Genomic DNA, 144,179 nt, shown 5'->3' with positions numbered 1-144,179 from the left:
TTATTTATTTATTTGTTTGTTTGTTTATACATGCACTGGGTACAGTCAGAAGCGCGGGAGGGTGAGAGAATTCACCAGAGCCAGAGCAGGGAGCAGAACAGGCAGAAGGACCGAGGTACACTGCTAGGGGAGCAGCGGGCAGCAGGAGAGGTCTGTGTGCCATGTGGGACCCTCCTCCGGTGGCCGGGGAGCAGCCGGGGATCGAACCGGTGCTGCAGAGGCCATGGGCAGCTTTGCAACCCAGCTCTCAACCGCTGCACCACCAGGGAGGCCCTCAATTTTCTTTTAAGTTAAAGTAAGCAAACAAAAGCCAATCTGACAACCTAGCAAGAATGTGAATTTGCCTTTTTACAGGCCTGGTTCAAATTCCAGTGTTGCTACTTCTGTGCTGTGTGCCTCAGGCAAGTTTCCAACCTCTCTGAGCCTGGTATCTTCATGTGCACTAGAGAAGAAGATAAGCTGGAGTTCATTGTGTAGATAACCAGGCTAAGTGCATGCAGGGTTCCCCACACAGAGCCTGGCACACAGCAGGCACTCAGTGTTGGCTATTCTTGTTGCTGTAATGATGAGAGCTGGAGGCATTGATCCTTGACCTCTGCCACGTGGTACAACCACACAGCCCACATGAATGGTCTTGGTGAAATATGGGAAGTTCAAAATCAGGCCTCCAACATGAACGCATGCATGGCCAAGATCCTGGACCCTGAAGCTAGACTCACCACTTATTGGTCAACTGATGACAGACAAGCAACTTACCTCTCTGTGCTTCAGTTTTCTAGTCCATAAAATGGAGATGAGCAATACATGCCTCATATTGTTGTGATGGCTTAAATAAGATGAAGCTGAAAAGTGCCTGGAACTTTGCCTGATATTAATGAAGTACTATGTGTGTGTTAAGTAAAATGGAGTCTTCCTGGCACATGCTGATGAGACTCCAGTCTCAGGCTTGCCCTCAGGATGCAGATGTGACAGGTAGCATTATATTCTCAAGTATAAATGTGTGAGTCCAAACCCAGGCACATTCACACACATTCACATGGTGCAAGCCACATGAGAGCACTGCAGACAGCGAGCACCAAGATAGAGGTGCCGGGCCTCCCCAGTGGCGCAGCGGTTGAGCGCTGAGTTGCGAAGCTGCCCATGGCCTCTGCAGCACCGGTTCGATTCCCGGCTGCTCCCCAGCCACCAGAGGACGGTCCCACATGGCACGCAGAACTCTCCTGCCGCCCGCTGCTCCCCTCAGCAGTGTACTTCGGTCCTTCTGCCTGCTCTGCTCCCTGCTCTGGCTCTGGTGAATTCTCTCACCCTCCCGCACTTCTGACTGTACCCAGTGCATGTATAAACAAAAAAAAAATAAATAAAATAAAAATAAATAAATAAATAAATAAAATATGACTCTATTAAAAAAAAAAAAAAAAGATAGAGGTGCCCCTCAATCTGAGGCCACTGCCTGAGATAAGTCTGGACACAAACCCTGGACTACTTTGCAGGGTCCATGCCTCACCTTTGCCAAGCCAGAATACCCACCCCGCCTTGGTTCTCAGAGCTAAGGAGGGACAAGGGAGCCACTCATCGGGGCAGAACTCCCAAGACTGGTCAAACCAGGGAGGCTGAAGGACAGTGTTCCAATACCGCCAACTGCCCTAGCTTCCAAGCGTGGGCTCCCACCAAGAACCCATGATTTGACCCCCAGATGAAGTGGCTTTGACCCAGAGACACCTTGGAATTAAAGCTAAGCCTGCGGGAGGGCCTCCCCGGTGGCACAGCGGTTGAGCGCTGGGTTGCAAAGCTGCCGGCGACCTCTGTGGCGCCGGTTCGATCCCCGGCTGCTCCCCGGCCACCGGAGGAGGGTCCCACATGGCACGCAGACCTCTCCTGCAGCCCGCTGCTCCCCTCAGCAGTGTACTTCAGTCCTTCTGCCTGCTCTGCACCCCACTCTGGCTCTGGTGAATTCTCTCACCCTCCCGCGCTTCTGACTGTACCCAGTGCTTGTATAAACAAAAACGAACGAACAAACAAATAAATAAATAAAAACATGCCTCTATTAAAAAAAAAAAAAAGCTAAGCCTGCGGGAAGCTGGAGACCAGCAGGGGCCGGCACAGAGTCACAGGTGATCACAGGAATTCAGGTTCCAACGCTGAAGGTGTGGAGCTCACGAAGCTTTCTCTCTCTGGCCTCAGCTTCTGCATTTGAGACTGTGGTCCTGGCAGTGGAGGGAGCAGGGTCCCTGGGCATCTACCTGCCTTGTGTGTATGTCTGAGTCTCCACTGGGCTGCAGGTTCTTTGAGGGCCAGGAAGTTGATGCCAGCCATTCCCCAGGGGGCCAGGCAGATGCTGGTGCCTTCTGACCTTCCACGAGGGACCCAGGACCCAAAAGCCCTGCTTTTCAAGAAAATATTCCACAAGGACACTGATAGGAAATGATGTTTTCGAGAGAGAAAAGTTTCAAGGAGAGAAGACAACTTTGTACAAGATGTGGAGCCCCCAGTTACAGATGGGAATTGAAAAGGGGGTGGAGCGCCCTGTGCTGGGTGCAAGTCTTCAGCTCAGTGGAGGCCCCTGCAGGCCACTGCCAAACTGCCAGGCCCTGCGAGCCGCAGTTTCTGTAATCAGAGGCATAACATGTTAGACTACTGTCCCTTACAAGATAATTTCCAAAATTTTCTCTCATGTCCGCACCTCAGTTTCCTCGTCTCTAACAGGGGACAATTACAGAATCTATATTTAAAGTACGGATTTTTTAAAAAGTGAATGTCCACTTTAAGGTATATACTGAGAACTGAAGTAGCATCGTGGGGTCCCACTCCCTGCTCTGATAGGTGGGAAGGAAGTTCAAAGGCCCGGCACAGACTCAATCAGAACTGTCCGGCCCGCTCTGTGAAGGCACCAACAGAAAAATTCACATGCCTGTGAGGAAATGAAATCAGCAACCACTCTGTCCATTGCTGAGCAGAAGGTAGTTAGAGAAACATGAAAAGAAAAAGAACCCAACCAAGAATCTGGTCGCAGAGTTAGGACACCATATGAGGACGGTGCCTCACCTCAGACATACAGAACAAAGTCTGACACTTCAAATCCTGTGAATGAAAACTGAAACCTTTGCTAAAACCTAAACAATTGTGGCCCAGGGGTTAAGTCTCAGCACTATCAAGCTATCCGCAGCCACCGCAGCACCAGTATTATCCCCAGCCAGGGAGCTACCCACATGGCTCAGCAGACCCTCTTGTCTCGCCCGCTGCTCCCCTCAGCAGTATTTCAGTAGATCTGCCTGTTCTGCTCCTCACACTGTCTCTGGTGAATCCTCTCACCCCCCACACCTCTGACCTGTACCCCAGTTCTTGTATGCATAAATAAATCTTTAAGAAAAAAAAAAAAAGGGTGCTCAGGAGCTGATCAGTGAAGTATAAAAGTGTAAAAAGAAGCATGACCAGTAAAAATAATAACATGGCAATAGTAATAGTATTGATTGGAGTTAAAATTTAAAAACTTTTGGGTTGGCCAGTCATAACTCTCTTGGCTTCTGGCTCCCATAAACTCTGTCACAGAAGTTCATTGGAGATTATTTTTATTTGGAAGTGCTTCCAGAGGGACTCCCATCAGAGTTGAAATTTGTGTTCTCTTTTTTAACAGAAGAAATTTCCAGCCTCACAAAATATGAGGTGACAGGAAATGACCGAGGAATCACCCTTCAGAAATTCCCAGGGAATCTTCTTTCAGAGCAAGCAACCACAGACCCAACAGCAGCTAAACATAAACATTAATTATCTCACATGAGAAGAAATCAAAAGTAGGAGGACTCAGGTTGGGTAATTCAGTGGGGGTGTGGCATCCTCAAAAACTCCAGTGTTTTCTGAATTTCTTTTTTCTTTTTTTTTTAAGATTTACTTATTTAGGCATGCATGCATAGAAGAGCTGGGGTATAGGCCTGAGGTGCAGGGGATGAGAGGATTCACCAGAGACAGAGTGGGGAACAGAACAGGCAGACCGACTGAAATACACTGCTGAGGGGAGCAGCAGGCAAGCGGGAGAGGTCTCTGCACCATGTGGGTCAGCTTCCTGGCTGGAGATCAAACTCAGGCCACACAGTGATAGTGCTGAGACTTAACCCCTATGCTACCAGGGAGACCCCCTGAATTTCTTCTTTATAGTGTTTGTAAGTCTGTATGGTCTTAGTCTTTAATTATTTATCTATTGCTCTATAATAAATCCCCCCCAAATATATGACTTCAAACAAGAGTCATTTATTATCTCTTATGGTTTCAGTGGGTCTAGAACTTGGAAGCAGCTTAGCTGGAGTTCTGGCTCCATCTCTCAGTTGACCGCATGACCTGTCAGCTGGGGCTGTGGTCATCTGACAGCTGGACTGGGGTTTGAGAGTCCATTTCTAAGGTGGCTTACTCATGGGGCTGGCAAGACAATGCTGGCAGTTGGTTCCTCTCCATAAGACTGCTAGAGAGTCCTCATCGTGTTGTGGAGCAATATGAATATGATAGGGACCAGAGCAGAAACTTCCATAGCTTTCACGATGGAGCCTTAAGTCTCTATCCTGCTGTATTCTGTTTGCCACACAGGCTAGCGGTGACTCATGGGCAAGGACCACAGGGGGCATGAATGCCAGGAGGAGAAGTTCACTGGAAGTCGTGTTAGAGGGTGTTTATCACAGCCTTCATCTTAAGGCTTCTCATCTCACATTTAAGTAGGAAGGGGATTTCCCCTGAAATCTGTTTGTGTATTTATCAGGGAGGAAAATCTTTGCTGCAAACTCCAAGGCTGGCATTCCCTCATCACCCACTGGCCAGGTTTGACTCACATGTCCATGCTCCAGAAGGAAGTAAAGCTAGGAAGGCAGTCCACCTGAGAAGCTGCCTCTGTCACTGAGGAAGAAGGGAAAGGAACATGGTGGCTGAGGGAGCAAATAGCCCTCTTTCACAGGTGGCGCTACCCCAGTGCCCCAGAGATTCACCTGTTCTACCAGACTGAGCTGGCAACCACATTCCCAGGAAAAGGAGATGTTATTTGCCTCTTCAAGTTGGGACAGCTTAAAAATCTCCTAGGATCCCAAGAAGGGAAGGAAAATTGGGCCTCCCTGGTGGCGCAAGGGGTTAAGCATCAGCACTGTAAAGCTATCAGCAGCCACTGCAGGGTGAATTAGATCCCCAGCCAGGGAGCTACCCACATGGTGCAGCAGACCTCTCCTGTCTCGCCTGCTGCTCCCTCACCAGTATATTTCAGTCAGTCTGCCAGTTCTGCTCCCCACTCTGTCACTGGTGAGTCCTCTCACCCCTCCCGCCTCTGGCCTGGACCCCAGTTCTTGTATACATAAATAAATCTTAAAAAAAGAAGGGAAGGAAAATTGACATTCTGGATCTAGGAGGTGGAAATACCTCATGCTGTCCCAACCCAGGACTCCTGAAGCTAGCAGGAAGTGTACAGGAAAGAGAGATGCTGAATACTGATGTCAGGCTTGCAAGGATCAGCGTGTCCTGTGGATGGTTGAAACCAGGCTTCAATGGCGACACCAAGTGGCTAGAAGAGTTAATAGCAGTCACAAATAATTCCAGGCTTAGTATGAGCCCTCAAAATTCCTGGATAATTCTGCGTGATCTTAAGATCCTGGATTTCTTTGATAAGGCACAAGCAAGCATGAGTGATTAACTGGGAAAATAAGAGTTGTGACCATATCATATACCATGTTGTAGAAGAGTATATACATAGGGCAAAAGCATGGAGGGTGGGTCTCCCTTGGTGGTACAGGGGTTATAGGCTCAGCGCTATCAAGCTATCACCAGCCACTGCAGAATGAGTTTGATCCCCAGCCAGGGAGCAACCCACATGGTGAGGCAGACCTCTCCTGTCTCGCCCGCTGCTCCCCTCAGCAGTGTATTTCAGCCCGTCTGCCTGTTCTGCTCCATCTCTGGCCTACACCCTACTTCTTGTATGCATAAATAAATAAAATAAATCTTTAAAAAAAAAAAAAAGCATGGGCCTCCCAGTGGCGCAGCAGTTGAGCGCTGGGTTGCAAAGCTGCCCGCAGCCTCTGCAGCGCCAGTTCTATCCCTGACCGCTGGGCGAGGGTCCCACATGGCGTGCAGATCTCTCCTGCCGCCCACCGCTCCCCTCAACAGTATATTTCATCAGTCTGCCTGTTCTGCTCTCCACTCTGGCTCTGGTGAATTCTCTCACTCTCCCGCACTTCTGACTGTACCCAGTGCTTGTAAAAAATAAATAAATCTTTAAAAAAAAAAAAGTGTGGAAGGGTTTATGCCAAGGAATTAATAGTACTTATCTCAGACTCATAGAATCATAGGTAACGTTTTCCTGTCTTTTTCTTTCTCTTTCTCTTTCTTTACTTTCTAACAATAATAACAAATGCTGACATAGCATTCCCCATGTGCTGGACCCTGCAACTACCTGAGAATTGGGTATATAATTGTACTTATTTTTCAGATGGGGAAACTAAATCACAAAGAAGCAAATAATGCCCCATCTGGCTCTGAACTTTGTGCTCCTATGCTCTTTGCTACACTACCGTCTTATTTGTATATAATTATTTTTCTGCAATGTATACAAAAAAATAAGAAGAAAAAGTAGTGGCATTTTATAGTTTTTATAATCAGAAAAAAAAAATAATGCTATGAACCCAAATAAACATGACTGTGTGTTAACGAATGTCACTGCAAGGGCTCAGGCTGCCAGTGAGACATGAATGTGGCTACAGCAGAAAGATCAGCTTTGCATGCCTGCAAAGGCCCACTCCCTCTCACACCTGGGCTCTCCTGACTTGGTAGCAGTTTGGAAAGTTCCTCCGTCCCCTTAGAATCTATGAATGCAGGGACTAGCAGTTAATAGGAACTTAGCCCTGGTGAGCAATGGGCCTGGACTGGAGGACTCAAGTAGGGAGAAAGGAAGCTAGCTAACTGAAAGGGGATAGAAAGAAAAAAGGAAGAAAGGGAGAAAGATCTCAAAAGAGGAAGTAAGCAGAGAGGGATGCAAAAGGAGGAAGAGAATGTTCTAAACTCCCCCATTCCCTATTTTCACTGTTCTCAGAGCTTTCAACACCCATCCCTTCAGCTTCATTATTCCACCTTCCACCACTGTTTCCAAACTCCCCTCAGAAGTCACCTCCTCCAGGAAGCCTACAGGCTTGCCTGTGGGCTTATCTTTATCATAACTCTTACTGTTCATTATTGGGAATTTCTGTCTCCCCCACTGGTTAATGAGTCCCTGAAGTAAAAGACAATGTGTGAGCCCTTTCTGTGCTCCCAGAGTCTGGGCCAGGCTTTGACTAGAGCAGGAAGACAGAACAAGAATCTGAATGAGTGAAGAAACCTTGCTTCTCAGGCCACGGGCCTGAGAGAAATAGCAGGCTCTCAATTTCTGCAAAGGTGGGCCTCCCCAGTGGCGCGGCGGGTTGAACACAGCGCTGAGAGCTGTCCGCAGCCTCTGCAGCACCAGTTCAATTCCTGGCCGGCCAGGGAGATTCCCACATGGTGCAGCAGACCTCTCCTCTTGTGCCTGCTGCTCCCCTCAGCAGTGCTTTCGGTCCTTCTGCCTGTTCTGCTCCCTGCTCCATCTCTGGTGAATCCTCTCACCCTCCCGCACCTCTGGCCTGTACCCCAGTGCTTGTATAAATAAAAAAAACTTTAAAAAAAAATTTCTGCAAAGGTACTTCTGTCACTTCAGTCTTTACCAGTAAAATAGATGGAACTCTATCCTCTTTTGAAAATTCTACCCCAAATAGATGAACTAAATAAAACAAAAAGAGCACTTTCGGATAATAAGATCAATTAGTGGTTACCAAAAGGGAAGGGACAGGGGTGGATGAACCAGGTAGAATAAGGTACGATAAAGGATAGAGCTGGACTTGGATCAGTGAACTTAATACAGCATATACACATGCTGATTCTCAACTATCACCACCTGAGACTTACTGCTAGGTAATATTATAATGCAATGTTACTTCATGGTCTTTCTTGGTGGCCTAGGGGTTGTCTCAGCGCTGTCACTTTGACTGCCCACCACGACAGCTTCAGTTTGACCTCCGACCAGAGAGCTAGCCCACATGGCACATTAGGCCTCTACTGTCTCGCCTGCTACTCCCGTCAGCAGCGTATTTCACCCGGCCTATTCTGTTCCTCACTCTGTTTCTGGTGAATTCTCTCATCCCCCATACCTCTGGCCTGTAACCCAGCTCTTCTACACAAAAATAAAAAATAACTAAAAAAGTCTTTTTTAAAAATGCAATGTTGGGCCTCCCTGGTGGCGCAGGCAGTTGAGCGCAGCACTGTGAAGCTGTCCGCAGCCTCTGCAGTGCAGGTTCAATCCCCGCCGGCCACAGAGCAATCTACATGGCGCAGCAGACCTCTCCTGGCCCGCCCGCTGCTCCCCTACGCAGGGTATTTCAGTCAACCCGCCTGTTCTGTTCCCCGCTCTGTCTCTGGTGAATCATCTCACTCCCCACACCTCTGAACTATACTCCAGTTCTTGTATGCATAAATAAATAAATCTTTAAAAAAAAAAAAAAAAGAATGAAGTGGCTTTGAGGAGGTCAATTCTGGTCTGTGAACCTCCTTTATAAAATATTACCAGCCAGGGCCTCCCCGGTGGCGCAGCGGTTGAGCGCTGGGTTGTGAAGCTGCCCGCGGCCTCTGCGGCGCTGGTTCGATCCCCGGCTGCTCCCCGGCCACCGGAGGAGGGTCCCACATGGTGCGCAGACCTCCCCTGCCGCCCGCTGCTCCCCTCAGCAGTGTACTTCAGTCCTTCTGCCTGCTCTGCTCCCTGCTCTGGCTCTGGTGAATTCTCTCACCCTCCCGCGCTTCTGACTGTACCCAGTGCATGTATAAACAAAAACAAACAAACAAACAAACAAATAAATAAATAAATAAAACATGCCTCTATTAAAAAAAAAAAAACATTTAAAAAAAAAAAATATTACCAGCCAGGCCTTCCTGGTGACACAAGGGGTTAAGCACCGCACTATGAAGCAATCCACAGTCTCTACAGCATGAGTTTGATCCCTGGTCAGCCAGGGAGAAATCCACATGGTGAAGAAGACCTCTCCTGTCTTGCCTGCTGTTCCTCTCAGCAGTATATTCAGTCAGTCTGTCTGTATTCTGTTCCCCACTCTGTTTCTGGTGAATCCTCTCACTCCCCTACATCTCTGGCCTGTACCCCAGCTCTTGTATGCATAAATAAATAAATCTTTGGGCCTCCCCTGGTGGCGCAGCAGTTGAGCGCTGGGTTGCAAAGCTGCCCGCAGCCTCTGCAGCACCAGTTCAATCCCCGGCCGCTGGCGAGGGTCCCACATGGCGCTCAGACCTCTCCTGCCGCCCGCTGCTACCCTCAGCAGTGTACCTCGGTCCTTCTGCCTGTTCTGCTTCCCGCTCTGGCTCTGGTGAATTCTCTCACCCTCCCGCGCTTCTGACTGTACCCAGTGCTTGTATAAATAAATAAATAAATCTTTTAAAATAAATAAATAAATAAATCTTTAACAATAAATAAATAATAAAATATTACCAGCCTTGGGGCCTCCCTGGTGGTGCAAAGGGCTAAGAGTCAGCACTATGAAGCTATCCACAGCTACTGCAGCACAACTTCAATCCACCAGCAGGGAGGTGACCCACATGGCACAGCAGATCTCCCGTCTCACATGCTGCTACCCTCAGCAGTGTATTTCAGTAGATCTTCCTGTTCTGCTCCTTTCTCTGTCTCTGGTGAATCCTCTCACCCCCTGCACTTCTGGCCTACACCCCAGTTCTGTTACGCAAAAATAAATAAATCTTTTTTTTTTTTTTTTATAGAGGCATGTTTATTTATTTATTTATTTGTTTGTTTGTTTTTGTTTATACATGCACTGGGTACAGTCAGAAGTGCGGGAGGGTGAGAGAATTCACCAGAGCCAGAGCGGGAAGCAGAGCAGGCAGAAGGACCGAAGTACACTGCTGAGGGGAGCAGCGGGCGGCAGGAGAGGTCTGCGCGCCATGTGGGACCCTCGCTGGTGGCCGGGGAGCAGCCGGGGATCGAACCGGCGCCGCCGAGGCCGCGGGCAGCTTCGCAACCCAGTGCTCAACCGCTGCGCCACCGGGGAGGCCCAAAAATAAATAAATCTTAAAAAAAAAAGAATTACCAACCTTTAACTTCAGTCAGAAGTAGGATGGTCTGTGGCCACCAGATGGCACTCAACACCAAGACAAGGCCTTCCTTGCCAAGCCACAATTCCTTGGTGGAGATCTGGCATCTGTCTAATAGGCCAGTTCCCCAAGAGGGTTCTGAGAACCCTGGAGAAACCTGCCTGCTAGGGGCCACTCTGAAGTGAGAAGTTGCTGGTGACAGCCAGACAGGCAAAGCGCTGGATGCTGAATTATCTCTGGAACCTCAGTTTTCCCATCTGTCCACTGTGTATAGACTTGACGTTGTCCAGGTTCTTCCAGTTCAGATCCACCTACCATGGCAAAATGGGAGTGGGAGGAAAGAGCATGAAAAGGAGGGGCAACTCCTCTTTTCTTCTCTCTTCTGCTCTCAGGGGCCTTGCCCTTGGGCAGGGATATGCCTTTTCTTGGGTGTGTGCCTGGTGTCTACACATTCACTGACCAGGTGTCCCTTTATTACTATGCTGTGAGGAGATGGTCAGAAGCAACCACATTCCTCAGGATTCCTCTTGTGGTGCTGGGAGGTTCTTGGGGGTAGAATGTATTTTTTTAAGAGTTCTTTATTTATGCATACAAGAACCGAGGTAGAGGTCAGAGGTGTAGGGGGTGAGAGGATTCACCAGAGACAGAGTGGGGAACAGAACTTGCAGATCTGCTGAAATACACTTCTGAGGGGAGCAGCAGCGGGCGAGACAGGAGAGGTCTGCTGCGCCATGTGGGTCTTGTCCCTGGCCAGCCAGGGATCGAACTTGAATTCATGCTGCAGAGGCTGCGGACAGCCCCACAGTGCTGCGCTTAACCCCTTGCAACACTAGGGAGGCCCGGTAGAAAGTATTTTTCAAAACTATTAAAACCATTACTGGGGGGCCTCCCTGGTGGCACAGAGGGTTGGGCGTCAGCACTGTGAAGCTATCCACAACTGCTGTAGCACGAGTTCAATCCCTAGCCAGGGAGCTAACTCACATGGCACAGCAGACCCCTCCTGACTGGCCCACTGCTTGCCTCAGCAGTGTATTTCAGGCAGTCTGCCTGTTCTGCTCCCCTCTCTGTCTCTGGTAAGTCCTCTCACCCCCTGCACCTTTGGCCTGCACTCCAGCTCTTGTATGCATAAATAAATAAATCTTTAAAAAGAAAAAGAACAACTGGGGTCTAGGACAGCTAGGCCAGAGGCACAGCAGGTAGGAGGGGTGTTGAGGGGATTCAGCAGAGACAGAGTAGGGAGCAGAATAGGTGGAGCCACTGAAATACACTGCTAAGGGAAACAGAGGGCAAGACAGGAGAGGTCTGCTATGCCATATGTGTGTTTCCTCCCTGGCTGGGGATTGAACTCAGGCCATAGGGGTGAGAGCACTGAGACTTACTCCCCAAGCCACCAGAGAGGTTTTTTTTTTTGTATATCTTCTTCAGAGAAATATCTATTCAAATCCTTTACTTATTTTTAAATTGGGTTATTTTCATGTTTGAAAAGTGTTAACCTGTACTCCTAAAACATAAGCAGTGCTGTAAAACAGTATTACCTCAGCAAAATAAATAAGTTGGATTATTTGTCTTTTTATTCTTAATTTGTAAGAGTTCTTTATTTACATAGTCTAGATACAAGCCCCTTATCAAAATATGTGATTTGCAAAAATTTTCTCCCATCCTCCTGTGGGTTTGTCTTTTCACTTTCTTGACACTTGTTTTATACGCTTGAGAATATATGATTATATATTCTTGAGAATATATACCACTTGAGAATTGTTTTATTTTTGTGGGTTGTTTCTCTAGTCATGATGTAGATTCTTGTTTTCTCTTATATATTTTTTGTCTCAAACAATATTTTATTTGCAATTGTATAATTGTACCAACTTTCTTTTGGGGTAAATATTTTCTATTCATTTACTTTTAATCTTCCATATCCTGGTTTTAGGCATTTCCTTTGCAAAGAGCAGGAATCTGGGCTCTAAAATATCCAGTCTGACAGCCAATCGGGCCAAGTTGGTGCATTTACAACTATCATGACTCAGGCTAATCAGAGGTGCCCTCGGTCTGCACCTGCCAGACATAAGGAGGGAGAAAGAATTGCCACTTGTGTCCTCAGTCATGTGGCAGCCCTGTGCGTGCCCCACAGGTGGCCTTGCTCCACGATCTCACTGTGTTGACATAAATATCATTAGTCCTGCTTTATAGAGGAACCACAGAGCTGCAGAGTTAAGTTACCCAAAATCACACAGCTAATAACTTGTGTGGCTCCAAACCTGGCTTGGCTCCAAACAGCCTCCTGGCTATAGGCAGGGACATCCCAAAATTTCCCCCTTGGGGGCAGAAAACTGTTTGGACCTTGACAGTCAGACTGTGCCAGGTAGAGAAGTTTCCAGCAAAGGCAACAGTCACCACTGAGTGCCAAGGTGCAACAAGGCCAAGAGGGTGGAGCCCCCTGCTACTGAGCCCAGTTCACCCACAAACGTAAAATACCTGCTCCTCAAATTCTCTCCCACTTCTCACCCCACCCATCCTCTCCTGCATTTCCCCTGTCTGTGTCAGGCTGTGACCCTATATTTCTTTTTTTTAAAGATTTATTTATTTATTTATACGAGCACTAGTTACAGGCAGAAGGACCGAAGTACACTGCTGAGGGGAGCAGCGGGCGGCAGGAGAGGTCTGCGAGCCCCAGCCGGGGATCAAACCGGTGCTGCAAAGGCTGCGGGCAGCTTCGCAATCCAGCGCTCAACCGCTGCGCCACCGGGAAGGCCCGACCCTATTGTGTTTTCATGGGGAATCTGGGAAACAAAGGAACTCAGGTTCAGTGGTGTTTAGGGAAATGTTTCATAACCCACAGACAGGGGACAGGGACTTTGTCAATTTCCAAGGTGTAAATTACCAGCGCTGCACTATCAAGGTCACTAAAACACACAGAGTTGGGGAGATATGCACCCAAGCAACTCTCAAAAACCCAGAGGAGCCAACTCCAGCCCACCAGCTTACTCCATCCGGAGGAGTCTGCCCAGGAGAACTGCTGCTGGAGGTTGTGCCTTCCCAATGGGGTACAGACACTTGCCACGTCTCTTTCTCCTTCTCCATCTCATTACCCTTCCCCCCTCCCTTCCACCTCTAGTTCAGCCAGCCTGTCAGAATTGAAAAAGTAGAAGCTGAAAGAGAGAGCTTGCTGGAGAAAAAAATGAGTTGTGGGTAATCACGTGCACCTGTACCCATCTACCCCCATGTGTTTGTGGCTGTGCACACTTGGGGGCGCCTGTATCTGCATGGATCTACCATGTGTTTTGGGGCTGTTCTTGAAATTGAATCAGAACATGGTCTTGTAAGTGGTGTGGTTTTGTTTTTCTTTTTAATGTGGTGCTTATTATGCCCACAATTGTGTCCTAAGCTATTAATTATAAATTATAAGGCTTCTCTTTGCCTCAGCTCTTCTGATCGCCTCCCTGCCTCTGTCCCCCTGGGCATGGAAACTTTGTCCAGCCTGGGTCTCAAGCTGGACAACCTAGAACCAGCTCCTGGGGAGTGGGCTGGGCCATGTGAGGTTCATAGAATAGAGCTGAATCCTCAGGTGAATAAGAATCAAAGTTGAGGAGGGCAGCAAGCAGGAAGAAGCCAGGAGTTAGGGGCAGGTGACAGCAAGAGTCAGGCAAGGTAGCACAAGTGGCAGAGTCAATGGTCAGGAAGAGGATACTCAGGCCGAAAGGTAGGGCCCTCCCCGCTCTGCCTGCATGCACCCTGGGCCCGCTGCACAGAGGCAGAGGAGGCAGTGGCTGAACACGTGTCTAAATCAACCCAAGGGAACAGTGTACGCCAACTACCAGCTGACTCCATCACTCAAAACAAGTGGCATTTTCTTGGCTCCAAATATCTTTGCTGGTAGGCAGAACCCCAGGGAGAGGACTGATTCTAGCCTAGCAGGGACACACTGAGTTCCCAGAAAGAGAACTGGGGCCACTGGAATCCCCAAGTGCCACCCCACCTCCCCAATCAACTTGTCTCTTTTCTTTGAGTATCTTCCCTACCCTTCCACCCCCCAGCTCCCTGCCAACTCACTACTTCCATCACTGGCCAAAGTCTTCCCAGGAGGTTTGTTTGTAAACAGGTCCATAGTGTACCTGAATGTTCATGTATACCTACAGTGCATGTACAATCCCAAGTGTGTTGCACTCCATGGACACACCTGTGTGTACCCAAACAGGCATATATTGTACATCATGTGCGTCTAGACCTTGAACCCTCTTTTCATAGGGTTATTATGCCAGTAGTCCATGCAATACCTATAATGGATGCTAAAATGACAGTCACTACTGAAAAGTCCTTCGGAAACCATCTAATTTAACTGGATCAGTGTTTCTTACTGTTGGTATTTGGAATTTGGGTTCTTCCTTGATGGGATCACCTCCCAACCCACTGCATGAGTTAGTATCCCTGGTCCCAAGACTTCAGTGGGCACAAAATGTTCGTGGCATCCCATGTTATTATGACAATCAGGAACACCCTCTTGAGTTTCCAAACGCTCAAAGATAAGGGATTGTAGAGTCCCAGGTGAGAAGAGGACACTACAGCCTTCATCAATGGCTGGATTTTTTCCAGACTGGATCTCTGGAAAGGGTCAGACCCCAGTTCTTAAATTCCCAAGGATTGTTAGTGGGCTACCTCCAGAAGCCACTCACCACAGAGGAAGCTCCACCCCACTAGTCCCCAGGAGCCAGCCAAGGCCTCACAGCACTCCTTGGAAGCCAAGAGGCGAGGAAACAACTGCTGTGTGCTGGTCAAACAGGTGGGGGTCTATCGACTGGTGGGGGTCCCTGAAAACCTGAGGTGCTCACCCCTGAAAAGAAGCCTATCTAACCAGCAAGGAAGTTGCAGAAACAAAGTAGAGGGCTGAGCTAAGCCAGGTCCAGCCCTCTTTAGACAGGGATTTCTGGGTAGAGGTCCAAAGATCCTGAAGGCCTGCCCTCTCTCCCACCCTCTTGTCTGCTGCTCCTCTAGGAAGGTGAAGTTGGAGGGAAAGAAGGGGCCTGGGTACTGAAACTTGAGGAAAGCTGCTCCCCACTTGAGCCTCCAGGTGGGTGGTATGCAGTGAGAGATGGTGAGGGCATGGGGGCTGGCAACAATGGGCACTGCTCCTTTCTTTTGATGGACATAAGCATTTAGTTCCCTCAGTTGCCTGGGGTGTGTGCTAGAGAGTACAGCTGCCAGGTTAGAGGGAGCTATGTGTAATTTTGTAGGAATTGCCCAAATGCTTCCTAACACAGTCTCAAAGTCCTCTCCTGCCACATGGCACCAGTATCCTCCGAGCATCTTTTACACATCAGACCCAGAGAACAGGGGCCTGCCTAGATTGGGATGTCACTGCGTGTGGGTGATTTTCCACACTTACAGCAGAAATCACCTTTTTGCCGCTGTGATTCCATGACACTTCAGTAACTGGCATTCCTGATAAAAAATATTTGAGTAGGGCCTCCCTTGTGGCACAAGGGGTTAAGTCTCAGCACTATGAAGCAATCTGCAGCCACTGCAGCAAGAGTTCCATACCCAGCACCGGGCCAGGGAGCTACCCACATGGTGCAACAGATCTCTCCTGTCTCACCTGCTGCTCTCCTCAGCAGTGTATTTCAGTGGATCTGCCTGTTCTGCTCCCCACTTTTTCTCTGGTGAATCCTCTCACTCCACCCCCCACCTCTGGCCTACACCCCAGCTCTTGTATGCATAAATAAATCTTTTTAAAAAAATATTTGAGTAGTTAAAGCAGATTTCATTGAGATGAAGGCCTCTGGAAGTTAGATCGATCTGTAACAGGGTGGTCCCCAGGAAAGGGGGAGGTTCCCTGCCCCACCCAAGGGAGGGTGGAGCTGAGCAGGAAGAGGAGAAGCAGCAGAAGAGACTAAGGAAGGAAGAAGGATGGAGCCAGGAGACCTGGAGGAGGCGCATGGAGCCTAGAGACACGTGAAGAAACTGCGCTTGTCTTTTGGTCGTGGACTAGGTGACACAGATGTGGGTGAGACCCATGGGGAGGGGACAATGGCAGCTTTTATCTTGATGTTGATTTTGCTCTTTTCCTTCCGGGCTTGTCCAGTTGTTTGTGACCCTTTTCTGTGGGTCCCCACTGGAAGATGCTTTAGACTTGTGGCAGGCTTTGGGGCCTTGTTCTGGGCCAATCCCATTTGGATGGACTTTTACCCACGAGGGGACGGGTAACTCTGGATGCCCACCCTCCCTTGGGTGGGGCAGGGAACCTCCCCCTTTCCTGGGGACCACCCTGTTGCAGACTCTTTGCCTTTCCTGTATTGTTTCCTAGTTTTATTAAAGTTCCTTCCCATTAAAGTCTCCTATGTTTTGTGTTGATGCGGCAGATGGCAGAACCCATGTAGAGTAGGCAGGTTTGCGGGGTTTGGGCTGCCCCTCTCCCTGTCCTATAACAGATTCACAATACTAACCTATCTTGCAAACAGTCTAATGATGCTTACTAGGTTTTTTAAGATCTTGACAATGCTTACCTAACTTTTTTTTTTTTTTCAGATGAACTGCCTTCACACAGAGGAAATCTTTGAATTGGATTTTCCCTAAGTATCTCCCTTTGCAGCAGATTTGAAATTAAAATTGTCTTATCAGCAAGTCTTCTGGTGCCTCCTTTTCTCATCAACTTCAACACCACTGCAACTTTTGAAAGAATCGGAGGAGAAAACCGAGTGAGAAAAAAACTTCAGGTATTGTTATAGGGCAACCCCGATAGACATCCTTTTCCCCCAACAGTATCAGAACAGAAATCGTGCGGGGATGTGACCATATTCACATCATTTAGTACTTTATGCATTTATTTGTTCATCCGCTTGCTTGTTTATTATTAGTGATTTCGGAAAGATCCCCAAAATTCCTTTAACAGCGTGGGGCACTCCTTAAGCCGCTGATGGGAAGTATCACCCCACCCGGTCCCCAGCCATTCACGGCACGTAAAAAAGGGAAGAAAAACTCAAAATTCAAGTGTTTAGTAGCCCCTGACAACTGCAGGTGAGGACGAGAGGAAGGACCCTGTGAGTAAAGTGGAAAATAGGTTTGATTTACATAAACCTCATTGTGATTAAATTCCCTCCCACGTCTTCCCTCGCCCTCCCCCATCCCGCAGGTGTCCCAAGTCCCTCCCCCTCCTGCCGGCCTTAAACTACCTTGGGGGCCGAGCTCCTAGCTCCCGCCCATCAAAGCCCGACCGGCCACCTTGCAGACGCCGGCTGGGCGTGCGGGCAGGGTGCTCGCCCGTGGGGTACAGCCCGGCAGGGAGCGCGGGAGCCGCACACCGCTCACCCCGGGGGGCTGCAGACGCGGAGCTGGACCCCGCCGCACCAGGGCCGGCCTGGCCCTCGGCGCCTGGGGGGCCAGGTCTCTACCCGAGCGATTTCTGAAAGTCGGCCCGAGGGGGTCCACCCGCACGAGTCCCTCTCCCCACTCTGGGCCACCGCCACCAAGCCCAGTAATTGCATAGGAAATGTCCCCGGGCCGGCGGAGGGGCCCCTCCAGGCCCTTCTCTCTCTCCCATCCGCTTTCTTTGTCATTCTAATTGACTGCTGGGGACACCCTTAGAGGACGGCGGAGGACTATGCAAATGACCCCCGCTGGTATTGTTATTACTTAGAAGCGCTGGGGTTCAAAATCACTTTGAATATTCTAGCACCAAATCCTGTCCGTTCCGCACCGGGGGGTGCCAGGGCGGTGCATGCAATTTTCCTCCCTGGTAAGCTGCAATGTGCAGACCAAACCGACGGCTGCCCGCGCGGGGAGAGGGGGGTTCGCAGGCTGCACCGGGTGGGCGTGCAAAGTTCCTGAAGTTTGGAAGTCGCACCGGCAAGGGCCGCGATGCTGCCTCTGCGCCCGGGTTCCCGTGTGACCTTAGGCAAGTCACTTCACTTCTCCCTACCCCCATCTTCTCGCTGGTGAGGGGAGTGATCCGTCTTCTGCGAGTGTGGCCGCCCCGCGCGGGCCCAGGGAGAGCGCCCGAGCGCCCGCCAAGGTGGCAGCTGCGCCTGCGCTCTGCGGGATCTGGGCCTCGAGGCACCGCCTCCACAGGCTGTGGGAGGCCTGGCAGGGTTGCCAGATTTAGCAATCTAAAAAACAGGATGCCCAGTTAAATTTGAATTTCAGATAAGCGACTTTCTTTTAAGCATGTCCTTTTAAGCATGACTTTCATATAAGCATGTCCCGGGCAATATTTGGGGCATACTTATACTAAAAAAATCATTCATTATCTGAAATTCAAATTTATCTGGCAACCCTAACAGAGAGGCTAAGGCGCTTGTAATGGGTGCTAGTCTAAGAGAAGTCTTGGTCTGGGATTGGGAATTCTCGGAGAGACAGAGCAAGAGTCACTGAAGAAACGTGGGCCAGAGTAAGAGAAAGATCTAGAACAGTTGTCCAGAAAGGGCAGTGACCTCCAGGCTTGGTTGGCCACCTGCTGCTCTCTGACCAGCAGGGACTGGACTCAGTGGGACACAATTCCCCTATTCTCCCCTCAGTTTAGCTGCTGCTTCTCCAACTCTGGCTGGCCTGACCACCAACCAACTCCTTAAGCCTACCTTCCCTGAGCCCCAGAACAGGAGGTAGCCTCAAGGAAGGAGCGAAACCAAGGTGGTAAAGAAGGAGCTGAGCTAGCTCTGTGTTAGTTATCATCCAAGAAACTAAATCGTGTCACTGCAGAAAGCCAGGAGCAGGACACACCCAGAGGTGGTTTAACCAGTCGAGGCCAGACTGGCCAAATTAACCAACCCCTGTTGGACACATGACCCCTCCCTGTGGCCACTGAGAGGGTAGTCATCCAGCAAGCATTTCCTCACCTCCTTTGTCCATCCCACAGGCAACCTCCAACTCACTCCTCAGCTTCCACACTAATTCCCCCGTCACTGCCACCACTCCCAGCACCTTCCTCTGCCTCACCCAGTCGGTGGCCCTCTGACACATCTTAAGAGTCTTTCTGTCCCACAGCTTGGCTTCCATTCCGCGGCATTCACCTAAACTGCTGCAGCCACCCTCCCCACTCCCGATCTTTTCCAGCTCTATTTCCAATATAAGCAGGTTTCATCTTGCCACTCCCCTGCTGCAAATCCTTCTGTTTTGCATCAGAGGCCAAGTCCCAGCCCTCAGGGATAGAAAAGCAGGACAAACCAGGGTGCCTGAATAAAACATGCCTCTTCCAGTCACCCTGGAGAAACTGTTACTCATCATCCCAGGTGAGGGGGTAGGGAGCCAGCTAGGGTGGGCTAAGGGCCCAGGCTCATCTGTCTGAGTGAGGAGTGGCCAGCACAGTCACTCAGCCCAGGATAGGGCTGGACCCCACTCCAATTACAGACAGTCCTCTGGGTTTCTATGTTAGATACTGCCTCATTCATAATATAAGGAATGTAAAGTAAAACGACAAGATACCATTTTTCACCTATCAGATTGGCAAGACAAACAAAAAAAAAAAAAAACGACAAAAGTGAACCCAGCGAGGTGGAGGTGGAGGTGTCTGAAAACAGGCAGCACCTTACACTGTTGTTGGTGGAAAAGTTAACGGGTCCAACCCTTTCGGACTGCAAATTGGCAATATGTATTTTAAAAGTAAATCTACAAACTCTTTGTCCCAGCAATTCCACTTTCAGAAATTTAGCCTACAGATGTACAGGTGCTCAAAGACACATAAAATATGCACCAGGATATTCCCTGAACCATTGTTTTCATAGTTTGGAAGCTAAATAGGAGGCTAGTTAAATAAATTATGCTCCAGCCATACTATTAAGTAGTATGTACTTTTAAAAAGAATGAGGCAGCTAGGTGCTAAAATTAAGTTGTCTTAATTAAGATTCATTATGTAGAAAAGCAAAGTGCAGAACATGAGTCCAGTGTATACAACTTGTGATTTTAGGAATGTAAGTGCTTGTTTTGTATAGACTATACCTGAAAGGATAAGTAAGAAATAGACAACAAAAGTATTCTAGGGTGGGGCCCTGGGACACCAGAGTTAGCAGTGGGAGAGACTTGATTTTTCGCGCCTTTTGTGAATGATCAAATTAACCAAAATATTATGAAATACTCACTTCATGCATGTGTAATGCCTACGTGATAAAACAATGACAGCTTTTCTACTACCATGCTCTGTGAAAAGGTGATGTGCATACTGAACAGCCACATGACTCTCCCCTCCACAGGCCTCAGTGTTTCATCTATATAGTGGGAGTTCGGGGCCACAAGACAATTCCTGTACACCGCTTAATCTTACAGCTAATCAGCCACATGGGTACGAATGTAGTGAACATATGATGACATTTGATGGCCTGAGGAGAAGGGCAGTATAATAAATGGCATTGATGAACCCACGATACAGTGCCCATGGACAGGTCACTCCATGATCCTCAGCAGGTGACCACAAGCAATGCCTCTCAGCTCTTCCAGTTCTCCAGGCTTGGCAGATTCCCCCCTTCCATCACCTGCCTGCCCACCTGCCCTTATCCACTGAGGCCCCTCCCTGACCCAAGGGAAGAGCTAAGGGAGTGACCAGGTTCTGCAGGTGGAGGGAGGGTGTCTATCTCCTCTTTACTGAGGTCCTGGTCCCCCTCTGGTGCCCTCCTTACTGCGTCAGGCTCTGCCCAGTTTCCCCATCTGCTTTGACTCTCTTCTTCACCTCTCAGTGCCCATTCAAAGGAGGCAGCTCTCATACCAGCGAGAACTGGAGCCACACAGCTCCTTCCCCCAGCCAGGCCTCCTCCTTTAACAGAGGATGTCTGTGCAGAGGCTGGGAGACCTCAGATGCCACTACACAGAGCCTCCCTGCCCTGCTGCGAGGGCAGCAATCCGAGCCCTCAGCATACTCTGCGGCCCCATTAGCAGGACTCCACCTACCTCCAAAGGCTCCTGCTGTGTTCAATACCAGGCTTTTTTCTTAATAATGGGAGCCTAGGGGAAAATATATGGGAATGGGAGGAGTCAAAGCTGGACACCCTTCCTGCCCCCTCGTCCTCTCTCCATCTCTGTACCCCTGGGTTCATAATCTGAAAGCTGCTTTCCTATTCTAGATCAACCCTGGCTCCCTGACAGAGTGACTCTCCTTGGGACCTCAAGGTCTGCCCGCAAGGGGAGGGGCTTGGGAACAGAACACTGCACGTTAGCAGGTGCCCCAGGTGGTTCTAATGTAGATGAAGGGTGGACAAGTTTTAAACAGCAGACCTCTGACTTCTGCAGAAGTTTTCTCTTACATTTCTCCAGAGTGTTCCCTGTGAAGCCGGTGGTCTGAATTGAGCAAGTGAGAGACTGGGGCTTCTGGAAATGAGGTAGATGATCCTCTGGTTGGGCCTTGACTCTGAAAGGGGCTGCTGTCTTTTAGCCTTTACCTGAAACCCGAGCAGGAAGCCAATGAGGAAAGAGAGCAGGACTAAGCAGAGATGGAGACCTGCCATCTCTGGGGGCAGGGGGACATTGTCTGAGTCCTCATTTAGCCAGGGAGGCCAAGCTGATTCTAGGAGTCAGGGAAGCCAATATATCCTTAGGCAGTAGGGTTAATTGTTGGGTGACTCTAAAATCCTAACAGATGCACAATTCAATTCACATTTTTAATGAATGGAAGGTGGTAGAGATTAATTGTAGGGAGAATCACAGATATAGCTCTGTCAAAACAACTTAGGGGAGAGGTACTTCAGCAGAGTGCTTTGCTTTTATGAGCCTCATTTCTTTGTCTGTAAAATGGGCATGACTATACCTACTTCAAAGAATCGTTGTTAGGGCAAAATCGGATGACCCAAGTAATAAATAGTGTACAATAAATATTTGCTGTGATAAATGAACCTTGACCATTGCATCACAACATATACAAAAATTAACTCATAATAGGTCTAAAGACTATAATAGCCACTACCACCAACAAAAAAAAAAAAACCTAAGAATTTAAGAGTCAAAATTATAAAACTTGCTAAGATAAAACTTATAAGAAAATACTAATGCCATTGGGTTTGGCCAAGATTACTTAAACATGACACAAAAAATATCTACTTGTAAAAGAAATAATAGAAACATTGACCTTAAAATAAAAACTTCTGCTCCTCAAGAAAACATTATTACAAAAATGAAATGTGAGCCACAGATTGGGAGAAAGTATTTTCAAAACATATGTCCAACAAAGAACTAAGAACCAGAACGAAGAATTTTCACAATTCAGTAAGAAGGCAAACTGTAATTTGTTAAATGGGAAAAGTTTGAACAAGCACTTTATCAAAGATATATGGGGGCCACCCTGGTGGTGCAGGCGGTTGAGCGCAGTGCTGTGAAGCTGCCTGCAACCTCTGCAGTGCAGCTTTGAGCCTGCCTGGCCCTGGAGATACCCACATGGCACAGCAGACCTCTCCTGTCTCTCCCACTGCTTCCCACAGCAGTGTATTTCAGTCAGTCTGCCTATTCTGTTCCCCACTCTGTCTCTGGTGAATCCTCTCACCCTTCCGTACATCTGGCCTGTACCCCAGTTCTTACATGCATGAGTAAATAAATCTTTCTGTTTAAAGATTTATTTATTTATGAATACAAGAGCTGGGTCACGGGCCAGAGATATGAGGGGTGAGAGGATTTACCAGAGACAGAGTGGGAAACAGAACAGGCAGATTGACTGAAATACACTGCTGAGGGTCACAGCGGGCAAGACAGGAGAGGTCTGCCGCACCATGTGGGTTGCTCCCTGGCCAGCTGGGCATCGAACCCATGCTGCAGAGGCTATGGATTGCTTCATTGCTTCAGTGCTTAACCCCTTGCACCACCAGGGAGCCCCAAATAAAAAATCTTAAAAAAAAAAAAAGATATATGGATAGCAAATAAGCATTTGAAAGAGAAATTCAACATCATTAGTCATTAGGAACATGCAAAGTGTAACCATTTTAGAATGACTAAAGAACTACACATACAAAGTGTAGGCAAGTGCCTCCCTTGTAGCACAAGGGGTTAAGCACTGCACTATGAAGCAATCCGCAGTCTCTGCAGCACGAGTTCAATCCCCGACCAGCCAGAGAGCAGCCCACAGGGCGAAGCAGACCTCTCCTGTCTCACCCGCTGCTCCCCTGAGCAGTGTATTTCAGTCAATCTGCCTGTTCTGCTCCCCTCTCTCTCTGGTGAATCCTCTCACTCCCCTGCACCTCTGGTCTACACCCCAGCCCTTATATGCATAAATAACTAAATCTTAAAAAGAAAAATGGTAAACACTTTGGAAAACAGCCTGGTAAGTTCTTAAAAAATTAGATACTCACCACAAAACCCAGTCGTTTTCTCCTCAGGTACTTAGCAAAGGAAAATAAAAGCTTGTGTCGACACAGAGACTTTACATGAATGTTCACAGGAGCCTTTACTAGTAATACCCCCAAAGTAGGAACAACCCAAATATTTACCAATAGAGAAATGGATAAACAAAATATGGTATATCCGTACACTTCATGCTATCCAGCAGTGAAAAGGAACAAACTATATATTGATTCACAAAACATGGATGAATTTCGGGCCTCCCCAGTGGTGCAGCGGGTTCGATTCCCAGCCGGCCAGGGAGATTCCCACATAGCGTGGCAGACCTCTCCTGTCTCGCCTGTTGCTCCCCTCAGCAGTGGTTTCAGTCAGTCTGCCTGTTTTGCTCCCTGCTCTGCCTCTGGTGAATCTTCTCAACCTCCCGCACCTCTGGCCTATACCCCAGTTCTTGTATGCATAAATAAATAAATCTTTAAAAATAAAATGGATGAATTTCTTGTTTTTTGTTTTTTTTTTTTTAAGATTTATTTATTTATTTATACAAGCACTGGGAACAACCAGAAGCACAGGAGAGTGAGAGAATTCACCAGAGCCAGAGTGGAGAGCAGAACAGGCAGACCGACTGAAACCACTGTTGAGGGGAGCAACAGAAGTACACTGCTGAGGGGAGCAGCAGGCGGCAGGAGAGGTCTGCGTGCCATGTGGGATCCTCACCCAACGGCTGGGGATCGAACCTGCGCTGCAGAGGCTGCGGACAGCTTCACAGCCCAGCACTCAACGGCTGTGCCACCAGGGGAGGCCCAAAATGGATGAATTTCAAAATAATAATGCTGGCTAAAAGAACATTTTACTTTTTTATATCCAAAAGGACAGGTTTATTATATAAGAAAGGAAACAAAACGAAAGAAAAGGACATTTGCACAGACACGAGAGGGCAGGAAGGGCTGCCGCTGGAAGGGGTATGTTTGTTAACAGAAATGCCTGCATAGACGCTGGCGGGCAGGCTTGGGAGGAGAGCTGCCTTTGCTGCTTTGCAAAGGGAGAAGTTTCCTGAAAAGAAACATCTGCCTAGTCACAGGTGGGCAAGAGAGCTGCCTGAAAGAACACTTTAAAAAGTACATTACATTTGGTTTCATTTATGTAAAGTTCTAGAAAGCGTCAGAAAGGGAATCAATGGTGGTCTGTGACCAGGGCGGAGGGAAAGAAGAGATTACAAAAAGGCCCAAGAAACTCTGGGGTGTGATGAGTAGGGTCATTGCCTTCATTGAGATAGTTTCATGGGTGTTCACATATGTCAAAACTAATAAAATCACATATGTCAAAACTAATAAAATCACTTATGTCAAAACTAATAAAATCATAGAAGAACTGGGGTATAGGCCAGAGGTGCAGGGGGAGAGAGGATTCACCAGAGATTGAATGGGGAGCAGAACAGGCAGATCTACTAAAATACACTGCTGAGGGGAGCAGTGGGCTAGACACGAGAGGTCTGCTGTGCCATGTGTGTAGCTCCCTGGCTGGGATTGAAGTCATGCCATAAGGGTGATAGAGCTGAAACTTACCCCTAGGTCACCAGGGAGGCCCTAAAATCATATCCTTTAAATATGTATATTTTATTGAATGTCAATTATACCATAATTTTAAAAAGTTGATTATGAATGAACATGTGCTGAGTATATCCTAAGTGTAACAAGGCACGGGAGACACACACAGAAGTCAATCCAGGTGCTTTTAATCACAAAAAATAGAAAACCTATAACCTGAAGTGGCACAAACAATAATAAAAAGCATTATGTCATCTACCTGGAAGGTGAGAAGCTACAGGTTTAGTTTGATCCCTCCTAGTACCAGACACTATATTTAGCTACATCATGAAATTCTCATAAAGAACTTAGCTGCAAATAAGAGAATCTACTCTGATTTGAGCAGCAAAGGAGTATATTTAAGAATATAAAAATCTCACACAGTCTCTGAGAAGGCTTAAAAATTGGGCTTGGAGGCTATATAGGGAAGAATAACATTCCAATTTTATTCTGGGATTGTTATCAGCAGAGAAACTCTTTTCGCCACCATTGGGTATTACAGCTCACATAAGGGAAAGGGTCTCTACTCTGACAACCTTCAATCCCAGAGGCCCCACAACTCCATGTCTTAGCCACCATCTGCAGCATCCTGTTCCTTATGAAGTCCTCTTCAGAATCAGTCAGCTACATGCGCTGGACAAGCTTGGAAGATATACCTGTGCCTTGATTACTAAGGAAGCTAAGTAGAAGATTCTATTGTCCTCCTTGGGGAAGCCGAACTCATAATGGAAACTTGTCTTGGCATACATAGAAAGGGTTTTCGAAGATGCTGGGTGACCAGAGCCACAACATAAAAAAGCTCCACTATAAACCCTATTTGGGAGAGATTATTATTTATTTTCATTTTTGAGTTCAGATAACTGAGACTCAAAGAAGTCAAGCTACTTATTCATAGTTACACTGCTGAGCCTGGTCCTAGGATTCAAATAAGGTCTTCCAGTGTTCAGAGCTGGAGTCAGGGAAGCAGGAGGAATGCAGAAAGCTTGGTTTCTATGCTCATCAGCTTCTCTTCACATTAAGAAGTTGCTCTCCCTTTGATCCATAGCCATGTTCCATCACCCCAGAAGGAAAACACTGTAACTGTCAGGGATAGGCTAGTTCATACTGTAGGACAAAGGGACATCAGTGACCTATGTTACAAATGGCAAGTCACAATTCTACTTTTCTATGGTAGTGTGAATAGCACAGCTTCTCCATCCCAACAGAAACCAGAAGATAAAGGAGAACTAGAGTGCTGTGGCTCCTAATAGAAGTCCCCAATATCAATAGTCAGGAGTCTTGGAACAAAACTGAACCCACATCTGATCAAATCTCTAGATGTGACTACAGAAAATAGAGAGAGTGGGCCTCCCTGGTGGCGCAGCGGTTGAGCGCTGGGTTGCGAAGCTGACCGCAGACTCTGCAGCACCGGTTCGATCACCGGCTGCTCCCCAGCCACCAGAGGAGGGTCCCACATGGCGCGCAGACCTCTCCTGCCGCCCGCTGCTCCCCTCAGCAGTGTACTTCGTCTGCCTGCTCTGCTCTCTGCTCTGACTCTGGTGAATTCTCTCACCCTCCCGTGCTTCTGACTGTATCCAGTGCCTGTATAAATAAACAAACAAATAAATCTTTAAAAAAAAAAAATAGAGGGAGCAGGATACTATGTTGAATGGTACCATGAGGATGTGGTCAGTAAAATCCCAATGTCAGGAAACAAGATGGAACAAATAACCAGCTTTCCGCAACAAATATATTGCAAGATAGGTGCCTGCCTATCAATGAAGAAAGATTTAAGAGACAAATAACCAATCAAAAGATAGGGAACTTATTAAGCTCATGATTCTAAAAAACTGTAGATAATAATGATGATAGTTGGGGATATTTGAACACTGGCTGATGATAATAAGAAATTATTATTTATTAACTGTTATGTAAAAAAGTTTATATTTTAGGGATGTTGAATATTTATGGGTAAAATAGCATATCTGCATTTTACTTTAAAATGATTTGGGGTGGTGTGGTGAGAGGTGGCTGTTGTCTGGGATGACACAGGGGTTTATTATTCTATTCTCTCTACTTTGAAATATGTTTAAGGATTTTCATAGTAAGGTGTTATAAACTAAGAGTGAACTTCGTGGGTAGAGAATGGCACCACCATTCTGCCAGGTTGTACCCAGTCTTAACCGTCACTTTCTGTCTCTGCCTGCAAGAGTCAAAACTAAGTGAAAGAAGCAATGAAACTTGCATGAAGTTGGCCCACAGTCCCCTTTCCTCCCACAAGGTATATGAGCGAGTAAAAGACACTTACAAGGGCCTCCCCGGTGGCGCAGCAGTTGAGCGCTGAGTTGCAAAGCTGCCTGCAGCCTCTGCAGCGCAGGTTCAATCCCCAATCACCGGGTGAGGGTCCCACATGGCGCACAGACCTTTCCTGCCACCCGCTGCTCCCCTCAGCAGTGTACTTCGTCAGTCTGCCTGCTCTGCTCTCTGCTCTGACTCTGGTGAATTCTCTCACCCTCCCGCGCTTCTGACTGTACCCAGTGCTTGTATGAATGAATGAATGAATGAATGAATGAATGAATGAATAAATAAATCTTTAAAAAAAAGACACTCATAAGTTTACTTAGAGGCTAAATTATTTCACAGGATAAGAGAGAGACTATTTGGGTAATATGAGTATCAGGTGGATTTCCAAGGGCCTTTGTTAACACTTGGCGGTGTGCCCTGTCTTAGTTTGGATTTGCCCAGCCAGAAGTAGACCCTGAGACAAAGATTTGAATGCAAGAGGTTTATTTGGCAGGTGATCTCAGAAACACCTGTAAGGAAATGGGAATATGAAGCAAGAAAGGACGGAAGCCAGTACCAGTATTATCAGGTAAGTTGCCTCTGTGGGCATGGGGGCATCACTGAGACTGCTGGCATAGAACATGCCCTTCAGAATTTTCCCACCCAAAGGGTGATGAGCTGGGATAAATAACTCCCATCAGTCGCCCACTGAGAATTGCTAGAGGTGGGAAGGGTGTGTTAGATCTCTTGCTCTTTTGGCCTGTATGGAGGCAGAGCCAGATTTCAGCCAAAGAAAGCTCCTCTAACGGAGAGATGTGGAGAGTGGCGTATGCAGCAGCACACACCTTGGGATGTCCAGGGGGCCCTAAAACAGGTAACCAGGTGGGACCTTCCTGGTGACACAGGGGTTAAAGTCTCAGCACTATCAAGCTATCCCCAGCCACTGTTGCATCAGTAGCCAGGGAGCTACCCTACATTGCTCAGCAGAAGTCTCCTGTCTGGCCTGCTGCTCCCGTCAGCAGTGTATTTCAGTCAATCCGCCTGTTCTGCTCCCCTCTCTGTCTCTGGTGAATCTTCCTCCCCCTCACCCCCTGCACCTCTGATCTACACCCCAGTTCTTGTATGTATAAATAAATAAAAACAAATCCTTTAAAAATAAAAAGGGGGGGAAAAAGGTACCCAGGTGGGTTTTTTTGGGGGGGGGGGGTTGTTGGTACATTGAATGTTTATGGGACGTTGTTAAAGATAAGTGGGTGTGAGCTTACTCATGAGCAAATCAACATGCACTCTCCAGAGTAATTTCACTGTGCTGGGAACAGCCCCATTTAAGGTGAGTCCTGGGGGAGAACTAAAGTACAAATTCCATCTCAATCACTGTCTTTAAGGCATTAGAGTAAATGTCTCTGATTTTTTTTATTTACTCTTACAGGCATTTTTGGCAACACGTGGTTCCCCAGGGCATGAAGTTCTTAATAAAGATGTATGTATGCACACACATTTAAAGAACCTTGTCTGAGGGCCTCCCTGGTGGTGCAAGTGGTTTAGCGTCAGCACTAAGAAGCTATCCATAATCACTGCAGCATAAGTTCGATCCCTAGCCAGGGAGGTGTCCCACATGGCACAGCAGACCTCTCCTGACTATCCTGCTGCTCCCCTCAGCAGTGTATTTCAATTAATCTGCCTATTTTGTTCCCCACTCTGTCTCTGGTGAATCCTCTCTCCCCTGCACCTCTGGCCTATACCCTAGTTCTTGTATGCATAAATAAATAAACCTGTATAAAAAAATAAAGAACCTTGTTTGAGCTTTCCCATCTGCCTGGATGAATGGTGCCAACACAACAAATTCTTCTGACTTATTAGTTGTTTTTCCAATAATGGGAATCTCTGGCCCAATCATTGCAACCCTTTCACTAGTAATCCTCAACTTTCTTGTTCAAATGTCTTTCTGTCATATCAAACCTAACTCATTCTAATTCCCCATCTCTTCTATGTCTACATCTGGGCAATGAACACTGCTGAAAAAATCACCAATATGGCTAGATTTATTCTAACATCAACTGGGCTCTCCAGGTTGTTTGGCCATCCTTCCTTGTTTTTCTATCAGTTCTCCCTATTCTCCTATAGTCACAGTAGAAATTTCTCTTTTTTTTCTTAAAGATTTATTTATTTATGCATACAAGAACTGGGGTGTAGGCCAGAGGTGCAGGAGGTAAGAGGATTCACCAGAGACAAAACAGGGAGCAGAACAGGCGGAGTGACTGAAATACACTGCTGAGGGGAGCAGCGGGGGAGACAGGAGAGGTCTGCTGTGCCATGTGGGTCACCTCCCTGGTGGGGGATCGAACTTGTGCTGCAGTGGCTGGCTATAGCAGGACAGTGCTGCCTTTAAGCCCTGCACCACTAGGGAGGCCCCAAAATGGCCTTCTTTCCCATTTTACTGGATACACAGAAAAGAACCCTTGCAGCATCCTAACTTCACACTCACAAACCCATCGGCATCCTCATCAGTTCCTGCCTCCTTCCCTCTAGTTATAAAGGAAGAAATAGTCCCCTTCCTGTTTAAAGCATCCTTCTCTCTCTCTGCTCTGAGGCCCTCCTCCTCCTCTTCTCATGACCCTGCTCAACTGATTACCCCCTTGTTCTCCAGAATTTTCATCATCTTTTTCTTCACTGACTTCTGGCAGCTTTTCAGTTTTTTTAACTTCCTCACCCTAAAAGACAAACATAAGCAAAATCCAGCAACAAAAATTTCTTCTTTGGCCCCACTTTCTAGCCAGCACCTTCCATCTTCAACAACTACTTGATAGGGGGCCTTCCTGGTGGCGCAAGGGGTTAAGCACCACACTATGAAGCAATCCACAGCCTCTGCAGCATGAGTTCAATCCTCGGCCGGCCAGGGAGAAATCCACATGGCACAGCAGACCTCTCCTGACTCGCCCGCTTCTCCGTCAGCAGTGTATTTCAGTCAGTCTGCCTGTTCTACTCCCTACTCTGTCTCTGGTGGATCCTCTCACCCCCTGCATCTCTGGCCTGTACCCCAGCTCTTGTATGCATAAATAAATATATCTTTTTTAAAAAAAAAAAGACAACTACTTGATAATCATAGTTCTTTCAAAAGTCACTAAATGAATGTCATTCCACACTCTATCTGGTTTCTACCCCTACAATTCCTTTATCAGCATGCTTGAGAAAATCAACAACTTCCTTGTTGTTAAAGCTGCAAACATCTGAGACAGGTGAGGAACCCAGGGCTCAGAGATAGGTGGCACCTGGGACTTCCTGGAATACAAAACACCCAGGACAGGTGAAGAGAGGTCAGGCTTTCAGGAAACTAGATCTCAGCAGAATCTGCCCACAGTGTGTTTTGAGAAAACAACAGGAAGTGAGAGCTGGGGCCTGGTTCTATTTCTGGATTTATCTCGCCTCCTTGGGATCTTGGGCAGACCTCAGTCTCTCTGATGAGATCACCAGGGTCACTAAGAGGAGTCCAGCAAGGAGGGCAGGTTGGCTGCTCTGGAGGCTGTAGTAAGTTTCAAGTCCTGGCAAACATTTTCTTTGAGGGACCCAAAGGCTTTACAGTTTGCACCCTCTCAAAGGCACATGGATCCATTCCATTTTACAGATGGCAGAAACAAGAGACAAAGAAGAAAACTAGCACTAAGGAGAATTCAAAGACATCCGTATTCCAAAAGGGACAGGTTTGCTGCTAAAACCTGGGAGAGTGGCTGAAGTGTGGGGTACTAGGCGAGAACATCAATAAAAGTTGAGGCGAAGTCTCTGTCTTAGGAGCCATGTGGACATAGCTCTCCCCTGGGATACTTTTGTATTCTTTTCTCTTTCAAGGTTAAACTTCTTGAAAGAAGAGACTCTTCAAACTCTGCAATGACTCTCATTGCAAATAGAATCAAATTCACTCCTTTCCTTCGATTAATACTTTTACGAGGTATGTCCCCTGTCTACCTCTCAAAAGTCAGTCTGCCAATTTCTCCCCTCAGGCCTTTTGCCCGGGTCTCAGAGCCCTCTTTCTGCTCTTTTTTTTTTTTTTTTTTAAGACTTATTTATTTATTTATACAAGCACTGGGTACAGTCAGAAGAGCGGGAGGGTGAGAGAATTCACCAGAGCCAGAGCGGAGAGCAGAACAGGCAGAAGGATCGAAGTACACTGCTGAGGGGAGCAGCGGGTGGCAGGAGAGGTCTATGCGCCATGTGTGACCCTCGCCCGGCAGCCGGGGATCAAACCAGCACTGTAGAGGCTGTGGGGGCAGCTTCGCAGCCCAGCGCTCAACCGCTGCGGCCATCGGGGAGGCCCCTCTTTCTGCTCTTAACACTGGTCCCAGGGCCTTCTCACTTGCTCCTCTGTGTGCCTGAATCACTCCTCTCCACGTCATGACAGGACTGCCTCCATCTCACCATCCAAGGCCCAATTCAAATGTTACCACGGCTCAGAAAACTTCTTGGCTACCTTACTAAGGTAGTGTCTCTTCAGTCAGCGTTTCCTGACATCCTATTTTAGGGTGACATCACAGAACTTCTCAGTATCTTCATTATCTTTTTAATTTGTTGACTGGTCTACTGTCAGACCTCAGTAGGATATAAACTCCTTAGAAATTTTCAGTTGTCTCTTTTTTGTTTCCCACTGACTCGGTGGGCTTAAAATAGTACCAGCATGTAGTAGGTTCTCATAAATATGTGCTGACTTACTTCCTCCACTACCCATTGCTCCCCCTGCTTCTACGTCTCTGACTTTGGCCTAAGTCATTCAATGACCCTACTCTCACCAAGACCTCTGATAGTCTGTCAACAAAGGACATTTCAGTCATTTCAGTTTTTTTTTTTTTTATAAAGATGTATTTATTTATGCATACAAGAACTGCGGTACAGGCCAGAGGTATGGGGGAGGTGAGAGGATTCACCAGAGACAGAGTGGGGAACAGAACAGGCAGATTGACCGAAGTACACTGCTGAGGGGAGCAGCGGGCGAGTCAGGAGCGGTCTGCTCGCCATGTGGGTTAGCACCCTGGCTGGGGATTGAACTTGTGCTGCTGTGACTAAGGATAGTTTCATAGTACCCTGAGCCACCAGGGAGGCCCTTTGATCTGTTTCTTTCTTTTTTTTTTTAAGATTTATTTATTTATGCATACAAGAATGGGGGTACAGGCCAGAGGTGCAGGGGGTGAGAGGATTCATCAGAGACAGAGTGGGGAGCAGAACAGGCAGATTGACTGAAATACACTGCTGAGGGGAACAGCAGGCGAGTCAGGAGAGGTCTGCTGTGCCATGTGGGTTACTCCCTAGCCGGGGATCGAACTAGTGCTGCAGAGGCTGTGGTTCTCTTCATAGGTTGCGTCTTAACCCCTTGCACCACCAGGGAGGCCCTCAATCTGTTTCTTTTTTTTTTAAAAAAATTTATTTATTTATGCATAAAAGAACTGGGGTACAGGCCAGAGGTACCTGTGGTACCAAGAACTGGGGTACAGACCAGAGGTGTGGGGGTGAAAGGATTCATCAGAGACAGAGTGGGGAGGAGAACAGGCAGACTGACTGAAATACACTGCTGAGGGGAGTAGTGGGCGAGAACAGGAGAGGTCTGCTGTGCCATGTGGGTATCTCCCTGGCCGGCTGGGGATCAAACCCACACTGCAGAGGCTGCAGATAGCTTCACAGCACTTTGCTCAACCCCCTGTGCCACCGGGTAGGTCTGTGAAGTGTTTTTTTTTAAATTTTTTTAATATTGACTTTTTTATATTTTTTTACAACATTGTTCATTTTTAAACAATATTTGCTTCCCCCCACCCCCTCAGGTGTAGTCCCCAGAGTTTCTTCACCAATGCACCAGTGCACCATCACCTCAGTCCCCTGTGCTCCTCCCTCCCTCCCTCTAATCCCTCTCCCTCCACCTCCCCTGCGGTATGTCTCTGATTTATAATTGTCCGTTTTTGCTTTGTTGTGTTTTTGTACTGTTATTGTTTTTTTTACACTGATGTCTTATTTGGTTTCCCTACGTTCCTGCTACAAGTGAAACCATCAATAGTTTTCTTTTTCCTTCTGGCTTATTTCCCTGAGCATAATTCCTTCTAGTTCCATCCACGTTGCTGTAAATGGCATGAGTTTATCTTTTTTGATTGCTGAATAATATTCCATTGTGTATATATGCCACATCTTCTTGATCCAGTCATCTAGTCTTGGGCATTTGGGTTGTTTCCAGGTTTTGCCTATTGTAAATAGTGCTGCAATACTCCCATGAAGTGTTTTTTTTTGTTTTTTGTGGGACCCTCGCCGACGGCCAGGAAAAGAACTGGCGCTGCAGAGGCTGTGGGCAGCCTCGCAGCCCAGCGCTCAACCGCAGTGCCACCAGGGGAGGCCCCCCATGAAGTGTTTTAAATAGGAGTGGGATAACAGAAGGTTTGCGTTTTGAATTTTTTTAAAGATTTATTTATTTATACATACAAGAACTGGGGTACAGGCCAGAGGTGGGGGTGTGTGTGTGTGAAAGGATTCACCAGAGAAATACACTCCTGAAAAATACACTCAGAGACAGAGTGGGGAACAGAACAGGCAGATTTTCTAAAATACACTGCTGAGGGGAGCAGCGGGCAAGTCAGGAGAGGTCTGCTGCGCCATGTTGGTAGCTCCCTGGCTGGGGATCAAACTCGTGCTGCAGAGGCTGCTGATAGCTCCATTGATTGTGTCTTAACCCCTTGCGCCATCAGGGAGGCCCGTGTTTTGAATGTTTTGCTGGGTTGCAGAATTGGTTAAGGGAAGGATGGACAAGACCAGTGGTCAGGAGACCCTTGAGAAGGTTGTCATCAAAATCCAGACTTGGATTAAGGACTAATCATTGAAATTAAATGGAGAGAACATTTAGATATGCTGACCAATTGGATGTAAGGGTGAGAAAGGAGGTGCCCCAAGTCTGACTCCCATTACTGACCCAGATGATTGGGTAATGTAGGTTGTGATAGGACAGTCTGGGGACAATACATTGGGTTCAGATTAGAGTAGTCTGAGGTGTTTAGAGACAGATCACCCCTGACCTTACCTGACCCTGGCTCTTCTAAGGACTCAGTTTCTCAGCACTCTCCAGGAGAGATTGTCTCCTCTCATATTCCATGAATCTCAGGGCTGGCAGGCTTAGTATATTCTCTTTGTTCCTTATTCCTTGTTGCTGCTTCCCAACATTTTCTCCTCCTTTTCCTTCCCTTAGCCCTAGCTCTTTTGTGGTTAATGCCATTCAGTGGTACCACTTATTGCACCATTATATTTTTTTCTTTATTTTTTAAAAGATTTATTTATTATTTATGCATACAAGAATGGGGTACAGGCCAGAGGTATAGGGGGTGAGAGGATTCACCAAAGACAGAGTGGGGAACAGATCAGACAGATTGACTGAAATACACTGCTGAGGGGAGCAGCAGGCGAGTCATGAGAGGTCAGTTGCACCATGTGGGTAGCTCCCTGGCCGAGGATTGAACTTGTGCTGCAATGGCTACAGATAGCTTCATAGGTTGCGTCTTAACCCCTTGCGCCACCAGGAAGGTCCTTATTACACCATTTTATTGTTATTACAGTAGTTTCCCTTTTCAGTAGTTTTGATTTCCAAGAATTCAATTACCCAAAATTAACCACTGCCTGAAAATATTACATAAATAAGGTTATTTTGAGAGACCACATTTACATGACTTTCATGATTTTAATAGTATATTGTTATAATTGTTTGATATTATTAGTTATTGTTATTAGTCTCTTACTATGCTAAATTTATAAATTAAACTTCACCATAGGTACAAATGTATCTCAGAAGATAGTTTCTAGGGGATGCAGTATTATCTGAGGCTTCAGGCATCCACTGGGGTTCTTGTAACATATCTGCTGAGGATAAGGGATCCTAATATGTTTATGGATCTATGCACCTGCTTCACAGCCTTTCTCTTCAAGTTGCTGAAGCCTTCATTCTTGGGGACATAATTACCAAGGTGAATGACCTATCTAGTACTCCCATCTATCACCTCCTTGACTTCCTCCTTTTTCCACTACACCATCCAGCCTCTCCCATTCTCACATGACACTGCTTCACCATATGGCCATACCACAACTGATTTCACCCATCCTGACAACCATTTTCTTTTCTTTTCTTTTCTTTTTTTTTTTAAAGGTTTTTTATTTATTTATGCATACAAGAACTGGGGTCTAGACCAGAGATGTGGGGGGTGAGAGGATTCACCAGAAACCGAGTGGGGAACAGAACAGGCAGATTGACTGAAGTACACTGCTGAGGGGAGCAGTGGGCGAGACAGGAGAGGTCTGCTACGCCATGTGTGTTGCTCCCTGGCCGGCCGGGGATTGAACTCATGCTGCAGAGGCTGCAGATTGCTTCATAGTGTGGTGCTTAACCCCTTGATAACCTTTTTTTTTTAATTTAAATATTTTATTTTATATAATTCTTACATCTTTTTTTCATCTTTGTACAATGTATGCATTTTCATTTTGGTTATATTCCCCATACAATTGCACCCCCCCCTTATTTTGACTCTAGTCCTTCCTTTCCCCGCCCGTCCCCCCCCACCCCCCCCAACAACCATTTTCTAAACTTCCAGTTCATGAGCTTTGTGTCTACACTGCACATTCATTAACCTCATCAAGACCCCATTATTATATCACTTTTCCTCTATTCACCAGGTGTCTTTTGTTTTCATTTCTCTACTCTGTTTAGAGAATAGTACATTACCATAGGCCCTCTCTTCATACATCAACAAACTTTATTGTCTCTTTCCATTTATGAGACTGGCTAACTCTCAACCCTAAACGTACCCAACTATCAGCCTTGTGCATACCTGCATCTTAGCAGGTCAACACTACCAAAAAAGTTTACCGAACTAGACCTACTGGTTCCACTTTCAGTTTATGACCACAAACTTCAAATAAACAATCAACACTGAATGATCTCTAATTTTGCACATTTCCTTCAGCATTTAGCACCCTCTACTCTGCTGCTAGCATTGCTCATCAGAACCCTATCAAGGTCCACAACTTCCTAGTTTCAAAATTTGTTGCATACTTCACATCCCTCCTCTTTTTCTACCTCTTAGCGTCATGTGGCTGTTGACCATTTTGTAACACCACATGCCTGTTCTCCTTTTTATCCACTCTTTTCCAAGCTCCATTGCTTGCTCATCTACCTCTACCTGACCTCCACATGTCTGAGTGTTTTGGGTTCATTTTCAGTCTAAAATGAATGGGTTGGGCCTCCCCGGTGGCGCAGCGGTTGAGCGCTGGGTTGCAAAGCTGCCCGCGGCCTCTGAAGCGCCGGTTCGATCCCCGGCTGCTCCCCGGCCACCAGAGGAGGGTCCCACATGGTGCGCAGACCTCTCCTGCCGCCCGCTGCTCCCCTCAGCAGTGTCCTTCGGTCCTTCTGCCTGCTCTGCTCCCCGCTCTGGCTCTGGTGAATTCTCTCACCTTCCCGTGCTTCTGACTGTACCCAGTGCATGTATAAACAAAACAAACAAACAAATAAATAAATAAATAACATGCCTCTATTAAAAAAAAAAAAAAAAAAAAAAAAAAAAAAATAAAATGAATGGGTTCATTTTAGACTGAAATGGGTTCATTTTAGACTGAAAAAACACAACTTAATTATACTTCCTCCCTAGGAAGCCTAGTGCTGCTCTTAATTTGTATCTGTAGTTTTGTCCTCTTCTTTGAGTTCTAGCCTTATGTATGCATATGCTATTTTGATATATTTACTCAGATGACTAGTAAACTGCTAAAATAGGACTCATTCAAAATAATTCTCTCAATACCCCTTCCAAATCTCTTGTTTCCTTCTCCCCTCTGAAATCTAGCCAGTTATTCTAGTAGTCATTTCTTTTTTTTTTTAAGATTTATTTATTTATTTATTTATTTATTTATTTATTTATTTATTTATTTATTTATACAAGCACTGGGTACAGTCAGAAGCACAGGAGGATGAAAGAATTCACCAGAGCCAGAGTGGGGAACAGAACAGGCAGACAAACTACACTGCTGAGGGGAGCAGCGGGCAGCAGGAGAGGTCTGCGCGCCATGTGGGACCCTCGCCCAGCGGCTGGGGATCGAACCGGCACTACAGAGGCTGCGGGCAGCTTCGCAGTCCAGTGCTCAACCGCTGCGCCACCAGGGGAGGCCCTCTAGTAGTCATTTCTTATTCTAGTCATCAGAAATTACTACTAGAATCATCCTTCCCCTTCACCCACATTCACTCGGTCAGTTAAGTCCTATCACTTCCAAACTTTATCTCAAATCCATGCCCAGACTCCCCTCTTCACATATGTTTTACCATGGTTACCCCAATGTGGTTCAAGCCACCACTTTCTCTCTCTCTTTTTTTTTTAAAGATTTATTTATGCATACAAGAACTGGGGTACAGGCCAGAGGTGTTGGGGGTGAGAGGATTCACCAGAGACAGAGTGGAGAACAGAACAGGGGGATTGACTGAAATGCACTGCTGAGGGGAGCAGTGGGCGAGACAGGAGAGGTCTGCTGCATGGGTAGCTCCCTGGCCTGGGATCGAACTCGTGCTGCAATGGCTGCGGATAGATTCATATGTTGCATCTTAACCCCCTATGTCACCAGGGAGGCACCCATCCCTGTCTCTTGCCTCATCTTCTGTAATAGGCTTCTGACTGATCTACCTGTAAATATATTTTATAAATACCAAAGGAAGTTTTTTTTAAATGCCTATATCAGATCACAACCCTGTCAAGGCTGCCTTAGCAACTAAAATCCATACTCTCTTCTGTATACAACAAGACCCTTTGTAAGATGACTGTTGTCTGTCTCTCTAACTTCCATTTTTTTTTTAAGATTTATTTATTTTTGCATATAAGAACTGGGGTACAGGCCAGAGGTGTGGGGGGGTGAAAGGATTCACCAGAGACAGAGTGGGGAGCAGAACAGGCAGATTGACCAAAGTACACTGCTGAGGGGAGCAGCAGGCGGGACAGGAGAGGTCTGCTGCATCATGTGTGTTGCTCCCTGGCTGGGGGATCGAACTCGTGTTACAGTGGCTGTGGATAGCTTCATAGGTTGTGTCTTAACCCCTTGCGCCACCAGGGAGGCCCTCTAACCTCCTTTTTCAATCTGCTTAGCACCAGTCTCCAGTGGAGCAGACCCATTCATACTGACCTCCTTTCTGGTCTTTGGACAAGCAGAACTTTTTCTCCCTTCAAGGCCTAAGCAGTAACTGTTTCCTCTATATGGAATGTTCTCCTCAGAATCTTCTGAATGGTGTCGCCTGTTTGTAATTCAGATTAGGGTTTAAATATAATCTCTGAAGACAGAACTTTCCTGATTATTTTATCTAGAAGAGACACTTTTTCAGTTATTCACTCACCCTATTTTTTCATCATATCAACAATCATGATCCAATGATAATGCTGACTTATTTAATATTTGTTTCTTTTTTTTTTACTGACTCTCTTCTCCCACTGGCTGTCAGTGCCATGAGGGTAAGGACCTGCTCTATCTAGTTTATTCTCAGTCCCCAGGTCCTAGAATTGCCTCTAGTTCACAATAGGTTCTCAGTAACCACTTAAGTAAAATATAGAGTAAGACAACTGAATAGTCATTATGAACCTCTGGTGAAAGATATGGGCTGGAGATAAAGATTTGGAAATTATAAAAAATAAATCTTAATAAGCAGGGAATATAAGGAAACTTCCTTAATCTATTAAGAAGATCTACAAATAAATCTACAGCATGAAACTTAACAGTGAAACCTCAAAAAAGTCCCTTTAAGAATGGAACTAGACAGGGCCTCCCTGGTGGCACAAGGGGTTAAACACAGCACTGTGAAGCTCTCTGAAGCCTCTGCAGCAAGAGTTCAATCCCCAGACAGCCAGGGAGCTACCCACATGACACAGCAGACCTCCCCTGTGCCTGTTTGGTTCCTCACTCTATCTCTGGTGAATCTTCTCACCCCCTTCACCTCAGGCCTGTACCCCAGTTCTTGTAACCAAAATAAATAAATCTTAAAAAAGAATGGAACAAGATAAAGGCACCCACTACCCCTCTTCTGTGCAATTAGCCAGCATAGTGAGACAAAAAAAAAAAAAAAAAAGAAAAGAAACAATGTTTTGAAAGAAAGAAATAAGTGCCAATATTTAGATATGCATTACTTATATAGAAAATCTAAATAATTTATAGATAATTTTTTTAAGATTTATTTTTATTTGTATGCATACAAGAACTGGGGTGTAGGCCTGAGGTGTGAGGGGGTGAGAGGATTACCCAGAGACAGAGTGGGAAGCAGAATAGGTGGATATGCTGGAATACACTGCTGAGGTGAGCAGAGGGTGAGACAGGAGAGGTCCACTGCACTATGTGGGTTAACTCCTTGGTGAGGAATTGAACTCATGCTACAGTGGCTGGGCATAGCTTGATAGCACTGAGACTTTAACCCCTATGACACCAGGGAGCCCTGTAGATAATTAATTTAGAGTTTAGTGAGGTTTTCAGATCAACATATAAAAATTGTTTTTTAAAATAATTTTTATTTAGCAGCAAAATACAGACTCTGATTATTTTATGCTTTGCACTACATGTAAACGAAGATAACCAACGTGTCACCACCATAATCACTGTGAGCACAATGAAGTAAAAAAAGAAAATACCCTATAACCATACCAATACATGTTTTCATGATACCAGGCATAATAAAATTCTAGGCTAGCCAGGAAGAAAACACATAGGTTACCTACAACAGAAAAATAATCCATTTTTATTGAGCAACACTGGATGCTATTGGACAAAGAGACCAATGCTTTCATATTTTTGAATGAAAAGTATTTGATTTTAAACAAAATTCTATACCCAGCTAGACTGGCATTAAATTATACATGTTTAAAATACTGGCATACGGCCTCCCTGGTGGTGTAGTGGGTTGAGCACAGCAGTGTGAAGCTATCCGCAGCCTCTGCAGCGAGGGTTCGATTCCTGGCCGGCCAGGGATATTCCCACATGGTGTAGCAGACCTCTCCTGACTCGCCCGCTGCTCCCCTCAGCAGTGGTTTCAGTCTGTCTGCTTCTTCTGCTCCCCACTCTGTCTCTGGTGAATCCTCTTGCCCTCCCACACCTCTGGCCTGTACCACAGCTATTGTATAAATAAAAAAAAATTCTTAAACAGAAAAACTTAAAAAAAAAATACTGGCATATCCAGACATGTAAGTAGTTAAAAAATTTGACTAATATATATTTATCAGTATTGTCTGCTGACATGCTCCAGCAAAGGAAGAGAAGAAAAGAGAGAATTATGTACACTTGGGACCCCAGATATATTCAAGGAGATTATGTACACTTGAGATCCAGGATGAGGCCCACAAGTATAGCTAAGGGGAGTCCCAGGAAGAGAACTCAGCATAGTTAAAAGCAACCAACCTACATAAAAAGGGTAATACAGAAACTTCAAGGAGGAAAATTTCTGAGAAAAAGGCCGTGATAACATAACTGGTAAATAGCATCGGAGTAGGTTGGGTATTTTGATTATAATAAAAATATTGCAAGAAAAAAAGTATAGAGACTGCACATTCCTCCCCCCAAATAAAATGTGTGTAAGGAATAAATATAATTAGACTCCATTATAGTATTTGGCTCTCCTATTGAACATTTATAAAATCACAATGATGTAAAAACAATTTACTAATGTAGCTAAATAAACTTTAATGATATGGAATAAGGATATATTATAAGGAGTATAAGGATGGAAGGTAGTGTAAGAATTTAGTCTTTATCAGTTATAGCAAGAATAAATATGTGAAGACTAACATGGATAAATCAAGAAAAGAACATTATAAATATATAATTTAGAATATATGGAGGTAACTGCCAGAAGAAATGGCTAAACAGTTAAGAGGGATTGCCTCTGGCAAGCACTGAAGAAAAAGGGGAAGGGAGTGTGACAAAGTATCTTTCTTTTTTGACATAAGCCTTAATACATGGATTGTAAACAATTTGTTTATACTACTTTGAGAGTTAAAAATTTATTTAAAAAGAAATAACTTTGCTCTAGAAAGGAGGTGTGTTGTCAGATATGGTCTTTTGTGGTGAAGCTAAAGAAACTTCAGAGCCCCTGTGAGGGTTAGAATTTGTTCTAGGTGGGAGAGGAAGTCATCTTGCAACCATGCAGCATTTATGACAACTTGCTTAAAGAAATCTCAGAGGAGTCAACTCTCCCACCTACAGTTATTCACGATTTATTTTCTCATCCTAAATAAAGTCATTTTTGAGCCTTATTTAAACAATTTTTTAATCTTTAAATAGAGCTCTTTAAATTGGGTAAACTTTAGGTTTTACAAAACCTGGGTTAGCCCTGAGGATTGTGATCACAAAGATGCTGGGATTTATTCATATTTGTGTTCTTTTTATTTTTCTAGGGGAGGAATGAGGACAATTTTCCCCCTAGATTTTTTTTTTTAGATTTATTTATTTATGCATGCAAGAACTGGGGTGTATTCCAGAGGTGAGATGGGCTGGGGAGGGGCGAGAGGATTCACAATAGACAGAGTGGGGAGCAGAACAGGTGGATCTACTGATACCCACTGCTGAGGGGAGCACCCTGGGGAGACAGGACAGGTCTGCTGCACCATGTGGGTCAACTCCACTGTTGGGATGGAACTCATCGAACTCTTGCTGCAGTGGCTAAGGATAGCTTCATAGTGCTAAGACTTAACCCCTTGTGCCACTAGGGAGATCCTTTCCCTAGTTTTTATATTAATAATAAAAAAAAGAGTGTTAGAACCTGCTACTCCTCTGCTTGTGTACCTTAGCTGCAGCTCATAGAAACTATAATAAGCCTTAGGAAGGTAGGAACAGAGCTGTGCTTCTCTGTGTCTTTCATAGAGGTCTGGCTACAATGTGAATATAGATTTAATATTTGTAGAAGGAACAGATAAATTTATAATACCGTTAGGTATTATTCTTCCTTTTGCTCCATCTCAATTGTTTTTTCTTTAAAGGTTTATTTATTTATGCATGCATACAAGAACTGGGGTACAGGCCAGAGATGGGGGAGGGAGCGGTTAGAGGATTCACCAGAGACAGAGTGGGAAACAGAACAGGCAGACTGACTGAAATACACTGCTGAGGGGAACAGCAGGGCGAGTCAGGAGAGGTCTCCTGAGCCCTGTGGGTTGCTCCCTGGCAGGCCTGAGATCGAACTGGCGAGCTGCAGTGGCTGCGGATTGCTTCATGGAATGGTGCTTAACCCCTTGCGCCACCAGGGAGGCCTCCATCTCAATTTTATTGAGACTCTGTGTCATGCCAGGCAGAAGGCTGAAGGAACGAGGAAGACAGAACATAGAGTGCAGTAAGGTTGCCTTTTCCAAACCTCAGGCCTCACACGATGGCTTCACATAGTGTATGCTTTTCTGGACGACATTTTGAATCGCATGTGTCAGATTTTGCTGATCTCAATTGACCTTACCCAGAGAGATTACTATTATCGATGTTTAAAGGTTCTGAGCGACAGGACGCTTTCCTTATTTCAAGAATCTTTTTGTGCATTCTTCCTGTAAAGTGAATTGTTGCACATATTGAGTCTATTTGGGGAGTTTGCTTAAAATGGGGCACACACACACACACACACCCATTACTAAATTCGGTTTTAACAATGACTAATTCGCACACCATGTGTGGAGTGTTACATGGCAGCTGGGTGTTCGCCAACAGCTAGACATCTACTACTTTTGGCCCCGTTCTCCCAGACCACCTGCTTCAACCCGGAGGCGGCGTCTTGACCCTCCGCGACCTCTTTGTCATGGCGTCCGCGAGGCGTCTACCAGCTGAGGCCTTGGCAATCAGCCAGACGTCGACCTTCCCAAGATGGCGGCGGCCGGAGCAACTACGCGTGGGGGGCGGGGTTCCGCCGCCAGGGGCGGGGCAGAGAGACTTAGGGTCCGGCTGGCGCTTCCGAAGTAGGCAGCCCCAGCGCGCCTGCGCGGAGCGGCCCTGCGTGCAGTGAGGCTGTGGCGAGGGAAGGCACCGGTGGGGCCGACGGGCGGGTTGAAGGAGGGAAGCGGGTGAGCGAAGTCCCAGTGCGCGCCGCGGCGGCCCGGGTACCCTCCCCTTCCGGGCGTGAGGCGCTGTGAGAAGAGCCGAGTCGAGCGGACTCGCACCGGCAGCGAGGCGCTGCTACCGCCGCCCCAGCCCGGCCTCCCTCGGCTTCGGCGCTCCCGTCGTGGGGGCCCGGGTTCCTCCGCACACCCCGCTCCAGCCGCCCCCAGAGCCTGTCCCCAGCTCCTCGGAAGCCCCGGCGGCAGCCCGGGCTCTCGGCGGGGAGGATGACGGAGCTGCAGTCGGCGCTGCTACTGCGAAGACAGCTGGCAGGTGAGCGGGCGGGCGGCGGGGCGCCGGGCCGGGCCGCGATCGAGGCGCGCCTCTGCCCGCTGCTCCTCCCCTGCTCTCGGGCCCTCCCGGGCCGGCGGCCGAGGGGGAGCGGCAGGCGCGGCCGGGCTGGGCGCGGACCCGCCAGGGTGGAGGGACCGAAGCGCCGGTCCCGGCCGGGCCCAGCACTTCTTCCCCGGCTTTCGGAGATGATTGGGGGCGGGGACGCGCCCCAGCTTCGCCTCTGGGACGTGGCCTGGCGCCCCGGGCAGGGGGGGAAGCCGCCCCCTCCCCCACCGGCCGGTGGGACGTTGCGGGGGAGGGGCCGCGGGTTTCCGACCCGGGCCGACCCTCCTTGAGGGGCGGGTCCCGGGCTCAGGTGCGGCCGGCGCGGCCGGACCCGGGGGGCCGAAGGGGGCAGGAAGGAGCGGCTCGGCCCGGCCGGCGTCGAGTCCCCGCTCGGGCGTGAGCCGCGCGGGGGCAGCGGCCGGCGGAGAGCGCGGCAGGAGCCGGCCCCTGGCTGGCTAGGTGAGGCGCGCAAAACTTCTTCCCGGGCCGCGTCGGGGCCGCGGAGTTGGGGCGGACAACAAAAGCGCCGGCCTCCGCGGGCCGGTCGCGGGCGCGCGGGGGCTGCGAACCTGGCGGGGTGCGGGACGCCGCCTCGCCTGCCTCCGCCTGGCACGGGCTCCGGCAGCGCCGCCCGGCTGGGGGAGGGTAGGAGCGGGCCGCCGGGGGAGCCGCTCGCTGGCCGGCGCGGGGCTTTGTGCTCGGAGCGATTCTGGCTCCTGCGCAGGCCCGTGGAAGCCCGGGGCCGCGACCCGCGGGCTCTGAGTCGGGGCGGCGGCCGGGTCCGCTCCCCAGAGGTGACGGCGGCCCCCCTCCCCCATTGTCCCGGCCTCCGGCCGTTTGCGGCTTCCAGGTTGACTTTTTAGGGGGTTGGCTCCTACTCTGCTAGGACTGTGCGCGCGGAGCATGCGCACTGGGGACGTACGTGTGCGGAGTGTAAGTGGGGGAGGCGGGTTGGTGGCTTCACAATGCCGCCCCACGTGCTGCCAGATTTAAAGAGAAATGAACCAGCAGTTACCCCTGCTGTCCAACGCCCAGCGTGCGTCCTTCTCAGTTCTGGCGAGCTTCACCGCCCCACTCCACAGCCTGCAGCCTGTAGCCCTCGGCAGAAGGCTGAGGCTGGCATGAAGAGATCTATTTTTGAAACAGATATACTGAGAGTTTGAGGTGTTTGTTAAATCACCTTTATGGCTTCTTAAGGAAAGGGTTGTCAGGGGCTGTTACAGATTGTATAATTAGGTTTATTATTAGACCATGAGCAAGCAAGTTTGGACACGTATTAAAGTTCTAGATGCTCAGGGGGAGTAACTTGAAGTGAATAAAGGAGTTCTAGTGATGCCTGTATCCATCACGAAGAATGTACCGTACTGGAAAAGCAGTGAAAGAATGGCCACTTAGTGCATCTTACTTCCAATTTTGAACACTCCTTAGTTTTCTGTGGGTTTTGTTTTTTTTTAGCTTGTGTTATTTTGGAGGAAGAAATTAAGATGTCCTGTTGTCTCCTTAAAAATTCCTTTAATCAGAGTAAACTTATGTGGTGAACCATTAAAACAGTATTACAAGACTACTCAATTCTTACATAATGGGAAAAACATACACTTTTTAATGTATAAAAACGTACGTAGTTACTAAGAAAGTATGGCTAATAACTGTTAGCATTGGCAATATTTCAGAAGTATTTTCTACCCATTGTGACCCAGCTCAAGATTTTGATGGTTACTCCATTTAGTTTTGTGTGTTTTTTGGGGAGGGGGGGAAGGGCAAGATAAACCCAAAATATTTTAAAAACATTTCCCAAAGCTCTTTATTAGTATTGACTTCTTGACAAAGCACATTAAAATACATTTTAAGGTTGGAGGAGTGATTTAATTTGTAATTTTTCAAACCTTGTTATAAAGTTACTTAACTGCTGTTTAATTTTTCTTGCCTTCTTGGTCAGAAATAATGGATTGTTCTTAATTTTTTGTTAAAAGTTTGAAGCATACTCAAAATGTACAAAATAGTAGGCCAAAGGCAGTGAGTATATTAAGTAAAATGTAAAAATATTAAAGGCAGTGAGTATATTAAGTAAAATGTAAAAATATTAAGTTTATTGGAAAAACTTGAAACTACATAGTAAAATAAAAGCCCTGTTGAATTTTAGTAGTACATTGTTAAAGCTTTGTGGTTTTTCAGGTACATTTGAAAACAGGAAAGAATGGTAAACTATAATCTCTTAATCGTTTAGTGTGAACTTTGAGATACTAAATAATTTAGTGCTTTAAACATCTTGAAATGTTTTGAATAGAGTAGATCTACAAACCTCTAAGTTATTCTAGCGATTTCAATTTCTGAAACTAACAACAGTGGCCCAACAACAGTGACCCAACAATTGTTACATTTATTGAGCCATAAGGATTTTACTTCATCACTCTGGGGTAGAATTTGTTGTGTTGTTTTTTTGTTTTTTGTTTGTTTTGTTTTTTTACTGTAATGAAGAACCTGGTTATTTTCAGAGTTGGTTCCTTGGATTGCAGTGTTTTCTCCACATCAGCACTACTGACATTTTGGATGGATTGTTGTGAGGGCCTATACTGTAGCATTATACAGTATTTACTGGCATCTTGGCCTCAACCTACCAGATGCCAATTGTATACTCCCTCAATTGTGGCAGCCAAAAATGTCTCCTTTGCCAAATTCCCCTGAACATGAAATCATCTAAGATTGAAACATCACTGGTTTAAGATGTAGTTAAGACCATTGTGAAATAAGAACACCTAACGTTTATGAAATCAGATAGGTTGTGTTTCTTTGTGGATATTATTAGGCTATGACTTATTCCTTTGCGGATTCAGCAGTGGCAATTCAGCTTTTGCAATGCATTATGCTGAACACTAAGAAATCCCACAGCACAAAAGATAATTTTTTTTGAAGAGGTATTATAAGCACTGGTTATAAATACAGAGTACTAAAAACCCCAGGTTCTGTTCTTGGCAGCAACCATCATTGATAATTTCTCGTGTGTCTTTTCAAAGAGATTCCTGCATATATGTGTTTATATGTATATGTGTATGCATGTTTACTGAGGAATAACATGTGCCCAGCACTATGCTAAGTACTTTACATATAGTATCTTCTTTCATTCTCCCAATAAGGACATAGAGGCTTAGAGAGGGTAGGTAACTTGCCCAAGGTCACATGGGTAGTAAGTGGTGCTGCTAGATTAAAATTCATTCTCACCTTCTTTCAGATACTTTGTTGTTTTTTACTGTCTAATAGACTTTATTGCCTCTTTAACATAGTCATGAAATAGGCTCATATAAATTTAAATATCCAAATTTAATTTATCCAATAACTACCAAAATGTTTGGGAAAACATTAGAATTTATTGTACAAAGTATGTATTAAGATCAGGAGCTAACCCACATATGGTGCGGCAGACTTCTCCTGTCTCTCCTGCTGCTCCCCTCAGCAGTATGTTTCAGTGGATCTGCCTGTTCTGCTCCCCACTCTGTCTCTGGTGAATCCCCCGGCCTACACCCCAGTTCTTGTATGCATAAATAAATCTTTAAAAAACTAAAATATCTCTGATTACCTCAGGAATATCACTTAGATCTTTTTTCTTAAGATTTTTATTTATTTATGCATATAAGAACTGGGGTGTAGGCCAGAAGTGCAGGGGGTAAGAGGATTCACCAGAGACAGAGTGGGGAGCAGAACAGACAGATCCATTGAAACACACTGCTGAGGGGAGCAGTGGGCGAGACTGGGGAGGTCTGCTGTGCCATGTGGGTAGCTCCCTGGCTGGCCAGGGATTGAATCAGTGCTGCAGGGGCTGCAGATAGCTTCATAGTGCTGTGCTTAATTAACCCCTTGCGCCACCAGGGAGGCCCTAATCACAGATATTTTAAGTACTTAAGTACAATATTGAGTACTTAAGTACAATATTCTGCAGAATCAAGGAAAATATCTTTGTATTTAATGTTATAGACTGATGGTGGTGCTAAGATTTTTGCGGTTGGCAGTTGTAGGGTAAAGAAAATGTCAGGCTTTTCTGCCCTTCCACCATCAGGATAGATGATGGATCCTTGTCCTGAATGCATGCCTGATGGCGGGCACCTGGAATAGGGTGTGGGCATAGGTAGATGGGATTCAGCTGAGTTAAGACTGCTTTTAAGGGCGGCGTCACGGGGGGACGCCAGCAGCACCAGTAGCAGCAGTAGAAGCCGAAGCAGAAGCCGAAGCAGAAGCCGAGATCACCAGAGAGCCCAGATAGAGTGAAGACTTGCTGGGGGCTGGGAGGCCTGCCAGCCTCCCAGCCCCCCAGCCAGCACCCCTGCCTGCCATATACCCGCTGAACCCCAATAAAAGACCTGCAAAACCACTGAGGACTCTGACTCCTCCTTTACCCGGTCTGCATGGGATCAGAAAACCTGCACTCTGCCAATTCCTGCCTTTACAGCAGTTAACTTGGAGAAAGATTTTGGACTAATATGACTTTCTAATACTGTAATCATAGTAGATTTTACTGTGTTACATTTTGGTAAGGAGAAAGAGGAACTTTGTTTTTTATATATATATATATATATATTTTATATTTGAGGTAATATTTTACAGCACTGGATGTGGCTCAGAGGTATAGGGTCACTCCAGTCCCAACACCAGGTCATTTGCAGTCCTTCCCCACAGTCCATTGGTTCCCTCCACACATTACTCCACTCTCTCCACCCTCTGTGGTAACCTTAATTTTACCAACAGATTTTCTAGAGTTTGTTATTGATTAGTTTTGACTAACCTTTTGTTTCTCTATGCTGCATATAAGTCAAACCATGTGATATTTGTCTTTCTCCTTCTGACTTATTTCACTTAGCATGATCACTTCCAGTTCTAGCCATACAAAAGCTCATCTTATTTTATCACTGAATAATAAATAATACATTGGGAAGTTTGCTGCTTTTTAAAGATGACTTGATGGGGTTTTTTTTAGCATTGATAACATAGACTTTCAGTAGTAACATTCTTATAGGCATCTCGTTTCAGAACACAGAATCGAATGTGTAAGTAATAATAATAAAATAATTGAGTTTGAGACATTTTATAGTGTATCTTATAGTGATACGGAAATTTCCCAAATCTTTGTCTTCGTGGCTGCTTATATAAGCAGGTTGATGTGATTAACAGATTTAATATGCTATGGAATCACTTAAGTTTGTTAAAAGCACATTCCTGGCGGGCCTCCCCTGGTGGTGTAGCAGTTGAGCGCTGGGCTGCAAGGCTGCCTGCAGCCTCTGCAGCACCAGCTCGATCCCCGGCCACCGGCGAGGGTCCCACCAAAAAAAAAAAAAAAAAAAAAAAAAAAAAAAGCACATTCCTGGCCTCATTCTTCCAAAATCTTCTTAGCCTACATGTCTTCATGTGGCCCAAGAAAATTCAGTTTTTAAAACAGTACTTTGGTTAGCTGTGGTTCAGAGCCAAATTACAGTAGGTGCTCTAAAGCTACTGTTTCCCCCCCAACCCCTTGAAAAGACCATCTTAACCTGTAGGAAGCCCAGTACCTAGTTTTTGTGATGTGCTGTGTTGCCTTAGCAGCCCTGGTGTTCATAGGATAGTCGAAGAATATCTTGAAAGGAGGTGTTAGGGAAATTTAGCATTTTGTATTGGCCTTTCTAGAATATATTGGCACTCTAACTCACAATTCCATTAAAAATCTTAAGCATAAAGAACAGATTTTTTAAATTAATATTTTATTTTATATAATTCTTACATTGTTTTTCATTTTTGCACAATGTATGCGTTATCATTTTGGTTATATTCCCCATACAATTGCACCCCCCCCCCTTATTTTGACCCTAGTCCTTCCTCTCCCCTTCCCCCACCCAGTGGTGTGTCTCTGGTTTATAGTTGGTTGTTGATTTTGGTTTTTACTTTGTATTAGTCTTTTTCCTGGTCCCTTATTTAGGTTTTCTAAATTCCTGCTATGAGTGAGACCATCAAGAACAGATTTTTGACAGGGACACTTTAGTGGTAGAAGATTCTAGGTGACAAACATAATAATATTGTTCTTAATATTAAAAGTCATTAACCCACATATTTAGAACTGGAAAAGTCTAAAAATAAATTTATAAAAAACTGTATTACACGAAACTAATTGTTTAATAGAGTTAAGGAATTTTTATATCCAGAAAGCATCACACTACTATAGAAATAATGCAGCTACTACTTCTTGTACTGACTGCACTGTCAGGAAAAAAAACATTATTGAAACATTGTGGTTGGGGGGTGTCATTTGATTTATAACCCCTGTATTGGAGGGACCATTAAAGAATTATGCATCTGGGGGCTTCCCTGGTGGCGCAGGGGGTTAAGAAGCAACCTATGAAGCTGTCCGTAGCCACTGCAGCATGAGTTCGATCCCCGGCCAGGGAGCTGCCCACATGGCACAGCAGACCTCTCCTGACTCACCTGCTGCTCCCCTCAGCAGTGTATTTCAGTCCATCTGCCTGTTCTGTTCCCTACTCTGTGTCTGGTGAATCCTCTCACCCTCCACGCCTCTGGCCTGTGCCCCAGTTCTTGGATGCATAAATAAATAAGTCTTAAAAAAAAAGAATTATGCATCTGATGTGTTATGTCATAGAATCTTAGTTTTATTTCATACTTTATGCATGTCATATCATTATGTTGTATACCTTAAACTTCATAACATTAATATCAGTTACATCTCCAGGCTGGTAAAAATGGTATTAATTTTTTCCTCACCTGTTTTAACATAAGGAGCAAATGATTTTTATGTTATAACTCCTGTTACTCAGTAAACATTTTTGATAATATAGTGAAATTTAATTTTTTATAAATGACAATTTAATTTTATATAAATTACTTCAGAGTGAAACATGCTTTCTACATTCATCTTTTGAGATAGATGACTTCACTTTCTAAAATGATGCTGACTGTATTAGAATGTTAAGTAAACTATAATTTGTAGGTATTATAGTTTACTGTAAAGTAGTGTAAGGAATATAGTTTTATTATGGCTTAATATAAATTAATATACTTTATTTGGTGATACTTGAACATGTAATTGGGAAGTTAGATGTTGTGATTATTAATAAAGTGACATATAGTGTGAAAAATCTGAAAGTCCATTGATCACTACTGTGATATTGCTTGTTGATTTCCTTTTCTCAAGTAAAGATTGTTAGCATTATAAAGATGATTTTTGATTCTTCGCTTATTTGGTCTTGGCTATTTCAGTGCAGGTTTTTTTTGAAGGGTGTTTGTTCATTATGGGAAATTATTGTGGCTGTTCTTGCTTCAAAGCAAGTAAAATGCTAACTGTTCTTTTGTCTTTATGGGTTCCATTCAATTTAGGGTAAAGAAATTTTCATTTCTTAATTATTGAGAAATGTTTTTGTTAGAATTTAAAGCATGAGGGGCCTCTTCTGGTGGCCCAAGGGATTGAGACGCGACCTGTGAAGCGACCTGTGAAGCTGTCCGCAACCTCTGCAGGAGCGGCCCACATGGTGCAGCGGACCTCCCCTGACTCACCTGCTGCTCCCCTCAGCAGTGTACTTCCACTGTTCTGTTCCCCACTCTGTCTCTGGTGACTCCTTGCAGCCCCCTCACCTCTGGCCTGTGCCCCAGCTCTTATATGCATAAATAAATCTTTAAAAAAAAAAAGGAATTTAAAGCATGAGATGTCCTCCGAGTGTCTATCTAATGCCATCTTTGATTACTTTGTAGGAAATTTTTCAGCGCAGAAACCCTGGTTTATACTTATGGAAAGTCTAGTGAGGCAAGCAATGTAGTTAAATCTGGTTGATGGCATTTCAAGTACAGAAAAGTAAAAATAAACAAATTTTCTAAAAGTTGGTGACAGATAAGATTGAGTAAAATGCATTTTTGAAATAAAATGTTTAAATAAAGCATTTCAAGCTTTCTAGTGCAAGAGAGTAATATTAAGTTTATTATAGTAAATCAGGAATTTTTATCATTGCTGCTCCATTGATAGATTTCTGGCCCTCACAGAAACTGTTGGGAAAAATACTCTATGCTTTTATTTGTAGGGGTGTAAAAAGAGATACTAATCTTTATAATATGTTTCAGAAAATTTGTGAGAAGTTAATTTTTGTAATTTTGCCTTTTAGTTACACTTTTTTTTTTAATGATTTATTTATCCATACAAAAACTTGGGTACAGGCCAGAGGTGGGGGGGGGGTGTGTGTGAGAGGATTCACCAGGACAGAGCGGGCAACAGAACAGGCAGACTGACGAAATACACTGCTGAGGGAGCAGCAGGCGAGATAGGAGAGTTCTGCCACGCCATGTGGGACCCTCGCCAGCCGGCCAGCGGGGATCAAACCAGCGCTGCAAAGCCTGCGGACAGCTTCACAGCACTGCGCTCAACCACCTGCGCCTCCAGGAGAGGCCCTATATATATTTTTTTAAAAGATTTATTTGTGCATACACGAGCTGGGGTACAGGCTAGAGGTGTGGGGGTTGAGAGGATTCACTAGAGACAGAGTGGGGAATAGAACAGGGGGATTGACCGAAGTACACTGCTGAGTGGAGCAGCGGGCGAGTCAGGAGAGGTCTGCTACGCCATGTTGGTAGCTCCCTGGCTGGGGGTTGAACTTGTGCTGCAGAGGCTGCGGACAGCTTCATAGGTTGTGTCTTAATCCCTGTGCCACCAGGGAGACCCAGTATTGTATTTTTTTTGTGGTAACTGTCCTAATGGGTGTTACCTCATCATTTGATTTATGTATCTCTGATGATTAGTAATGTTAAACAACCTTTCACATGCTTATTGGTCATTTGTATATCATCTTAGGAGAAATTGTCTATTCAAGTCCTTTGCCCATTTTGAAAAAGAAAGTTTCGGGCCTCCCTGTTGGCGCAAGGGATTAAGTTGCAGCCTGTGAAGCTGTCTGCAGCTGCTGTTCGATCCCTAGCTAAGGAACTACCCACATGGCGCAGCACACCTCTCTTGGCTCTCCCGCTGCACCTCTCAGCAGTTTATTTCAGTCCGTCTGCCTGTTCTGTTCCCCACTCTCTCTAGTGAATCTTCTCACCCTCCACACCTCTGGCCTGTACCGCAGTGTTTTTTTTTTTTTTTTTTTAATGAAGGATGAAATCCAGATGAAAGGGTATTAAGGAAACACATGTTTTATTATGCCTAAAGATTTTATTTATTTATTTTAAAGATTGATTGATTGATTTATAGAAGCACTGGGTACAGTCAGAAGCGCGGGAGGGTGAGAGAATTCACCAGAGCCAGAACAGGGAGCAGAGCAGGCAGAAGGACCGAAGTACACTGCTGAGGGGAGCAGCGGGCGGCAGGAGAGGTCTGCGCGCCACTTGGGACCCTCCTCCAGTGGCCGGGGAGCAGCCGGGGATTGAACCAGCGCTGCAGAGGCTGCGGGCAGCCTCGCAACCCAGCGCTCAACCGCTGCACCACTGGGGAGGCCCAAGATTTATTTATTTATGCATACAAGATCTGGGGTATAGGCCAGAGGTATGGGGGGGGGGTGACAGGATTCACCAGAGACAGAGTGGAGAACAGAACAGGCAGATTGACCAAAGTACACTGCTTGAGGGGAGCAGCAGGTGAGACAGGAGAGTCTGCTGTGCCATGTGGATAGCTCCCTGGCCGGGGATGGAACTTGTGCTGCAGTGGCTGTGGGTTGGGATCACTTCATAGGTTGCGTCTTAACCCTTACACCAACAGGGAGGCCCTTTAATCACTGCTTTTTAATGCTTACCATTCATAGTTTAAATTCAGCAACATTGTTGCCATATTAACATTTTCAAAGAACAGGAAATGGTGCAAGGGGTTTAATCTCAGCACTATGAAGCTATCAGCAGCCACTGCAGCACCAGTTCTATGAGTTCTATCCCCAGCCAGGGAGCTAACCCACATGGTGCAGCAGACCTTTCCTGTCTCACTTGCCGCTCCCCTCAGCTGTGTATTTCGGTAGATCTGCCTGTTCTGCTCCCCACTTTGTCTCTGGTGAATCCTCTCATCCTACCTCCTACCCCTCCCCTGCACCTCTGGCCTACACCCCAGCTCTTGTATGCATAAATAAATAAAATCTTAAAAAAAGAAATAGAGAAATGTATATTTGAGATAGAAATTCCTTTTTAATTTTAAATAATCATTTACACTTCTTATTCTGTTATTTGGAAAATGGAAGAACAGATTAAGTTCATACAAAAGTTCATTTATTGAGCTTTTGTGCACAGTTGGCATTAGGGAATGCTGAGGCAATGCAAAGGTAATTGATGTGGTATTCCTTCCTTGAGGTACCTACTGCATTTAGTAGGGATTGATGGCCATGTAAACGAAAACTTAAGCAGTGTAAGTACACACACACACACACATATGTGGTATACATATATGTGGTAGAAGCAGAAAGTAGCACTGAGGAAGGAGTGATTAATTATGGGGGAGTCTGAGATCTGAGAAGGCTTTGTAGGAAAGGTACTATATTTGGATACAGCAGAATGAAAATGTCAGTTCTCCTAAGAGCATTAGGTTATATACTTTAAAAAACTGCATTTATCAGTGTAGAGAAAACAGTAATTAGAATTATTTGGCACGACAGATATTTAAAGTTGACAGAAAGTAAATTGGTGTTTCTGAGAGATAACTAACCCTGTTGAGGATTTGAAGAAAATATTCTGAGCACAACTTTCAAGGGATGACAGCAATTTGTAATTAAAATAATTTTTTTTTTTTAAGTAAAAGACCTAAGCTTTTGTGTGTCAGGAATATATAATCTCATTTTAAAAAGGGAGGAGAAAGAAAGAAACTTAAATCAGTGAGGGCCTGTCACATACTTTTTATGATCTTTGGGCTTTTATATGTCATCACATTTAGTTCTCACAGAAGATCTTCGAAGTAAATACCACCTTTTTGAGATAAGGAAAGTGAGGTTTATGTTGTATTTCATAATTTTCCCAAGTTAGCCCTGGTGGAACTGTCAGAAAGAGGTCTGTCTGATGATGACACCTGAACCTTTTCCTTCCCAGTGGTTTAACATTTTAAGGGTTCTTAAGATTTATTTGAAAATTTAGTAAAAGACCTTCTCTTGAGAAAAGTGTGTATAATTTTGGGTATAATTTCAGGGTATTTTGAGCTCCTCAGTGAAGCTCATGCAATACTGTCTGTTGCATCATTCGTTCAGCAAATTTAGCTGTTTTGTGTTGCTGTAGGAGTGCCAAATGAATAGGATACTGTTCTTGTTTTAGGACAAGTGGAAAATCTCGTAAGAAGTCTGCTTTAGGGTATTTGAGTCAGAAGAAAACTCATTTCTAACTGTCTGGTTCATGGAGGACTTAAGGAATTGATGATATTTGTGCTTGAAGGATATGTATACTGTAGTCGTACAGAGTTAGCAAGACATTTAAGGCTGAGGGAAAAGAACAAGTTGGCTTTTGTTGAAAATAATTCTTTGTGGTTAGGGTATATGATAAATTGAATTAGTGGAAAACAATATTTAGAAAGGTTGATATTTGTAGAAGACCTTGAAAATATTGAAGTGTAGAATTCTGTTTGAGTGGGGAAGTGATGATCAAAGTGCATTGAACTAGCAAGTTTCCCAAATGATCTGTGGTGAAAGACTATTTTAAAAAAAATTTCCAACTTGTTTCATAGTGGTTCTTTGAAAAGCAATAAAAGTGAATTTAGAAAAATTAGATGAGGTATAAATTCAAGGAATCCTCTCTGGTGGCATAGAGGTTAAGTCTCGGTGCTATCCCCATTACGGCCTGAGTTTGATCCCCTGCCAGGGAGCTCACCCACATATGGGCAGTGTATTTCTTTTCTTTTTTTTTTTTTTGTGGGCTGGGGAACGAACCAGCACTGAAGAGGCTGTGGGCAGCCTTGCAGCCCAGCACTCAACCACTGCGCCACCAGGGGAGGCCCCTCAACAGTTTATTTCAGTCAGTCTGCCCTGTTATACTCCCCACTCTGTCTCTAGTGAATTCTCTCAACCCGCCCCCCCCCCAGCACCTCTGGCCTACACCCCATTTCTTCATGCATGAATAAATAAAAGTAAATCTTTAAAAAAAGATATAAATTCAAGCCTATACTTTATAATTGGGTTTAATCCTGTAAAATTAGTGTAAATTGCTAGACTAGTTTCTAAATGTTTACTCTGCTTTACTATGTCATGGATCAGTAATAATTTGGTGGGTTGGCCCAGTTAATTGACCATAGTTTGAGTAGCACTGCTTTAGACAGAATGGAGTGGTGTCATTTAGACTACATTCTCTCCTTGAGGACAGAGATTTTTCTTTTTGCATGTTAACTGACTTCTCATACAGAATGGTGACTGAAACGTAACACACAAGCAAACATCACCCATTTATTGAGTGGATTAGAACTACCATACTACATTCCCCCACCCTCCACACACTACTTGAGCACATGTGAACTAAACCTTTTAAGGCAGAAAGTAAAACAATTAGAATACTTCTAGTCAGTAAACATTTAATTTTTCTGTATGCCAGGCCCTAGGAATATATTCATGATACAATTCCTGACTTCACCCTTCTAATTAGAGAAACCTGATTTTCATAAACAAATGCTGGTTGATAATTGGAATATAGGTACAGTACCACCGTAGTATAGACATTCTTGCCCTTTTTGCATGCCTTTTCACCGCCCCCCATTTACTTATTTATAGTGTAGTTTTGACCAAATGATACTTGTTGGAACACTATCTCTGTCAGTCCCTTATTGTGCCTTCAAAGCAGTTTCTTTAAGGGACAATTTTATCTGTTGTCACCATGTTTTTTTCTCTGTATGTTGCCACAAAAATTAAAGATTTTTTCTTTTTCCCCTGTGTCTTCAGAGTTTATTTCTGGTCCTATACCGTAGCTTTGTATGTGGGCCATATTTTCCAGAAGAAGAAACTAAGTTAGCGTATTCACAATAACAGAACCCAGACAACTGGATTTCCTTAATCTCTGAATCTGTCCTTTAACAGTGTTTAAAAACCTAAGTAGAGAATATAAAAATCTTGATACTGTTATCCTTTTCCTACTTAGGTCCTAGGGTGCCTGTGGAGTCATATATTCCTTGGATTATCTTTCTCTTTTGAGGGTGAGCCAAATGTAATTAGAATAAATATGAAGTAATCAAAATTGGGATATTCTAGAGGAAAATGTTATGTATGTCATAAAATATTTTTTTCTCATTACAAATGAACATGTTGTGGATTTGGTAGAGATAAAATATGTGTTATAACCATTGACCATCTCTTGGCAGCTTTGTTAATATTTGATTATTTTTCCTTTTCTTTAATTTTGCTGTTTTGGTAAACAAATTCTGAAAGGAGGAATCAGTGTTAAAGATTTTAGTGAAATCACACTTTTTGAAGTTGAGTTCATTATAGATCCTTTTATGTACTTGATTCTTTTTAAGAAACCTAATGCAGGATCAGGAAGTTATTAAAAGAAAATTATTTAGCAAGTAAATAGCAGAACTAGATTTCAAATCCAGGTCATCTTATTGCCCAAATGACTGCTTTTATACAATAGTATTATATTGGCTAAATTCCTTTTTTTTTAAGATTTATTTATTTATACAAGCACTGGGTACAATCAGAAGTGCGGGAGGGTGAGAAAATTCACCAGAGCCAGAGCGGGGAACAGAATAGGCAGAGTGACGAAATACACTGCTGAGGGGAGCAGTGGGCGCGGCAGAAGAGGTCTGCGCGCCATGTGGGACCCTCGCCAGTGGCCGGGGATCGAACTGGCGCCACAGAGGCTGTGGGCAGCCTCGCAACTCAGCGCTCAACTGCTGCGCCACCAGGGGAGACCCTATTGGCTAAATTCTGAAAACTTTGTGACTGTTGCTTATGGCCTTACCTCATATTTTGAGTTCGTCTATTATCTTTTGCAGTAGAGGATTCTAACACTGAAATATATATCAGCTCCAAGGCATATTTAGAGAAGAGTGTTACTTTTCCTTAAGATTCTTTGCCTTAGGTGAGTAGAGGATGATATTTATCTCTTCTTCTATTGAGTAGTGCAGAGACTGGTTTATGTTGTCATCATTACAAGTCTAGGACTTTAGTCTGTGCTAATGTCTTTCCGAACTACTGTAAACGTCTACGGTGTGTAATTCCTCAGGGATATATGCTGTATTTTCAGTGTCTTCTCTGGTTGTTTCTACATCTCTCCCTTAGGATTATACCTTTGCTGCTGCTTCTACCCTTAGCATTTGCCTGGTGGAAATAGACCAGAACTGTCGTTATCCAGTTTGGTTTATATTTAACTCTTGCAGGTGCAGCAGTGACGTGGGTGAGGTTACTGTGCTGCTTGCGGCCCTCTTCAGGATCTAAGGCAAACGGTATCACTACTGGGGAAACAGTACCACTGCAATAGACTTTTTGAAAGTAAACTTTTAATTTGGGGACAGTTTTAGATTTATAGGAAAATTGTAAGGATTGTTTTATATATGCTGTACCTAGTGTCCCTTATTAACATATATTAGCACAGTACATTTGATACAGTTGATGAACTAATATTGATATTATAATATTAACTAAAGTTCCTGCTTTGTTCACATTTCCATAGTTTTTACCCGATGTCCACTTTTGGCCCCAGGAGCCTATCCAGGATACTGCGCTGCATTAAATTGTCATGTGTTTCTTAGCGCCCTTTGTTCTGAGAGTTTCTCAAGAGCATCCTTGTTTTTGTGTCTTTGAAACTTTTGAGTAATACTGGTCAGGCATTTTGTAGAATGTCCTTCGAATTGGTTTGTCTAATGTTTTTCTCATGGTTAGACTGGGATGATGCCTTTTTAGAGAGAGACTACCACAGAGAGGAAGTAGTTTTTTCATCATAACATGTTGGTGATACACAATAACCTTGAGGCAGCATGCTGGAGTATCATCATTTTATAGTACAGAGGTAAGCAATAATCTGGTGATGGGAACCTTGAGTAGTTGGTTAAGGCAGTGTTGGTCAGTTTCTCCACTATAAAGTCACTATTTTTACCTTTTCCTACCCTTTTCTTTGTGAACTGCTCACTAACTCCAGCCTACACTCATGTGAGAAGGAGGGACTACACTCCTACTTGTGGAAGGGTAATACCTACCTCCCCATTTATTTGTTAATCAGATTATTTGGTATGGGTTTGTATACTTCATTTTATACTTTAGGGTTATTTGTTGTATTGGTTAGGGTTCTCCAGGGAAAGAAATCAATAGGATGGATATATTTCGTATGCCATATGATGATAGGGGTTGACAATAACAAAATCTTCAGAGTAGACCTATAGCCTGGAGACCTAGGGTTGTTGTTGTACTTCAACTCTGAAGGCAGTCTGTTTGCAGGAAGAGTTTGCTCTTTGGGGGAGGTTGATCTTTTGCTTGAACTAAATGGCTAAGGGTCACCCTTAGCCACATTGTGGAGGATAATCTGCTTTACTCAGAGTCTACTGATTTTATACAAATAGTTACACTAATTTGAAATATAAATTGTTATATTACTAATGTGTGAATAACAATTCATAGAGGAAGTGAAAGCTTAAATTTACAGTCAAGTGATTTCAGAAAAAATTGCCAACTCCTTAGAAAGTATAGACAATATAGGGTTGATGTTGAATAAATAAGGAAAAAGCCTATTGATGCAAATGTTAATCACATCTAGAAGGTACCTTTGTATAGAACCATCTACAGTAATATTTGACCAAATATCTGGGTATTGTGGTCTAACCACATTTATATAAAGCTATTATAAAATTAACCGTTACATAATAATTTTCTGCCTTATGTCATTTATTGTTTTGAAATTGTTCCAGCTTTGGTCATTGAGAATTTTTTCAATAAAAACTCTGGCTCCAGTGTACCCTTGACTTGCATTCATCCTTGTAATTTTGAGCACTTCCTTGTTTTCTGATGACTATAAGTTGTGTCAGATCTATCTTGTATTTTTTCTGTCCCAGTCATTAGAGTCAGCTATTTCTCCAAGGAGCCATGGTTCTTTTATTGGAGCATGGTATCTAGAAACCAAGTTCTGGGCATTGGAAGTGCTCATTGATGCTGGAGTATCATTATTTTATAGGACAGAGGTAAGCAATATGTGTATTTATTCTAACCCAGCTATACACATATCTATTAACACTTCTGATTCTGAGTACCAGAGTGTTCATTCTAACTTTCCAGTCTTGTTTTTTTGTAACTTTTTTTTTTTCTGAATTTGAGAAACTGTGCTCTCAGATTTTATTTGAAAGCAGTTTCAGGTCCTCCCCGGTAGCACAGCGGTTGAGCACTGGGCTGCGAAGCTGCCTGCAGCCTCTGCAGCGCCGGTTCGATCCCTGGCCACCTCTCTCCTGCCGCACCCACTGCTCCCCTCAGCAGTGTATTTCGTAGGTCTGCCTGCTCTGCTCCCCGCTCTGCTCTGGTGAATTCTCTCACCCTCCCGCACTTCTGACTGTACCCAGTGCTTGCATAAATAAATAAATAAATCTTTAAAAAAAAAAAAAGTTTCAGAATTGCTGACCCATACCCGGTAGAAAACAAATTTACAACTACAGTATAGTATTCTGTACAGTTTTTTCTGCCTTTATCTTTCCAGTTTATAATTCAAACATCATTTTCTAAAGATACTTTAGTTCCTTCCCCTGCAGCACCTTCAGTGAGGTTATGTCATACATGTATTATACAGTAAGATTTGTTTGTATAGTCTGTTCCACCCTTGTTGATTTTCAAAATTTATATCAAAATTCATTGTTTAAGATACACATTTCTTTGGGCTTTTGACAGTACATAGTTATGTATCCACCATTGCAGGACCATACAGAATAGCTTTGTAACCCTAAGATTCCTTTTTTATGTCCTCATTGCTGTTGACCAACCTCCCCTCAGCCGGTCTCTGGAAACAACTGATTTATTTTCTATTCCTTTAGTTTTGCCTTTTCTAGAAAGTCATACACATCTTTTAGAGATTGACTTTGGTCATTTAATGAAAACGCATTTAAAATTCATACATACAGGGCTTCCCTGGTAGCCTAGAGGTTAAGACTCAGGGCTATCACCACTACGGCCTGAGTTTGATCCCAGGCCGAGGAGCTAAAACCCAAATGTGGTGCAGCAGACCTCTCCTGTCTCTCCCGCTGCTCCCCTTAGCAGTGTATTTCAGTCAATCTGCCTGTTCTGCTCCCCACTGTCTCTGGTGACTACTCCCTCCTCTGTCTCTGGTGAACCCTCTCAACCTCTCGTACCTCTGGCCTACATCCCAGCTCTTGTATGCATAAATAAAATGTTAAAATAAAAAAGAAAATTGAGTCTTTCGTTCCATGAAGATATATATCTTTCCATTTATTTAGGTCTTTTTAAATTTCAGCAAACTTTGTAGTATTCCATGTATAGCTCTTGCATCTGCTTTGTTAAATGTAATTTTGCATATTTCATTTTTAAAAAAGATTTATATTCATACAAGAACTGGGGTACAGGCCAGAGGTGCGGAGGGTGAAAGGATTCACCAGAGACACAGTGGGGAGCAGAACAAGCAGATCGACTGAAATACACTGCTGAGGGGAGCAGCTGGCGAGACTGGAGAGGTCTGCGGCACTATGTGGGTAGCTCCCTGGTGGGCTGGGGATCAAACTTGTGCTTCAGAGGCTACGGATTGCGGATTGCTTCACAGTGCAGTGCTTAACCCCTTGCGCCACCAGAGAGGCCCTTATTTATTATTATTTTATTAAGATTTATTTATTTATGCAAACAAGAACTAGGGTATAAGCCAGAGGTGCGGGGGATGAGAGGATTCACCAGAGAGAGAAAGGGAAGCAGAACAGGTAGATCTACTGAAATACACTGCTGAAGGGAGCAGTGGTAGAGGCAGGGAGAGGTCTGCTAGCCATGTAGATTGCTCCCTGGCTGGCTGCGGATCTGATCGGACTAGTACTGCAGTGGCTGGCAGTAGCTTGATAGCACTGTCTTTAACCCTTGTGCCACCAGGGAGGTCCCCCTTCCTGTAATTTTGTAAACATTTAATTCTTCATTAAATGTATTTTCTGTTTTCTGCTCTGAACCTTGAATGATACTTTTTAATTTACCATATGAATCATTCTTAGGGTCCTTGCAGACTATTTCCTTATGATTAATAATTGACATTAGAATTTTAAAATGATTTTGTTCTTTTTTGTTCAATCTCCCTTTTAATGATTCTTTCATGATCTGTACCATGATCTGAAGGAGCTCTAAATATAAGCATTTCTTCTGTAGAAAATGGGAAGACAGTATTTTCCTGAAGATGATACTGTTATGTTTAAGAATGGTTTAAATAGATAACAGTACATAGGTTTGCCATTTAAGTATAAGTTGCTTCTTTCATTTGCTGGGTCCACATTTTTATAAATAATTTGGGGGAGTACTGCAGAAAGTATCATTGCTGAAAGCCAGGCATTCTGTGAATGCTTTGTCATTTTTTGGAAATGTTCAAGGTGACATTTGATTTTAACCGCCTTGACAGTGTTGTCAGTTAGTTACCTGAGTCATTCTGTATGGGATAGAAATTTGTTCATTTGGAAATTTTTTTCTTCTGTTATGTGTTTCCTTGTCTATATAACAGATAGTATTTGGAGGCATTCGTCTTTGCTTAGTAATGTAAGCTCTTTTTTTTTTTTTTAAGATTTATTTATACAAGAACTGAGGTACAGGCCAGATGGGTGGGAGGGTGAGAGGATTCACCAAAGACAGAGCGGGGAGCAGAACAGGCAGACTGCTGAAATACACTGCTGAGGGGAGCAGCCGGTGAGGCAGGAGAGGTCTGCTGCGCCATGTGGGTCCCTCACCATCCGGCTGGGATTGAAACTCACAGTGCTGCGCTCAACTGCCTGTGCCATCAGGGGAGGCCCAAAAGCTCATTTTTTAAGGAACCATTTCAGGTGTTTTTGCTGTTTAGAAATGTTCAAAACTCTGTCTCTTGCAAAATAGTTGTTCAAGGTTGTTGGTATCAAGAATGCCTAAAGTAGGGCCTGGCATATATATATAATTTTGAATACATATTTTTATTATTTTAAATTTTATATATTTTTTATGAGATTTCACTCTGTATTTTATCTTTAAGGTATTTAATGAACCATTTTGCACTTTGCTTTGATTTTTATAATGTTTGTGTTTGCTCTTTCCCTTTGGTCTGATAATATTGCTGGTTAGTCTGTATATTGTATTATCTGTCTTACTATCTGTTGATGTATCTATCCAATTAGTATTCCCATTTCCCTGTTCTTTCTATCCTCAGTCATGTATAATCCTTTGTAGTGACTCTTGAAACACTTGATAGAATGCTTCATGATTGACGTGTGCAAGAAAGACTAGATGCTTCAATTCTAAGTTGAACCTTAGTGGTGTGTTTGAGTGGTTCTAGCCAGGATGGACATTCTCTTGGTTTACATCAGGGTTTGTGAGCTTGACTGATCCAGTTCCAAAAAATAAACACTTGAATAAAGACAGTGTATATACTGGGTTTGTAGTAATCACAGGAATTAAATGACTATTTGGTTTATTGATTATATCAGGATTTAGAAAGTTTTCCATAGTTGGGCAAAAAAATTGCTAAAAATTGACAATAGAACTTGTCTTTAAAAGAACTTTGCCAGCAAGAGGTCAGGGAGACCTAGCTTAGCAATAGGTAGTTTGTGAGAAAAAGACCTATATTGATCAGTTTATGTATTAGTGTGATATTACTAGGTTATGTTGTGGTTAAAAACACACACAACCCTAAAATCTCAGTGGCTAAAACGGTTTATTTCTCATTGGCTCAGGTTAACAAACATTTCTGCTCACAGAGATTACTTGGTAATAGTGCTGCTACCATTGCTATAGGCAGTGTTTTTCTGGAGGCTGTTGAACTGAAGTTAAATAGTCTGGCTAGAAGTAAATGGAAGCATTTCCACTTACGAGTCAGTGACCAAATCTAGTGTCATGGTGCTTCTCAACCCCTGGGGTGGACATACAAGAAAAAGGAGAGTGTAATCTTAACTATGTGCCTGCAAGGGGGGAGAATCAGAAATAGTACTAATGACTACTACATTATATTATTAGCACATACCATAGTACTTGCTTGACATACAGTATTTGGTAAATATATGTTGAATAAGTGATTTTGTTCAAGTAGCTGTTAACTTAAATCTCTGTAAGGGGTGTTAGAAAGGTAATACCTTGCCCCTCTTGCCCTCTTCCTAATAAAAATTAGGAAGAGAATTAAAATTGGTCTTCATGTTAATGATGGTAAATATTTGTATTTGGGGTAGTCATGTGATAAAGAGACTAAGTTGTACAGGTAATCTGAGTACTATCTTGTTGAAATATCAGTAGCAGATGTTAGCACCCTATTAATAATCTTAATGTAAAAACTAGTTTAAAAGTGCAATCTCTCTTCATTATTTAGAGAGTGTCTGTAATCAAACCCATGTAGATAATATCTCACATATTTAATGCAGTATATTGCCCCTGTACAAATGGAAAGAAATAATGCTTAATGTTTCTAGACCAATATGGCTGTTAATTTCTGTACAATATACAAATGGGATACTTTTCCAAAGTTGATGGCACAGCTAAAGTTTCAAAAAATTTATGTAGGGGTGTGCGTTTATTTATATTTAAAAAACAGTAGCAACAGCCTTTCCAGGTTCTGCAATCACCTGAACAAAGTTAAGAGAAGCCAGCCCACTCCATTGAAAAATAGGAAAAAAATGAAAAACAAAACCCAAGAAAAAAGCAAAGTTTTGTTACTGTTGTACCTGGAATCATTCTTTCTTTTTTTTTAAAGATTTATTCATACAAGAACTGGGGTACAGGCCAGAGGTTTTGGTGGGTGAGAGGATTCACCCGAGACAGAATGGGGAACAGAACAGGCAGATTGACTGAAACACACTGCTGAGGGGAGCAGCGGGCGAGTCAGGAGAGGTCTGCTGCGCCCTGTGGGTAGCTTCCTGGCCGGGGATCAAACTCATGCTGCAGTGGCTGCAGACAGCTTCATAGGTTGCTTCTTAACCCCTTGCGCCACCAGGGAGGCCCTGGCATTATTCTTTAAAATTGTCTTCTCAGTCAACACTGGGAGAGAAACAATAATAATAACAGCGTTAAAAACAGCTCTCAAAAAGCATTGGCGGGCCTCCCCGGTGGCGCAGCGGTTGAGCGCTGGGTTGCGAAGCTGCGCGCGGCCTCTGCGGCGCCGGTTCGATCCCCGGCTGCTCCCCGGCCACCAGAGGAGGGTCCCGCATGGCGCGCAGACCTCTCCTGCCGCCCGCTGCTCCCCTCAGCAGTGTACTTCGGTCCTTCTGCCTGCTCTGCTCCCCGCTCTGGCTCTGGTGAATTCTCTCGCCCTCCCGCGCTTCTGACTGTACCCAGTGCATGTATAAACAAAACAAACAAAGAAACCAGCAAACAAATAAATAAAGCATGCCTCTATAAAAAAAAAAAAAAAAAAAAAAAAAAAAAAAAAAGCATTGGCATTACTAGGTGTCATAATGCAGGTCCAAGGGGTTTTACATTCACAGAGGTGTAATACACTGCCTTATATCTATAATACTAGAGGATACAATTAAGAAGGCATTAATTGACTTGATTCTACTTTTCCAGCACAGGGCTGAAAGGATGGTGTGACACAGCTCTGGTAAGGGGGGAAAAATGCACCATCTTAGAATTTCCTTTCATTTAGCAACACAGTTGTAAGGTACAAGGTGAGTGTTGGACAAAAACTGTTTTAAAAAACCCATAAACACAAAAAACAACCATTGGAGTCATCAGAAGATGACCAGGTAGAGGCAAGAAGACTCTACCTATCTAGTAAGTATTTTAATCAAATCTGTCCTGTGTGAATGGTAAGTACTCCACAGAAGAAAGGAGATGCCAAAAAGTATGAAAAGTACAATCTTGCATTATTAAACACTTTGTATCAAAATTATGTAAAATAGCTATTTTATGATCTTTGAATAGAACCTTAGGTTGTTTTCTTAAATGAAACTTGGCAGTGTTCTTCCTCCCCCTTCTCAATTTGAGTCTCTGGAATCTGTTCTATTTTTACTTTGTGGCTCTACATACTGAGGCTGTCTCTGATTTCATGCTTTGAAGGATCAACAAGAGATCTTGTCTTGTAAGATGAGAATTGTGTAATAGGTGACTATTAGAAGAGTAAACAAGTCTTAATAAGCGGGTAAACATTTATTGCGGGTCTTTGCCCCCCCCCCCCCCCCCCCCCCCGTAAAAGCAGTGTTGTACCAAATGTATCCTGGTACTGTCTAAAGATAATTCAATTATGAATTCAGTGACTGGCTTTTCTGCCTATAAGTAATTGCTAGAAATAATTTTGGCAGTGTTTTTTTTTTTAAACGTTTCTGTATTTTTTTTTTTTTTTTAAAGAGGCATGTATTTTTATTTATGATTTATTTATTTGTTTGTTTGTTTTTTTGTTTATACATGTACTGGGTACAGTCAGAAGCGCGGGAGGGTGAGAGAATTCACCAGAGCCAGAGCAGGGAGCAGAGCAGGCAGAAGGACCGAAGTACACTGCTGAGGGGAGCAGCGGGCGGCAGGAGAGGTCTGCGCGCCATGTGGGACCCTCCTCCGGTGGCCAGGGAGCAGCCGGGGACCGAACCGGCGCCGCAGAGGCCGCGGGCAGCTTCGCAACCCAGCGCACAACCGCTGCGCCACCGGGGAGGCCCACGTTTCTGTATTTTTAACTTTTTAAAAGATATCAGTGAAAGTACTATACATGGAATATTTACCATTTGTTGAACGTTAGTTCAGACTATTAAATTTAAGTCTTGCAAGTCAGATTATATCTTCATTTCCACATGGTGCAGCAGACCTCTGCTGTTTCGCCCACTGCTCCCCTCAGCAGTATATTTCAGTACATTAACCTTTTCTGGTGAATCCTCTCACACCCCCCCCATCTCTGGCCTGTACCCCAGCTCTTGTATGCATAAATAAATAAATCTTTAAAAAAATAAAATGGGGCCTCCCCTGGTGGCACAGCAGTTGAGCGCTGGGCTGCGAAGCTGCCCATAGCCTCTGCAGCGCCGGTTCAATCCCCAGCCGCTGGTGAGGGTCCCACATGGCGCGCAGACCTCTCCTGCCGCGTCCGCTGCTCCCCTCAGCAGTGTATTTCGTCAGTCTGTCTGTTCTGTTCCCCGCTCTGGCTCTGGTGAATTCTCTCAACCTCCCGCGCTTCTGACTGTATCCAGTGCTTGTATAAATAAATAAATAAAATCTTTAAAAAAAATGAAAGCAAAAGTACTGTTTAGAATTAAAATTGAGCAACATTTATACTTTTCAAGGCATTTGAATCTGGTTGAGGCTTGTGGTTGAGAAGACTGATTATTTTGTTAGTAGATTGATTACCTTTGCTAAACATTGCAGAGAAGACTTAATGAAGACTTAATGATACCTTTTCCCCTAAAAAAATAATAATTACCATTAAATTGGTTGTTAGGAGGCTTGGGGGGCTTTCTTGTTTCTGGCTATTCATTTGGTATCATTCAGCTTGTTCCTTCTGGATCTCTGGCCTAATATCACATCATATATGGCTTTAATTATTTTTGCAAAACTGACTTAAATTTTTAGATACTTACATTTTCTAGGTGAAGTTTGAACTTTTATTTCTTGGGCACATGAATGCATGTAGTAAAGCAAATCTAGTTAACATTTTTAATTGTATAAAATTATGCAGGTCAGGAAAATACTTAGTATTTTGCCACACCTTACCTCTCATCACCTTTACTGTAAATTCTGGTTTGTTTTCATATTCATAGTTTGTTGTTTGAAATTGTTTTGCTCAATCCTTTATTTTTACTTCAGAGTATTTTCTTTTTCTTTAAAATTACAAATTTTCTCCCTTAATCTAGCCTTTATAGACTTGGGTAGGTAGCCAAATGGAACTCTGTTAGTTGGATAGATATGTTTATATTTATACTGAAGTAATGAGGAGGAAAAATCAGATTGGAGATTTCAGGAGAATGAGTCACATAGTATAACATTCATTACTGTTGCCCCTCAAAGGAACCAGAGCTCCCTTCTTGGCTGATATGTCTGCAACTGGAGAATTCAGAACCTGTCACACTAGAAAGCAAGAAAGCTAAGATTGCTGGATCAGTAACTTCATCATTGGGCAGAGGCTCTCATTGGACAGATTGCTTCCTAGAACAGTTTGGGTGGATAAAAAGAATTATGGCTTAAAACATGTCAACGGTGTTAAAATCCATGCGCTCCTAATAGTAAAATTGGGACGTGAGGGCCTCCCTGATGGTGCAGGGGGTTAAATTTCAGCACTATGAAGCTATCAGTAGCCACTGCAGCATGATTTTGATTCCCGGCCAGGGAGATGACCCAAATGGCGCAACAGACCTCTCCTGTCTTGCCCGCTGCTTCCCTCAGCAGTGCATTTCAGTAGATCTACCTGTTTTGATCCCCACTCTATCTCTGGTGAATCCTCTCACCCCCCCACCTCTGGCGCCTATACCCCAGCTCTTGTATGCATAAATAAGTCTTTAAAAAATAAAAAACTGGGCTGTGAGGTGTGGGATGCAGCTAAGTTGGCACAAAGGGAACAATTGTATGGCAAAGAATAGAATTGGACTTTTATTTTATTTTTTTTTTTTTTGAGGCATGTTTTATTTATTTGTTTGTTTGTTTGTTTTTGTTTATACAGACATTGGGTACAGTCAGAAGCGCGGGAGGGTGAGAGAATTCACCAGAGCCAGAGCGGGGAGCAGAGCAGGCAGAAGGACCGAAGCACACTGCTGAGGGGAGCAGCGGGCGGCAGGAGAGGTCTGCGCACCATGTGGGACCCTCCTCTGGTGGCTGGGGAGCAGCTGGGGATCGAACCCGCACTGCAGAGGCTGAGGACAGCTTCGCAACCCAGCGCTCAACCGCTGTGCCACTGGGGAGGCCCAGAATTGGACTTTTAGTAGTGAACTTAATGTAGTATATACATATGTTGATTTTCAACGAGGCACATCTGAAACTTATGTTATAGTGCAGTGTTCAATTTAAGAAATAAATATTATGATCAATTCATGCTTGTCTAATAGTATACATTTTACTAGGGTAACCCTCAGAGCTATGGTATAAAACATGTTATAAACAGTCTGGAACTACAAATTTACCTGAAGATTCAAGAAAAAACACAAGTATTAAACATGGATGTCGAGTCAAAATAAAAATTTTCCTTAATCTTTAAAATAAGAATGAGATTCAAAAGAAATTTTTATTTGAGGACACTCATGGTCTTCCGTAGTTAGTGTTTTTAGTTTTGTCAGCTTGTTTATTAATGTTCCTGTTGTTAGGCTGAGGATTTTTCCTGTTTTCCTTTTATAATAGGATTATGAGGCCCAGTATTTAAAGATTTGTTGTTTGCTTCAGTTACAAGGGCAAGAAGTAGTGATAATTTTTTTCACATTATTAATAAGGTTTCTCGGTTGTAAATTCTTTGAGGTGCAGACTGTTATGTGTGTGCTCAGTGTTAAGAGCAATAACTAGCTACTTAAATTGTTTGTTATCCATTCCACATATTAACTTGTGTTACTATTGAGGATAACCTTGGATCTCCCTTCAATAAATGAAGGAGGGCTGTTTTAGAAACCTGCTAGAGTACCAGAGTATTTGTTTGCCTCAATCATTTTCTTTTGGCTAATAGTCATCACTATTTTTTTCCAGAAACATCCCCAGAGCTTTATTCTCTAGGGTTATATCTGTTGCAACTGAAGAGAAATTTATCAGTTATATATTCTCCACCCCCCACCCCCCGGAAAAAAGATTTGAAGAAGAGTAGAATAAAATTTCTCACCCATGTAGATAGAAAAGGAGTGTTTGGCCTCGTTCTAAAGTTCTATACTTTTTAAGCCATGGGCTCATGTTTTTTAAAATTATCCTATAGGGCCTCCCTGGTGGCGCAAGAGGTTAAGATGTAATCTTTCAAGCTATCCGCAGCAGCTGCAGCACGAGTTCAATCCCCGGCCAGGGAGTTGCTCACATGGTGCAGCAGGCCTCTCCTGACTCGCCCACTGCTCTCCTCAGCAGTGTATTTCAGTCAATCTGCCTGTTATGTTCCCTACTCTGTCTCTGGTGAGTCCTCTCCGCCCTGCACACCTCTGGCCTGTGCCCCAGTTCTTGTATGCATAGATAAATAAATCTTTAAAAAAAATTATTTTATATAGCACTTTTAACTGAAAGTGCTGACATGTCAAATTTATTCTTCAAATTTGAATTCTACAGTTTTTATTTTTTATTTTTTAAAGATTTATTTATTTATTTATTTATACAAGCACTGAGTACAGTCAGAAGCGCGGGAGGGTGAAAGAATTCACCAGAGCGGGGAGCAGAACAGGCAGAAGGACCGAAGTACACTGCTGAGGGGAGCAGCGGGCGGCAGGAGAGGTCTGCGGCGCCATGTGGGACCCTCCTCCGGTGGCCGGGGAGCAGCCGGGGATCGAACCGGTGCTGCAGAGGCTGCGGGCAGCCCTGCAACCTAGCGCTCAACCGCTACGCCACCGGGGAGGCCCAAGAATTCTACAGTTTTTAACAACTACTTAAGTGTCTGCTTTTCTGAGCACAGTCGTGCTTTAAATAAAGAACAGAAATTAAAATTTACTGGTGCAGAGTGTACAGTGTGTGTCAACAGATAGTAAACTAGATGATTAAGTTAAAAATGAATTTCGTTAGATGGGTAAGTGTTCTGGAGAGAAGATCAAACGATGTGTATGTAGGGAATAAAAAGTTGGGGGTAGGGCATTGAAAAGCTTTCCAAACAGAAGGAATAACAAATACAAAAGTTCAGATGATGTTGGGAGAGGACTGGCTTGTTAGAGTAACAGCAAGGTGCAGGTGACTATGTGGTCTTTATAGGGAGGGACTTTGGCTTTTACTCAGGCTAGCCATTGAATGTTTTCAGCATATGAATGACACAGTCTTACCTATATTTTAACAGAATCACTCTTGGCTTGCAATGCTGAGACTATAGGCTGTAGGGAGACAAGGGCAGAAGCAGACTGGTTATGAGATTTTAGCAATAAGTCAAATGATTTTATATTAGATTGGACCAGGACGTTGGCTGTGGAGATGATAAATGGTTGAATTCTTGGATATATTTTCTAAATGGAGTTTTCAAAATTTGCTGATGAAGTAGATTTTGGGGGCAGTTGTATGTGTGATAGAGAATGTGTTCAGAATGTTGTTAAGGTTTTTGGCTTGAGCAACTGAAAGGATGGAGTTGGCATTAACTGACATGGAAAAGATTGTAGATCATCGAGAAGATAGAAATAGGGGTTCAGTTTTGAGTTGCCTCTGAGGTACTAAAGTAGAAAAACCGTACAGGCAATATATATCTGATCAGGAATTCAGTAATGAATTTTTTAATAAAAAGATTTATTTATTTATTTATTTATACAAGCACTGGGTACAGTCAGAAGCACAGGAGGGTGAGAGAATTCACCAGAGTCAGAGCGGAGAGCAGAGTGACGAAGCACATGCTGAGGGGAGCAGTAGGCGGCAGGAGAGGTCTGCGCGCCTTGTGGGACCTCCACTGGTGGCCAGGATTGAACCAGTGCTGCAGAGGCTGCAGGCAGCTTCGCAACCCAGTGCTCAACTGCTGCGCCACTGGGGAGGCCCAACCAATTTTGACACATAAACAGGGAAATTGTTAATATACTGGTTATATGTATGCCAGGAGGCTGAATGGGATTGATAAGGGAAGAGGATTAAGGACTAAGTCTTGGGTACACTGCATTAGGAAGTCAAATTACTAAAAAAAACTGGTAAAGGAGTGTGAGGAGGAGTGCTTAGTGAGATGAGTGGAAAATAGAATATCGTCACCTGTAAACCAAGTCAAATAAGTTACCAGGTAAGATAAGGACCGTGGTAGAGTAGAGCAAAAAGATCAGTTTGGACTTTGAGGGAATGGCAGAGAAAATGAAGACTGGGAATACAACCAACTCTTAAAGATGCTGTTATAAAACAGGTAAGCAGAGAAATGGGGCTGCAACTAGATGGACTTTTGTAAAGGCGGGAGGAATTAGATAAAGTTTTGTTGATGGGATCAAATTCAGTAGAGAGGGAAGAATTGATGACACAGGAGAAGGAAGGAATTTCTGAAGCAGTGTCTTTAAGTAGGAAACATGAGATTGGGCTTAATTACTGCCAGTGTTGGAAGCCTTAAGTAGGAATATGGTAGTTCCTCTAGAGTAACGTGAGAGAAGGTGGGTACTAAGTATATGGGCAGAAATTCAGGCAAGAGGATGAATCTATACAGAGTGTAGAAAAGTTTAGAATTTACCTTATAGGGTTATTAACAGTTGAATTCTTGAAAATGTATGCTAATAGAACATAAATGAGTACTCAGTAGGTATTGACTGTTACCATTTACAGAGGTAACTGTAAGTAATTTGGTATTTTAGGTTGGTAAAGTTACAACATTTGCTTGTAAAGTTAGACTGTTACTTATGCGATCAGCCAGATGGATCTCAGTAATTTCTGGCTTTTCATTTTTTCTTTGCAAAGATGCTGACCATATAGAGGTGTTGCTCACACAGAATATCAATTTATTTATTTATTTATTTATTTATTTATTTAAATAATAAATTTTATTTTTATATTCCCCCATACAATTGCAAAAGCCCCATTCTGACCCCAATCCTTCCCTTCCCGCTCCCCACCCCCCAAAAAGTGTCTCTGGTTCATAGTTTTTTGTTGATTTTGATTTTCACTTTCTTACATTCATTTTCCTGGTCCCTTATTTAAGTTTTCTAGATTCCTGCTATGAGTGAGACCATCCGGTATTTTTCTTTTTCTTTTTGGCTTATTTCACTGAGCATGATCCCTTCCAGCGCCATCCATGTTGCTGCAAATTGCATGTGTTTATCTTTTTTGAATGCTGAGTAATATTCCATGGTATATATGTACCACATCTTCTTGATCCAGTCATCTATTTTTGGGCATTTGGGTTGTTTCCAAAGCTTAGCTATTGTAAACAGTGCTGCTATAAACATAGGGGTGCAGGTGTTCTTTGGAATTGATGTTTCTGTGTCCTTTGGGTAAATACCTAGGAGTGGAATTGCTGGATCATATGGAAGCTCTATGTTTAGTAGGTCCAGAAATCTCCACACAGCTCTCCATAGCGGTTGGACCAGTTTGCACTCCCACCAACAGTGCAGAAGAGTTCCTTTTTCTCCACACCCTCGCGAACATTTGTTGTTGCTAGTTTTTTTAATATGTGCCATTCTCACTGGTGTGAGATGGTATCTCATGGTAGTTTTGATTTGCATTTCCCTGATTACAAGTGATGTTGAACATTTTTTCATATGTCTGTTGGCTATTTGCATTTCCTCTTCAGAGAAGTTTCTTTTTAGCTCTTCTGCCCATTTTTTGACTGGATTATTTTCTTTGTTGTTGTTGAGTCTCATCAGCTCTTTGCAGATTTTTGTGATCAGTCCTTTATCATTAGTGTTGGGTGCAAAAATGTTCTCCCAGCTGGTGGGGTTTCTCTTTGTTTTTGTTATTGTCTCTTTTGCTGTGCAGAAGCTCTTTAATTTGATGTAGTCCCAGCTGTTTATCTTTGCCTTCACTATCACTGCTTTGGGTGATGTGTCTGTAAAGATGTCTTTGATGTGCAAATCCCGTAGTGTTTCGCCTATATTTCCTTCTATGTATTTTATGGTTTCAGGTCTTATGTCTAGTTCTTTAATCCATTTTGAGTTGATTTTTGTGTATGGTGTGAGGTAGTGGTCAAGCTTCATTCTTTTGCATGTAGCGACCCAGTTTTCCCAGCACCATTTATTGAACAAACTTTCTTTGCTCCAATGCATAGTCTTTGCTCCTTTGTCAAAGATTAGTTGACCATAAATTTGTGGGTTTATTTCTGGATTTTCTATTCAATTCCATTGGTCTGTATGTCTGTTCTTGTTCCAATACCATGCAGTTTTGATGATTATGGCTTTGTAGTATAGTTTGAAGTCTGGGAGTGTGATGCCTCCATTTCCTTCTTTTTTTTTTCAGTAGAGCTTTGGCTATTCGGGGTTTTTGGTGATTCCATATGAATTTCATCAATAATTGTTCTATTTCTTTGAAGAATGACATTGAAATTTTGATTGGAATAGCATTGAATCTGTATATTGCTTTTGGTAGGATGGCCATTTTAATAATGTTTATTCTTCCAATCCATGAGCAGGGGATGTCTTTCCATTTCTTTGTGTCTTCTTCTATTTCTTTTAACAGTGTTTTATAGTTTTCTTTGTATAGGTCCTTTACCTCTTTTGTTAGATTTATTCCCAAATATTTGATTTTTTTTTGTTTCGATAATAAAAGGGATGGTTTTTTTGATTTCTTCTTCTTCAGATTTGTTGTTTGTGTATAGGAAGGCTACTGACTTTTGCGTGTTGATTTTGTATCCTGCCACTTTACTGAATTGATTGATGAGTTGAATTAGTTTTTCTGTGGAGATTTTGGGGTTCTCTATGTATATTATCATATCATCTGCAAATAGTGATAGTTTGACTTTTCTTTTCCTATTTGGATTCCTTGGATGTCTTTCTCTTGTCTTATTGCTCTGGCTAGGACTTCCAGTATTATATTGAAAAGCAGTGGTGAGAGTGGACATCCTTGTCTTGTTCCAGATCTTAATGGAATTGCTTTCAGCTTTTCACCATTGAGAATGATACTGGCTGTTGGCTTGTCATAGATGGCCTTTATGATGTTGAGGTATGTTCCTTGTATCCCAAGAATTTCAAGGGCTTTTATCATGAATGGGTGTTGCACTTTGTCGAAAGCTTTCTCAGCATCTATTGATATTATCATATGGTTTTTATATTTCTTTTTGTTGATGTGTTGGATAACGTTGATTGATTTTCGGATGTTAAACCATCCTTGTGTCCCTGGAATGAATCCAACTTGGTCGTGGTGAATTATCTTATGGATACATTGTTGGATTCTGATAGCTAAAATTTTATTGAGGATTTTTGCATCAGTGTTCATTAGGGAGATTGGCCTGTAGTTTTCCTTTTTTGTGTTGTCCTTATTCGGTTTTGGTATTAGTGTAATATTGGCTTCATAGAACGTGTTTGGTATTGTCCCTTCCTTCTCAATTTTTTGGAAGAGTTTGTGAAGGATAGGCACTAATTCGTCTCTGAATGTTTGGTAGAATTCATTTGTAAATCCATCAGGTCCTGGGCTTTTGTTTTTGGGGAGGTTTTTGATTACCATTTCAATTTCGCTAATTGTAATTGGTCTGTTTAGGTGTTCTATTTCTTCTTTATCTAGCTTTGGGTGATTGTAGAGTTGTAGGAATTTGTCCATCTCCTCTAGATTGTTGAACTTGTTTCCATATAACTGTTCATAGTAGTTACTGATTATTCTTTTGATTTCTGCTGTGTCCGTTGTGATTTCTCCTCTTTCATTTATGATCCTGTGTATTTGTGCTTTCTCCCTTTTTTCCTTTGTGAGCCTGGCTAGGGGTTTGTCTATCAGAATATCAATTTAAAAGCCCATCCCAGAAAGACAAGATTTTCATAGCTCTAACTAGAAGCATTATAACTTTAAGGTTTTGAAGATGTTTAGTTTTCTTTAACATTTGTTTAAAAGTCCCTTAGCAAAATTGTAATACTGTCTATAATAGGAAGCAGTTCTTTTTATGCTTTGGTTGGGATAGACATAGCAGAGAAATCCATATATATACATGTGTACGTGTATGTATATATAAAATTTGTAATTGTCATTTTAGGACCACTTATGAAGTTGGGGCAGTTAATGTAGGACTTTTAGAGGGAGAGTTGGCACCTGGAGATACTTGGGAAATCTTAAACTCTCACTGGCTTTAGGTAATTAATATTTTGAGAAGGAGATGGAGAACGTTTAAACTTAGTGAATACATTAGTACTAGTTTAGGGGAAATGGTGGAAAGAGGAAACATTGAGAAAAGTGATCAGAGAGCTCAGAGTGTCTTCCGGACAGGGTTTCTCTGTTGGAGGATCATTGCATGTAGATTTCATAAGACCTAGGCTGTAAAAACCTTTAGGAAATCTTTCATAAATGATCTGGGAAAGTTGGAACTAGAGAATAGGTCAAAAGGGGAGTTGATTTGAATAAAATTCTGGTAATTGAAAATAAATATACTATTTGAAATACTTTTGGACCTAAATTAATGATTTCCATAAAATTAGATTTCCAGCAACACCCTCATTTCTTAACTTGAACCTTCATCATTTGAAAGTAGTATTCTAAAATATAAAATAAGTTTTGACATGAATCCTGTAGTCTACAATGGTATATCAAACTAAGGGAAGCAGTATACTGTTAAGAAAGATAGAAGTTTTGATACTGTAGGTTCAGTTTAAAAGATTGAATGGAGGAAGAAGAAGCATTGTTAGATGACCCTTGAAAGTGGAAGATAGGATAATTCAGGTAAAAGCATGAATTATTAGGTAGGAAAGAGTAGTGTTTGCACATGGCATCAATAGTTCTGATAAATCCAAATAAATTTCTCAGACTACATTGTTTTCCCAACCCTTGGAAATTTGTAGGTGAGGTAGGTAGGAACAGGAAAAAGGGTGAGAGGGTGAAGCAGAAATAAGCCATTGTAATCACCCTTACAAAGAAATTACTTTTTAAAATTTTTTTATTTTTTACATTAATTTTTAAAATTTTTTAAAGATTTATTTATTTATTTATACAAGCACTGGGTACAGTCAGAACCACAGGAGGGTGAGAGAATTCACCAGAGCCAGAGCAGGGAGCAGAGCAGGCAGAAGGAACAAAGTACACTGCTGAGGGGAGCAGTGGGCGGCAGGAGAGGTCTGCAGGCCATGTGGGACCCTCCTCTGGTGGCCGGGGAGTAGCCGGGGATCGAACCGGCGCTGCAGAAGCTGTGGGCAGCTTCGCAACCCAGCGCTCAACCACTGTGCCACCACGGAGGCCCAACCCATTCTTTTTTTTTATAAGTTTCTTTTCTTTCTTTCTTTCTTTTTTTTTTTTTTTTTTGAGGCATGTTTTATTTATTTGTTTGTTTTGTTTATACATGCACTGGGTACAGTCAGAAGCGCGGGAGGGTGAGAGAATTCACCAGAGCCAGAACAGGGAGCAGAGCAGGCAGAAGGACCGAAGTACACTGCTGAGGGGAGCAGCGGGCGGCAGGAGAGGTCTGTATGCCATGTGGGACCCTCCTCCAGTGGCCGGGGAGCATCCAGGGATCGAACCGGCGCCGCAGAGGCCGGGGGCAGCTTCACAACCCAGCGCTCAACCGCTGTGCCACTGGGGAGGCCCTATCCCATTTTTCTTTTCCTGATTTGAAATGCTATTAGATTCATTGTATACAAAATTTCCATGTACATTTGGTTTATTTCTGGACTTTATTCTCTAGATCTTCAAGTTTTTTCTTAGACCAGATTAAGCTGTACTAATTACTGTAATTTAAGAAAAATTTACATACCATCTTATTTTTATTAATTATAGGCAAGTGACTTAAAAAATCAATTCTAAAGTAAAGGGCTATAATAAACAGTTGCCTTTATCCCTTCTGACTTGGAAAGTCCAATACCAAATTCAAAATTACTGATTTTTAGAAGGAAATGTAAATTGTTGTTTTTTCCTGGAAACTTTTAGGATTTGGTGTTCTGAAATTTATTTTGGTGTCTGAGTGTGAGTCTCCTTTTAATCACTTGAAAATTGATAAGGCATTATAAAATTATGTCTTTCAGTTATGTGTGTGGGAGGGGAGAGTGGGGGGTAGAGGGCGGGGGGAAAGGGATTGTGTGTGTGGAGAGAGAGGGAGGCAGTGTGTTTGTCCATCTGTCAGCCCCCATCCATTCACGCATCAGTCAGTCCCCTTCCTATGTTTTTTAGGTTATATTTCTTTTTTTTTTTTTAAGATGTATTTATTTGTTTATAAAAGCACAGTGTACAGTCAGAAGTGCGGGAGAGTGGGAGAAGTCACCAGAGCCAAAGCGGGGAACAGAACAGGCAGACCAACGAAATACAGTGCTGAGGGGAGCAGCAGGCAGCAGGAGAGGTCTGTCACACCATGTGGGACCCTCACCAGCAGCCGGGGATGGAACCAGTGCTGCAGAGGCTGCGGGCAGCTTCGCAGCCCAGCGCTCAACCGCTGTGCCAGCAGGGGAGGCCCTATGATGTATTTCTGAACTGTCTCTTAGCAACTTTAGATTGTTGGTCAGTGTAGGAAGCTTGATTAAAGTGAGCAGTGGTTAGAAAAGTAGGAGATAAGCCTCAGATTGCTAAAAGTGAAGGTGTGTGCTAGGTACCGTCAGGTGTTGTGGGTCACTATAATTTTGGGGCTTTCAATTTAAGTTAGATGAAGAGTCAAAGAAGTTTTTGAACAAAGGAGGGGTATAATCTACTTAATAGAATTACTTTTGAAATAAAAATTGCAGCCCTCGGTCTTATGGAGTAAGAACTAGGATTATTTGAAGATGCAGTTAGAATATTGATATCATTAGAACACATTATTTTAGCAACCAGAAAAAAATTGTCCCCCAATACTTAAAACTCAAATCATACAATAACTGAACACTTTTTAAAAACTCAAACTCCAAATGGTTTTTTGTTGTGTTCTAAGTAAAATTTTAACATGGTGGCTTAATTTTGAATGGCTTATTTAAAATTTATTGGTTATTGCTATTGGATTATATGTCTAACATTTTAATAGGTTTATATTTTCTTGATTTATAATTAAACTTTTTTGAATTGAGATGATTCATCAGCTTTATAAAGCTTACAAATTGTTAAAATCCTGAACAATTTAAATGCAAAGATTGATATTTAGGTATTAAGTACAAAACAAAATACAAAACAAAACAAAAAACCTGGTGACCTTTTTGCTCCAGGATTGAAGGGTCTAGAATTACCTTGCCAGATTTTACTCACCATTGCCCCCTCATTTCTCCCACAACCCTCTTTGCCAAAAAAAAAAAAAAAAAAAAAGGCAAAACAAAACCCTGCAGTTTTGTTTGAAGGCCATTACATTGAATTTAATTAGTTAAGGGTGGTTTCACATCCTTACAATATCTTTTCCAAGAACACTCACTTCTTACATAGTCATGTCTTTCACTAGGCATTTTTTTGTGTTTTTATTTATTCCTTTTTTTTTTTTTTAAAGATTTATTCATGCATACAAGAACCCGGGTACAGGCCAGATGAGCAGGAGGGTGAGAGGATTCACCAAAGACAGAGCAGGGAACAGAACAGGCAGATCTACCAAAATACACTGCTGAGGGGAGCAGTGGGTGAGACAGGAGGTCTGCTGCACCATGTGGGTATCTCCCTGGTCAGCCGGGAATTGAACCTGCGCTGCTGAGGGTGCGGACAGCTCCGCAGCGCTGCACTCAACCAACTGTGCCACCAGGGAGGCCCTATTTTTTTTTTCAAAAGGTTTATTTATTTATGCACACAAGAACTGGCCAGAGGTATGGAGGGTGAGAGGATTCATCAGAGACAGAGTGGGGAGCAGAACAGGCAGATCGACCCAAATCCACTGCTGAGGGGAGCAGCTGGAGAGTCAGGAGAGGTCTGCTGCGCCATGTGGGTAGCTCCCTGGCTGGGGATCGAATTTGTGCTGCAGTGGATAGCTTCATAGGCTGCGTCCCAACCCCTTGTGTCACCAGGGAGGCCCTATTTTCATTTATTCTTAAAACAGGACCTACATTTTTTGTTAGATTTTTATTTGCTGCCGTGTACATGATCATGTTCTATTACATTTTCTCATTAGTTAGTACTTACGTATAAGAAAGCTGTTAGTTTAATTTTGTAATTGTCTGGTTTGTTTCAGTTTTTGATTTGGTTTTGTTAACCTCCCTAGATATACAGTAATCAGTATTGACTTTTCTTTAAGTATTCATTTTTAACTTGAGCACATTGCTGTTTTTCTACAATTGTGTTAAACGTTTATTATTGTAATAGCTTAACTATCTACAGTGTTAAATGTTTTCATTTTTTTCTTTTCTCAAGGCACATCAGTTTTTTCTTCAGTTCATCTTCATTTCCTGTCTTTCATAATAGTTGTCATGGCAGGTATCCTTGTTTTGAATTGTTACCTGATGTTAATGTGACTGCCCCTACCTCTCCCCTTACTGTAATTGTATGCATATTAAATATTTAATAAATATATACAGCTTAGTGTATATTATATGGTATGTCTTTCTTAAAAAATATTAGTATAATATCCATCTCTTGTGATTTTCTTTCCTCTTAATATCAGTAATATATAATACCTTTATGAAAAAATTCAGTTATAAAAATGAACACTTTTTTTCCCAACAATAATGTTAGCTCAAAAGATTGAACCTCTTGAACTTTTGGAAGATGGATGCCGTTTCCACTTATACTGGAATATGCTTACTATTTTATTTTAGAAAGGCCATATAGCCTAGAGGTTAAGTGCCTAGTCTTTGGAACTGCATTGTTTGGGTTCAAAACCCAGTCTGTCTGTCATCTAACTTCTGGGTCTGGTTCCTCAACTGTAGAGATAATAAATAGGTCTCAAATCATAGGCAAAGAATGGTATAGTCAGTTAGTAGAACTAGCACTAGTTGTGAGGTACAGGTTTGTAAAATATTAGCCTCCTTCCTAGGCTAACCCTCCTTGATCTAGCTGCAAAAGGGGTAATGTGTGGCAAAAAAGGCAGCTTTTAGGATCTTGCTCCAGTAGTCTAGTCTAGCTTCGTCATCCTGATTGTTCTATACCTCTCACTAATTATTTTAACCCTCTAACCCCTCAGATTGATTTGCGAGTAAATGAATTGATATTATGTACATTGCCTATCTAGAAGAGTGTCTGGAATCTAATACTGTGGTATTTACTGTTGTTTAGAATTTTTCTAAGAGTATTCTCTAGACTATATACAATTTGCTATATGAAATGAATTAGGAAGATTTCTTTTTAATAGACTAGTTTGATAAATTACATTTTGAAATTATTAATTACCTTTTGGTTTTGCTATGAAAATGTCTGGGATGGGTGTTTGGGAAGGTAATTGACAACTTGTTCAATTCTGGAGGTTTTTGTTTTCTAATTCTACTTAATTCCATTTGTCAATTTGTATTTTCCTAGAAAACCATCAATTTTATCTATCTTCATTTAAAAATTTAGTATGTTATGAATTACTGGAAACTTATTTCATATTTTGGTTTCCTCTGTATCATCTTACTCCTTTTTCAGACCTTTTTTGTAATTGCTTTTTTTAGTCCAACTGATGTTTTTGTTTTCCCCTCTTCCTTCAAAATGTAGTTCTTTGGCTTTAGAATTAAATATACCGATTGTTTTCTTTTTTTTTTTTTTTTTTTTAAAGATTTATTTATTTATTTATACAAGCACTGGGTACAGTCAGAAGCGCGGGAGGGTGAGAGAATTCACCAGAGTCAGAGCGGAGAGTAGAACAGGCAGACTGACGAAGTACACTGCTGAGGGGAGCAGCGGGCGGCAGGAGAGGTCTGTGCGCCATGTGGGACCCTCACCCGGTGGCCGGGGAGCAGCGGGGGATCGAACCAGCGCTGCAGAGGCTGCGGGCAACCTTGCAACCCAACGCTCAACCACTGCGCCACTGGGGAGGCCCTATACCGATTGTTTTCTAATTGAGTAACTTACTGTATTTAATTCCTCTATGCTGATTTTTTTCAGTTTATTTTCTAAATTTCAGTTGAATTCTTAATGTACTACAATTTTAATTGTTGATCAGTTAGTATTTAGTATTCTTCCTCTATGTTTAGCTTTATTTCTGTATCAAAGGCTTTTATATATGTGTAGTTTTAATATTTTCTAGATAATCTATTAATTTTTATTTGTCTTTGAATGTGGTAGTAATTTAGGGAGAGATTATATATAAATCCTCACGTTTCCTCCCTAAAGGGAGTAGTTTAATTGCTTCATTGTCAGACTGTGGTCTATACTAATTTTAAATTTTGAGGTGTTATGGCACACATAGATGATCAGTTTTTATAACTTTCCATAGGAATTTCTCATTTTGTCATATGGTCAGCCAGTTTTTCTTTTCTTCTGTTTGATCTTTCAGTGCCAAAATGGTTATTCCTTCTATTTTTATTTCTATCCAGTTTTCTTGTATTTAAAGCTTTGGCTCCAAATATGTATTTATATGTGTATATAGCTTTTAATCATATCTTCCTTGTAGATTGTAACTTGGGTCATTATAGTGACCCTTCTCCCTGCCCTTCCTCTCCCCCCACCTTTATTGTTCTTTACTTTGAAATCAATTGTTTTTAAGACTGTTTATATTTGCTTGGTATACTTTTGTCTAACCTTTTACTTTTAACCTCTCAAGTCTTCATTTTAGGTTTGTCTCATGTAGACTCCCATGTAGTTGGATAAAGGTTAGTCTTTTTGGACCCAACCTGAGATGCTTTTAGTCATTTAAATTAATGTATGTTTGATTTTGTTTCTGTAATACTGTTATTTTTTCATTGCCTATCTTTTGCTTCTCTTTCTTCTGTGACATGGTTTATTTTCTTTATTTGCTCACTCTTCTTCCCATTTTGTAAGTTATTCATTATGTCTGTATTTCATTATGTCTAAGATGCCATTGATTATAAGATGCCTCGTTATTTTGACAACCACTCATGGTTAAGCACTGTCAAAAAACTGTGACATGCCTTTGGTTGTAATATGCATGTTGATTTCAGATATACTAAAATGTAAAAAAAAAAAGTGCATCTTAGAATAGATGAAATGTGGTAGTTTATTTCTGGTTATTAAAAAATTCTAGCTTTAATAGACTTAAATCTATTATGTTTATCAGACTTTTCAGGAGTGGTTTTGAATGCTTTATTGTCAGCGTTCTTACATGTTTAAAAATGTGTCTGTTAGTGGCTTTCATAAGTGAAATGATATTTTGGCTGGTTATAGAATTTTTGAGCTACATTACCTTTCCCTTAATGCCCACAGGACATTATTCTATTATCTTCTGGCATCTAGGGTTACTTGAGAGAAGTCTGGGGTCAGCCTGACTTTTTTTTTCCTTTGTAGGTGACCTACTTCTGCCTGGGTTTTGGTAGAATTCTTTCTTTATCCTTGAAGTTCAGTAACTTCATCAGGATATATCTCGGTCTTGGTGTGATTCTCTATTACATATTCCTGTTAACATGGTAAGCCATTTCAATCTGTGATTCAGGAATATTTTCTTACATATCTTTTAATATGCTTCCTTTTTATTTTTCTTCAAGGCACATCACTCCTGTGATTGATCATCTGCATTTCCTGTCTTTCATTTTATTATTTTTCTAATAATACCTTTGTTATTTTTTTCCTCTGTCTACTGTGTAATTTTCTCAATACTGCCTTTCATTTCATAAATTTGTTTTCATCAATATCAGGCCTACTACTTCCTTAATATGAGGTAGTTTTCATTTTGCCAGTGGCTTCAGTACTTCATTCACTTTTGTTTACTTATGTTTACAAGCTGCTTTTTCAACTTGTCTCATTTATTTCCCTCTTTTTAAAGAAGTCCTCTTGTGGTAGAAACAAGTAAAACCACACTGTATTTTGGAAAATGGGTAAAGTCAGTTGCAAAGCAGCTAATTTCAAAATTTATTCTTCAAGTATATAAAACAAGTGATCAGTAAATTGTTTCATCAGGTCATGGTTATTAGCTGTGTTTTATTAATGATATGAAATATGGAAAAGCCATTATTTACTCATAGGCTTAAATCCATTTCTTTTAGAATATGGAGAGGGTGAAGTGTTCAGGTACATCTGATTAATCATGGAACATCTATTGAAGATTTTTTAATTCAATGAGTTATGTCTAAAAAATTTTATGAAATAATCATGATTGTCAAAGACTGCATCATTCATGGGTGCCACGATAAAAGACCATGTGAATTTTATCTGAATGCCAATTTGCTCTTTGTTTTATTTTGAAGACGTGAAGGTAATAAACATGGTGCCCTTTGATCTCTGTTCAGGTTTGAAGGAAATAGTGAAAAATGTGTACAAATTGTGGTTACTGTGATTGAAACCTTCACTGTGACTTAAAAAAAGGTACAAGGTTTTTGTACTTTAAAGTGTCTTAGCTGTTTATGGAATAGTTTTCCCTATATTTTTAAAGTACCCCCCCTCCCCTTTTTGGATGACTGAGATAGATATAGCATTCTTTATGTTGCTTTTGTTACTATGGTAACAAAAGTGGTTGTAATTATTTCCGTAAACTTGCACTTTTAGTATGGTATAGTGTGCCAATGACATATTCAATATTATGAATAGTCTGAATTTACAACTCCAAAATCTAAATTGTAGCTTATTCTTAATGGTTTAAATTGCCAGACTGTATTAAGGGTTCCAAAGTATTGTGCTTGATTGCCTATAATGTGGCTTTTTCCTAAGACGGTGTATATTTTTAAACTAAACCATAATTCATCAGATACTGAGGTCCTATTACATTCCAGGGACTGGCACAGGTGCTAGGGCTACATCAGTAAACAATTCAGAATGTATACCCATTTAGAGCTTGCATTCTAGTGTAGTCGGGGAAGATAAAATAAGTAGAATCCTATAGGGTGCTATGGGGAAGGGAAAATGGGATAAAATAAGGAAAATCTAAGAATGTGGGGGTTATGATTTAAAATACTTCAGGAATTCAATTAGGTGAGGAAGTGAATCATGCAGAGGGTACAGCAAGCACAAAAGCTCTGTGGTGGATGCAGGTTCCAATGTTGGGAGAAGAACGTTGATGCCTAGTTAATGAGGTAGAAGTAGAAGGTTGAAGAGATCCCTGGTTAATTTTAGGGAACCTTTTAAAAAGGCCATTATGCAGGCTATTACCCTGAGTAAGAATTGCCGTGGTGGCATGAGCCAGGTAACATTTTACAGGATTATTCTGACTGCTGGGTTGATAATAGACACAGTAAGGAAGATATTTTTATACAGTACTCAATACACACATTTAAGTAAACATCTGTAAGAAATTGAAAACTTCAACAATATCTGCTTTTTCCCTTTTTATTAGAAAAAAAGTTGCTGCCTATATTCCTCAGGATCTGTTTCATGACTGCATGACTTACAGTCAAAAAACACAGCTGAGGCACAGCGTCTGCTTTAGTGGGAAAGAAGTAAAACAAGGTGTTGTGTTGTATACTAAGGAAAATGAGCAAAGTTTAAAATGAAGAACAGAAACCTAAACTTAGTATTGTACTCAATTAAAAAAAAATAGCCAGATGTTAGCTATACAATGAAGGGTCCCTCCACCCTCCTCCCCACAGGGGTAGCTATTTTAAAAGTAATCTTTTTGGTTCAAATTACCTGGGACTTAATTCCATGTTTTTAAATAATATGCTTATAGTGTTTATTTTTTGGTTTATCAACTTTAGACATTCTCTGTTGACTTCTTGCTATGACAGATGTTTTCAGTCCCACTTCTCACTACTGACCTTCCTCGTACAACGGTCACTGAACTGGCGCCTCTCTGGGGTTCTTGCCCAGAAGATTAGGCTTCCTCCTTCGCTGCAGCCCCCTCTGTGAGTATTCTGTTCTTCTCCCTCCACTCTGCTTACACAGTTCACGTTCTTCATCTGTTTTTCATCTTTCAGAACCATGGACAATCTACCTAGTCTTTAAAAAAATAGATTTTAAATTAAAACGTTAATTTAAAATTTATTTAGAAAAATTTGGTTAAGTTATGAGGAGGAAGAAATAAAGACACGCTCATATTGGCACACTGAACTGAAAGATACAGATTTAGGATGAAAGTTTTTTTTTAAAATGTATGCTTTTAAAGAATAAGATATATAGTATTTTTACCTCTTAAAAATTTTTCCATGTCATTAAATACCCTTTCAAAGTGTTTTAAATAGATGTGTGACATTCTTTCATGTCCAGGTACCAACCATAATAGTCTCCCAATATTTATTTTTAGGTTGTTTTTGAATTATAAGTAAATATAAATCATTTAAATTAAAGCTAACACTTCTGTGGCTTTTTTTATGAAAAACACTTACACATAATCTTCAGTTATTTCTTTTAGGATAGATATCCAAGAGTGGTCATTGCTGAATCAAAGCAGATAAACATTTTGTGAGGGTATTTTTCTTCCAGTTTTATTGAGATGTAATTGATACTCCACACTGTATAAATTTAAGGCATATAGCAAAATGACTTGATTTACATATATTGTAAAATAAAATTAACACCTGTCACCTCATATAGTACAAAAAATAAGATTTTTTCCATTTGTGATGAGAATTTTTTGGGATTTGCTTTCTTAGCAACTCTCAAATATACCATACAGCATTGTTGACAATAGTCATCATGTTGTATTATCCCCAGTGCTTATTTATCTAATAACTGGCAGTGTGTATTTTTTTGAGATTCTTAATAAATAGCACCAATTTTCTTTTAGGAAGTCTGTGCTAATTTATACTAGCACAATGTTGTATTAAAATTCTCACCCCCCCTTTTTTAAACAATATTCTTAATATTTTGGGGGACTTCTAAAAGTGTTTGGTTCTGCTAGATTTAAAAAGTTATTTAATTACCAAGAAAGTTGAACACTTGGCATTTTTTAATTTTGTGTGTCTGTTTTAAAGGCTTGTAAGATCACTTGTTCTTACCCTTTTATTTTTTTATGACATTTGACATAAAGAACCTTTTTTTAGTTCATTTTGTTCCTTTCTTCAGTGCTTAAAATGTTTCCTGAAATTAGATAAGATTGGAAGTTTTTGGAAGATAACTGAAATGGGGTCTGGGGAGGGGAGAAACTTTTGGCAATTGGCTTTAAAAAGTTGGTCTTTTGGCTTGTGCTGAGACAATTCATTATGATTTATATTTGGATTGTTGCTGTCTCTAAATTACAGTTTGCCTTGTACTCTAAGGGTATCAGTAGACACTCTGTGTAAGGACTTCATAATGTGTCAAGCTTTTTAGAGCTAGTATCTCATTGCTGTTCTGGATGATCTGGCTAAACTAGTCTTTTCACTGAAAGGGCATGATGCTTAAGTTTTCTTTTAATGAGTCATGGGATGTCACCAGGGAATTTGTTACTGTTTCACCATAATTCCATTAAGAACGTCTATTGTGATAGTTTAGTTTAGTTTAGTTTAGGAGGAATTAACTTATTTTAGAGTAAGAGAACTTTATTGCCACTTAAAGCTGCTTCTAAGTAGAAATATATACAAATATTAAAAAACTTACCTTTAAAAAAAAAGCTTAAATGCCAGCGGTCAAGGCAATATAGAAAATACGTTAAATTGGAAAGAGAGAAATTGATTTATGAAGTGAAATATTCATAGGGACCCCTATTTTCTGTGGTTTCTGAGCTCCTTAAGCATTATAAAGATGTCTTGTTTTCAAGGTGTTAGAATCTTTAAATTATAAAATTAAATTTCTGTTAATGAGAAATTGTTTAATTGTAGAGAGAAAAATTTTAGACTTTTCACCTGAACACAATTATTTACCTTTTAAATATGCATTTGTTTATAGATTTTGTTATCATTTATATGTTACTCTACTTAGTAATGTAAACATTTTCTATGTTGCTACTTTTTGTGTTCATTGTCATTTTTAATGTACAAAAGCCCATCAGTGACAGTCACAATTTCTTTAAAAAAAAAATTTATGCGTACAAGAACTTAGGTGTAGGCCAGAGGTGTTGGGGGTGAGAGGATTCATCAGAGACAGAGTGGGGAGTAGAACAGGCGAATTGACTGAAGTACACTGCTGAGGGGAGCAGCAGGTGAGACTGGAGAGGTCTGCTGTGCCCCTCTGCTGTGCCATGTGGGTTAGCTCCCTGGCCAGGGAGGGAACCTGAGCTGTGGTGGCTGCCAATAGCTTCATAGTACTGAGACTTAACCCCTGTGCCACCAGGGAGGCCCAGTCATGTAATTTCTTATTTAGATTCTTACTTGAAACCATTTTAGTTAGATTTAGATTCTTCATGTAGGCACTTAGGTTTCCTTTATAAAATTGAGTAGGTATGTAAATAATTTCAGAGTTGGCTTATGAATTCCTGGGACCTCAAGCAGATAAATTATTTTGTAGCAAGAAGAGAATGCATTGATATAGAGGAATGAAAGTGAAGCCAAGTAGCAAACATAGCAGCATCCTTTATTTTGTTTCACCACCTTCCCCCTCTAGCTGTCAGGGCACAGGGCAGTGAATTCAGACTAAAATCTTAGCGTTTACTTTATCTCTTATTACCTAAAACATTTATTCTTGTGATGTTTGTTATGTCCATTAAACCACCCAGTACAGGGAAGATAGTTACAGTATGCATAAGGTTCTAATGTACTTTTGTCCCTCCCCTCAATAAATTCAGTATTCAATATTCAATTGAAAAAAAATTCAGTATTTTGAAGAACACGAAATAATCTGAAACCCGTTGTATTTACTTACAAAATAAATTATGGAAAGTATTTCTAGTTGTTTTGTTTTGTTTCATATACTCACTTATCTTTGTGTTCTGGTTCTCAGTTGGAAGAAACAAGTAGCCATTATTTTTCTAGTCCAGGTTCTACTCTGTAAAAGTGGTGTTTTACAACTTTGTAAAATTTGATATTTCTTCCAAATCAGGAATTCTGCTTAGTGATCCATTTGAAGTTGTTTCTTTTGTCTTTAAAAGTGAGAATGAGGGTAGTGACTTACTGGTACTTCACAAAGTGGACTTTTCATTAAGAGACGCTCTACAGAAAACAGAGGAGAAAGGGTGACTACATCGGAAGAGAAGGGTAGATTTGTTTTCAAAGGTCACTTACTAAGGCAAGGATAGTAAATGTTTCATCTTGTGTTTGTTTGATTTGAGTAGCTGCTGACTCTTGTGTTGAGAAATTTTGAGTTTCGTGATTAGTTATTAATGGTGCCTTCCTTGGGTGTGGCCACATCAAAGACTTGAGTGATTAAGAACAGTTTTTCTTCCTTCTGCACTTCAGAATCTGTGACATGAAGTAATAGGAAGATAATGTGGCTTCTTTTGATGTTTTCTGCATTTGACTAACTTGTGTATTAAATTTATGATTAAAATATACATAAAACTTACCATTTTAATAATTTTAAATGTACAGTTTGGTGGCATTAATTATGTTCACCTTATTTTGCAACCATTCTTTTCAGACCCTTTTCATCATCCAAAGTGAAAAGCTGTACCTGGAAGTTATTTTATTCCCCATTACATCTTTCCTACATCCCCTTGTAACTAGCCCCCCATCCCCCACTTTCTTTCTCTATGAATTTTGGCTATTCTGGGTATCTTGTATAAGTATACAAAATTTGTCCTTTTGTATCTCTGCCTTATTTTGCTTCTTAATATTTTCAAGCTTCGTCCATCTCATGTTTTTTTTTTTAAGGCTGAATAATATTCCATTGTATGTATATAATATTGATGCATGTCATTTACCCATTTAATTGCCAATGGATACTTTAGGGTTGTTTTTACGTTTTCACTGTTGTGAATAATGCTTCTTTGAACCACCTAGTATCTTTCTGTCTAAAAACAGAAACACATTACACAGAATGCACAGAAAGAATACCTTATTGAATGTGTGTTATTAGCAAGTGGTGATTGGAGCTTTGGGGACATAAGACTTCTGGAGCCTGGTGGTATAGTTAGAATAGGGAATCTTGAGTGCCCATGGCTGAAAATGAAAATACTTTGCTCTAGGGAACACTTATAATCTAAATTTATAGTCTGTTTTGTCCAGGGTTAAGAGGGAATTGGAATTGTGAGTAACATGGTTAAAAAGCAGTACTTCTTAAAGCTGAATCCTATTGTGAGAAGAATTGAAACTGTCGTGAAACCCAGAGTAATTTGAGCTGGTTGTCCATAATCACTACTGTCAAATCCCAAACTCTTTACATAATTATAGTCAAATGTGGTTGTACACCCAGTTGAATTGCCTAGATTTGAACGCTGCTTTGGGGAACTGGTGGGTACTCAATCAGTATTCTTTAAGTAGGCAGATTTGACATAAAATGTGTTTTGTGTGGTTCTTATAATATTTGAAATGACAGAGTTTATATCTGACAGTAGTCGGGTGAATTTTTGCATCTCTCCACCTCCAAATAAGTGATTCTCTAAATAAGCATCTTACAATACAGACATACATAAATTAATTTATATAGCCAGAATGTGATAAATTCAGTAATACAAAGTACCAATGAGCACAGATGAGAAAATTAATTTTCATTCTTGATTTGAGAAGGTTTTTAGGAGGATTTGACATTTGAACCAGTATTGAAGATTTGATAGACTTTGAACAAGTGAATGTAAATGACTAGTTGAAATTTGAACTGCTTAAGGACAGAACATTGATGTTAATAAAAGGCAGAGAAGATAGAATATGGTTTTAGGAGTTCATTGGTGATCGGCATGAGTATAAGTGTTTAGGGATGGGGAAGATGTAAGAGTCATCGTTAGTAAGAGACAAAGATGGAAAGGTTTATTTTGAAGCCACATCATAGTGGACCCTAAGTGCTGTATTAGTGACCAAATATTTGTCCAGGATAATCTGGTAGCAGTTCCCCCGTAGTTGGTTTGTTGGGGAAGACAATAGAAGTAGAGGCATCAGTTAGACTGGTTGGATGTGAGGAATAAGGTAGAGGGAGCAAGAATTAATGTCAACTTTAAACATTGGGTAGCTGGAGGGAAAAGAAGTGAAATAAAATAAAGTGGAAGGACAGGTTTGGGAGGGAATAAGTCTAGGTAAGGTCCCGGTAAGATAATCTCTATTGGGAAATGGATTCTGCAGTTCATGAGGGGTAAATTTGGACGCCATCTCCTAAAAAAGATGGCATTTTTGAAGCCTTTGACATGTGCAAATGCTTGGAGAGAGTGTTTAGTAAATTAGAAGAGGGTAAATGATGGAGATCAGCTGGAAGAAAACAACCCATGGAAGAGGCAAGGAGAAAACTAGAAATGAAAGAGGAGCATCACCAAAGCCTGAGGGAGGATTATCGGATAGAAAGGGGAGAGTGTAATTTATAAGGCCAGTGTCAGTGATTCTGGGAAGTAGAGGATGAGAAAGAATTGAGATATGGCTAGATTTTAGAGGGAGGATTTGTCTTAAGAAATTTGGTTGGGTCTCCCTGGTGGCGCAAGGGGTTAGAACTCAACCTATAAAGTTGTTTGCAGCCTATGCAGCACAAGTTTGATCCCCGGCCAGGGAGATACCCACATGGACCCACAGACCTCTCCTGACTCGCCCGCTGCTCCCCTAAGCAGTGTACTTCATTCGGTCAGTCTGCCTGTTCTGTTCCCCACTCTGTGTGGTGAATCCTCTCACTCCCCCTCCCCCCACCTATAAGCCTCTATCCCAGTTCTTCTATGCATAAATAAATAAATCTTAAAAAAAAAAAAAAACAACAAAAAACACTTGGGCCTCCCCTGGTGGCGCAGTGGTTGAACAAGCGCTGGCTGTGAAGCTGCCCACAGCCTCTGCAGCGCCAGTTCTATCCCTGGCCACCGGCGAGGGTCCCACATAGCGCAGCAGACCTCTCCTGTCTCACCCGCTGCTCTCTCAGCAGTGTAATTCGTCGGTCTGTCTGTTCTGTTCCCCACTCTGGCTCTGGTGAATTCTTTCACCCTCCCGCACTTCTGACTGTACCCCAGTTTTTTAATAAAAATTAAAAAAAAAAGACATTTGGTTATTATTGTCAGAAAGTAGAGGATCAGAATGGCTTTTTAAAAGTTGTGGTAAGTGGGCCTCCCCAGTGACACAGGGGTTAAAATTTTAGCACTATGAAGCTATCCGCAGCCACTACACCACAAATTCTATCCCTGGCCAAGGAGCAAATCCCGTGGCGCAGGAGACCTCTGCTGTCTCACCTGCTGTTCCCCTCAGCAGTGTATTTCAGTCACTCCGCCTGTTCTGCTCCCCATTCTGTCTCCAGTGAATCCTCTCACCCCCCACACCTCTAGCCCACATGTGGGGTTCTTATATGCATAAATAAATAAAAATAAATCTTTAAAAAAAAGTTGTGGTAAATATATACCATAAAATTTAGTATTTTAATAACTTTGAAGTATACAACTTAGTGGCAATAAGAGCATTCACATTGTTATATAGCCATCACCATCATCCAAAAAGGGAAATATGATGAAGTGTTGGTTAAATGGTTTTTTTTTGGTTTGATGAGTTGTTGGATGATTTTTTCCTTTGCCTGATTCAAAAAGTGGCTTATGGTGGCTGATGAAGAGTCATGGAATACCCAAATATCTAAATGCTCTCCCACTTGAAGGTATTGTAAACCACCACCCATGCCATATTCCCATCCTTCTCACTCCTCTTATCCTCTGTGGAAGGTATCACTTCTTGATACACTGCTACATATTTGTTTGTATGTGTTTCCCACCAGAGTGAAAGACCTTTGAGACTATTTTGTCTCAAGAGCAAAGAGAACAGTGATTATTTTGTTCTTTGCTTTCTCAGTGCTTAGCATGTTCCTCATTAAATTTTCAAATAAATGAATAAATGCAAACAAGTTGACATGAATTGGAAGTGAGAGCAAAAGAAAAAAAATGGATATAGGTAAAGTATTTGTTAGAATTAATTTATAGTAAAAATAAACACTAAATAATTCTGTATACTTGCTGGTGAAAACAGGCTCTTAAGTTTCTTTCATTTTTTTTTTTTTTCTTGTAGCAAAAGTGTAGAGATAGATCTGATCAGTCATACAATTCATGATACAGATTAGATATAAATAAACCACACCATCTGAAGAAGTCTAATTATTACTGAAATCAGAAAATTATTTCTCCTGAATACCTTTCTTCATAAGGAAGTTACAGTTTGAATATAATAACATCCTTTAAAAACATCCTCAGCATAAATACAGAATACAGTCTTCAGTAAGAGTGGAAAAAGTTGGCATAGTTTTGCTGTATTTTGAGATTAAACCTAGAGTGATGATATTGATGGTAGCATGCTAAAAGTTGAAGGATACTAGAGATATTTTATTTTTAATTTTTTAATTTTTTGAAAGATTTGTTTATTTATGCATGTGAGAACTGGGGTACAGGCCAGAGGTATAGGAGGGTGAGAGGATTCACCAGAGACAGAGTGGGGAGCGGAACAGGCAGATCGACTGAAAATACTGCTGAGGGGAGCAGGGGATAAGAGAGGAGAGGTCTGCTGTGCCATGTGGGTAGCTTCCTGGCTGGGGATTGAACTCGTGCTGTGGATAGCTTCATAGGTTATGTCTTAACCCCTTGCGCCACCAGGAGGACTGGTACTAGAGACATTTTAGAAGGAAGAAATGTCATGGAAAGATGATTAGATGGATCTTTACATTGAGTGGAGTAACAGTAAATAAAAGGAATGGTTGACAACAGTAAGTCTTGAACCTGGATGACTGATCCAGAAAATGGGAAAATTGAGAAGGGAAAGAAAGTATAGGATGAAAATCAACTCAGCACCCCTCCTGCCATGATTATAGCTTTATTTTCTGATTATGAAGATATAATTTTTTTTTAAAGTGCTCTCCCTCCCATTTTCAGAAAATACTAAAAACATTTCAAAAAAAATTCACAATATCCTCTTAAATATTGGGTTTCCAGAATATACCAAGAAAAGCTTTAGCTTACGCCTCCCTTAATTTCTCTCTATAAAAACAATGTTAGCCTGATGTTTTCTTGAACTTATGAAAATATAAATGACTTTCATTTCCATAAAAGGTCTCTTTTCATTGAGATGAAAATTTTGCCTTCTAGTATTACTAACTTGATTAATAGTTTTCTGCCATTCACTGGGGAAAGTTTGTACTGTTCTTTAACTTGAAACAATTTAGGAGTTGGTTTGCAATGCAAGTTTTCTATTGAATCCTGTTCTTCGATTTTTTGCCTTCATAACTTTGAAGATGCTAAATACCTATTGCTGTTGCCACATGATACTCATGCTGATTATGGCTATAAATTTATTGTACAAAGTACTTTTCTAGTTTTCCATGCTGTGTCGAAGTAATCAACATTTGCCATCATTTTTATTTCTCTTGGCTAGAAACAGTCTGATGTGTAGTGGAGGGGGAATGGTCATAGTCAGGCATTTGTCTTGTGACTCTTGATAAGCCTTATCACTTCCATTTTTTTTTTTTTAAATATATATGCCTTTCTAGATCTCTCACTTAGGGACATTTGTATTTTCACAGGACATCCATTTTCTTAGAAGTCATTTTTCCTTAATGTAGAGAAGATGATTACTGCATTGTAGAAGCTGCCTTTTAGTAAAGGTTATATACTGCATGTATGTCATTTCTGACCAGGTAACAATTCTCTCCTTTTACTAATGTGTTTTAAAGAAAAGGCACATACAAATAAATAGTGATTTGAATTATAGAAACATAATCTATTAGTACCACCTTAGGGAAAGGTTCAAGGAGGAGTTGATTCAAGGCGTGCATGATAGGAAGTTTTATCAGAAAGTTAATCAATAGCAATATATCACTGTGATTTCCACACTACCATATCTGTTCTTCTTTCTGAAAGAAGTAATTGGATTGGAACTGGCATGACTTGTTGCTTTATTTTTTCTCACTGTACCTAAAAGGGGATTAGATCTGGGCCTCCCTGGTAGTACAGTGGGTTGAGGGCAGCACTGTGAAGCTGTCCGGCCTCTGCAGCGCAGGTGTGATTCCCGGCCAGCCAGAGAGATACCCACATGGCGTGGCAGACCTTTCCTGTCTCTCCTGCTGTTCCCCTCAGTAGTGTTTTCAGTCGTCTGCCTGTTCTGCTCCTCTCTCTGTCTCTGGTGAATCCTCTAAATTTCCCATGCCTTTGGCCTGTACCCCAGCTATTGTATAAATAAAAAATAAATCTTTTAAAAAAGGTGGGGGGGTTGGACCTACTTAGAGGAAGTTGTGGAAGAACCAGGAACCGAGACTTTTAATATGCATTTGTAAGGTAGAACATATTATATTTGTATTGCCCATTCCAGTTTTCACTTTGTGCATTGCCTTTTTTTGTATTTGTTAATGTGAATTCACTTATGCACGCATATATATATATATATATATATACGCATATATATATATATAAAAAAGACTTGGTCATTTGTTAGTAATTTTTTTCTGTTAAAATCATAGTTGCGGGCCTCCCCGGTGGTGCAGCGGTTGAGCGCTGGGTTGCGAAGCTGCCCGCAGCCTCTGCGGCGCCTGTTTGATTCCCGGCTGCTCCCCGGCCACTGGAGGAGGGTCCCACATGGCGTGCACCTCTCCTGCCGCCCGCTGCTCCCCTCAGCAGTGTACTTCAGTCCTTCTGCCTGCTCTGCTCCCCGCTCTGGCTCTGGTGAATTCTCTCACCCTCCCGTGCTTCTGACTGTACCCAGTGCATGTATAAACAAAAAACAAACAAACAAACAAATAAATAAATAAAACAAAAACATGCGTCTATAAAAAAAATAAATAAAATCATAGTTGCATTTCTGTGTAGACAACAGCTGTCATTCTGATTCGTGTGACTTTGAGTTTTATGTCCTTAGTCTAACCAAAGAATTTTTAAAAATCTAACCAAATTATCTTGGTTAAGTTTGTTATGGTTAAATGTATGGTGGTATTTAAATTTTTGCACACACACACACACACACACACACACACACACCCTACCCCGTGGGCAATTCTATATATTCACAAAGAGACTAGCCTGTTTTTGTCATCATGATTCATTGATCTGTTTATTCTGGTCTTTATCCAGCTTTGTTCTAATTACTTAATAGTAAAAATTATGATGCTCCTTTTTTTCATTTTTTTAAATAAACTGCAATCCTGATAAGCAAATCTGACGGAGAGTACAGAAACACTGGGCCAATCCCAGTAGAGATTCCTTTATTCTTAGTAAATCTTAAAAAGTTGGAAATTAACAGTAGTTGTATGTACATTTAAAGCTCAGGAATAATAAGAGGATGTGTATTTGTTCGTATTTTCTGGTACTGTTCTAGCTGGTGTAAGAAAACAAGACACAAATTATTGGAAACAAAGAAATCAAATGGTATGTTCCAGTATGATTATTTACTTTAAAAATCCAGCAGAACCATCTGGAAATTAGAAACAAAAATTACAATAGATAGCTGAATATATTTATTTAAAAATTAGCCAGTAATTGGGCCTCCCTGGTGGTGCAAGGGTTAGGACGCAACCTATGAAGCAATCCACAGCCACTGCAGCACGAGTTTGATTCCCTGCCAGCCAGGGAGCTACCCACACGGCGCAGCAGACCTCTCCTGTCTTGCCCACTCCTCCCCTCAGCAGTGTACTTCAGTCAGTTTGCCTATTCTGTTCCCCATTCTGTCTCTGGTGAATCCTCTCCCCACCCCCCACATCTCTGGCCTGTACCCCAGCTGTTGTGAGCATAAATAAATCTTAAAAAAAAAAAATTAGCCTGTAAATTAAGCAATTATCCTGTAGTTGAAATAAAACAAAAAGATAAGACCATTTGAAGAAAGCAATCAAGAATATTTCAGTGTGGGTTGAGAGAGGGGGGCATGACAAATCAACAAGCCATGACGTTGATTGACCTTTACAACCTGAAATTTATGTTGCTTGAATTTCTGTTAAGCAAAATAATTATTTAAAAAATTTTTTTATGCATAAGAACTGGGGTGTAGGTCAGAGGTATGGAGGGTGAGAGGATTCCCCAGAGACAGAGTAGGGAGCAGAATAGATGGATCTACTGAAATACACTGATGAGGGGAGCAGTGGGGGAGATGGGAGAGGTATGCTGCACCATATGGGTTAGCTCCCTGGGTGGGGTTGAACTCCCCCTCAGTGGCTGGCGATAGCTTGATAGCCCTGTGTCTTAACCCCTGAGCCACTAGGGAGCCCCCCTGCCCCAAAATTATTATTTTTTAAATAAAACAAATCAGAAGCATTTAAGAAAAATGGCAGACACAAAGATGCTTAAAAAAAAAACCCACTTAAAAAAAATCAGTTAATATAAAAAAGGGCAAAAATCTTAAATGGGTAATGCTTGTAAGAAATACAGATTGTTGCTGATCAGTGGGAAAAAGATAATACCCTGTATAAGTAAGGCTGTAGTAAAATGGCTGCCTTCTGTGTTTCTGGGAATATAAGCTGAAATAAACTTTGCATGTATGTTATATATGTGACTCTGACTCTCAGTTTCATTTAGAGGAGTTTAGATTTTAGGTTTAGATTTTATAGGAGTTTAGATGTACTTTTAGAATTGCATAATGGCAGGCCTCCTCTGGTGGTGCAGGCGGTTGAGCTCCGCGCTGTGAAGCTGTCTGCAGCCTCTGCAGCGCCAGTTCCATCCCGGCCAGCCAGCGAGGGTCCCCCATGGCGCAGCAGACATCTCCTGTCTCGCCCGCTGCTCCCCTCAGCAGTGTATTTCATCAGTCTGCCTGTTCTGCTCCCCACTCTGTCTCTGGTGAATCCTCTCACCCTCCTGTGCATCTGGCCTGTACCCTGGTTCTTGTATAAATAAATAAATAAATAAATAAATCTTTAAAAAAAAAGAAAGAAATGCATAATGGCAAAGTACAAAGATGTTTGATGATTGACAAAAAGCAGAAGGAACCAAGTGTCTAATGAATAAGTGACCATAAATGATAAAACAGCAGGATCCCATTTTCTGTTTTATGCCTTGGTATACTCAAAATCTGAAAGAGAATATACAACAGTGGTTATTTTTGGAGGATCAAAAGATAGTGACTACTTGTTTACACTTTATTTTCATGTGTTACTTTAGAGTTAAATGACTTTTATAATTAAAAAATCAAATTATAAATGAGAGTTAAAAACATCCTATCACATAGTCATAACTGTCAACGTTTGAAGAATATCATTCCGTATATTTTCAGGCATATATGCAAAAATAATGAGTTATATAAGGTGCATACCATTTATAAGTTTTGAGTTAAACCAAAACAAGAAGATACTGGGGCCTCCCTGGGGGTGCAAGGTGTTAAGACGCAGCACTATGAAACTATCTGCAGCCACTGCAGCACAAGTTCAATCCCCAACCAGGGAGCTATCCACATGGCGCAGCAGACCTCTCCTGAGTTGCCCGCTGCTCTCCTCAGCAGTGTACTTCGGTCAATCTGCCTGTTCTGTTCCCCACTCTGTCTCTGGTGACTCCTCTCACCCCCCACACCTCTGGTCTATACCCCAGTTCTTGTATGCATAAATAAATAAATCTTAAAAAAAAAAAACACCTAAGCTACTGTTATAAACATGATTGAACTGCAGATAGATTTTTTTTTTAACAAAAAGAGATGGATTACTGAGGGTTCTAAAGTTGAGAGAAGAAAATTATTTTATATAACTTCTAAATAATTTTGAATTTTTGGCAGAGCCCGGTGATAACCAGGGTGACAGAATGAACATATGTATCTCTTTTTCCTTCTCTTCTGTTTTCCTGGCCATTTGGTTTTTTTTCCCCCCCTTTTGATTGTTCCTAGCTTTATATTGTCAGAATTTATGAAACATACATTTTTGTAAAAGATTTATTTATTTATGCATACAGGCCAGAGGTCTGGGGGGGTGAAAGGATTCACCAGAGACAGAGTGGGGAATAGAACAGGCAGATCAATGGAAGTACACTGCTGAGGGGAGCAGTGGGCGAGGCAGGAGAGGTCTGCTGCACCAGTGGGTTGCTCCCAGAGGCTGTAAATAGCTTCATAGGTTGCATCTTAACCCCTTGTGCCACCAGGAAGGCCCAGTGATACATATGTTTTTTAAAGCTTATACCACTCATGATTGTTTGGTTTCAGTTATGTATTTATACGATATCAGTAAGCACATGGATCCTTTACTGTGTTTTTTCAATTATAGAATTCTTTATTTAATTTTTCTAGCAGTTCTTTCAAGAAGTGCCCCTTTTTAAGACCTTAAGTTCACCAATAGTTGTGAATGCATGGTGAGTCAGTCCTATTCCCACTTCTTTGGGTTTTATAATCTTTGGGTTTTACATTCTTTGTATCACACTTTTCTTCAGAGTTCTGTAGTTATTCATGTCATTATTACCAGTGTTAAAAGTTGTGGAGAAATCTGAGGCTAACCTTTGTTTTTTATCTACCTCGAAACCCTTGATGTTATTTATCTTTATAGCTCAGTATCTCTCATTTGACAGATGCCTTGGTGTTGTTAATTTTTTTTTTTTAAAGATTTATTTGTTTATACAAGCACTGGGTACAGTCAGAAGCACGGGAGGGTGAGAGAATTCACCAAAGCCAAAGCGGGGAACAGAACAGGCAGACCGACTAAATACACTACTGAGGGGAGCAGCGGGCGCAGCAGGAGGAGTATGTGCGCCATGTGGGACCCTCGCCGGCGGCCAGGGATCGAACCAGTGCTGCAGAGGCTATGGGCAGCTTCACAGCCCAGTACTCTACCGCTGCACAACCAGGAGAGGCCCAGTGTTGTTAATTTTGTACCAATTTTTTTCATGGTTGTGGAAGTTAGAAATGAGTTAATCTGCATATTCACTTACTACAGGATAGTTTTACATATATTTTATGAATGCCATTCTTATTTTTTCAAGAATGCAAATTTAGCTTATTTAAATTTCCTTTATTATATTTTCTCTGGTCTATATAATATATTTTTTTTTTTTAATAGAGGCATGTTTTATTTATTTATTTGTTTGTTTGTTTGTTTTGTTTATACATGCACTGGGTACAGTCAGAAGCGCGGGAGGGTGAGAGAATTCACCAGAGCCAGAGCGGGGAGCAGAGCAGGCAGAAGGACCGAAGTACACTGCTGAGGGGAGCAGCGGGCGGCAGGAGAGGTCTGCGCGCCATGTGGGACCCTCCTCCGGTGGCCGGGGAGCAGCCGGGGATCGAACCAGCGCCGCAGAGGCCGCGGGCAGCTTCGCAACCCAGCGCTCAACCGCTGCGCCACCAGGGAGGCCCCTATATAATATATTTTTTCTGCTAAGGTATAATTCCTTAAAATTATGATCATGATTTCATTGTAGATTTTACTTTTTCAAAAATTTATTTCTAATGATAGTAGTTACTATCTCCTTTCTTAGGTCTATTGCTTTATAATGTCTTCTGTCAGATATTTAAAAAAGGGACATCTGTAATTTCCTTGAGACTGAACTTTTCAGGGTTTTGTGGTTTTTGGTTTTTAGGTGGTTTAAATGAGCTTAAAGTGAACTGTAATGGAGATTTAAAAACCTCATTATTCCACTAGGAAAATTTGATCAAGTCTTTTTTCTGGCAGATGATAACAAGGTAAGGGGATGTAAACTTCACTTTGAAGTTGCTAAAACCCTGAAAATAGGTAAATACAAAAGAAAGCACTGCATATTGATACATGAAAGTAGAGTAACATTTAATTTTATAGTGCAAAAGCAAGTTGATAAGGAGATGAGAGCTGTTAGATAAAGGAAATCAGTTTTTGAAAAATTTATACAAAGCAACCTTAATTTGATTTGAGCAATACTTATAAAAGTCAGGAGGAAATAAAGTATTAATGATTCTCACCTTCAGTTGATGGCAGCAGGAATAGATATTTTCATTCACCTGCCCTGAGGTGTGCTCATACCCCACCATCTCTGCCGAGAACACTTTTGTGCCTTCTCTGTGGTGGTGTGGGTAAAAAGAAAGTTGTCAACTGTTACTCTCAGGTTTAAGGGGCAATTGACTAGAGGCCAGTTGGGATGGAAATTTAAAAATATGACTTTTTTTTTTTTAAAAAAAAGATTTTATTATTTATTTATTTATTCGTTTGTTTATTCATTCATTCATTCATTCATTTATTTATTTATACAAGGACTGGGTATAGTCAGAAGCGCGGGAGGGTGAGAAAATTCACCAGAGCCAGAGCGGGGAGCAGAGCAGGCAGAAGGACCGAAGTACACTGCTTAGGGGAGCAGCGGGCAGCAGGAGAGGTCTGCGTGCCATGTGGGACCCTCCTCTGGTGGCCGGGGAGCAGCCGGAGATCGAACCGGCGCTGCAGAGGTGTGGGCAGCTTCGCAACCCAGTGCTCAACCGCTGCGCCACCGGGGAGGCCCTAAAAATATGACTTTTTAAATAGAGAAAAAGGTAGTCATAATTGGGGTGACAGGAATTGAATTTATTTGATAAGGTTTACACATAAAAGAAAATTAGACTCTTCACCAGATTTATGGAAGGGCAGGAGTGGTACCAGTTTTGAGAAACGAGTTCTGTTAGGACTGCTCTTCATGTTTTATTTATTTAACTTCATCATGGCTTCATTCTCTCAAATCAGGTTTCTCCTTGAGATTTGAACTGGGAGTGTGGGCCTCCCTCAGGCTTTTATAGCACAGTTTACCCAGATTGGTACTCTCCTTTAGTTCTAATTCAGAATAGCCTCTGGAAGATCTTTCTTTGGGTTTGAGTCAGGAATTCATTCATTCACTGTTATGGTCCAAGGATATGGAGACCTTGTTTAGCAGTTCCTACTAAAACAAGTAGTTGGGTTTGATAATTTGGTAGTGGGTAGCATTTTCCAAAAGAAGTATGTGAGGTGCAGCTTGTTCTTAAGATTCTTAAAGAACACTGATTGCATCCTTTTGCGTCCTATAGTCCAATCCAAATTTAAGGGAAGAAATTGCACAAGTAATATTTTCATAGTCTAAAATGGACAGTCTTTTACATATACAGTATTTTTTATCTGCCTTATACTACTAATATGAATGTTACCATATTTTATGGATAAGGAACACCCCTATTCCCCACCTCCTCACCCCCAACTTTATAAGATGATAAGGGTAGGGAGTCATTTTTACCAGGTTTGGTTGTGTGTTCAAAACTCTGACCCAGGGCCTCCCCGGTGGCGCAGCGGTTGAGCGCTGGGTTGCGAAGCTGCCCGCAGCCTCTGCGGCGCCGGTTCGATCCCCGGCTGCTCCCCAGCCACCAGAGGAGGGTCCCACATGGCGCGCAGACCTCTCCTGCCGCCCGCTGCTCCCCTCAGCAGTGTACTTCAGTCCTTCTGCCTGCTCTGCTCCCCGCTCTGGCTCTGGTGGATTCTCTCACCCTCCCACGCTTCTGACTGTACCCAGTGCATGTATAAACAAACAAACAAATAAATAAATAAATAAATAAAACATGCCTCTATTAAAAAAAAAAAAAAAACAAAACTCTGACCCAAAATTTCCTAAATTGGAGTGAGATTCAGAAATCCTCCAAGATTTTGTCTTTATCAAATTTATTTCTAAAATAAATTTGATCAAAGTAGATTGAAGTTCTTATAAAATTACAGGCTAATGTCAGGACATAACAATTTCTGTACTGTGAAGAATTCCTCCTGTAGCAAATCTTGGCAGAGATGTATGTTAATGATACTGCTTTTAATTTAATTATAAGCATCAACATATTTAGCACTTAATGTTAAGAACCCTCCGATAACTAAAGAGGGCATAAGCCAGGTGAAAGAATTTCTGTGTTTTAGATTGTGGTCTGGTATTCGACCAAACAAAATCTTTCAGTAGCATATTGGCAAAATCTTCATAAGACAGGTCATATTCCCTATGTTTTTGAAACATGGTAGAACAAATTCATCTAGGTTGAGCAGGTTTTGAATTAGGAAATCAGCTAGCCTAAGCCCTAACCCTAGCCCATGGCATGATGTAAAGAAAATTACTTTTAAGCAAAATTTTAAGTATTTCCCTAAAGATGATTAAATTGATGCATGTTAAAATCTATAGAGGGAGGGCCTCCCCGGTGGCGCAGTGGTTGAGCGCTGGGTTCCGAAGCTGCCCACAGCCTCTGCAGCGCCAGTTCGATCCCGACTGCTCCCCGGCCACCAGAGGAGGGTCCCGCATGGCACGCAGACCTCTCCTGCCGCCCGCTGTTCCCCTCAGCAGTGTACTTTGGTCCTTCTGCCTGCTCTGCTCCCCGCTCTGGCTCTGGTGAATTCTCTCACCCTCCCATGCTTCTGACTGTACCCAGTGTTTGTATGAATAATTAAATAAATAAATCCTTAAAAAAAATCTATAGAGGGAATAGAAATCTTTACAGTTTCTGCTGATTTATATATTACTTTTTCAATATTGATTACTTAATGGAAGCTTGGAGGAAAGCAGTGTTTTCTCAGTTAATTTTCGTGACTGATTTGTGACAGTTTATGTTTTAAAATGATATGGCAATTTATTCCTCTGATAATGTCAAAATTATTTTCAATACTTAGGTGATAATTAGGTAGTATCTGGATAAAAGGTTCTATCTGTGATTTCAGAAGTTCAAATGAGACCAATGTAAATATAGTCACTTTACAGAAATGCACTTTACCAGCCAACTGTGTTTTACATAAATAAACTTGACAGGAATGTACATTTCCCAGAGCAGGAGACCACAACCATCCAGACACAAAGGAAAACCCAGGGCTAGGCTACACATTTCAGCTTATATTTGCCTTTGTAGCCGTTAGACTGTCAATATTTGGTCTTTGCAAAGTATGTTTACATTTAAAGTAGCTTATTTCCTTAGTAATCAACTATAAAATGACATAATAGGACCTTTGAATTTTGCTATTCTGAGTATTTGTATTTTTTGCCGAGACTCATTGAAAATTTCTTTTCACTCCAGTTTAGGACACATTGACAATCTTGTGAAACATTTTAGGCTACATTAAACTGCCTTTTTGGCATTTTTTAAACTTTTATTGAGAAAATTTTTTAACACTTAATACCAGTATAGACTGTTTGGTATAATGAACCTCCATGGGCTTAACCTCAACAGTTGTTATATCATGATCAATTTTGTTTTGTGTGTGTGTGTGTGTGCATACACCCACACGTGAGTGCACACACACACACCCTGCTTCTTTATGATCTTACAGCATACCCCAAACATTGTCATCATTTCTCTGTAAATTTTCAGCATGTGTCACTACAAAGTGGGAGTAAAAAAACCAACATTTATTATAACATTTCAAAAAAATAGCAGTCATTTCTTAATGTAGCATCTTGTCAGCTTTCAAACTTTCATTTCCCATAAGCTTTCAAAAATTTGAATTCAGTCCTCTCCTTTCAATATCATACCGTATCAGAGTCCAGGCCCTGCCCTTGAGGCTTTCCCACAGTCTAGATTTTGCTTATTTTTTCCATGGATGTCCTTAAACATAATTCTCTATTTTTGGTAAATTGGAAATTGTATGTAGGGGTTTGAACAGGTTTAGCTTTGTGAGTAAGATGAGAGCACTTCATAAGTAGTAGTTTATCTGTCAGGAAACACATAATGTTTGGTTGTCTTCCTTTTTGAAATGCCTAGACTAAAAAGATTGAATGGCAATGTTTCAGTTATTTTTAACTTTTTAACTGACCCATTTCTATGTAGAAAAACTCATTTGATCAAATAGTAATTAATATGATACTTGACAATATAACATATAAAAAAGAAATATTGATTCTTAGCTTTTTTAATTGGCTTTCAAAATTATAAAATGGTTTATTAACATTATGTAATGGTGATCAAATTGTTTTGTATGTGACTAGTACAAATTCATGAATTGAAACTTATTTATGTGTCAGTCCTTGGTAGCTATTTGATTGTCAATTTGTTCCGTGACAGTCAGTGAGAACCTCTACAAATTGAGTGAATCCTTTTAAAAAGCCATTGTATTGCTTGATTAGCTTCCTTTTTATTTAGTATATAATGGCATAAACCTAGAACATTTCTTGTCCCAGATCTAGAATCAGTGAATTCTTTTAAGGAGCCCTTAAATGGTAAATCAATAGGCATTAGGGATGCTAATCGCTACTTAGCTGGGTATTTTTTCTAGAATTTTTCAGTAGACAAAGCTCAGAAATTTCAAAGCTGCATTATGATTTTATACTAATACTTCTGATTCATATTCAGTACTCGTACTTTCTTAATTATATTTTAAAGTGAGATACTTTTTTTAAAACAATTTTTTAAAAAAGATTTATTTATACCAGAGCTGGGGTACAGGCCAGAGGCCTGGGAGGGTGAGAGAATTCACCAGAGACAGAGCAGGGAGCAGAACAGGCAGAAGGACAGAAGACACTGCTGAGGGGAGCAGCGGGGGAGGCAGGAGAGGTTGGTCTCTCCTTGGCCGGCTGGGAATCGAACCTGCACTGAAGTGGCTGCGGACAGCTTCACAGTGCTGCGCTCAACCCACTGCACCACCAGGGAGGCCCGAGACACTTTTTTTTTTTAAAGATTTATTTATTCATGCATACAAGAACCGGGGTACAGGCCAGATGTGGGGGAGGGTGAGAGGAGTCACCAGAAAGAGCAGGGAACAGAACTGGCAGACTGACTGAAATACACTTGTTGAGGGGAGCAGCGGGCGAGACAGGAGAGGTCTGTCGCGCCATGTGAGTATCTCCTTGGCCGGCCGGGATCAAACCCGCACTGTAGAGACTGCGGACAGCTTCACAGACAGCTTCACAGTGCTGCATTTAAATGCCCGTGCCACTAGGGAGGCCCCTAAAGTGAGACACTTATTGTATGACTAATTATTGAACTCCTTAAGATGAACTGGTTGCTGCAACAGCTGCCCTCTTGGGCTTAGTTATAGATCCTTACACAGAATCCAAGCCGGAAACTGTGGTATACAATTTTCAGGTGCATCATTCAACCGGTGCTGGTGGTATTTCATCTTTTAGCTTTGTCACTCCAGTTATAACTTGGCAGGCTGTGCTTCGCAGGGTAGCCACGTTTGCTGCAGGTTGACTTCTCAAGATGGTAGCTTTAGATCCACAGCAGAGGCACAATGTGTGCATCTTATTGCCACGCATTCCAAATAATGATTGATGTTCCCTTCCTCATCATGTTTCTGTGGCCAAGACCAAAGACGGTGAAAATTTTTGCTTTACCATGCTCTCCCTGTCTTTTTGTCTTATTTTTTTGGTGTAGAAGATCTGGGGTGTAGGCCAAAGGTGCAGGGGGAAGGGGTGTGTGAGAGGATTTACCAGAGAGAGTGGGGAGCAGAAGAGAGAGATCTACTGAAATACTCTAAGGGAAGCAATGGGTGAGACAGGAGAGGTCTGCGCTGCCATATGTGGGTTAGCTCCCTGGCTGAAGATACAACTCATGCTGCAGCAGTGATGGAATGATAGCACTGAGACTTAATCCATATGCCACCAGGGAGCCCTAAGTCTTACTCTTTTTTTTTTTTTTTTAAGATTTATTTATTTATTTATACAAGCACTGGGTACAGTCAGAAGCGCGGGAGGGTGAGAGAATTCACCAGAGTGGAGAGCAGAACAGGCAGACTGACGAAATACACTGCTTGAGGAGAGCAACCGGTGCGGCAGGAGAGGTCTGCATGCCATGTGGGACCCTCGCTTAGCAGCCGGGGATCGAACCGGCGCTGCAAAGGCTGCGGGCAGCTTTGCAACACAGCGCTCAACCGCTGCATCAGCAACACAGCGCTCATCCACTGCGCCACCGGGGAGGCCCAAGTCTTATTCCTTTTTGTTTGTTTGTTTGTTTTTATTTTTTATGTATTTATTTATTTTGTGGGACCCTGGCCGGCGGCCGGGAACGAACCAGCGCTGCAGAGGCTGCGGGCAGCCTCGCAGCCCAGTGCTCAACCCAGTGTGCCACCAGGGGAGGCCCTGTTGTTTTTTTTTTTTTTTAAGATTTATTTGTTTACTTATGCAAGCACTGGATACAGTCAGAAGTACAGGAGGGTGAGAGAATTCACCAGAGCTGGGAACAGAACAGGCAGACTGACGAAATACGCTGCTGAGGGGAGCAGCGGACGTGGCAGGAGAGGTCTGTCACACCATGTGGGACCCTCGCCGGCCACCAGGAATCAAACCGGTGCTTCAGAGGCTGTGGGCAACTTCGCAGCCCAGTGCTCAACCGCTCTGCCACCGGGGGAGGCCTCCAATTCTTATTCTTGATGAATGATTCATCATAGCAAATCTTCTCATGAGTTTTTTCCTATTACTTACCTATTTCATTTTCAAGGTCATTTTCTTGTCCTTGCTTTCCTTTTAATTCATGGGTTATATAATTCTCTGGCCCGCAGCTATTGCCAGATTTATAGTATCGTGCATGCATTACTCTCATTTAACAATCATGTGCCACCCCTGGGTCTACTGAGTTTTAAAAAAAATTGAATAAAACATGCAAAAAAGTGCATATTATATGCAGCATGCTATTATCAGCACCCCAGAAGTCCTTTTCATTGCTCCTTAGAGATCAGATGCTACTCTTATTTCCTACTACTAAAGAAAAAGAAAAAAACTCCAAAAACAATTATTCTGATTTTTTTTTTTTTTTTTGGTACTATCGACTTGCTTTCGGACTTTAAAATTTTGTGTTTTGCACTCATGATTTTGTGGGAGAGCATCTCTCAAATATTTTCCAACTCTTAATTGTGTCTAGTAGTATTCAGAAAAGATGCATCATCATCTTTGTCCTATTCAAAACTTTAATACTTTAGGAATATAGTACAAACCCAAGCATGGTCACTTTTTGGTTTAAATATTTGTCAAGTGTGGTAGATTTTTTTTAAAGATTTGTTTATTTATGCATACAAGAACTGGGGTGCAGGGGGTGAGAGAGAGTGGGGAACAAAACAAGCAGACTGACTGAAATACACTGCTGAGGGGAGCAACGAGCGAAACAAGAGACAGGAGAGGTCTGCTGTGCCATGTGGGTTGCTCCCTGACTTGCTGGTGATCGAACTTGTGCTGCAGAGCCTGCAGATTGCTTCATATGCAGTGCTTAACCCCTTGCGCCACCAGGGAGGCCCTGCCCTTTTTTCTTTTAACTGAACCCAGTGTACTGAATTTAGATGCCCCCCCCCCCTTTTTTTTGGTGGGACCCTCGCCAGTGGCCGGAGATTGAACCAGTATCACAGGCAGCGGGCAGTCTCGCAACCCAGCGCTCAACCGCTGCACCACCAGGGGAGGCCCTTAGATGCCCTTTTTCCTGAGCATTGTGTGTTTCTCATTATTGGCTTCTTTCTCTGAAATGTGTCTCCGTTGGCTCCTTGATAAAATTTTTTCCTGGTTTCTTATACTTTGACTTGCTCTTTTCAGTCACTTTTGCAGCCTCTTTTTTATTTCCCCCAATATTGGTATTTTTAAAAATTTATTCAGTTAGATCCTCTATGGTTTATACTTATGTTCATTGATTGATGACTTGAGTTATCAATAGTATTCTGATAATCCCCAAATCTATTTTTTGCTCCTTTCTTTTTGAAACCATGTGTTTATGCCATATAACTAAAACTAAACCTATCATCATTTCTTCCCTTATCCCTCAAAACACCACACTTGCCTACATTATCATACAAGAGAATGAACAGATTACTATCCAGTTCCTCCTCACAGAAATGTGTATGGTTTTTTAAAATTGAGGTGAAATTCAAGTAACTTACAATTATCTGTTTCTATTTCCAGTGTTATTTTAGTGTATCCACAAGATTGTGCTGCCACCATCTCTTTTTTAGTTTTAAAACGATGTTATCACCTTGTAAAAACCTCCTCCTATCTTGGTAATCTCCATTCTGTTTTGCATCTCTGTGGATTTGCCTATTCTGAATATAACATATGCAAGAGTCATATAATAGGTGACCCTTTGTGTCTGGTTTCTTTCACTTAACCTGATGTTTTTTAGGTCCATCAAATTGTAGCATTTATCACTACTTCATTCCTTTTTATGATTGATTAGTATTCCGTTGTGTGGCTGAATAATATTTTTGTCTGTATGTACACACAATTTGTTGACTCATTCATTGATGGGCAGTTAGGTTTTTTCCACCATTTGACAATTATAAATTATGACTATTAAATTATGGTGCTATATGAACAGCTTTCTATGTGGACAGATGTTTTCAATTTTTTTTTAAAGATTTATTTTTATTTATACAAGCACTGGGTACAGTCAGAAACGTGGGGGGGGGGTTGAGAGAATTCACCAGAGCCAGAGCGGGGAGCAGAACAGGCAGAAGGACCTAAGTACACTGCTGAGGGGAGCAGCGGGCAGACTGGAGAGGTCTTTGCGCCATATGGGACCCTCACCGGCGGCCGGGGATCGAACTGGTGCTGCAGAGGCTGCGGGCAGCTTTGCAACCCAGCGCTCAACCGCTGCGCCACCGCCACTGGGGAGGCCCAGATGTTTTCATTTGTATACATACAGCTTGGAGTGGAATTGCTGGGTTATATGTTAACTTTGTATAAATTTTGTGCAATTGTGTGTCATTATTTGACTTACTATTTTAGTTCACACACGACCAAGCTTGATTGATTAATTCTGTCACCTGAATATTCCTGTTTCCTATCATCATTCCTATTACTATATGCCATATAAATACATAAAATTTCCAAGATTAGTTTAATAGCTTCTTTTTTGGTTTCTTTGTTATCACCATGATATTATTCTATGCCATCTTTCATATGCTGCAAGGTTGGTTTTTAAAATACAAATCTCATGAGGTTAACTCATCATTTTAAAAACAAAAATCAACAGACTCTTCAAAGATCCACCTTTGCCCTCTGGATAAAGGCCAAACCTCAGTGGTTTACAAGGGACTCTTTGTTCTCAAGCTTCTGACTAAACCTTGAGCCTCTGCTACCTAAATGCTTTGTCTTATTTCAGATATCTTTACTCTTTTTAGAATCATTTCTTGTCTCTTTGTGATTACAAGGTGTCTTTCATTGGTGCCCCTCCAAATTCCTGTACTTATGTAGGAATCAGGATCTCATAGCCAAGGTCATGTAGTATATAGACAAAAAGTATCATTAATTGGAATTTAGTGTAAGTCTAAAGAAATAGGAATTATTTAGGGAGGGCCTCATAGAAGAAGATTGTAGTTGGACTGAACCTTGAAGTGGGTATTCATGAAAGTATGGTGATGATCTGCCATGATAGCTTTGTTAAGCCTGTTAAGTACCCATGGATGTAGACCTATGAGGATTCATGCTGTGGACAAAATTCATAATAAAAGTGAGAATTTGGACATCCGTTGACATAGCTTTTATGTAACTTACATGAAACAAGTGTTGGACATAATCGTTCCTGTAGAAGAAAGGTATGGAAAATGTGCAAAAGATTTTAAGGATTTACGGTGTATTGACAAAAGCGAGAAGCCAATGCTATGCTTTATGGGATATGTAAGGAAATTTTCAAGCATAATTTTAATTGTATGTGTGAATTTCAGAATTCACCCACTAACATTTATACTACTCTGGGACTTCTGATAAAACTAGGTGATGTCTAGATAAATTATAGAATCTGCCACAAGACTCTTGTCTAATGTTGGAGAACGTGGTCTGAATAACATGATGATGTTCATACAAAAAAGGTTGGAATTAAATAATACAGTGTAGAAAAGAAATGACTCTATAGCAGTCTGTCTGTGTTCTACCCTATCCCTCAATTGGCAAGTAAAGTGGAACTTTTTAAGTATGTCTGCAGTGTAATGTTGGCAGTCAGTAAACATTTGCATGTATAAACAAAATAGCAGTATTAAAATGCAATTACTATCTAAATGTCTTTTCATTTTTAGTATTTTTAATGTCTTAAAATAGCTATTTAAAAATAAATACGGGTCCTCCCTGGTGGCGCTGTCTGCAGCATGGGCAGAGTTGGTTCAATCCTGGCTGGCTGCTGAGAATCCCACATGGCGCAGCAGACCTCTCCTGTCTCTCCCCTGCTCCCCTCAGCAGTGTATTTCGTCAGTCTGCCTGTTCTGTTCCCCGCTCTGTCTCTGGTGAATCCTCTCACCCTCCCTTGCCTCTGGCCTGTACCCCAGCTCTTGTATTTAAAAAAAAAAATAAATCTTTAAAAAATAAATAAAAATAAAAATAAATATGGTAGTGTTTTATGTTTTGAAATATACTTCTATTAAAAACTATGGAAGTCTGGGCCTCCCCGGTGGCGCCGCGGTTGAGCGCTGGGTTGCGAAGCTGCCCGCAGCCTCTGCAGCGCCAGTTCGATCCCCGCCTGCTCCCCGGCCACCGGAGGAAGGTCCCACATGGCACGCAGACCTCTCCTGCTGCCTGCTGTTCCACTTAGCAGTGTACTTCGGTCCTTCTGCCTGCTCTGCTCCCTGCTCTGGCTCTGGTGAATTCTCTCACCCTCCTGCGCTTCTGACTGTACCCAGTGCTTGTATAAATAAATAAGTAAATAAATCTTAAAAAAAAAAAAGAAAAAAAGTAGTTTTTCCCTCTTTAAAAAAAAAACAACAACTATGGAAGTCTACTTTGCCTTTTAGGCAAAAACGTTAGAGTTACAAAATTACTTCTCAAATTTCAAGAAAATAATCCATTTATATAGAAATATAAATAAACTTTCACTTTTGGCTTCCTATCTAACTGGAATGTTGGGGTGTTAAGTCCTAGTTATTGAAATAATACCGTACTAGTTATTGAAATAATACCGTCCTAGGGCCTCCCCTGGTGGCGCAGTGGTTGATCGCTGGGTTGCGAAGCTGCCCGCAGCCTCTGCAGCGCCAGTTTGGTCCCCGGCTGCTGGGCGAGGGTCCCAAATGGTGCGCAGACCTCTCCTGCCGCCTGCTGCTCCCCTCAGCAGTGTACTTTGTCAGTCTGCTCCCTGCTCTGGCTCTGGCGAATTCTCTCACCCCCTCCCCCTCGCGCTTTTGACTGAACCCAGTGCTTGTATGAATAAATAAATCTTTAAAAAAAAATACCGTCCTAGTTGTTGAAATAAAAACTATCTCTAATTCCTCAAGAAATTAATATCTGAACATTTTTTCAGTCTTTTATAGCACTCTGAGTTGTGTAACACTTACTTTTTGTCATTATACTGAGCTCCTGGAGGAAAATGGAATTGTGAGAATTACAAACTTGCTCAGGCTTCCAGCAAAGCCCTCTTAAAACTGCTCTCCTCTGGTGTGTGCTTCTTATTTTGTGTCAATCATCGCTTATCTCCCTGCCTGTCAAATATACTTAGATATATCTGTATCCGTGCATGTGTGTGCATAGGCAAATACATATTTATGTTTATTATAATTATGGTGATAGCTTTACAGGCATACGCATTTATCAATACATACCAAATTGTATAAATGTCAGTTATACCTCATTAAAACTGTTTAAAAAATCCTTATATTATCTTCTGTCATCAATAGAAACTTTATTATTAAACCCTGAGTATTAGGGTGCTCTACATCCTCCTCACTTTCTCCTCTTACATGTCCCCTCTTGCTGTGTTCCCCTACCTCACTAGTCCTGTGTTTTTGTTCTTGTCACTAGCCGCCATCATTCTCCAAACATGCCAGAACATTCTTTAGGAAAAAAAAAAAATCTAATGATGCCACTGCTATTCCTCTAGGTTGCAACTGTTACTCTTAAGCTCCTCCTGTGTGCTGGAAGCTGTGGCTGGCATAAGGGTCAACAATGCAAGCCAGACACAGATGGGGCCTCTTGTTCTCTCCTCTTTGTTCTCAGTGTTCTGATGGGCCCCACATGAATACCATCTATAGATGTGTATCCCCAGAACTACAGAGGAATTGTCAAATAGATAATTCAGATAATGGTGTAAATGAAGGCCAGCAAATTCCAGTGCAATGGTATAGGGCATTCTGTTAGTGTTTCTGCAAATAGACCGCAGGAGAAGAATATTTGAAGCACTGGTTTTATTTCCCTCTGAATCAGAATCTCTGGGGAAGTATGAGGGCCTGGGTAGCTATGTTTTGACAATCCTTATATGTAACTATACCTGTATACCATGGTATGTCTACCTGGAAAGTTAAGAACCTAGCTGGAAATCAGATCTAAAGAAAGAAGGCAGTAGAAGTTGATCTGGATAAGTCTGCTTAACACATTACTTTTACTGTGCCATAGATTTTTTTTTGTATCCATTTTGCTAATGGATCCAGGTGTATTCATTTAATAAACCATTAAATCTATAACATGTATTTTCAAGTACTGTAATTTATCTCTTGGGTGAAAATTATGTACTTAAATGTTTTGATCAAATTTTTCTTTTTCCACAGAACTCAACAAAAATCCAGTGGAAGGCTTTTCAGCAGGTTTAATAGATGACAATGATCTCTACCGATGGGAAGTCCTTATTATAGGTCCTCCAGATACACTTTAGTAAGTATAATGAGATTGATATCAGGGTGGGGTTCTTTTAATTAGTTGAAATGTAAACTCTTGAAAAACTGAAGTAGAATTCCTTTTTTAAAGAACAGGTGAAATGGCTGTGTTTGGTATCATTTGTACTGAATGTTCCTCTCTTGGGTTTTTGCATGAAAATAATGTCTAAAACTTACTATTTTCTTTTTTTTTTTTAAGTGAACATAACTTTGGGATTATTCGGTCTTTTTTTTTTTAAGATTTTACTTATGCACACAGAAACTGGGGTACAGGCCAGAGTAGCGGGGGGTGAGAGGATTCACTAGAGACAGAGTGAGGAACAGAACAGGCAGATTGACTGAAATACACTGCTGAGAGGAGCAGTGGGACGCCAGGAGAGGTCTGCTACACCACGTGGGTAGCTCCCTGGCCTGCTGGGCATCGAACTCATGCTGCAGAAGCTGCAGATAGCTTTATAGTGTTGTGCTTAACCCCTTGCGCCACCATGGAGACCCCTAAAACTTACTATTTTCTTTTAAATATGTACTAGTTTCAGAAATTAAGTTATTCTCCCTAACTAGAATAATTTTTGTTACAGAAAATCTATCATTAAGTTGAAGTAATATGTAGATATATTTTCCTAATATCCCCAATTAGATAGGTTTTGACCAGATAGGGAATAGAAGAAAAGTCTCTTTTGAAATGTTTCTCTCTTCTCCTTTCTTTTGTTTTTATACTTTGCTTTGAACCCCAGAGTGAATGTAAGAGCTTTAAAGACACATGGCTTTACTGTTTTTAATACTCTATTAGTTTAGTATATGTGCTGCCGAAGCGAGCACTAATACTCTATTAGTTTAATTAATGGTACTAGATTTGGAAATTTTCATGTAGAATACACTGTATATATCATTGTCTTAAAAAGGTTGGAAAGAACTTTATAATCATCAGTTTTAGTGGTTCATTATTTGGATCCCCAGAGAGTACTAGTCAGAATCAAGGTGTTCTGAGTCTAAAATGAATTAAAGATCACCTTTTACCAATTTCTAAAAATGATTGTTAGGATATAAAATAATCTATTTACTAACTTCTAGTTTAACTAATGTTATAAAGATGATAGCAGCATGTATGTCAAAGAGCAGTAGAAAAAAAGATGGAATATCTTAAGCATTTTATCTAATACATTTCTAGATTGAGAATCTTGTTTTCTGCTCTGAGTGTTTGCAGACTAAAATTTACTAATATTTGATGCTCTATAAGATGGGACATGGATTCCTAATGTCACTGACTGGCATAATTTCCATACTTTTTATAGAAGTTGAGGTGTTGGGGGTAGGCGGGGGATGCAGAGCCCTTCTCAAAGCTGTATAAGTTTCAGCATGAACAGATCTAGATCTTAATTCTCAGGGATTATACTTTTTCACTCAACTGTGGTCCTTCCTTGATGGTACCTAAGCAGCAAATATTCAGGTACATCAAACATTTTTTGGTGTGATAGTCAAGTAGTTTTGTTATAACAATAAAATAGCTGATGGAAAAGAAAAGTCAGAGGTGTTTCCATATCAGAGCATACTGGTTCATGCCTTATATAGTTGAGCTATAGTGTGGATGTTTGGGTTAATCTGAAAAGAATAATTTATGTTTTGTCACAAAAATTACCAATTAAATTTTTGCTGATATATTTCTCAATTATATGTTTGCATTGATAATTGTTAAAAACTAAAATAATTCAATTTAATTATTCCACAGTGTTAGTTTGGTTCACAACTGTAGCCATTGGAAACCATCTTAAAGGCATTCCCCCACAATTTTAATACAGTTTGAAAGCAAATTTCTTAACCAAATTTTGCATGCAGAACCATATATATAAACCTAGTCTGGGGATGCTTGATGAAGTTCAGGTCAATTCTACGATTTTCGGTCATAACACACATTTCATGAATTGTGTAGTCAGGGGTGACACAACAACATGCCAGTGACAGAATCTTGTTACTTTTACAGTATTTATGAGACAAGAGAAGAAATTCTTCTGATGTCTGTGTAGAGAGTTGGTTCAGAATCTAGGATTTAGCTACAGAATTCTTATACCTTTCCATGTGTTGGTGACAAGTATCTCTAAATATTGCTAGCTGATATATCTATCTATCTGTCTGTCTGTCTGTCTGATCTATCTTATCTATTTGTCTGTCTGTATGTTTTCAATACACAGTTAAAAAGTGCAGACTGTAGGTCTGAGATGTGGGTATGCAGAAGTATGTGTGGCAGAACTCTGAGTGTGGATTGAAACAACTGGCAGCCACCTCTACACTGTACCTTCCTAGTGTGAGCTCTGGTGGCAACTGGGCTATAGTTTCACCTCAGTGCCACATATACTTTAATTTTTTTGTGAATAATGAAGTCTTAATGCAGTTGATAGACGTTATATTAATTATCCTAAATTACTTGTTTATGATTTCATTTTATAGTGATGTCTTCTGAAATTCACATTAGAAGTTACTAAATTCTGTTTAAAACCCAAAAAAGTAGGTTTAAGGTTTATCTTTTTTTTTTAATCTGAGACCATCACTTTTGGCAATTTCCTGTGTAGAATTGTTGTAAAAACAAAACATGTCATCTTGGAATGGACATTTACCCTGTTCATTCATTAAGTTCTAAGATGTTTTTGAGCACTCCTATGTTAAATGCATGCTGGGGACATGATCTTGAATTAATTGATAGTCACTGCACCAAAAGAAGTTACACTTTACTTAGCAAAACATGATTGTATAGCCACTTAATACATTTTGATGATGGCCATGACATAGGTAGGCATGGGGTATTATGAGTACTCACTGGGGACGTGGTGGGTGTTGAACATATTTGAGAGTTTTCTCAAAGAAAGGGATATCTAAAGTGGAGTTAGAAACTATTCATCAGTAGACTTTTTGCTTCCATCAACAGAAATCTGGCTTAGAAAATGAGGAAATTTGATAATTTGAGTCTGGTAGGAAAGTATTTATGGAAGTTTGGAGCATTTCAGAATATTTCTCAAAGGAAGGAAGAAAGGTAGATCCTTCTTATGTTTTATATGCTTCTTATGAAATGTAGAAACACCCCCCCCACACACACCTTTTTTTCCTCCTTCTGTAAAATTCACTAGCAGACTCTGCTTTTACCTCATTTGTCAAAATTCAATCACTTGCTCATTCCTTACCCAGTAGCTGGCATTATGAATGAGATTGCACAGTTGGTTTAGATTACTATTTGGGGATAGAAGGGATTTTGCCAACAGTGCAGGTAAGAATTAACTAGTTAGGGCCTCCCCGGTGGCCCAGTGGATTGAGAGCAGTGCTGTGAAGCTGTCTGCAGCCTCTGCAGTGCCAGTTCAATTCCCAGCCAGCCAGGGAGATATGCATGTAGCGAGGCAGAACTCTCCTGTCTCCCCCGCTGCTCCCCTCAGCAGTGTTTTCAGTCCAGGTCTGCCTGTTCTGGTTCCCTCTTGTTTCTGATGAATTCTCTCACCCTTCTGCGCTTCTGGACTGTACCCCAGTTCTTGTATAAATAAATCTTTTTTTAAAGAATTAACTAGATAGATATTCTGAAAATGACAGTGGATGATGAGGGTAAGTGGAAAGGGATCTAGGATATTAAATATTTCCAGGGTAAACATAGCACCTGAAAAAGGATATAAAAAAATTTATGGGCCTCTCCTGGTGGTGCAGGCAGTTGAGCGCCGTGCTGTGAAGCTGTCCGCAGCCTCTGCAGTGCCGGTTCAATCCCAGCCGGACGGCGAGGGTCCCACATGGAGCGGCAGACCTCTCCTGCTGTGCTCGCTGCTCCCCTCAGCAGTGTATTTCGTCACTGTTCCCCACTCTGTCTTTGGTGAATCCTTTTACCCTTCCGTGCATCTGGCCTGTACCCTGGTTCTTGTATAAATAAATTAATCTTTAAAAAAAAATTTGGAGTAAATACAAAGAATTTCAAGAGATGAGATTGAATGGAGAGTTGAGGGCTTAGTTGATGAAGTTTGTAAACACTTAAATAGTTTGGATTTATTTTTTATACTGAGGACAAATAATTTTTCTATATCAGGAGCAACTAGTTAGCTTTTTATATTTTAGAATGCGTGTCAAATTACCAAGTATCATAATTTAGGGTTATAAATTTTATTTTGCATCAGTATACTCATTTCTGCAACAAAACATTCTTTTAACAGTGTTATTTAAAATTTTCCTTTGTAGCATTAAAAATGAAAACTTGTAGGTTGACTCTGGCCTGAATTAGTGAGATGTGTAGCCTTTGCTCAGGGGATAGAGAAATAGCACATGTGCATGGGCAGGACCCTGAGGAAAGCAGAGGAAATAAAACAAGGACATGAAAGGAAAATAAGAAGAAAGGTTTGTAGAAGTATACCTTTTAAATGCTACCACGTATTAAGGATCAAGTATTTAATAATGTTTGTTGATTTAACAGCAAGGAAATTACTGATGTTCTTGTTATTTTAGTGGCTTGAAGAGGTAGAGGCCATCTGGGCAGTTGTTTGAGTTCTATTGAGAGTGAATGCACAGATCTTAAGTATTATCCATTGCCTCTAAAGGGAAATAGATTGAAAATGGGGAAAAGGGGGATAATAGGATTGAAATTAAGTTAATGTGAACTTAGGTGGTATCCAGATTGAATTGGCCATTTAATAACTAAATCATTTATGTGATAATAGAAAGAATTAATACTATACTTAAACTCCTTGGAAGTTGGTGTGGTATTTCAAAATGGCATCATTAGCCATCATTTAGTCACTAGAGGGCACTCCACACTCTTTACATTCTCTATAATCAATAAGGGACACATTGAATTCAAACATTCCATTATTTGGCATTGATAGTTGCCATGTGTATTGATATTATACTAACCATCACACAGTATTACATTTTTTATCATTACTTTGTCCATTGATTAACCTTTCTAGCACTGTTAAAAATAGAGTCTTGAGATTGTCATTCTATGAAAGACATCCTGGAATTGTTGTGATACACCTGTTATGTTCAGATTACAGAACAACAAGTAGAGTGGATAGCCACCCATATCAACAGAAATTAAATTTTCAGAAAGGAATGATGCAGGTTTTTAAAGTAAGTTTGAGGCCTCCGTGGTGGCACAGGGGTTGAAGTCTCAGCACTATCAAGCTATTAGGGTCAGCCACTGCAGCACGAGTTCTATCCCCAGCCAGGGAGCTAACCCACATGGTGCAGCAGACCTCACCTGACTCCCCCTCTGCTTCCCTCAGCAGTGTATTTCAGTAGATCCACCTGTTCTGCTCTCCACCCTCTGGTAAGTCCCCTCACCCACCACATCTCTGGCCTGTACCCCAGTTCTTGTATGCATAAATAAATAAATCTTTTTAAAAAAGAATAATAGATAAATGGTGATAATGTGGCTGATGAAGGAACAAGAGCTAGGTATCAACAGTGATATATGTAAAAGAACAATTTTAAACAGTTTCAAAAGGCAGCATACAATAAATCTTTTAAATAAAGTAAATATGACAGAATGATAGATTTGATCCTTGTAAGATTTTTATAATTTGATGCAAAAACAATAAGAGTTGCCTCATGGAAGGCAGCTGAATTAAGTCAGGGTTTCTTAACCTTTTCAAATGTGAAATTCTTTGTTGTCTACCTCTTTAACATCACCCTGGTAATTGTGCAGTTAGAATCTGTGATGAAGAAAATACATAATGAAAGGAAAGATATTTTGAATTCATTGAAGCTTTTTAATAAACCTTCATTTTGCTCATCATAATAGCATCTTCCTGTGTTTGACAAATAGTGAATATGTAACATGTTAATGTTTAGTCTGCAATGATTTTGTACTTTGTGGGTATTTGAGTTCTTGTTAATTTGGCTATTTAGTAGAAGTTTGCATCCATGAATTGGGGCTGCTGAGCTGTATTTTAAAAGGGGGGGGGGCCTCCCCAATGGCACAGTGGGTTGAGTGCTGCGCTGTGAAGCAGTCCGCAGCCTCTGCAGTGCTGATTCCATTCCCGGCCGGCCAGGGACATACCCACATGGTGCGGCAGACCTCTCCTGTCTTGCCCGCTGCTCCCCTCAGCAGTGCTTTCCGTCTGTCTGCCTGTTCTGCTCCCCACTCTGTCTCTTTTGAATTCTGTCACCCTCCTGTGCCTCTGGCCTGTACCCCAGTTCTTGTATAAATAAAATAAATCTTAAAAAGGGGGGGGTAGGATTTATACAGGTAAAGAGAGATTATGGGGTCCATCTACAGGTGCAAACCATAAGGAATAGCGTGATTCATTCTGAATGGGAAAGGGCATTGTAGATATTGATAGAATGAAAATTGTACAAACTCTCAGAATAACTTTTAATTAAACTTGATAGACATTTTAAAGATTGAAAATAATTTCAGATGAAGGCAGTTTTTCATGATCAGGATTCCAATCAGTTAATAAAAAACCTGAAGTGGACCTAATCAATCAAAATTAAGAAACCTAGGAAAATGAAGTTAAAACTAGTGGGATGAAGTGCATGGACTTTGTGGCAGCCATTGATGTCCTGTTACATATATTCTTGGCTGTTGTCTGTATTTGTGACTTTGAGGCTTTTTCTTACTGCAGCCTGTATTCAAACATATTTTGTGACCCAGTGTATACATACAACTATACACTTTCAGTGAACAGAAATTGTATATAGATTATATAATTAAAACAAACCTGTTAAGTTTTCTATTTTTACTTTTTTTTTTTTTTTTAAAGCTGGTTAGTGACTCATTTAATTGGTTTTGCAGCTTCAGTTTGAAAAACTAGTCCACCTAATTACTATATCCTAAGGCCAATTTTGGCATTAACTTACTCAGTTGAGTAGCATAGGCTGAGAAGATAGAAGACAGACTTATTTCATGTCAGTATAATGTACTCTTTACAACAGTTATTCCAGCCCCCACTTCTCACGTCTGTGTTTTCTCTTCATAATCTTATAAATTATAAGAATTAATTCCATAAGATAGGCATTTTGTCATTTTTCTTCCTTTCTACCCCTATATAGCTATTTTGCATTGAGCCTGTTTTTCTTTCCTATGCAAAAAGAAGTGTTCTTTTTCCTAGTTTGGTCTTCTATTTCCCTTATTTTCTTTGTTCTATCTAATTTCTCAGTATTATTTTTCTAGTATTCCTAATCTTTCTGCCTGCACCTTCCCATCTTGCAAACAGTTTGTTTTCAAGTCTTTCATTTATGTTATTTTATCATCAAGTTACTGTCTTCTTTATTAAACTTCTCAAATTGTCCTGTTCATTATGCTTGTAGTTCATCACCCCATTCTTCTGTTAGTCCTTTGTAGTCTATTTTTCCTATTACTTTTACCAAGACTGTATTATCAAGGTTGTTCTTTATACTTGGAGTCTAGTGACCTTTCGTAAGTATTCAGGAGTACTTGGTATTAATGATGAATCTATCTCTCTCTTTTTTTTTAAGCCCCTCCCCTATCTTGCTTTTATATTCAGAAAAAGCCAGTTATTACTGCTTGCTCATGATTAAAATTTTAAGCTGTGTTGAAATGTGCAAAGCAGAATGTGAAAGATCCTGTAATCCTGTGCTCCTGAGTTAACCATTACTATATATCAGTGTCATGTTTCCAGATACAGTTCTGTCTTTTCTTTACTCTTGTACCTTGTGGGTATTTGAGTTCTTGTTAACTTGGCTGTAACAAATATAGCCCCACTTTTTCTTCTTAAAGATAAACAGAATTTTCTGTGGATTTTTAAAAATTTAATAGTAGATTGCTCATATAATTCTAGTACTTATTATTGCTACTTTTCTTGATGGTTTCCTCTGCCACTGGAATGTCAATTACCATGAAAACAGTAATTGCTAGCTTCTTTTTCTCTGTTGTATGTACGACAAGTAGGTAACCAATTTCTATTTGTCCAGTGAATGAAAACTATTTAGTAAACTGAAAATTCCATTTTTCACTGTTTTGAAACAAATACAGTCATATGGCCCTATTCTGATGGCGTATACATTAAACAAAAGGATAGATACATGAATTGCTGTTGCAATAAAAAAATTAAAAGAGGTCAGTCTGATAGAGGGACACAGTGACTAGTTACAACTGGATAATCAAGTAAAACCTTTCTCAAGAGGTAACATTTAAGCTGAATTCTGAATGATAACAAGGGGGGAAGAGCATTTTAAGTGGAGGAAACCATTAGCACCAAAGACTGATAACCAGGAACGTAAATCTTTTTTGCCCCATAAATGTGATGTGTCTTGTTGGTTTTGATTGTTAATGTATGCAACTTGTGTTATTGTGAAAATTATTCAAGAATTATTTCTAAGTAAATGGAAATGCTCTACATATGCATTGTCTAATACAGCATTTATTAGTCACTAGTGGCTATTAAAGTAAAATAAAAAATTCCTCACTTGTATTAGCCATATTTCAGGTGGCTAAATATAGAACAACTGTAAATATATTGAACAACTCCAGTATTCATAACATCTGTCACTGGCACCACTGTGGAAAGTCACTAGAATATAAACTCCTGAGGGTATTATATTTTGTTCACTGCTGTACTCCCAGGGTCTGATATATAAAGACAATATTTGTTAAATGATGAGTCGTGTGGATAGATGGATGGGTAAAAGGAAGGAAGGAAAATCAGCACATCTGTTCCCAAACAGGGAAGAACAAAATTTGAATTAGCTCTGAGATGGGATTTTGGTGTGTGCTTCAAGAATTGGGAGGAGACATAACTAGAATAGAGAGTGATAGTTGGAAAGCAACTTGGAGAAATTTGCAACTTGGCTCCTTATAAGCAATGTTAAAAGCTTTCTGAATGTTGGCTTAAGAACAGTGAGAAGTGATGGAGAGTTTTGTAGCACAACAATAATGTGATCTGATCTGGATGACCTTTAAAAATATTTTATTTTGATAGCTATTTGAGAGTTTAGGTATTCTAGTTACTAAACTGTATATTTGAGTAAGTAAACTGCTTGAGAACAGATTATTTCTTAGTACTTTGTTTTAATAATTGTCTACCTAATTAATCAGACAAGACCTTGTTTTTGTTTTTCCAGTGAAGGTGGTGTTTTTAAGGCTCATCTCACTTTCCCAAAAGATTATCCCCTCCGGCCTCCTAAAATGAAATTCATTACAGAAATCTGGCACCCAAATGGTAAGTTTATCTAGTTTTACTTTTGAAGACTTGTTGCTAAAGTTTGCAAGATTAATAAGAAAGATCACTTTTCATTGACATTGCTTTGGAATTTTTGTACTAAATTCATTGTGGTCATTATTCACATGGCCTTGTCTTAGATTCCTTAGAAGAAACTGAATAATAGAGATCATGTGGGGGAAAAAAATTACTTGTTTATTTAGTTTACAGCTATTTGAGATTCATAACGTTCCATACTAAACACAGGGTTGCTGTTATTCAGCATTAATAAAGCTCTTATAATTGAGGAAATAATTTCCCAGATCATAGGTGATTCATTTGGTATTGAAAGAGCACAGAAGTTATTAAATCTGGATTTTAAATTTATGTTTTATAATCTTAGCTCTTATACCATGGGCAACTTTTAACTTTTATCTGTATTCTTAGCTTAAAAAAGGAATGTCCAACCTACCTCATAAGGTGACTTGGAAGGGTCAAATGGAATAAAATATTATGTTTTAACCTTTGAAAAACATACAGTAACTGCTGTGTATGAAAAGGTGGCATTAAGTTTCTTACCCAAAGATGTGCTACTATTTAAAAATCCACTTTGTAAGCTAAAGGTTAGACTAGATAAGCTATATTTATACATAGTCTCCCTGAACTTTTGGCCTTATTTTATATGATAGAACTTGCAAGGATCTTTTTTCTCCGTATTTTGACTGTGTATAATCAGAGTTGTTCTAGATACCTATCCTCATCTTCATTCTACTGTTTATAATAAAGGCTTTCAGTTATAAGGAAGAGGAATCCTTCAATTTTACTTTAAGCAGACATTGGGGTAGCAATGAATGAAATATGGGTCTTATGAGAGACTAGAAGTAGTTTAATGGAAAACTAAGGAGAACCAAGGGAGTCACCATATGTCATTGCATCTAAGATAACAGTGATCATAAAAGACACAGTTGTTAATAGTAAGGTAGGACAAAATATCTCTTAACAGTGTATTTGTGTTCATATGTTATTATTACATAATGTGTGGACCCATGATCTGGCAATATCCACCTCTTGTTGCTTTGATATTTCTTCCATCTTCTCCTAGGTTTATGGCAATTTCTTCTGCCATAATTAAATTACTTGATGTACAATAGGCAATTTTGGGTTTTTTTTTTTTTTTTTTTTTTTCCTATATAACAAAACTCCTGAATGCTGGCTCCACCACAGATTAACTGTGTAATTCTGGGTAAAGCCTCTTTGAATCTTCGTTTCTCTGCTATGAGAAATTGACTTAGAGCACCTATGTAAGTCATATATGGAACTTCTCTTCTGTTAAGCAGAAGGATAGCAGTGACAGTATCAATTGAAAGGAAAATTGACAAAAATAGTGCTTTTTCTTTTTAAAGATTGAAGAGACTTTGTAGTTCACATGGGAGAAAGTGTTAGAGGTTGAAGGAAATCAACCAAGATTTAATTTTATAAGTTTATCATGATCTATATAAAGGGAGGACAGACTTGTAAATTTAACAGTGAAACTGGGAGACAATGGTGTTGTAGTTATAAAGGCATGGTAACATAGAAGTCGAAATGATTCCTGAACAGCATTTTATGTATGAACATCCTGTCTTGAATTTTATTCTTTAAACTGGGATGAATTTTAAAGTTGTGTAATAGGTTTATCTTGACTGTCTTTCCTTCTTGAAAGATTGCAGTTTAGGAGAAGTTTTGGAAGAGGAAGCCAGGTTAATAGCCAGGGGGATGGGGGTTTAATCAATGATTTGGATAAGAGACAATGAAAGCTTGAACTAATATGAGTAGTGGCAGGAAGGAAATTGCACTTTTTCTCACTTGTTGACTACAAATATGAGTGGTAATGGAGAGGTAAAAATTTAGAGGTGATCATTAACAAAATAATTAGAGAATCAAAATTATAGTGAAATACCACTCCCATGTTACAATAAAAAAGATAGATAATAAACAAGTATTGGCAATGACACAGAGAAATTAGAACCCACATATACCCTATTAGCAAGAATGTAAAATGGCACAGCCCAAATGATCAATTGATAGATGAACAGAAAAATAAATGTATGTTCATGTAATGGAATGAAGTACTGATAAACATGGATGAACCCCCAAAACATACATTAACAAAGCCCGTCACAAAAGATCACACAGCGTGTAATTCCTTTTGTGTGAAATGTCTAGAACAGGCAAATCTGTAGAGACAGAAACCAGCTTGGAGGAAAGTCGACGGGAAACTGGAGTGATTACTAATGGGTATTGGTTTTCTTTCTGGGTGTTGAATATATTCTGAAATTGATTGTAGTGATAGTTGCACAACTCTGTGGACATACCAGAAACCATTAAATTGTGTACTTCAAATAAGTGAGGTATATCTCAGGAAAGCTGTCAAAATATTATTAGCTTTGTGTGGCTTAGATGCATTCAGTTTTGAGCTTGTTTTCCTTGATGTGCATTTGCCGTGTCCAATGAGATAGATAAAACCAATCCAGGGCTCAGCAGTAAGCTTAGGGCCTTGGAAGTTGTTGGCTGATACGAAGATTTGTAATGTTTCATTTAATCCTCAAGTAGTACAGATAAATGTGCACAGTGTTATCTGTCAATGCTATATCTAAGTCAAGCTTGAGGGAAGATGATGGGTAATATTATTATATAATGAATGAGTTAATTTCCCCAGGGTGGAGAGGGTTGATTAATATTGGAGAGTGGTATAACATCAAAAATGAGACCAAGGAAAACTAGAAAATGACTGGAAATGACTCAAGGACCAGGAAAAGGAAGTGTGGTGCAGAAACTTGTGTCCAGGAAGTTGTCCTCAGCAGTATCAGTTGTCTTGACCCAGAAGAGTTGACTATAAATAACTAGGAGAGTATGTCCTACAGATTATTTTGTGAGAACACAGAGTCCTGATAGGGGACAAAAGCCAGTTTCTAGCAAGGTAGGTCAGAAAGAGTACCCAGGTAGTGAGGAAAGAGAAGGTGGAAGTAAATCAGATTTTCACAGTTTTAGGTGCTTTAAGAATTGAATTAGGAGATAATTTGAAGGGTATACGTATTCAGGTAGATTAACAATGGAAGGAGAGATGCGTTTTCTTTATGGGGAAATTAATTTGGAAGTTTTCTTTAGGCCAGAAAACAAAGTGAATGAACCCTAAACAGAAATAAAAAGTTACAAATTTTACAAAAATAATAGTAGTGAATATCAATTTTTTGCTGAGTGTTGGACATAAGAACTTTCTAGTTTCAAAAGTAATGAAAGTAAAATGAGGAGATTAAAGAGAAATGACAAAGTTGTGCAATGTGGAATTCTTAAATGGATTTATATAAAGAACACTATTAGGGCATTAGATGAAAGGAAAAGTTAGCAGGCAAAAATTAAACAAAGGGAATTAAGCAATTTGGCAAGAAAAAACTAAACACTGAATACATAAATAGATAAATAATAAGAACAGACATTTCACAAAAGAGGAAATATGTATAATTTACAACATACCCCTAGATAACCCTAGAAGTATGTAAAACAGTTAAGCCAGATTTCACCAGTGAAACGCAGAAATTACCAATAAATAAAATATTCTTTAGATTGGTTTTATCTAACTAGCATTCTTTTATTTATTATTATTTAATTCTAAGCAAAGAACAATGAAACAGTCAACATCATATGTTGCTGATGGCTATGTAAATTCATTATGATACTTTTTTAATTTATATTAGGATGTTTATTTTCTTTTATTTATTTATTTATTATTTAAAGATTTATTTTTATTTATACAAGCACTGGGTACAGTCAGAAGCGCGGGAGGGTGAGAGAATTCACCAGAGCCAGAGCAGGGAACAGAACTGGCAGAAGGACCGAAGCACACTGCTGAGGGGAGCAGCGGGTGGCAGGAGAGGTCTGCGCGCCATGTGGGACCCTCCTCTGGGGCCAGGGAGCAGCCGGGGATCGAACCAGCGCTGCAGAGGTTGCGGGCAGCTTCACAACCCAGCGCTCAACCACTCCGCCACCGGGGAGGCCCTCATTATGATACTTTTAAAATGATATTTGGAAATAGGTATTGAACCTTAAAACCTTATTTTAAAATATTAAGCTAAGTTAAAGATGCTGGATTATGTGGGGGACTTTCAGGGAGGGAAACAAGCAAAAAAAAAAAAAGATGCAAGATTATGATAATTTCTGAAAAGGGAAATGATCTTAAATTGATTCTGATAGACTCGTAAACATTTAATGTTTTCAAAGAAATGACTTGAAAAAACTACTTATATATAATAAGTGAGAAAAGCATCTTATACTGTGTAAACATTTTATGTTAGCTATTGAAGTCTTGTGTGTGTCTGTTAGCATTCATTTATTGTATGCCCTGTGTCAGATGAGTGCCTGAAACAGTATGCATTCAGGAAGTATTTGTTGGTAAAGCAGTGATACATGTAAACATGGGTTCTTGTTATCTAGAGTTTTTAACAACAGAGGGATTTAAGTCATGAGATGAACAATAAGCTGTAAAATCACACCTATCACATTTTTGTTAGACTTTAAGCAGGAAGGTAAGAATGAAATACATAAAATTGCCAATGGCTTTTTGTGAGATTTGGCTGAAGAAAGTTTTTACAACAAAAAATTTTCTTTTTGAAATTTTTCCAAGTATTTTTTTTTTAAACAGGGGAAGATTTTACCATAAAAGATTAAGGAATTACGTGATTTTTATAGTTTCACTAATAGGGAGTCTTTATATGATAATAAATGAGTTAGTGAATTAGGACTTCAATTTTTTGGGGGGGGGTTAATAATATCTGAGGCTTAGATCTTAAATTTTATAGAAAAAGTACTTCATGGTGTCATTTATGTTGATGAATTTTCACTGGCAATATGGCATGCTTTTATGAATTTAAATATATTCCATTCCTTGAAAATATACTCTTGCATTCATGTTATTTAAAAACTATTATGGGGCCTCCCCGGTGGCGCAGGGGTTGAGCGCTGCTTTGCGAAGCTGCCCTCAGCTTCTGCAGCACTGGTTCGATCCCCGGCCACCTGCGAGGGTCCCATATGGCGCACAGACCGCTCCTGCAGCTCCTTCTGCTCCCCTCAGCAATGTACTTCGTCACTCTGCCTGTTCTGTTCTCCACTCTGGCTTTGGTGAATTCTTTCACCCTCACACACTTCTGACTGTACCCAGTGCTCGTATAAATAAATAAATAAATAAATAAATAAATAAATAAATAAATAAATAAATAAATAAATAAATAAATAAATAAATAAATAAATAAATAAATAAATAAATAAATAAATAAATAAACAAACAAACAAACAAACAAATAAATAAAATTTTTTTTTTTTTAAAATCTCATTTACTTTAAAAAAAAACTATTACGGTGTTACCTCTCGTTTTAGGCAAGTTTCTGGACCTTCCTTTGACTATCACTAATTAAAATCAGTAAGTTAGTGGGGAAACTAGAAATCATTACAAAGAAATGTAGTTCTAGCATTTGGAATATGTATTTTCTAAAGTGACGAACAATTTTAATATTGCCATTTATTCATTTGCTTTGTATTTATTACATATGAAGACTAGGCACTATCTATGTGCTAAGTATCTTTTGTGCAAATGTAAAAAGGTAGCTTATGTTCCCGTTAGGTTTGTCATCTGGCTCCTGTTAGGGTAAAGTCTGTGGTCTTCCTTAAAGGTTTACAGGTTCCATATTGGAAATTAGTTTCTATATAATGTTTCTTACAAATACGGTGGGGATCAGGACCACATCTATAACACTTTATAACCAAATTATTTTCAGTATCTTTAACAACAGGACGCTTTCCTCTAATTTTGCAGTTGATAAAAATGGTGATGTATGCATTTCTATTCTTCATGAGCCTGGAGAAGATAAATATGGTTATGAAAAGCCAGAGGAACGCTGGCTCCCCATCCATACTGTGGAAACCATTATGATAAGTGTCATTTCTATGTTGGCAGACCCTAATGGAGACTCACCTGCTAATGTTGATGCTGCGGTAAGGTGGTCACATATATACCTCTCTCCTCCCCTTTAATTAAACTCAACAACAAAATCTCTACATGTGTATCTGTTGTGTGTGAATCTGTATATTTTATCCAGTTGTCTCCTGAATCTGTACCAAAATAAATTATAGATGTAATTAAGCGTTACTTCTAATACTTGAACCTGTGTTTTTTAGGTATAAGGACACTCTTGCATAGCTACTGTTGCCATACCTAGGACAATTTAATGTTGTTATTATTCCCACGTTTTTATTTAAAAAATTTTCATATCTACAAGAAAGTTATTTTAGTTAAATAATCACTTCTGCATGCTTTACCTAGATATATCAGTTGTGCAAATTTTGTAATTTTTTTTCTGAATTGTTTGAGATTATACAGGTATCCTGTCTTATCACTGTCAAGTTATTCGAGCATGTATCTCTTCTGAGAACAAGGGTATTTCATGTAAGCATAGAATGAGTTTTTCATCGGTAGAATACTCTTACTGATGCACAGATACAGCCTATACTCACATTTCTCCAATACTAATGACCTTTTTTTTTTTTTTCTGAAAATCCAGAATCGAGGGACCTATATTGTATTTTGTATTCATGTTTAGTCTCTTTTAATCTAGAATATTTTCTAGTTTCTCAGCCTTCTATCCTTTTTTGAAAAACCTTTTGTTCTAATTCTTATTCTTGGAATCTTTGTTAGTATATATTAAAGCAGGAAGATCACTTTTTTTGTTTGGGTTGCTTCAAACCTCATAAAAACTTCAGTGAGACCTTACATATAGAAAAACCTTATGTAGGTAAGACCTGTTCAAATCCATGACTTTGAATTTTTGAATTTAGTAATCAAATTATCAGATCTTTTTAACATGATCAGAACTGATAAATTACATTTCTCTTCACAGAGGGTAAATTAAGAGCAAATACACAGAATGTAAATATGCAAAATATATTAACTCTTCCAGACAGCTGATTGCTGAAAAAGTGAAGTGGTTATGTTGTTGCTGTTTCCAGAAGGGTAGGAAATAGAAATAGACCTTAACATGAAGTTAAAATAGGCAAATGTGACTTCTAGTCTGAACACTACAAATTGTGTGAAATCGATTCCATTCTTTTTCTTAAAATCTGCCAATTTCCTTTTCTAATTTAACTAGTTGTCTCATTTCTTGTAATCAGTTTTGTTCAGTTTTCTTGCTTGCTCTTCCCGTTTATTTTATATGGCTTTGATCACATCTTCATATATTTTTTGCTTATTTACCTAACTTGTTAATCAGTGATATTATTCCAGGAAACCCCAATTTTTTTTTTTTTTTTTTTTTTTTTGAAATTTTCCCTCTCTCGGATTTTCTTTATGTTTGGCTGCAAACTACATTGACTGTGCTCTGCTGCCTGCCTTTGGATTTCCCCTTCGTTCTTCTTATGGATTGGATCTTGGTTGACTTACTCTTTATGTTGAACTTCGTTCTAGAATAGTGTTTTAGAAAGGGTATGTGGGAATTAAATCTTGAGTCCCTAAATATCTAAAAGTGTTATCTTGCCCTTATATTTGATTATTTGTTTATAGAATTGTAAGGGAGAATATCAAATTTCTACACAATTTATCTTTCAGCATTTAGTGTTACTAATAGAGAGTTGGTAGTAAGCTGATTCTTCTCTGCTTGAGGTGTGCTCCCCCCTTTTTCCTTTAAGTCCTTTCCTTGATTCTTGGTCTTCTGAAATTTCACATTGTTTGTAAACTAAATTTTTCCATCTTTGTAGATACTATTACTTTGAGTTTGAACACCTGAATTTGTGAAAACTCCTTTTTAATTAATTTGAGAATTTCCCCATGTTTAGCAATCTCTCCTTTTTTTTTAACTTTTAGCTTTTGCCTAGAGTATGCCCTGTGTTTCATTTTTTCCATTCAAAATAGTGCCAATTTTGAATTTTTAAAAAAGATTCATCTATCTATTTATACATATAAGAACCAGGGTACAGGCCAGATGTGTGGGAGGGTGAGAGGATTCACCAGAGAACAGAACAGGCAGACCAACTGAAATACACTGCTGAGGGGAGCAGCAGGCGAGACAGGAGAGGTCTGCCGCACCATGTGGGGATCTCTGCAGCCAACCAGCATCCAACCCATGCTGTGGAGGCTGCGGACAGCTTCACAGCTCTGTGTTCAACTGCCTGTGCCACCAGGGAGGGCCCAATCTTGAATTTTTTATTTTTATTTTGATAATAAACATTATTTTAATTTTAAATATCTTGTTTTCTCCATTAAATTCTTTTTTATAAAATCTTACCATTGTTCAATGAATTTAATAACTTCAATTTTTCAGGATTGATAATTAGAGATTTTAGAAAGCTAAATTCTGAAGTCTCTCTGAGGTTAATTTTCCTTTTTATTTATATTTTGAAGTCTACTTCAGAACCTTGTAGTCTTTCTACGCAATTCTCCATTCATGATTAATGAATAAGAAACAAGGGTTTTGGAGGGGTGTCTGTATATGTGTGTGCATGCGTATGTGTGTGGTGTGTAGAATTTCACTCAGGGGTTTCACATCAAGCCAGCTGTTAAGCTAAGAGTAAGATTTGGAGGAAGAAGAGTGCAATTGAAATGCCAAAGTGGGGCTTCCCTGGTGGCCCAAAGGATTGAGGCGCAGCACTATGAAGCAGTCCACAGCCACTGCAGCACAAGTTTGATCCCAGGCCAGGGAGGTGACCCACATGGCGCAGCAGACCTCTCCTGTCTTGCCCCCTGCTTCCCTCAGCAGTGTATTTCAGTACATCTGCCTGTTCTGCTCCCCACTGTGTCTCTGTCAAATCCCCCTCCCCCACTTAATCCCCCCACATCTCTGGCCTGTAGCCCAGCTCTTATATGCATAAATAAATAAATCTTAAAAAAAAAAAAAAGAAATGCCAAATGAAGAGGTAATTACCAATACCCATGCTAGCTTCTCTAATTCTAGTGTGTTCATTAATATATTTGCCAAAAAAATCCATATATCATCATTAACATTATTTTAGGAAGATAAAATTTTTGATGCAGGTGGGAAGAAAATGCCAAACTGTTGAATATATAGGCTTTCTATTCTCTATTTTCTTTTTTTTTTTTAAAGTTTATTTATGAATACAAGAACTGGGTTACAGGCCAGAGCTGTAGCGGGTGAGAGGATTCACCAGAGACAGAGTGGGAACAGAACAGGTGGACTGACTGAAATACACTGCTGAGGGGAGCAGCAGGTGAGTCAGGAGAGATCTGCTGTGCCATGTGGGTAGCTCCCTGGCTGGCCAGGAATCAACTTGTGCCATGCTGCAGTGGCTACGGATAGCGTCATAGTGCTGCAACCCAACTGTGCAGCAGGGATCCCAGACCCTCTATTCTCTGTTTTCAGTCCCATTTCTTACCTACTTTTCTCAGATCTGCCATTTCAAGACATTGGTTTCTTTAGGGTTCTGTGTATAGGTCCTTTTCTTGATCCATTGAAACTTTATTAGGCTGCTGTTTTCTTCTTTGCTGCAATTTTCATTATTCTTCCCATCTGCTTTTGGTTTTCCAGGAAAAAAAATTTCCAAAAAAATTCCTCCATTATCGGATGACTTTCCTGACAGTCCTTTTGGGATTGGGAATTAGTTCCTTAAGAAAAATAAAATTGCAGTATAATTATTTTAATAGGGTTTTGGAGAATAAAGAGAAATACATGGGCCGTAAGCTCTGTTGAATTCTTAGCTTCCCCACATAGGAAATAAATGATAATATCACCAACCTGGTCATTTCCGCTTTATCATGATTCAGCAAGTCATAGCAGTGTTAGGTGTTTTCTGCTTTGGAACCATCATCTACCTATCTAATCTTTACTTGGAAATCACGCTTACCTTGCCTTGTCTAAGTGACCAGAGAATGTTATCTTTATAGTTTTTTTAAAATACTTTCCATTCCTTTGCCATTGACTTGAGTCCTTTTATCTTCTATACAGACAGTAACTGTATTGTTTTTCTAACTGGTCTCCCAGCTCCCTAATTCTTTGTTTTATCCTGCTAATTTTGACCTTCCACCTTTGTCTCAAACTGCCTTTTTCTTCCTTTTACTTAAAAATGGCAGTGAGGTAATTACAGACATAGAACAACAAGCATCTCCAGATCAAGCCATTGTTGTATACATAACCACAGTATTGTTCTATCTGGCCAGGATAAATCTAATTCTTTAATATATTCAAATGCCCAGTTCATAGTCATATATTCCCAGTTGTCTCCCAAAATATTCAGAACTACTTTCCTTCCTAGGTGGTAACTCAGACTTTTATGAACCTTTAGCTTAGATCAAGTCCTTTCTTCCATAATCTGTTGTAACGATTGGTTTTCTGATGTGTTTTGATTTTGAGGGCAACATTTGTTTTTTTGTTATCTTGCTCTGCAAGGGCTAGATGAGGAATGAATATTTCTATGTGCTGACCCCAAATGGATGATAATTCAGAAAGGGGGCCAGTGCTTGACATTTTTGTGAGACTTACCTGCTATTATAGGCTAGGTGAAATCAGCTTTGTTCTCATGTGAAACTGCTGGTGCTGTTTTGTGTCCCATTTTCACACACCTGGCAATGTAGTGATATTGTCAGCCCTGTGTGCCACCCTCCCCCCATTTCACACACACAGATTATAGTACTCAATATGATGTCTTTCTCTGTACCTTATACCTGTATAGGAGATTTCTGCTTTTGTGTCCCAGCAAAATGCCTTGCAAAAGTATTTTTGACTCCTTTATTAGCTTTTTAGCCTTAAGTGTACATATTGCCAAAGCATTATATTAAAAATTAAAACTAGCATTTGAAATTATAAGAGGAGTTTGCAAAAAATCACTTGATACTACTTTGGTGCCTACAGAAAGAATGGAGGGAAGACAGAAATGGAGAATTCAAAAGGAAAGTTGCCCGCTGTGTAAGAAAAAGCCAAGAGACTGCTTTTGAGTGACATTTATTCAACAACTGTAACTTCACTTATTTCAGGGTAAGTTCATTTTAAAAATCATGCTACTCTTTCACCTTTCATAAATGTAATAGACCTTTTTGGAAAGTATTTGATTTGGATATATGAATTGTTTATTTTCATTGACTTCAGTTCTTTCAGGCTGTAGTTTAATCTGTTTGCTTTTTCTTTCAGTGGACCCAACTGTTTTTAAGTAGATATCTTATGTTAAAGGACAGTGGAGTAGTCTTCTTTTTCTTTTCACCATCAAGAGCCCTTCTGATAGGAAGTGTTTATCTCACCTTAGTTTCTTCTGTTTTACCTCAAGTCTGCTGACTTGACCACTTCGAGGCACGCAGAGGTGCTGTGGAAGCAGCAAGAACAGCTCCCTCTCCCCTCCATGCTGGGCTATCTTTCTGCTATTCTCTGATCCGCGGCGGGGAAGCCCTGCCTCGCGCACTCTCTGTGCACAGGTCACCTTAGTGCCGCCATCAGGCCTCGGGCAGACCGCACGCCTCTGTCCTGAAGAATACAGGGTCGATAAACTTGCCACCGGTGTGACATGTAATTTAGCTTCTTTTAAAAAAATTAAATATTGAGGTGATAAAAACCATTTTTGAAATGTAGTATCTAAAGAAACACAATTCATGGAACATCCATGAGCTGCCATGTATTTTGAGAGAAGGAACTTTATATTACTTTTTACACTTACTGTATTTCCTCCTTCTATCCCCAATTCTGTTTTTACGATTGCTTCATAATTTTAACAGTTTTGTATTCTGAAGCACTCACGTAATTTTGAGCTGAATATATGTGGAATTAACAGTATGTTCATTCTTTTATGTCTTTATTACTCAACATTATATTTTTTAAGTTTGTCTATATTGTATGTAGCTATATTTGTTTACTTTTTTGTTACAGTAGTACATTAATTACCTCTCTTAATTCTCATTGCAGTTACTTTCCAAGAGGTGGTGGGTTTTTTTGTTGTTGTTTATTTTTTTGCTATTATAGACATTATAGAGAATGTGGCTGCCCTTTTTTGGTGCACATGTGCTACAAGAATTTCTCTAGGATGAATGCCTAGGTGTGCCCCCTAAGGGTATATACACTTCACTTTGACTAGCTGATGCCAATTGTCTTTCAAAGTTTGGCACCTGTCAAGGATAAGAAATCCATTTGCTCCCCAGTCTTTCCAACATTTGATATTATCAGACTTCTACAAAAATTTTAACCTGAGGGGGTTATAAAATGTTACATCATTATGAACTTCATGTGCATTGCCCTCATTACCAGTGCACTACATATTGTTTCATATGTCTCATCCGCAACTTTTCTACTGGGAAATGTTTGTTTTGGTCTTTGGAGTGCTTTTCTGTTAGGTCATTGATTTATATCCTTGTCACTTCACTTTCTTTATGGTATCCTTTAGATGAACAGAGGTTCTTAATTTTAACACAGTTGAATTTATTAGTCCTTCCCTTTATGGATTTTACTTTTTGTGTCTTGGTTTTTTTCTCTTCCCGCAAGAATCTATTATTGTATATTGCCTACTAAAGGTTTACAGTTTTCCCTTTCACAAATGTGTTGTGTGATGTGAGGTAGGAATTCAAGTACATGCCCTTAACTGTTGATTCATTGATCTACAAGTCTACCTTTCGCCACTGATAATATGGGGTCAGTTACATTATATGATTATATTTTCAGATATTGTTAATCTGTTTTTGATCTTTGTTTCATTTCTTGACTTGTCGATTCCTGAACATGTGTTAGACGCCTTCATTTTTATTTTATGATTAAATGTATCAAATGTAAATGTGCATATCAGAAGGCTAAAGTTTTTCTACCACTCATCTTGCTTTCATGCCTTTTTTTTTTTAAATTTGAGTGTTCCCTGTTTTTAAAGATTTTTTTTAATTTATGCCTACAAGAACTGGGGTACAGGTCAGAGGTGTGGGGGTGAGAGGGTTCACTTGAGACAGGGGAACAGAACAGGCAGATTGATTGAAATACACTACTGAGGGAAGCAAGGGGTGAGACAGAAGAGGTCTGCTGCACTGTGTGGGTATCTCCGTGGCTGGGGATCGAACTCGTGCTGCAGTGGCCACGGATAGCTTCATAGGTTGTGTCTTAACCCTTGACACCAGCAGGAGCCCTGTTTTCTGAGTAGATTAATACATACATTTAGCTCTCCTAATAATAACACAAATTTTGAAGTTAACCATTCTATCTTCCTGTTATTAGATATAGCGAGAACCTTGCAATCTGCAGAGGATCTGTTTTTCACCATCCTATCATCCTGTTTATTTTTGTTTTGCTTTTGCTGCTATTGTTATTCTTACTTCATTATTGATACCTCTGGTACCTTCTTCGGTGGTCCATGTCTTTTCTACTTTTGCTTTCTACCATCTTATGTCAAGTTCTTACTACTCAACTATTATTTTAATCACTTGGCATGGAACATTTTCCATTCCTGACTGTATGTCATCCTGATTATTTGTCCTCGGTACAACTACTGTCAGTCTTAACTGTCACTCTTCAAGCACCTTTGACTCATCTTTTTATCTTTCCACACAAAACAAAACTATTTAAATAGGGATACTAGGGACCAATTGCCATATCCAAAGGCTTTAGTTTTCAGTCTTAATCTCCGTATCATTTGGTATAGAGTACTAGATGATAAGGTCCAGAAAGTATCAGACCTCCTAGAAATATCTTTTACTCTTACTCATAAATATCATGACTCTTTATTTTAAAAGTGATCACCAACTTTAGTTTTGTTCATTCCTTTGCCTGCCTCTTAATTGTTATCCCTCTCCTTCCCATTCCTTACTCCTCATTCCCAGTTGTAGAAACAAAGCAGTTATCACAAAACTTTTGAATGCAGAAATGTTTCTATATAAGGAAAAGTAGATCTCCCATCCCACTGCTTCCAGAAGTAACCACTGACAGTGGTTTAATCTTTCAGACATCTAACCTTTTACCAACACACATGTATATGTGGTATTGGTGTCTATGTATAAGTGTAAACTTAAACATTGATATGCATTCCATATTTTTTATTTAACATTATCTTGATATTTTCCTAGGTCAGTGTATTTCTGCTTCCTTTTTAACAAGGAATACCTTTTTTTTTTTTTTAAATATTTATTTATTTATTTATTATTTATTTATTTATACAAGCACTGGGTACAGTCAGAAGTGCGGGAGGGTGAGAGAATTCACCAGAGCCAGAGCGGGGATCAGAGCAGGCAGAAGGACCGAAGGACACTGCTGAGGGGAGCAGCGGGCGGCAGGAGAGGTCTGCGCGCCATGTGGGACCCTCCTCCGGTGGCCAGGGAGCAGCCGGGGATGGAACCGGCGCTGCAGAGACTGCGGGCAGCTTCGCAACCCAACACTCAACCGCTGCGCCACCGGGGAGGCCCCGGAATACCTATTATTAAGATCTGTATCTTGGAATGAGAGTTAATATCAAGAAGAGGTGACCCTGAGCTCATTTCCATTCTTATTATTAATGAGTATTCGTTAATTGTGTACCATTTGTAAGGATATCATTCTTTTGGGACAGAAGGGGATATAAAGAGAACCGCAGATAACTTTATTCTGGCCAATACAGAGCTGTTCATGTAGCTTGACCAGGCATGGGGGAAAAAAAAGTAACAGTAAATCACACTACAAGCATTAGTAGCAGGTCAGAACAGAGCAAGGCATTGAGATGTCAGCGCATGACTAATATTGAAAGGGTAAGACAAGATTACATAGGGCTGTTGGTGAGATTGAACATCTCTAGAGTAGAGATAAAGGTTAATTTGGTTTAGAGTGAGGTATTTATTAGGGCCAAGGGCAACATCCTGCATAATTTAGGATACAGAGGGAAGAAGCAGACAAACACATGGGCTGGTTAGTCTGAAGGAGAGCTAGTGGAGTGAGGTATTACAGACCTCAGAAAGGAAGTGTGTGGGCCTGGTGGTGCAAGGGGTTAAGACACAACCTATGAAGCTGTCCACAGCACAAGTTTGATCCCCGGTCAGTCAGGGGGCAACCCACATGGTGCAGCAGACCGCTCCTGACTTGACCTCAGCTCCCCTCAGCAGTGTATTTCAGTCAATCTGCCTGTTCTGTTCGCCACTCTGTCTCTAGTGAATCCTTTCACATCTCTGGCCTGTACCCCAGCTCTTGTATGCATAAATAAATAAGTCTTTAAAAAAAAAAAAGAAAGGAAGTACGCATAGTAACCAATGGCATAAGTAAAAGAATAAAATTTCAGGTTTGGAGAAAAAAAAATAATGCATTTGTGATAGGGATAAAATTGTTGTTTAGTAGCATAGCAGGTGTCAGTGTAGGACAAATTGGAACTTTTGGAAGCATCTGTGTGAAAGGTAATAAGGAAAACTTTTCCTTGTTACTAACCTATTTTACTATTTTTAAAGATTTATTTATGCATGTAAGAACTGGGGTCTAGACCAAAGGTTGGGGGGTTGGGGGAGTGAGAAGATTCATCAGAGACAGAGTGGGGAGCAGAACAGGCAGATCTTCTGAAATACACTGGTAAGGGGAACAGTGGGTGAGACAGGAGAGGTCTGCTGCAAGATGTGGGTCAGCTCCCTGGTGGCTGAGATCAAACTGATGGTTGTGACGGCTTGATTGCCCAGAGACTTTAACCCTTGCACCACCAGGTAGGCCCAGTTATTGATCTATTTTAACTCATAAATACTTTCATTTAAGAATGGTTGAGATTACCCCTGAGTGTAAGCAAATACTTTCATTATTTTCTTTAACATCAAAAAAACGGTTTATATTTGGAAACACATTTACCTGATTATTTATTTATTTTTACAAACTTTTAAAAGTTATCCTTTGGGGCTTCCTTGGTGGTGCAAGGGGGTTAGACACAACCAATGAAACTGTCCGCAGCCACTGCAGCACGAGTTCAATTCCCGACCAGGTAGCTGACCCAAATGTCGCAACAGACCTCTCCTGTCTCGCCAGCTGCTCCCTGCAGCAGTGTATTTCAGTCAGTCCACCTGTTCTGCTCCCCGCTCTGTCTGTCTCTGGTGAATTCTCTCACCCTCCTGCGCATCTGGCCTGTATCCCAATTCTTGTATAAAAGAAAATAAATCTTTTTTTTTAAATTAAATAATTTATATAAGCACTGGGTATAGTCAGAAGCACAGGAGGGTGAGAAAATTCACCAGAGCCAGAGCGGGGAGCAGAACAGGCAGACTGATGAAGTACACTACTGAGGAGAGCAGCGGGTGCTGCAGGAGAGGTCTGCGCGCCATGTGGGACCCTTGCTGGCAGCCGGGGATCGAACCGGCGCTGCAGAGGCTGTGGGCAGCTTTGCAGCCCAGCGCTCAACCACTGTACCACCAGGGAGGCCTGAAAATAAATCTTTAAAAAAAATAGAACTTTAAAAAAAAAAAGTTATCCTTTGTATCACAATCACGCTTATATGTCACTTTACATGAAGTAGCTTACCTAGATATTTCTGCCTCAAACTTCTGTTTCTATCACAAATGTAATATAGTATATAATATTTTTGGAGTGTTTACTCTTCAGTAGCTTTCCCAGCTGGCTTGTAAACTATGTGTGTGGGCTAAGACTGTTTAACCCTTTAAGAGTTCTATTTCTAGCACCTGGCCCCACTCTTGACAGTTGGTAAGGGCTCAGAAAATTTTTATTGAATGAGTTTCAGTTTGTCTAAGGATTGGGATCGTCTGCATTGTTTATGTCACAGAAGTTAGTTTTGCTGAAGAAATGGTATAGTTTGGGATTCCATTCTATTTGCTGGGCGTGATTGTGTTATAAAGACTAAATTGTATAGTCTTATAAAAAATTATTGATTTGGGATCCTACTTTTAGAAGTAAATGGAATAAGGCACTTAAATACATTAGAAGTAAACCATCTCTAGATGTATAAGTTAAAGATCAGGAATAATTAGGAAGGTTTTGGGGCACAAAATAAATTATTTTATAGAGACATGCAAATGGTATAAACTAGTTTATATAAAAGTGTGTGCTTTTAACAATAGGCAAATATAGTCCTCCCAAGTGGCGCAGCGGGTTGAGCGCCACGCTGTGAAGCTGTCCACAGCCTCTGCAGTGTGAGTTCGATTCCTGGCCAGCCAGGGAGAGCCCCACATGGCGTGGCAGACCTCTTCTGCCTCTCCCTCTGCTTCCCTCAGCAGTGTCTTCGGTTCGTCTGCCTGTTCTGCTCCCCACTTTGTCTCTGGTGAATTCTTACCCTTCCGCACCTCTGACCTGTACCCCAGTTCTTGTATAACTAAAATCTTAAAAAAAAAAAAGGCAAATATATTTTAAGTTAGAAATGGGAAGGATATGCTTACAAAGATGTAAATGACTTTTTAGGACATCATTGTTTTATTTAGAGTGTTATACAGGTGATTCAGTTTCGCATTTATCTTTTGAGAAAATGACAAGGTTGCTTTTTCTGTATTGAGGCTTTTTGTTTAGAATACATTTTATTCAAATGGGAAAAATAGATTTTTCTGTTCTTGCTGAAGAAGCTAATACTATCTAAAGCTGGGTCCTCACTGTTAACGGGCTGGATTGTCTGATTTTAGATATTTAATGACTTTAAACAGTCAGAGACCCCTTGGGTGTTTTTTCTTTAAAACCTCAAACACAGTTTTTAAATGATTCATTTGTGGCCCTGACATTTCTTTTTCATATCATAGGGGAATGATTACTGAATACCCAAGCTCTATACCCAGTTCTCTTTCAATCCTTAGAGACTAACTGGCCAGGGATTAATTTGGGTGTGGTATGTAGTCTTTGGAAAAACATTTCCAGTATCTTCCGTTCAAAAGTTACAATACCTGTTCCATGATGATGTCTCTTGAGTTTCATTTTATATCTTTTAATTTTCTAATGAAATATGTATGCAAGTATGTATGTCTGTGTGCAAGTGGTGGGCTCTGATAGTGGTGAAGAAGATATATTCATATTTGGTGTACTTATTTAGTACCGTGCTAGAAAGCATTTTCATTAATGGGTACATACCCCTTTGGAGAGAAATTTTCAGGAGCTGGCTTGCAGAAATAGTCTAACGTAGGGGAATAGGTACATATCGGGCCATATATTGGCCCACAGTTTTTTTCATTTCCACAACAGTGTTGAATTTGGGGTAATTGTCAGATTAATAATTAATTCAGGCCTTTAGAAGACAAAGAACTTTTAACATTTCTGGTATTGAGTTGAATGTTTATACACTTGACTTCTTTGTCAGAGTTTAAAATTATATTTGAATACCTAGTAATCTTCTGTTTGAATTTTGATGCCCAACATTGTGTTCAGCGGACAATACAGGTGTTTGAATTTATGGAACATTTGCTCTGATATAACTGGTAATAGTTATTCTTTTCTGTTCTCCTCCCTTTTCTCTGTGCCCCTTACATATTCAGAGCACACATTTATGTAAATCATTTGACTAAAAAGCCTAATCTTCAGTGAGACCTTTTGAACTTGAACCTAGTGTTTTCCTAACTTTTGAGCAAGAAACTCTGGCACATATTAGCTATATGACCTTGTCTCATGTAGGAGAAAACTTAATATGGCAATTTTGTGCACAAGATAAGCTTGTAAAGCATTTAGCACATTGCTGGGCACATCATAAGCACTTGATTCTTTTAGTGGTAGTTTTTTTATTTAGATCGCGTTCTTGACTTTCAGACTAATTGAAAACATGAGACCAGTCAAATAGTAAAACAACAGAAAACAAAATGGTTTAGGAGATTAGTTATGGGTTAATTCAATCAGATTGTACCTAGATTAGAGAGAATTTAGCAAGTTGAGAAGTATGCAGCGATCTTAACTTGTTTCTCTGAATATTCTTAAATACTTGAAAATTTCCAAATCATTTAACTTTTACGTAGCTCTTTTTATTCCAAATATGATGTAAATTGCAAGAAATTTTGGGGTTATTGAAAAATCTAAATTATGACCATATAATAGGACTTTCTGCAGTGATGGAAATATTCGCTATCACACTGCCCACTATAGTAGTTACTAACTAAATTTGAGTACTTGAAATGTGTCTAATGTGATTGAGGAACTAAATTTGACGTTTCACTGAGTATTTTTTAAATTTAAAAATGAAATGACCATATGTGGCTACCATATTGGATAAGCACAAAAGTGAGCTGAAAGTCCATTTCATTCTAAAGAAATAAATAGGACATGAATAAAAATTTTTAATCTACGAATTCTTTTGTAATTTATAAATTCTGTGTGTAATGCTATTTGTTTTGTTGTAGGTCTCCAATTGAGAAACATGGCACTGTTTTTCCTGCACTCTACCCACCTATTGCTGGACTTCTGTTGTAACAAGTTGGCAAACACTGGCTGGAACTGGGCTGCAATAAAACACGCCAGTATCGATGCTGACAAGAGCCTTTAACAAGTGCCAACTTACAGATGATTACGCATTTTGAATTCTAATGAACTGTTTTAACCTTCAGGAAGAATTGTAAAGACCTGTACATAGCACAACATGATCCGGATAATATATATACTGTTGATGTACATCCACAATACACCTTGTACCAAATAATGCTTTCTTGTAGTAGAATAAGAATCGTGTAAATTCTAAAAGATTTTAGCAGGTTTTCTTTCCCTATTCATCGTTTCTTATCAGTTTTAAAAGACTCCTTAAAGCATGTCAGATGAAAAACGATTAGGATTACAAGTTTCCATTTAATTTCCTTTAAACCATTAAGGCTTCATTAAACTCTTCACTTACTAAACTTTTGTATATTCTTTGTTTTTACACGGTCCCCTTTGCTTCTATCTCTACTATCTGCCAGAAAGTTTTCCAATCATTTAGTTCAAATACTGAAATACTCAATAAGCAACTACTTGATTTTTAATGATGACTTCCAAGGAGTGGTCATCACTAGGTGCTTTGTCCTTTTTGTATTCTAGTTCCACCCACCTCTTGGATTGGATGTAGCAATAACATTTTTTGGCTGTTAAACGCTCTTGAACTCAGTCACTATCCCCAAGAACTAAAAAGATTTGGTTCTGAATTCATTGAAATTTTCTCCAAACAATACAAGATACTGATGTGGTTTTATTTTTGCCTTGCAGTTACCTAATGTTAAGGTTGGATGAAAAAAGCATGCACAGCTACAGGCTTTCTACCTAACTTCTGGGTTTGCTATTAAAAATGCTGTTTGCCCTCATAATCTTTTCCTTAGCCCTTCATATTTACTTGCCTCTACTGCAGATTTATCTCACCTATTGTACAAAGAAATTGCGATGTATATTTTCATGTAATTTGATTTTTGAATTCTGTCACCTTATGTAGTAAGTTGTTCCAAAATATAATTTTTTTCCAATAATTGTCAAGTTGTTGGCTTTTATTGTATTGAATGAAGGTTATAATACGGAATGCCAGAGAAGTGCAGTTTAGAAAAATCTCAGGTTGATTCCTTATGCAAACAGACTTAATACTTGAAAATCACATGGTTGCGACAGTATATGTATTGGGCTCTATTCTAGATTCTTATGTGACTCACATAAGAATATTTGGCAAACATTCTGTTACTAACATAGTGTACCTATTTGATTAATGTTTGAGCATAAGTGTTTTCCTTACACAGTTTTCTAAAACAACTTCAGAAAATGGTAAAATGAGCATATGCAGTTTTAAAGGCAAGACCAAGTTCTCTGTTTGGTGTGAGGTTAGAACTGGAAAGTAGTCACTGGTTTATAAGGGATAGAAATAGGAACAGTACTTATTTGAGGCATGGTATCTAATTGTGAGAACGAGTGTTTCTCACTAATTGGGTCCCACCAATGCCTCATCATTAGTGTGGGCATCATCTGCCCTGTGGGGGTTAGAGAAATGTTTTGACAGAAGAATGAAAGGATTCCTGCCAGTAACCCAGTCTTTTACAAACTTGGCATGTCCTTTTTAAGCAGAAGTAAAATGATTGAAGATATAGTTATATAGTAAAAAGTGACTTTTCTAAATCCAAGTATGTTTTCTACATTGAAGCATTACAAAAACCCGTAAATGTGTAATGACTCAATGTGAAAGTTGTTTAATTCATTGCACCCCAATTTTCTTCAAGAATGTCGTTTGTGATTTTCTTATTTTAAAGACTGTAAAAAAAAAGTATTGCCCCAAAGTGCCAGTATTCCACACCTACCTGGGACTTTGAATGCAATCCCTCTTATTCTTACATCGGAAATTGTTCACATGGTGGTTGCTTGTGGCAAAAGAATTTTGCTCTCCTATTGCTGTAACTCTGCTAGCAATCTGTTGAGTTAAAACCTGGGATTTGACTCTTCAGGGAGTAGCAAATAACCTAGTAACTCAGGGACAACTATTCTTGAACTTCAAGTGCCACTTTAAAGCAGTTACTTTGGTATAACCATGTGTTTTTTTAGGGCTATAGATCTAGGGGTGTAGAAGGACGAGCAGGAGTGAATGCACCTCTCCTCACACTACTTTCCACCTGGTGCCCTGACCAAGTTACATACAGAAAACACAGGCCTACATAGATGTTTGATTTCTTTTCCTCTGTCAGAGGTGTCATCTGTGCCTTTCCCAGTGTTCATCTGACAGTGTGGATTTAAATGCCTTTATGTTTGATATTAAACCACAATCAGGTGACACTGATCCAGGTGGCTTTTGTCCCACCATTGCCTCATCAATAGTGTGCAGTCCTCTCTGCTTTAGGAAAAGGAGCCCCCCACCCCCACCTTTGTGCCAACTATCAATAACATCAACCTGGTCTTATGGATTGTAGAACTGTTGGCTGTTTCCTAAATTCCGAGTTCTTGTAAAGGCATATAGATTTCAGCATATAATGTTCATAATGGGATGGATTATCTTGGTGGCCTTCTGGCCTCTGTGAGTTTAAAATCCATATGAGGTTGGTTTTCTTGTCATTATACGATAATATCTTTGTGAGCTTATTCTACTAGTTCTGTGATGACTTGGGTATCATGGTATCTTAAATGGTCTTCATCCTTGGTTGTGAAATTTTGTATGCTCACTCATCCTCTACAGATCTGCCCATTTTGGGGTTGTGGTGCCTGTGTTTCTGCCCGTCTGGTCTCCAGTTGGTGGAATTACCTTTTTTGTACTGCCACTTCTCAGCATCTTTGAAATTTGACATAATGTTGCTTCATTCCCGTTTTGTTTTTTTTTTTTTTTTTTTTTTTTTTTTTTTTTTTTTTTAGTTCTGTAACTTGTTGATTGTATTTTAACTATGTGAGTTCTGTTGTGATGTTTACTGTATTGTAAAGCACCTTGATTATGTGATAGGTGCTCTATAAATCAATAAATGATGACTTAGAGGCTGTATCATGAGCTATTTTGGTTTTAGGATGCAGGTCTCAAAAACACTGTTGGATTCTTTCTATATAAACAGCACATGATACCAGAGGTATCAGGGGGACTTTGATAAAGAATTTTTGTAACTTCATTTAAGAAGGAACCAGAGGGTGGGGAGTTGACTTCCAACCCGATGTGTCACTTATAATTTCCAATACATGAACAAGTACTATTTTTAATCAGTTTCTGTGCATGCTGATTTAGAACCTTAA

The 144,179-nt window shown here is 40.9% G+C and overlaps 1 protein-coding gene and 1 pseudogene across 1 annotated transcript; one reads left to right on the top strand and one right to left on the bottom strand.

The window, feature by feature from the left end:
• The first annotated feature begins 43,192 nt into the window (after positions 1 to 43,192).
• On the top strand, positions 43,193 to 141,364 carry UBE2G1 (ubiquitin conjugating enzyme E2 G1). The gene is made up of 6 exons (XM_037495089.2): positions 43,193 to 43,562; positions 112,412 to 112,514; positions 121,559 to 121,656; positions 127,481 to 127,659; positions 132,519 to 132,641; positions 140,876 to 141,364. Exons 1-5 carry the CDS (start codon positions 43,517 to 43,519, stop codon positions 132,603 to 132,605), a joined length of 513 nt encoding a protein of 170 aa, XP_037350986.1. The 5' UTR covers positions 43,193 to 43,516; the 3' UTR covers positions 132,606 to 132,641; positions 140,876 to 141,364.
• Positions 104,961 to 111,675, bottom strand: LOC119232946 (60S ribosomal protein L37-like; annotated as a pseudogene).
• Positions 141,365 to 144,179: the final 2,815 nt, after the last annotated feature.

Source organism: Talpa occidentalis, unplaced genomic scaffold, assembly GCF_014898055.3.
Source record: "Talpa occidentalis isolate TD23 unplaced genomic scaffold, MPIMG_talOcc4v2.1 talOcc4.7, whole genome shotgun sequence".
NCBI classification, from domain to species: Eukaryota; Metazoa; Chordata; class Mammalia; order Eulipotyphla; family Talpidae; genus Talpa; species Talpa occidentalis.
The sequence above is the reverse complement of the archived record's forward strand: the minus strand, read 5'-3'. Positions and strand labels throughout refer to the sequence as shown.

What these genes read in the sequence shown, in the direction of transcription:
- UBE2G1 (XM_037495089.2), top strand. Translation starts at nt 43,517, where the DNA reads ATGACGGAGCTGCAGTCGGCGCTGCTACTGCGAAGACAGCTGGCAG. An exon ending in ACTGCGAAGACAGCTGGCAG is followed by an intron (nt 43,563 to 112,411) that starts GTGAGCGGGCGG and finishes CTTTTTCCACAG; the next exon opens with AACTCAACAAAAATCCAGTG. An exon ending in AGAAATCTGGCACCCAAATG is followed by an intron (nt 121,657 to 127,480) that starts GTAAGTTTATCT and finishes CTAATTTTGCAG; the next exon opens with TTGATAAAAATGGTGATGTA.